General features: G+C 45.6%; 1 protein-coding gene and 1 long non-coding RNA gene across 5 annotated transcripts; one reads left to right on the forward strand and one right to left on the reverse strand.

Moving 5' to 3' along the window:
- Positions 1–34896: 34896 nt before the first annotated feature.
- Positions 34897–115154, forward strand: LOC119164553 (uncharacterized). 4 transcript variants are annotated; one of them, XM_075877351.1, is made up of 13 exons: positions 34897–35164; positions 36727–36901; positions 39497–39634; positions 47269–47309; positions 51000–51047; positions 72353–72411; positions 73033–73146; positions 108500–108532; positions 108945–108977; positions 109956–110042; positions 110248–110292; positions 110405–110446; positions 111040–115154. In XM_075877351.1, the coding sequence occupies exons 3-13, from the start codon at positions 39583–39585 to the stop codon at positions 111275–111277; spliced, it is 792 nt and encodes a 263-aa protein (XP_075733466.1). In that variant the 5' UTR covers positions 34897–35164; positions 36727–36901; positions 39497–39582; the 3' UTR covers positions 111278–115154. The 4 variants fall into 4 exon arrangements, with proteins under 4 accessions (XP_075733466.1, XP_075733467.1, XP_075733469.1 ...); XM_075877352.1 differs by having other exon boundaries at positions 36731–36901; XM_075877354.1 differs by lacking the exon at positions 73033–73146.
- On the reverse strand, positions 109874–115575 carry LOC119164554 (uncharacterized). Its single transcript, XR_012886917.1, has 3 exons — positions 115560–115575; positions 112214–112320; positions 109874–110030 (listed from the first exon to the last, which is right to left on the reverse strand). It is a non-coding gene; the product is annotated as an uncharacterized LOC119164554 (long non-coding RNA).
- Between the last annotated feature and the right edge of the window lie 28604 nt (positions 115576–144179).

Here is a 144179-nt window from a genome sequence, read left to right on the forward strand (position 1 = left end):
CAGTTCGCGCTTGTCCTGTGTATACTTGTGCGCTCGTATAGTCCATCTTTCTGTTTGAACAGCCCGCTTTAAGTGTCGAGCTGTGTCAGTTGTTAGTCCCCACTCGTCTTGTGTATGCTTATTTTGTGCGTGCTTTCTGCTTAAGGTGTGCGCTGGAAGTTTAGAGATGCTTGCCGTTCTTATTATGACTTCGAAATTTGTTGCTGTTGCTGAAACAATGCACAATAAACGCTCAACTATCCCCGTAAACTCTGTAAAGACACGTTTCACTTTCCTGTTATTACGACTTCTATATGGGGGATCAGCCACCTTTTTTTTTTGTTAAACTTGCAAACTTTTCTGTTAACTCGTCTGTTGTGAATATCTGGAACAGCTATCTGCTTAATAGATCATATTGTTTTGCCGTAAATAACCAAATGGCCTTTCTTGTACGGAGTTACTAGTGGGGTACCTCAAGGGTCGGTATTAGGCCCACTCTTATTTTTAGTTTGTTAACAACGTTTCCTTTGCGATTCGTCATCCTTCTTTTCTCCTGTATGCCTATGACATCAATATACTTAAGGAAATTCATTTAGTTAATGACTGTCGCTTGCTGTAGTCAGATTTGTGTTCTTTCTACGAATGGTGTGACAACAATAACCGTTCCCTGAATACCCCAAAGACCAAGTTCATGCGCATATACATTAAGTCATTTTCATACTCTGTCAATACCGTGTCGTTATGGAAGGTTTATGAGTTCAGTGATCTAGGTGTTCTTTTTTATAGCTTGCTCAATTATTCTCTCCCACTAAACGTACTGCCACGCGAAGCCTTCGCTCTCTAGGCTGTGTTTGCGAAATCTCTCGAGTATGCAATTGTCCTACAGCCTTCCAAAAATTGTACACCACAAAATGTCTTCCTCAGCTTGAGTATGCATCTGTTGTCGGAAATGGCATCACTAAATCTGGCACTGACGTCATTGAGCGAGTCCAGAAAAAAATTATAAGCATTTATAACCATCGTTTTGCTGGAAATGGCTCTGGATCTCGTTCTAACGCTGCCAAATTATTATCGTTGCCATCACTTCAATGCCAGCGAAATCACGATGAGCTCTTATTTCTTTACAAACTAGTTCATGGTATGATATCCAGCCTTTTACTTCTCGGTTGTGTGAATTTTTGGATTCTGCGTAAGTTAACCAGAGAGAATCGACCATTTCATGTATCTGCCAACTTCTTTCAACATTCTACTGCTCACAGAATACAAAGCCTATATAATGCTATTTTTTAGGATGTTTATGTTTTTCACAGTCCACTGTTATTGTTTTTAAAAAATGACAGCGTTGTACTGTCTTAAGATTGTTTTTCACAATGTACAGCTTCTTCCCTACCTTAAAAACCACGTCTACACCGAAGCGACGACAACGCCCACAAGACTGAATTCTAAGATAGCAAATGTGTGCCGCTCTATTACTCCACGAATGCTACGAAACGCGACAGGAAGTGGGCTGACTCGATGTAGATTGTGTATAGGGGCTCATAGAAGGCTCTTTGAGCACGCTATGTAACTGCCCACGATGTCTCAATAAACGCGCTTTGGACTTAGCGATTACACTGATCTCTTTCCAACACCTAGCTTTCGTACTATTTAAAAGTTAGCTATAAGAGCACAGAACACTTTTTTTATTCGTTCTGTTTATTTATACGCACTGGGCTCTAACAGACGGGTACTAAACATGAATTTCTAAATGAAGACAAAGTACGAGCAATAAACTTTTGAACACACAGCCAATTGTGCCGTATTCCTTGCAAGTATCTGAGCAATCGCACGTAATCGGTGCCCATATCACCAAAAAAGAAGCTTCTGGAATAATTACCGTTGAAGTCTTTATATCTTTCCTTTATCAAGATGTCACCCTCTCCCCCTTCATGTTTCTCGTTGGCGTGAAAAAAAAAACAAGTATGTGCTGCGCCGAACGCTGCCTTCGGTCTCGTATTGCAATGCACGTGACAGCTGCTTTTTCGTCGGAGTTTGTTGTCATCGTTTCTTCCTTTTGCCCCCCCCCCTTCTTTTTCTAATGATACCATCGAACCATCGCTTAATGTCAATCGCAGTCACCGATAGCCTGGTCAAGCGACCTTCGTGCATGAGAAGCCTTCACTAATTCGTTCAACTTACTTGTGAGGGCACCCAAGGCGCCGTGCGTTAGGCGGCAATCATGTGGCATTTTTTTTAATTTCGCACACTTTAAACGAACCCTGAAAAAAAATTAACCGGCGTTGCCATAACTTGACAAATTACCATAACTTGACAATTTTGTTGTTTCTGGATAAGAGCTAGAAGTCCTGTATTCAGTTTTTTTTTTCTTTAAAGTGTGTGTTTAAAATGTTCATAAAGCAATCTTTGTTAATTACCGTGCTTGGCGGATCAAAAAAAAATATTCTGACATGCTACATACAGCTAAAAACAATATTGCGCTAGCTGGAGACGCGTAGCACTCATTTTTATTTTTTTATTGCTTGGTGCTTTTTAGCTGAAACACCTTCCGCTTTATTTTTCACTGCCATTTCATGATTCTCGTCTTGTCTTTTATTCTTCCCATTCGGTGCTGATTTCTTCAGTGCTTGCGCTTTCACTCCTTTTATTTAATTTTTTGTATACTGTATTCTATTGTTTACTTTATTGTTTTATTTTTGCGTGCGCCTGCACAAAGACCTTATAGTTGTTCCTAGACACGTTAAATAAATTATTGCATAATTATTAATCAATTATACTTTCATAGTTTCAACGGCAACTATAGTCGGTTACTACCTTAGGCTAAATGTGAGCTTTGACCTCAGCGGGTGCTCTCTCACCCATAGAAAACTTGCACAGATACCCCATCTAGTGGCATTTGCTTATTTTCGTGACGTCTAACACAGATTTGAAGCATTTCAGGTACTTCATATGCCTACACAGACATATTTTAGTGTCACTGGTTTTCGGTCAAAAAACTTAAATTTCACTCAATATTTGGACCCTAATGCAAGGGGAAACGCAATATATATAAGGACAGCAAACTTTTAGATAATAATATGAATATATCTTTTACGTAACCAGCTAAAAAGCCTTTACGGTGATAACGGAAACCACCTGTAGCGTCATCATCATCATCGCCATTCATCATCATCGTCATTTTTCTAGCTACCGCGCTGCGCCTCTCGTGCAGCTCATGCGACAGCTAGTGGCGCGAGCGGAGGAGAACGAGCACCAGGCCTGGCGGTTCGGACGTGGCAGCCGCCGCCGCTCCGCTTCGGCAATCGCCTTTGATAATAAAGTGGCGAGAGAACGACACGACCACGTTAGCCGCTGTCCCGTCTTCCTCTCTCGCTACACACCTAACACGACTATATTGAACCAATCAATAACAGGTGCGCCGCAGTCCTTGAGGCGGCGTTTCTATTTGTTCTTACAATCGGTCACAGCCTAGGAAAAAATGTCAGCTCCATCCACAGTCATCGCTGTCCCTCCCACTGAGTAATTGCATAAAAGCTCTATCCAGTAGAACTTACACATATTCATGACGTCATGTATACTTCTCGGATATTCCAAATAATTGGCTTTGCCATAAAGACATATTCAGATAGATATGTGCAGTTTAACGTCCCAAAGCCACCATATGTATATGAGAAACGCTGTAGTGGAGGGCTCCGGAAAGTGTAGAGGCACATATTTGTGTCACTGGTTTTAGGTCAGAAACTTCAACGCCCTGGTAAGTGGAAAACCATAACATTCTGTATTAACGACGAAAGTTCAACAGCTAAAAGCGTCGCATTTGCATTAGCCAAGAGAAAGTGCTTACGGTTAGAGTGGACAGCAGCTACGGCACTCTTTCACAGGTCAAAGGAAGCCGCGCCGTAGTACTGTGGGCAGAGCCCGCATTTTTTGTGTATATATATATATATATATATATATATATATATATGCGTGTGTGTGCGTTTGTGTGTGTGTGTGTGTTGCGTGCGTGCGTGTGTGTGTGTGTGTGTGTGTTGCGTGTGTGTGTGTGTTGCGTGCGTGCGCGCGTGTGTGTGTGTGTGCGTGCGTGTGCGTTGCGTGCGTGCGTGTGTGTGTGTGTGTGTGTGTGTGTGTGTGTGTGTGTGTGTGTGTGTGTGTGTGTCGCTATGATGACTGGGAGACGTGGCCCGGCTCATACTTCAAGTTTATTCCATTCTGACTTCTTCCTCCTCTACCTTTAGTCATTACCTACTTACGTTACGCGATTCCCCCCCCCCCCCGAAAATAATGCGCGTGTTGTATAATACAATGCATAATGAATGAGCAGTACTAAAACACAAAAAAACCATCGAGATGGGCCGTAGTTGCACATCACATTGAAGTTCCCTAAGATCGCACATAGTCTTCACAAGAGAGTGCAGCAATCCGGGGTTATCAAGTACAGCTCCGGTGGCCGAGGCTGGCTGTTGTGCTCTGGACAACATAAACATGCTTTGAGCGTGGAAACAGATGGAAATACAGCCGGTATTCTTGCAAAGAACGAACGAGGCTGGAACGCTTTGCAGGATTGAATATTTCGTAGGCGTCGCCTTTTTTGTCGTGGGTCATACAAACGCCGTGCATGCAGTTTGCGCGCCCGTTCATCGTGGCTGATTAGGCGCTGCTTGTGTTCCTGCAGAGCACAAGCGGTTGTTTTGTGGCTTTTGGGCAGTTTTTTATGGTGATGACGCAGATGTTCAGACCGAAGGCGCAATCTTGAACGCTGGTGCGGAAAAGTTCTTTGGCTTTTCTTTCTGCGAAGATAGCTTAGATGCGGAATTAGTCTTTTCGTTGGTGTATGTTGATCACGACACTCTTTAAGCCGCAAGTGTCCTTGCGATGTAGTTTTAGTTGATCGTTGCCGATGTTGGTGTGAGCGTTTTAGCTGTTGGAATTTCTCTTGTTGCTTTTGTTGGCATTGCGGATGTTGCACTGTCTGACGAGGTGGACTTCCTTTGGAACTACGAGCCCGTTTTTCTTTGTAGGTTGACGTGACCAGCAAATAGTTGATACTTGTCAGGGGGTCGCCATTTGTGTCAGGTAATGAAAATAGTGTGCCAGAATTGGCAGAAAAATCTGCTGAGGCTCTTGCAACGCCATTCTTGATTGATGTTTCTGGCACAGGGCAGTGCTTGAGAGTTGATCCTTCCGAGCTTCCTGTGTGGGTTGGGCTCTCAGGTGGCTGGGAATTCGACGGAGACACTGCGAAAGGATCGGTTTGGTCAGATTTTAATTGGGAAAGACTGTCTTTCTGTGCAACGAATGATGCGAGCTCTTCTGGCGCATCAAACTGAACTGTAGGTGACGGGCTTGACCGAGTATGCTCGGAGCTTCTCTGCTCTATTCTGACCATGGCGAACGCGTGAGACGCGAGGTGGGCGTTGTGAGCGACCGAAGATCTACGCGACGGAAAAGCAGGAGGTCGGTCAATGCATGAAGGCTGCTTTTGACTGTGACGACCGAGTGCGGTTGTCTGTGGATTGTGGGTTACAAGCAAGTCTTCGTCGCAGTCATCATTGTATTCTTTAAACCAAACGATCATTTCTTGTTTTATCTTTTCCCATCACTCGTCGTTTTGAAATATGTGGGTGAGGTAGAATTTGAAGGCCTTACCGGAGACGTAGTCGGTAAAGTTGGCGACCATCTCCCGTTCCGACCATGATGCAGCGGTTGCGTGGAACTCGAACAAGTCGAACCAGTCCTGTACAGGTCCATCGTCCGCTGCTCCACTGTACTTGGGGATGATGTCCCGAGTCCCGTTAATTAGGGAGGTGATCGCAGGGCTAATTCCAAAGGAGGTGATTGCCGGGCTAATTAGGCGGCGCGCCCTTTTTGAGCGCTCGTTCTGTGACACTGCCCCCCACTTTAAGAATATTATCTCATAATATTCAAAACCACACAAACGAGCGCGAACAGTCACCACACACTCTGAAAGACTAACGCAAACCGTCACTCATGACACTTCACATTCACAATAGATCACTCAATACAATTGTACATGGTAATTCAATCTCACAACACATGAAATATAACCACAGGTGCATGAGGACAACACTCCATCACATATACCAGACAATACAAATGTACAAAGGTCTGTCTTTACAACAATTGTACCATACTATACATCCCATCGCCGTAACAAAAACTTTGATTCACTCGACATACAGTTGTGACACAGGACAACAACCACATTAACTTAACATATAGCACTGTCAAAAACCTTTAGATTCGTCCACAACACTTATCCTGTGCATTTCGAACGGCGCTTGCGCCCTTTCTTGCGGTGCTCTCTCGATCTCTTCTTATTGTTTTTGCTCGTTTTGTTCCGGCGAGCCCTTTCCAACGATGGTATCTGAGGCCGCGTCTCAGCCATCGTTGTCTCTTCCGACATTGTTAACGGGTCAGGACGCTCAACCGATCCTGCCCGGTTATTCACCCGCTTGTTCATGTCACGACATTTGGCCTGGTTGTCCGACTCCGTCATCTTTACATTGTCGGTCAGTTGAGGTCGAGCCGACGTAAGAGTCCAGCTGCCCAGCACGTGAACTCATTCAACACAATCATCTTCTCATTCACTGTCTCTTGCACCGTTCGCCGTGGGCTCGAGTGATATCCGTCACGGGATGCTCCTCCACTGTATCTCGCGGTCGCTGGGTTCGCGAGGGCTCTATCTTAGGGTCTTCTCCCAATCGTTCTGGATCATTCGGCCCTCGCGCCCCGTCGATGTTTCCGATGACGAGGTCCTACAGGGGGGTCGTCATGCATAGAGCAGTAACCTTCCCGCTGAAGTACAAGGTCTCGACCTCAATCTCTGCTTCGGGAAGCATCCGAACCGTACTGTCAATTAGGCAGACTGGTTTCGTTTTACCTGTTAACTCACTTTCCCGTACCAAATTTCTTCGCACGATAACAGTGGAGCTACCGGTATCTCTTAACACAGTAACCTTTTTGCCCGCAACTTTTCCAGGCAGCGTTGGCATTCCCTTCGTAACACCGGTCGGCTGTTTTGTCATTACAGCACCCACAATAGGGATTTTCTCCCCATTTTTCAACTCTACGAATCCATCGGTGACGGCATTATTACCGGATTTCGGTGCCGCTTGCACACAGGATACCTGGTGAGTTTGACTCGCTCCGTTTCGACATGCGTCTGCTTTGTGCCCAGTCTGACCACACTTAAAACATTTTAATACCGTAGGGCTCGTAAAGATCGTTCGACAGTTGTTCGCGCGATGACCCACTCGGTTACACAGAAAACATCGTGGAACACTCTCCGGTGAACGCTTCTTTTGTTCGGGTGCCGAATTTTTCGAATCTTCGGGACACTCCTTCTTGACCTTGGCCAAATTAGTGCCACCTTGCGCTTCCAAGAATTGATCCGCTAATTCAAGCATGTCTTCAAGTGACTTAGCTCTCCTCTCTTTCAAGTACAGCGACAGGCTTGGGTGGCAATTAGTAAGAAATTGTTCTCTAATTAGGAGCTCTCTAAGTTCATCGTACTCCTGCGCTGTCCCTGAAAGTTCAATCCATCTGTCGAAATAATGGCAAAGTCGGGCGGCATACTGCGTAGCCGTCTCACCATCAGCTGGCTTTCCTGTCCGAAATCTGTCCCAGAATCCTTCCACAGTAAATCTAAATCGCTTCAGCAAAGCAGTTTTCACCTTTGCATAGTTGGTTGCATCGGTCGGCGTCAGCCTACCGTACACACTGAGCGCTTCACCACTCAAGCAAGTACTCAAAGCAGTTGCCCATTGATGTTCCGGCCAATTCTGGCTCCTTGCAATCGTCTCAAATCTGTGAAGGTACGCGTCAAGGTCGTCCTTCCTTTCATCAAACGCTACGAGCAGCTTGCTTGGGTTCAAGCGGAAACCATGATCTTCCCGTTCGCTGCTTTCAACTCTAGCTTGGACGGGATTTTCACTTCGCTGTTGCAAACGGAGCCGCTCGAGTTCTATCTCGTGCTGTCGCTGCCGTTCCCTTTCAGCCATCTCCGCTTCTCTTTCTTCTCTCGACCTTTCGGCTGCCAACTTCTCTCTCTCCAACTCCAACTTCAATTGTTGCTCTCTTTCTTCCTTCGCCCTTTCAGCGGCCAGCCTTTCTCTCTCCCACTCAGCTGCTTTTTCTTCCTTGGCCCTCTCAGCTGCCAACCTCTCTCGTTCCAACTCAGCTCCTTTTTCTTCCTTGGCTCTCTCAGCTGCCAACCTCTCTCGTTCCAACTCAGCTGCTTTTTCTTCCTTGGCTCTCTCAGCTGCCACCCTCTCTCTCTCCACCGCCTCTTTCTCCTTCTGGCTTACCCATTTCCGTAGTTCGGCGCCAGAAAGACCCATCTTCTCACCAAGAGCAACTAACTTTTCGAGATCCATGGTGTCTCGAAAATAAAGCCTTGCCGCGTGTAAAAAGTATCTGCCTAAATCAGTCTATCGGAACACTCCCCTGCACTCGTTAACGAGAACACTGAGCAACACACAAAATCGTTCCGATAGCACTATCAACAACTCGAGGCTCTTTCTCACTACTTTGAACACACTGTGCACCAAACGGTCTTCGTCGCGGACGCCAGATTAATTGTCACGGGTCCCGTTAATTAGGGAGGCGATCGCCGGGCTAATTCCAAGGGCCGAAGTATCGGCCCCCCGAACCGCACCACGAAAGCGTGGACAATTTAGAAGTGGTCCTTTTTGGCGCGCCAGCGGACGCCGGCTGTGGCCCAAAGAACAAGTCAGGGCCGAGAGTTGATAAACAAACAAAATTATATTCTCAATAATGGCAGATGAAAAACAATACACAAGTATGCACACTCCACAATAGTTGAATACAATATGTCACCAATCAAAACAACGTACTACACAGTACAATCAGCCACACTCGAAACAACGGACACAGACAACAATACGCACTAGAATGCAGTCGCATGCATTGAACAACCAAGACACTTAAAGACTAAAGAGATTGAAAGCCTATTCAGTCTCAAGTTCTTGGAACAAAAGTCTGGATGATACTCTTCCGAGAATCACTCACTCAAAGTCCAGCGTTGTTGTCGTTCCGCTGCCCCCGAAGTTTCTCTTCCAGGAAACCTCGCCGAAGTTTCTCTTCCAGTAAACCTCACATCTTCAATAGGCCACTCTCCAAGCTTCAAACTTCTTCGCCGGAAACACGTCGGCTTCACACACGCAGCTGTTGCCACGCGTCTTCGCTCGATAGCGGTAGACACACGCTCTTGCCTGTAGCTCGAGCCTTCACCCCTCAGGTGGAAATCCTCTTCTCCTGCTTTGTCCCTACGGACAAAACCTTCGCCGACTACACGGCGGAATCCCTACGCGCTCTGGCGCTGACTTCCGTCTTCTCCTCATCTCTCATCTCCGCTGCTCGGTTAAATACCTTCCGCGCGCGATTCCAGAAAATTCTCATCATTTCGTCTCTCATCATTTCGTCGGCGCGATGCGCAGCGAAGGCTGGGGGAGAGCGCGAGACGGTACGAGGGCCGTCCGCGAGGGATGACTCAACCCGGCATCACCACGCCCCTTTCCATCTAGAAATTTCGAGGGCTTGCTTGGCCGCCGATGTGGGGTGAGGAGGTTCGTCGGCGAACCTACGCTTCCGAGGGGAGAGAGTCGCGCGCCCGGGGAAACTTTAGATGTTTGTTTTCTTTTTTTTCGTTGACCTCGCGGCGTCACTCCGGTGTTTTGTCGCGAGAATTTGGCGGCGCGCCCTTTTTGAGCGCTCGTTCTGTGACAGATGAGAAGGTCAGTCGATGATTCTGTCATGGTGCTGGTCGTTGTGTGCGGCCAGGGGATGATTCCGTAGTCGATGTATGGTCAGGGTGTCTTGTGGAGAACTGCTTCGATGATGAGACACTGATGAAGTGGCTGGGAGGTCTTCATCCTGTCGACTCGTGTGACGCTATGATGATTGGGAGACGTGGCCCGGCTCATACTTCATGTTTATTCCATTCTGACTTTTTCCTCCTCTGCCTCTACCTTTAGTCAATACCTACTTACGATATATATATATATATATATATATATATATATATATATATATATATATATATATATATATATATATAAAGGCAGGGATGGTGGTTGAGTGGCCGTAGCGTTGCATATAGTCAAGTAGATCCTCCGTGAGCGGTCACAACGTGGTTTATTTCGACGTTTCGGCCTAGAGTCTGGCCTTCATCAGGATGAAGGCCAGACTCTAGGCCGAAACGTCGAAATAAACCACGTTGTGACCGCTCATGGAGGATCTACTTGACTATATATATATATATATATATATATATATATATATATATATATATATATATATATATATATATATATATATATATATATATATATATATATATATAATATATAACTTCGGTTGCCGCAAGGTTATAAATATGAAAGTAGATGCGCTTTCACATAAAACTGTTTATTGTGCCGACGTTTCGACGGGAACCCCGTCTTTTTCAAGGCTTTATGCCTTGAAAAAGACGGGGTTCCCGTCGAAACGTCGGCACAATAAACAGTTGTTACATATATATATATATATATATATATATATATATATATATATATATATATATATATATATATATATATATATATATATATACATTACGCAGCATGCAAGCTACGTCTGATGTTGCGTAGCTTGGATGTGTGAAGATGCATGCATGCCCGGATGCCAGTATCGCAGAGTATTAGAGAAAGGACGGGGTTGCGAGTATTACGGTGAAAATGCAAGTAAAGTGACCCACTTGTAGCAGAAATTCACTGCACATTTAGCATTGCACGTTCTCTCTTAAAGTGGCATTCGCCCCCAATCCAGGGCGCATGGGCACGTATTACGTTAAGGGGCACGATACGCTACGTACTACATAGCTGCTTCCCCCATTAAGTCTGGATACTGCTATATGCTGCACGAAGGGTATTTAAAGGCAAACATATTCGACAGAGATCATCTGCCTTGCTGTGTGAAAATTGATAAAAATAAAATAAACTCTCCAGCCACTTTTAGTCGAAAGTTTCTTAATTTAAAATTAAAAACTACAAACTGACCCGACATTTCGATTCAGTCGCTTCTTCAGGGCTGACTGTTGAATCGGTTCCGAAACGTCGGGTAAGTTAAGAGTTTTTAATTTTAATTTAAGAAACTTTCGACTAAAGGTGGCTGGAGAGTTGTTTTTTTTTTAATTTGACAAAGGGTATTTTCATTCGTACAAATCGCCAAGCGAAGAATTATGTGACCACACTTTTAAAACATTGATCTCCGAAAAGGTTCTGGAACGTTTACCACTTGGAATGTTCCTTGAGTACAATAATGCTAACTGTGAATGAAATCGAGCAATATCAGGGGAACTTTTGAGCTTAATTTTTCTTTTTGTTTTTCTCAAAACGAATATAATCAAATGAAATAAGGTAGAAAAATAAGAAAGTTGTTAGTTTGCATGCGTGCTTAAAATACGGTGTCAGCTATATAGTCCGTAATCAGGAGCGTAGCTGGGGAGGGGGGGGTGGCATGGTGGGAATAGATTTGTAAGCGAATGCACAGGCTAACACATACAAAGCACGTGCAAAAATGAATAAAGATGTGTTGAACCCCACCACCTCTCCCCGCTCTTGATAAAAAAAAAAGAATTCTGCCTACGTTTATGCCTATTACCGTTATACATGTTACAGTTAAACTACTCGGCGATGCAACGTTTTAATTGTCCACAATCGGAACTTTTGACAATGTACGAGACATATACTGCATTTATTGACTATCAGCCTTCTCAAACGAATGAGTGCGTTTATGTCGCTTTTGCGCGTAAGGTACACTGCAACAGATCCCCCCGCTTGAAATTCGTGAGGCTGCGAAAATTTCTGTCTACCAATTTATTTGTGTTCTCTCTCCATAGATGCTTCGATATCTAGAGCGAACAATGTAATATGAATACTATAGCACCTACGGTCAAAGACCCGTTATCTCATTTTCAGAGCTCGTCTGAAGCCTTTGAAAAAGTCGATCTTGCTGCTTCGCCTTCACGAGTATTTAAAAATTTTGTTTGAGCTGCTTTCTGCATTTCATTTCATTGAACGTCATAATTGGCGAAAACCTTTTTTTTTCCTGATGCATGGCATAAACCTTTACCCAAAAAATTTCATTAGCAGATAACGCACTAACCGCAAAGTCTGCTGCAGACAGATTAGGGGACTTCACATGCGATTGCCTCCAGTGTGCAGAAATGCAAACAAAAAATTATAATTTGTAGGAACAAAGATAAGTGGGCTTACGCATACCAAAATTCGCCTTTCAGAGATCATTTCAGGGGGGGGGGGGGGTAGAGACCACTCACTGCAAACTTTTACCCTCCTATACTCAACACCATCTCTTCTCACTCCAGACACGTTTAAAACGAACAAAATCAAAAGCATGCGCTCGACATGAGCAAAAGAGGAAAATCAAAGGCAAAACTCGCTCGACTAGTGATTTCAATTAAGCCTGACACAAGATATTGCCTCACAAAAGTGAAAGTAATTACGCTTGGCTCCACCTTTTTTTTTCTAATCCGCTTATCCTCTCGCGACTGTCGCGACCTAACGATGAAAAAAAAACAGAAAGAAACTGGATAAGCATTTTAATTTCTTTCTTTCGTTCGTTCTTCTATTTTTTTTTTTGAGGAGGGGGGGGGTATAGGCACTACGCATGTGCGCTTTTTAAAACTCTCATTTCTTATATTGCTCTCAGGAGTGAATGGCCAGTTAATATTATTTAGCTTTTTTGTTTAATTTTTGAAAAGTTCATGTTTTTCACTGCAACTAAAAAAAACTCTGCTGTATCTTCCATCTATTGCAGTCCTTGAAGTCCAAGAGCCAACTGAGAACGTCAAGATAAGTTAATGCTTCGCTTTGGTAGAGCAGTTCGTTATGTCGTCCTAGAAGTGTGGTTACTGACTGTATATATCTTAGAGCATAACCAAGCGCGGAGCAGGGTTTTGTCTTCGAATGTTGCAGTCAGTTTAACACGCTGAATAACTTTTTGAGCTTCTTTGAAGGTTTGCTCGAACCGATGCCAATCAGACGAAGCAGTTCAATAATAATAATATCTGGTGTTTCAAGTCACAAAAAAACGCCATAAAGTCGAACCCATTTATAACCGTACCAGCTTTAAAAATATATCAATTATAACAACGAGGAGCTGGTGCACCTGGAACATTTGTATGTTTTCTAAGGTGATGTAACCCGCTTTCAGCAATGCCGTCATGCCGCACTAGTGGTTACAAGTATGATTTCTGGCTGTTGTGCGTCCATGCTTAAATGTAGTGGTACGTGAAATCTTCGAAAAGAAAGAAGTAAATAAATTCAGGCTGCTGCACCCAGTCCCCAACACCACCGTTTCCCCGCGCATTCTCTAATTTTAATTTGCTTCATGGCAATGCGGTGCTGTAATGGAGCAAAAATGACTTAAAATGTGTTATGGAGCGGGTGTGTCAGTGGCGTCTGTTCATACAGTTTCGGACATGTAATTTGAGTAAAAAATTATGACTTCGAAGACTTTCAGCGTCCGAAACTTCAGACGTTGTCATACATTTGCTCTATAGGGTTTGTGGCAGACCCCGTGAAAGCGTCCGAATTTTCAATTATGTGAAAAAATCGGCAGCTTTCTCCCCTTTATCGCAGACATTTGTTGGCATATCTCATCCGATATGATAGTTTTCTCACAACAGATAGTCATCCCCTGTTTTGCATTTTTCATACATCCAGGTTATAGCAACTATCGGTTGTAACAATTAAAATCTCGTGGGAATTCAGTATTGCTATAAGTGGGTTCGACTGCATAATTATGAGGAACGCCGTATAGAGGAAGACTCAGAAATTTTGACCACCTGGTGTTCTTTAATCTGCACTGACATCGTACAGTACACGGGCCTCTAGCATTACGCTTCCATATAGAAATGGGATGACCACGGCCGGGATCGAACCCGTGACTTTCAGGTAGCGGGTCACGGTTTCAAGCACCGTATCCCATAGAGTCGTATGCACTGTTCCACAGAGGCGGCACAGGGTAGCAGTAATAGCGAGGGAGTGATGTCAACTCACGCAGGAGGAGTACGACAGCCCTTTATCTTCCTACGCACCTCCTATATAGGGTGCGTGCACACGCATGCTTGTTTTAACGCGATGAGAGCTCGTTTCGTAGAAATTCCTGCGTCGGCGTCGGCGTCGATCGTTGAGAGCGAAAAATCTCATAGAGTGTGGTGGCGAGCCTTGGGCTGGCCGGAGCCTGCGCGCCGCGACGTCGATACAGACACCTCAGTATGTCGACGGCGCCTACCGCTGTTTATAAGACTCCTTACCCTTCATACTCCTTGGTTCCACTACACTATAGTAAACGAGCCAAGTTAGTATACGTGGTTTAATGTCACCATACAGTGGCACTGATCACCAACGTGGCATCGCCTTTCACATCGATCGTTATTATGAATGGGGCGCGCTTCAACGCTAGTCACCGAATGGGAAAGTGCTCTTACGTTCAATCGGGAAGCTTTCCTACTTAAGGCGAAAATATTACGAAAACAAACTCAGACGGAACGGGTATCCATGTCCACACGTATGTACGCTTATCTTCCCTTTATCCTGCCGTCATTGGTGCACTGTCGGCGTCTTCTCTCCAAAACATCTCCTCCTACTACTACTCGCGCAACACATCACGGATATTCGCCTACTCTTATTTTGTGAAGTTCCTATATTACGCATTTTATTCGAGGCGCAAATAGCGTTCGCGTAACGGCAGACACTGATTCACGCGCGTATAGGTTAATTGAGAGTGTGCGTGGTATCGCCTTTCGGTCGTGCTGTTCACTTTGAGAGGCTGTAGCCTCGCGAAACACCACCTCCTTCGGGGCACGTAGACCCCAGAGCTCTTTTTGGGGGAGCTCTCGGCTGTCGCCGACTAGATGTTTTGCTAAGGCCGAGTACAGTGACAAGTACGAAAGAACTGTAATGGCGATGTCGCGCGCGTGGCCGCCCTGGCGTCGACGTCTCGTCGTCCCGCAAACACGGTGTGCATCCGATGGGCCATCCGTTGCTGCGGGCGCTATTTAGGGTGCTCGGCTAGCATTCCGGAGGAACGGCCGGCTAGAGTAAGCGCCGTGGACGCGCGCAACCATAAATCAACGAATCCAAATATTGATAGCGGGATTTGTAGCTCCCCTTTGCAACGCCAATAAAAACACCCTGTTGCAGCGACACCCCCGGCGCAGCTGTTTAGCTTGCCAGCATTTCGGAGGACGGCCTTTCAGCATGGTCGCATGTCAGTGTACAGGACCGACAGGCCACTTTTTTTATGAACCAGAAAGGAAAGGAAAAAAACATAGCTGGAAAATACAAATCGCGACAAATGTAAAGGTGTAATGTTTTCCGCTGACCGCAACTCTTCTCGGTATCTAACATCATTTTCGAAAACACTGTATTTACTAAATTAAAATCGTTTCCCCAGATTTATCATCCGTCCCTGCGAACAAATAAATGGTTGACAGGGACGCCAACTCTTCCTCATCGCCTTGAAACGGCTGCGAATAAGTTTGGGTGCAAGTAAAGGGACACTAAAGCCAACTATTAAGTCAACGTTGACTGTTAAAATGGTAGTCCAGAAACTTCGTAGTGTTACTTTCGTGCAAAAGGAGGGCCTATCTTGAAATAGTATCCCGTTTTAGTGCTCCGCATCGGGTTAGCACACTTCAAGTTACCCGCCTCAAGAAGCCGACCAACCGGACCGTCTCACGTCACTGTTGCCGTGCACAACGTTGCCCGGTTTCACTTCGCTAGTAGCAGCAACCCGAAAGCAGCGGGAGCCACAGTAGCAACAACGGTCATTGATCAATTTCCAGCCATTGGCTTTGAGATGGCAACTTAGAAGTGTGGCAGTTTGGGCTAGTTGGTATGCCATGACTATAGTTATAGCGCGAACACAGAACGATGACAAAGAGACGTGTCCTTGTTTCTTTTTCGTCGTTTTGTTCTCGCGTTATAACTATCGTCAAGATTGCAGACGCTTTTGTTTCAACTGTGCGCCGTTAGATGGCATCACCTTTCCCGTGCAACCACGCGAAAATTGAATTTTCGAACCACTCACGCCATTCCCCATAATAACGTCCGGTGGTTCTTTTTTCCACGAATCAAACTGAAACGAACAAACAGCATTTTATTGCATCTCTTGAAGCAAAGCAGGTTCTTTATTTAGTGTAGTTAGATCGATTACTAGTGAATAATTGTAGGCGGTTCGTCTGATGTCATTGGGATCATCTTGAAAATGTACTGCGGCGCTTGTGTTCTTGTGCATTTACCTTAATTTCTCGGTAAGTAGGGCACTGTTGTTGATAATATTGTCGTTTTAGATGTTGTGATACATTGAGCTTTCACGCTGACGTAAATTGTTATTTGACTTTAGTGTCTCTTTAAATAACCTCAGCTGGTCTAAATTTGCGGAGTCCTCCACTACGGCGTCTCTCATAATCATATGGTGGTTTTGGGACGTTAAACCCTACATATAAATCAATCAAACCGGCTGCGCAGAAGCAATGGTGCGACATGCGCTCGTATCATATCAGAGGACGTGGTTGATATTTGTTAGCATGCATTAATTACCCCCTAAAGAACAACATATCATTGAGGTTGATAGAATTAACAACGTTTTCTCTATCCTTCTCTCTCTCTCGCTCTCTCTCTCTCTCTCTCTCTCTCTTTGTATACGCGGTCTTGTTGTCGTTGCCTGGTGGCATGCATATTAGAGCATATTTCTGCATTTGCGCCCCCCCCCCATTCAGCTAAGGGGGGGGGCAAAGTCAGCCCTATAAATTGTCATAATATGTAGAGGGGGCACTGCGACGAGCCTTCGTCCTCCCCCCACCCCCAGAAGGGGTATCCTGCGCACGCACGCATATATGGGATCTTCAACAAACCCGACAACACTATAAGGTGTCAACAGGTGTCGGCAGCGACTGAATGGATGGTACATAAAACCAACACTAACCGATGCAACAGTCCTTGCTATGGACGTTAGCAACATAGCGAAAAAATTAAAATCAATATCTATAAGACATAACCCTGACGAAAGATTTGGTGTTTATGCTTGTAGGCTCTATAAATCTCTAAATTAAATTGTCGCTTCTATTCGAAAAAAAAATGGAGGTTTAAGACAGAATTAAACGAAACATCTTCTTTTCAATATTGTAATTTTTTTAAAGGAGACGGGAGAGTGGATGAGATACGTAAAATTTCGAGCAAGCCCCCTCTCCAATTCCAGGTCACTGTATACCCTCTCCCCCTTCCTCTTTAGTTCACCTCAGCAATTAAGTACCGGAATGGCGTGAGAACTTGAAATGAGCAGAAAAGTACGTGCTGCTTGTTCGGAATTTCATGGTGTACGCAAAAAAAAAGGGAAGGGGGATCGTAGTAAGGCATAAATTAAAGTAATGCTGGTAGATGTCAAAGCTCCGTGACGTCAGTGCCGGTATCGTGAGGACAGCTGACGGCACACGCGCCAACAGACGATGCGGCGTTGTCAGTGTTTTCTTTTTCCTCGTTGAAATCAGTGTGTAGTTGGTGTAGTTGCAGTTATGGCAAACTCCGGCAGTTGCAACGAATTCACTGCACATTAGTAAATACAGGCGCTCTCAGAATAATTCGTAACGCTAGACACGCAGCTGTTCTCATGCCGAGCGTGCCTGCAGAAAAGTAGTACGATAATCTGCGCGTGCATGGTCTCCCTAGAAAGCAAGCGCTCCTCCTCAGTGCACCTAGATTTGCTTTTAGTTGCTGTTTACAATGTAACAATGAATCTATCTATCTATCTATCTATCTATCTATCTATCTATCTATCTATCTATCTATCTATCTATCTATCTATGACGTCCTCTCGTGGCTGTTTCGTTAATGTGATGTATACCAAAATTCGTATGGCATGGCATGAATGTATGACCAGTGTAAATCACAGGCCACAACATGAAAATAATGACACATGTTATAAATGGCGTGATTTAAGTGCCTTGGTCCTCGTGTTTTAGTGGCCGTTTCGTTGACTTGATATATACAAAAATTGGTACGGCGTGACAAGAGTGTAGAACGAACATAAACGACAGTATTATGTAAATGACATAAATGTAATATATATATATATATATATATATATATATATATATATATATATATATATATATATATATATATATATATAACCTGCTCATGGCTGGTTATTTCTTCATCCACTTTTCTTTCTTCTTATTTACATTCCATTGGTTCTAATAACTTCCCCTGTACATTCCTTGACATTACTGTCTGTTAGATCTCATTTATATTGTGCCAAAACACGGAAAAACGAGCCCTTAGGTATACACTTCCTTCCCTTATATATTATATATATATATATATATATATATATATATATATATATATATATACACACTCTATGGCAAAATTACCCAAAAAAGGAGTAACGCAGCCCAATAGGCGCGCCCGATGAACGCATAGACCGTTGAGGAGCAACCACAGAGGGAAGCGTGCGGCGCGAAACCACTTAGTCTCCACTGGGATGAACCGCCCGGGCATTGCGGGCAGCGCGAGAAGCGGTGCCAAGGTGACTAGCCCTCCTTCTCCACATAACACATGTCCTTCTCCTCCTCTGCTGGCTCAGTCTTTCCCCATATTTTGCCGGCGGTGGTTGCATAGCGTCGCGCTCGGGGCGCTCGACCCCGGCCGCCTGGATTCGACGATCTAAGAATTACGACGTGGTGCTTGTGTGTACGCCTGGATGAGCGTGAGCTGCTGCTTTAGCATTTCGCTGCATACATGAAGTCTGGAGCAAACCTCGACAGGCCACCACGCCGCGCTGTATATCTCTGGCTTCAAAATAGTCACGACCAACACATGACAGCAACAGTTGGGAAGGCCAACATGGCGGCCGAGAAGAACAGGCCTATTGGATATATACTTCAGTCCGACTCAGGGCAGAAAACAGCTCTGGATTCTAAGGCAAGTAGGTTATCATTCTTTATTGTACTCTACTTGTCGCGTGTGCGATACGGATCGCACTTGCCGGCAACGGGCTCGGTCATGTTCTATATCGCACGCACGAAATGCATCGCGAAGGCCAGCTTCGGCGTCTTCAGTTCGCCTGTGCTTTGCAATCGTCTGGAAATTGGCTGCCATTGCCGTCGGCCTCCCGTACGCTCGCTAATCGAGTGCTCGCCTGTCTTCGCCGCCGCGATGAGCTCCGTGCTGACGATATTGGGCTGAGACCTCGTCGCTGTGTTGGGAGTCGTTGAAAACACGTTGCGGGTTCTCGTAAAGAGCTTGGTTGTAATATGTCGCGCGCTGTAAGTGCACCAGCATGGGCTGGCGGGGCTTCGCTAGCGTCGGAACTCACTGAAAATCGGTCGCCATTGCAGTTGGCTTTCTCGCCAGTCGGTTGCAAGCAGCTCGGAGCCGTCCGCTGGCCGTGGTGGCGGACTCGCGTTTGCGCGCTGCACTCGCTCGAGTTTGTGGAAAAGGGGCGCATTACCGTCGATTTCTTCGGCGCTAGCTCCGAACCAGCTCGGCGCTGTTTGTGGCGGCGACCAGGCGTACGCTCGCTCTCCTGTTCGAAGTTCGCTGGCAGCAGACACTCCGCGTTCAGTGCCCTGTTTGGTCTCGCGTGCGCTTGCTCGAGCTGAACGACGTCGCTCGCTTAGGATTCGCCGACTTGTTAGTGGCACGGCGGTTCGCGGAGTTGTGACTGCGGCCGCCACTCCTAAGCTGTTGCGCTACGGGGATCGAAATGAGTCTTTGACGATGTGTGACATCACGGTGAAAATATTAGCATGTCATATCTCACATATGTTTTCATTTTACCTTGCACGTATTTCTCATATGCATTTGTATTCATCCTCTGTCACGTGTGAGTCACTATTTTACATACTTATTGCGCAGCCGTGGGCACACACCGTGCTGAAGACTGTGCGCTGGCGTCTGCGATGCCCGTCATCCATCTCTTTCGTCAGAGCAGCTTCAGAAGGGTTGTGCGAGATGTGAAGGTAAAGTTCTTGTGTGTCATATTATAACTCTTGTTTTTATATTAACGTGCACGTACTTGTCATATGCGTGCATCTTCATCTTCTGTGACGTGTGCCTAACTATTTTTACTATATTATTGTACATGCAGCCGTGGAAACACAACAGGCAGGAGGCTGCGTGCGCTGGCGTCTGCAATGCCTGTCATCTATCGCTTCCAACCGAGGAGGTCCCCAAGGAGTGAACAAGATTTGACAACGAGACCGGGCTTGTACACTTCACCATGAATTCACTTAAAAGGGTGGGGAAACTTCATGTGTATCTAGAAAAATAAAAGATTTCGATGTCTCACTTTTGTCGTTCGTTGTTGCCGTAACTGTGGAAACAGTTACACATAGGTGACTAACTACTTTTTCGCGTGTTCTTTTCTGCGCAATTTGTTGCTCACTGCACAAAAAAAAAACAGGCGAAAGAAGTATTAGGCCTGGCGGAAAATAAACAAAAAGTAATGTTTGAACTGGGGACAAAAAGTTCATCCGATTGGAGTATTTGAGTGGATCAACCGTTTGTCCGGCAAGGTGCAACTGTGAGGACTAACGGTTGCCCGCTAATATGTAAATGTGGGGATTAACAGTTGTTCTATAAGGTGCAAATGTGAGGACTAAATGTTAGTCTTTTGGGGTGAACTGTAGGACGAACGGTTACTCACTAAGGTGTAAATGTGTGGACTAAATGTTACTCTCTTGAGCGGACTAGCTGTTAGACCCGGTACCGTTAGTCCTTAAAGATATTAATGGTTGTGGCAGCGTTATTAGTCCCCAAAAGGACGAACCACACACCCTTTTAACACCCTTTTGCCTTAGAGTATATATATAAGGGAAAGAAGTGTATACCTAAGGGCTCGTTTTTCCCTGCTTTAACACAATATTAATGAGATATAACAGACAGTAATGCCAAGGAATGTACAGGGGAAGTTATTAGAACCAATGGAATGTAAATAAGAAGAAAGAAAAGTGGATGAAAAAATAACCAGCCGTGAGCAGGAATTGAACCTACGACCTTCGAATAACGCGTTCGATGCTCTAACCACTGCCAGCTACCACAGCGGCCTTCCCTCCATCCACTTTTTTGTGTTTATATGTGAATTTAGAAGTAGGAGTGACAGTCAGCGCCATCTATAAGCCGAACGGCGAGTGTGAAAACACTGTTATGCGTATGTTTTGGCGTCACGTAGCACGTGAACTTATCATGAGCGGGCAGCTGATTAATTGTCCCTCTTATACAACCTAAACACACCAAGTCTGCCAGTACGAGACCCTCGTTCAATGAAATAAGGAAAAGAAGTGTATATATATATATATATATATATATATATATATATATATATATATATATATATATATATATATATATATATATATATATATATATATATATATATATATATATATATATATATTACTTATACGGCGCATGACAGCTGTGACAACGGCGACGGCAAAAACCAGCCGAGAGTGTCCACATAATTGCTATCACAATAAAAAATCATGATATGCATGTGATGTCTGGCATAACTTACATGACTCTCATGGTGCGCTCGCGGCCGTTTCGCGATTTCACATATACCAAAACTGGTATTGTGTGACGTTACTATATTATGAATACAAATTTCAGGTGGTAACATATAAAAATGATCTTATAGATGGAGGGGTGGAAGTGGACTTTAGTGTTTTGGAGCAGCTCAGGGAGCAGGAATAATGCTGTTTTGGAGCAGCTTTGGCGTAGTAAATAGGGCGTTTTAGAGCAGGTTTGGAGCACCAAAAGGTGTGTTTTGAAGCAATGTGAGTCAGTTTTGGAGCAGCCTTTTAGGGTCATACATAATCGTCAATAGAGGTTATTTCTGGTAAAAAGAATGGCAGACCCCACGTACAATGAGAACCGATGATATGCAAAGCACGAATGATGAAGGTTGATATGCCACTTCAAAATTGGCACGACGTTACAAGGTGGAAGTAAATTACGCCGTACATTACTCCCATGTAACGATTATCATATTTGCACGTGTCATTTACCTTCGCCATCTATGCACGTCACTTGATACTAAATTTGGTATATGTGGAGCCAGCGAAACGGCCGCGAGCGCGCTATGATCGAAGCATGTATAGCCATGTTTTACATGACACGCATATCATGCATGATTATCATGTTTGGACCTGTCATTTGAATTATTCGTCCATTCACCTCACGCAATACTAAATTTGGTGTATATGAAGCTAGTAAAACAGCCGCGAGCGCGCTATGAGCATAGCATGAAGTCATGCTTTACATAACACGCATATCATGATCATGTTTGGACGTGTCATTTACCTTCGTCGTCTATTCAGGTCACGTAACGCCAAATTTGGTATATGTGGAGCTAGCGAAACGGCAGCGAGCGCATCATGAAAGGCCCAGTATACTCCAACCGAGCAAGCACGCTGGACGCAGCGATGCTGCGCTAGCAAAATCGACGCCAGGCGCGGCCGGCGTCCGTCAGCGCGGCCCCACGGCCCCGCGGCCACCAGCGCGAAATTCAACATGCTGCATTTCGCGCCCATGACGTTACCCAGCTCTACCCACACAGCACTGTGCGTGCCTCTCTTCGTGATGGAGGGACGCCGGGTGCGCTCAAACGCGCATGCGTCAAAGCAACGCAACGCGGCGCACGCCCCCAAGTATATGGCAGGCAGATCGGCACCTGGCGTGGCATCGCCGGCGTTACACGACGAACCGAACGCCGGTGAGCACGCGCGCGGGTTACATCAAAGTGTATTGGCGCCTTGAATGTGGCATGTAGTCATGTTGTTACATGACACGCATCTCATGAGTATCAGGTCTGCACCAGTCACATACCTTCGTCATCCATTCACGTGACGTAATACCAAATTTGGCATATGTGAAGCTAGTGAAACGGCTGCAGCGCACCATGAGTGTAGCATGTAGTCATGTTGTTACATAACATACATATAATGATTATCATGTTTGGACGTGTCCTTTACCCATGTCGTTCCCTTTACCCATGTCGTTCGTTCACGTCACGTAATGCCAAATTTGGTAGATGTGAAGCTAGCGAAACGCCCACGAACGCATCATGAGCGTAGCATGTAGTCATGTTGTTACATGACACGCATCTCATGATTATCATGTTCGCACCAGTCTCAAGTATTCGTAATCCATTCACGTCCCGTAATACCGAACTTGGTATATGTGACGCTAGCGAGACGGCCGCGAGTGCATCATGAGCGTGGCATGTATTTATGTTGTTACATGACACGCACCTGCACTGATGATTATCATGTTTTCACCAGTCACATACCTTCGTCATTTATTCACGTCCCGTAATACCAAACTTGGTATATGTGACGCTAGCGAAACGAACGCGAGTGCGCCATGAGCGTGGCATGTAGTAATGTTGTTACATGACATGCACCTGGACTGATGATTATCATGTTTGCACCAGTCACATGCCTTCGTCATACATTCACGTCCCGCAATACCAAATTTGGTAGATGCAATGCAAGCGAAACGGCCGCGAGCACACCATGAGCGTGGCGTGTAGTGATGACAAGTCATAACATGAAAATTATGACATGCATGTCATGATTTATACGTTAGGGTCTGTCACTTATGTTCGTTATGCATTCATGTCATGCCATGCCAGTTTTGTAACATATCATGAGAACGAAACCACCGCAAGAGCAGCAAGATCATAAAATGTAAATCATTACATTCATGGCATACATATCATGATTTTCATGTTTTGATTAGTCACTTTTGATTGTTATACAGTCATATTATTGCATACTAAGCTTGGTATTGATACCATTATCCAAACGGCCAGGAAAGCTAAAAGTCGTAAGCGGCAAGATAGATAGATAGATACGCTCAAAGTCGCTGAAGTTCGCTAAGAAATGCTTCGCATTTAAAAGACAATAGTTCCCTGAACACTCAGTACTAATTAGCATACTATATTTGCGAGCATGAGCTTGTGTTACCATCCTTAAACATCGCAGCTGACAGAGAACTCGAAGAAAAGTAAGGACAGCAGTCCTTATTTTTTGTTTTCATGACTGCATGATAATCACAGCATGATAATCGCACTCCGATTGCCGGAAGTTTGTTATCCCAACGCTAATTAAACACACTGTATATGCTGCAGATATGTGCTCGGTCTGGAGTGGAGTGGGGACGAGCAATTCGCATTGCAAATCCGTGCACATATATAGCGAGCCGCCGGCAGAGACAGCGTGGGAAACATAGGCGCCGCACTGTACGAAACTAACCAGGACATAGTCGAGTCCACGCGGCCGATTCGTGTTTCCAGGAAACTGTCAGTTGTCGCTTATTATCAGATCACGGTGGAGAAGTGCACATATGTATCGCAAAAAGCCGATAGTGTCCATTCTGTCACTATCTCAGTCGGTGCGTATCCGGGACCCTGATAGTTTCGGAATGCTTCTTGGCGTCACCACTGCGCGCTATAAGACGATTGTGCGGAAGTGCCAGCCTAGTATCTTTCCCGCACTTCGGCAAAAAGGAAGAAAATACTTTGGTGTGTACATTTTGGGCAACATCTGCTTTGGTACTGTATTTATTTATTGGTGGAAACAGCCTACGTCAGAAGATGCACATTCGTACTTGCAAACGCACACTGCCGTTTAGTGCATGATTATGCCACGTTTGTGGCTGATTCAAATGATCGAGGTTTCACTGCATTACTATACAAACGGTTACACATGTTGGTGCCGCTATTTCTGCGGGGAAACCATGATGATAATGGCAATGAAGCGAGCACTAGCAAGCCCCACGCAAGCACCACACCTGAGACACACTTGTCAAGTATTGTGTGCACTTTGTTGATGCTGTCACTGATGATGAAGAATTATGGCTGAGGTTTTTTAATTGGTTGGAAGCCTTCAACTACACACTGTAGTTACACAGTTCACATTATGTAATTTCTGGTAACACAGTTCGCATTCTGTGACATCTGGCTGATATTTTACTGTTTTACCATGTCATATTACACAAGTTATTATCGTTCCTTTCCAGCATGAAGCCTGTATAGCGTCTTTTTGCAAACAAATTCCAAGCACCAGCATAGCTCCAGTGTAGAATACTGAGCTGCCACGGCGAGGACCCAGGTTTGAACCCCGTTCCATCCTGAATATTTTTTAACATTTCATGTGATAGTGGTTACAGACACTGGCAGTGGTGGCTGACAGCTACGGCGTGGAAAACGGCTGTTGTGATTGCATAACAAATTATGCTGCAAAAAAGGGTGCACACCCAAACCTATATATAACGAACCCAGTTATAACGAAGAAAATTAAGAACAGTCTAGCAATAAATATAGTCTTACGAATATACCTTTATAACGAACAAATTTTCGGATAGAATGAACTCAGTTTGCTGTAAGATGCAACTGTCCAAATGAGGTTTGACTGTATTACAAAGGTACCAAATAAAGGTGCACTGGTCAACACCAAACCACTGGGCATGCAGTCCAGAGTGACACCCTAAGCGCTTGAGCTTCCAAACAAGAAATACCGCTACGAACTAATCTAATGTCCGAGGCCTGCTTATGCATATACAGTTTGCTTGAGTTTAGTTTATTACTAAGGTATTATGATTCGAAATATATAGTCATGCTGCATTTGGGAGCTCTGGATCAATTTCAAATGTACGGATTTCTTTATTGTGGTGCTATGCCTAAGCGCAACAGTCTACTTCCTTTTCACCCCGATCAAAACATTGTTGGTATGACAGTGAATCAAACTTGAACAGTTTTTTTCAGTGTAGCAAAATTGAGATCTTACCTGTTCCACACCACACGAAGCAGGGTGTATCTGAGATTTTGGGTCACAAAGGGATCATGGTAAACGTTTGCTAATGGTATTGCAACGTGAAATGCTTGTGCACTGAGCATTGTGCTGATCACAAGGTAGATAAAAAATGTGGTACAGCTGTGCACTAGAACCTCATTATAGGTTTGCTCTAGTAAATCAAGATTACAAAACTGAATTGATTACTGCGAAATCTGTTATGAGATCAGAACACGGGTCACACGCCGCGCCGTAATGTTCACCGCCACCACCACTGGTGTCCGTAACCAGTATAGAAAAAAACCTCTGTATGTAAATAAAAAAAAACATTAATGACGCGATGGGGTGTGAACCCTGGCCCACTGCGTGCCAGCCCAGTATTACCCCACGGAGCTACGCCAGTGCTTTGAATCCGTTTCTAAAGAGGCCTTAGGCAGGCTTGACGTAGGGGAAGGAATCTCGTTATGAGTAATAAAGCGCTTTACAACATCAAATGAACAACTAGGTGTCACACAATGCGAATTGCGTAACGAGTGGGTCGTCTAATGATCAAACCCATTTAAAAACTAAAACATATTAACTGAGGCGCATACCCACTTCCGGCATAAGTCTTTATCATCCTTAGCCACTTCATAAAACAATTGCACAAATTTCCTAACAAGTGTGTAGCGTATACCACGCTTCTCCAAATAATGACGAAGGATAGCATAGTGAATGCTGGCCTACTGCACAGAAATTATGATTACATATAATGTAGTGGGTACCCAGCAGTGTGCTTGTAGGAGTTACCCAAAGTGTGATTAGAAATGGCTTCGAAATGCTGATTTTCTAGCTTTCGTTGTGTCTGTGCGGCGTGTTCCGCTCAGGCCTGGCATTTTTTCATGCACTGTATTTTTTTCGAATATATTATATATGAATATATATTTTAAAAGCAAGTTTCAAAACAATTGATTGATTGATTGATATGTGGGGTTTAACGTCCCAAAACCACTATATGATTATGAGAGACGCCGTAGTGGAGGGCTCCGGAAATTTAGACCACCTGGGGTTCTTTAACGTGCACCCAAATCTGAGCACACGGGCCTACAACATTTCCGCCTCCATCGGAAATGCAGCCGCCGCAGCCGGGATTCGAACCCGCGCCCTGCGGGTCAGCAGCCGAGTACCTTAGCCACTAGACCACCGCGGCGGGGCAGTTTCAAAACAATGTGTCACAGTGAAAAATCATAGAGTGTCACACTCTAACACACTGCCTGCAGGTTTTTCCCTTTTTTTCTAACTCATATATACGTTTAGTATTTAGTATCAAGATGACATTGACATATTCTTCATAGTGTGCAACAATGAAAGACTATTTACCAGGGAACGTCTCACAGAATACATGTCAGGTATACTTCAACGTGTTCTACTGTTCATATATTGATATGTCTGCTTTATCTTTGTTGCAGTGTTGTGGGCATAAGCTCACAGATACTAAAAAGGTTACAATCAATACCATATGAAAATAAAGGACACTAATGTATTCAGCTGATACATTCTCAACAGTCAGAAGCAATTCTTGCACAGGGACCACACTGCTCAATTCTCACAAACAATGGCTTTTACTACCGACAGTGCTATGCTTATTGTTTAAAACATTAGTTTAAGTCTACATTCACACTTCAATATAACGAACACGGATATAACGAAATATTCGTTTTAACAAAGTAAACGAGAAAGAGTCTTGCAATAGATATTGACCATGGACTGGAGGAGGGCTCGATAAGATCCTTGGACAGCATTTCACCGTGGTAACAAACCATCACGCCTTATGTTGGCTCTTCTAACTTAAAGATTCTACGGGACGCCTCGGTCGCTGGGCTTTGCGCCTCCAAGAATACACATTTTCTGTGTCTTACAAGTCGGGACGGCTACACAAGGACGCCGACTGCCTCTCCCGCTATCCCGTCGATCCATCTGACACCACCGAAACTGATTGAGATACATGTGTTTAGTCGCTCAGCGATTTCGTACCTATCACCGACGTACACTTCACCGCCACGACCCATATTTGCGATTCATTATACAACGCCTCACTTCAACAACACGGGACGGCGCCCTGCGTATGTTTTTTTCTGCATGACGGTACTTTATATCCACGCAATACGACACCACATGGAGCTGAACTGCTTCTCGTTGTTCCTCAGCATTTGCGACCAACTATCATCTCGCAATTACACGATGATTCCACCGCTGGCCATTTGGGTGTTTACCGAACTTACGATCGTGTGCGCGGACGTTTCTTCTGGCCTGGCCTATACCACTCGGTTCGGCGCTACGTCGCTTCCCGCAAACCCTGCCAACGCCGCAAAAAGCCTTCTCTCTCTCCTGCTGGGTACTTTCAACCCATGTATACCTATCCCCAGCGAACCATTCTTTCATGTTGGCCTGGACCTCCTTGGTCCTTTCCCCACGTCGTCTGCGAATAACAAGTGGGTGGCTGTAGCGACTGATTATTCGACACGTTATGTCATTACGCGAGCCCTTCCTGCCAGCTGTGCAACCGATGTCGCTGACTTTCTTCTTCATCGAGTCATCTTACACCATGGTGCCCCACGTCAGCTACTGAGTGACCGAGGTCGATGTTTCCTTTCGAAAGTTGTTGATGACCTTCTCCGCTCTTGTACAACGTCTCACAAGTTCAGCACCGCTTACCATCCGCAAACAAACGGACTTACTGGGTGCTTGAACCGTACACTCACGGACATGTTATCCATGTACGTGTCTAAGGACCACCTGCATTGGGACTGCACGTTACCATTCGTGACATTTGCCTACGATTCGTCGCGTCACGACATTACTGGTTATTCTCCGTTTTATCTGTTGTGTGACCGTTACCTGCTCTTGCCTCTCGACTCTCTACTTCCTTCCGAAGCAAACACAACCACATACTACGCTCATGACGCCATCGTTCACGTGGCATGGCACGTCGCGTTGCCCGTGATCGACTCCTTGCATCTCAGGCCAGCCAAAAGCGCCATTACGACAATCACCACCGCGACGTGACTTTCAACCCTGGCTCCCTGGTCTTTCTCTGGCTGCCTTCGCGTCGCGTTGGCTTGAGTGAAAAACTCCTGCCACGTTACGTCGGACCTTACCGAGTTCTTCGCCGAGTTACTGAAGACACATACGAGATCTCGCCGCTAACCCCCAAGCCTTCGTCAACCCCACCAGCTACTGAGACTGTGCATGTTTCCCGACTCAAGCCCTACGTCACGTTAACCGATCCGATGCACCGAGACGGTGCTTTTAGCACCGGGAGTTATTCTTACGTAGGTGTTGATGCCAATGTCGACTAGAGGAGGCTTCTAGCCAAAGAAGAGGTTGAAGAGTCTCGGGCTCAGAACCGATTGTGTCGCACTTTCCGGAGGGCGTATGCAACCTTAACTGCAACTGTACGCGCATCACTACAGTGTTGGGAATAATCTTTATAACAAATTTTCGGCTATAACAAACTTAATATTTTGTATAAGATGCAACATTGTTGTAATGAGGTTCAAAGGCCAACTACAGTGATTTTTCGACCATGTCAAGGTAATAGTGTTTTTATGTTCATGAAACACTCTTGTCACGAGCCCAATAGCTGAAATGCTCAGGAAACTTGAAAATAATTTTTAATAAGCAGAAGTGCGCAAAACCGAAATTGAAACCTGACTGGGCGCCCTGTCTGCGTATGACGTACTATTTGGTAAGAACTGGAGGCGGTATCCCGTAGTATGAAAACTGGGAAAGCCATACCAGCGAAGCGCCAGCCAAACACCGGGAAGGAAGAAAGCTTTGCCGTGCTATACCTGTGCCAAAGGACGGCGCTGTTGCTTTGTGGACAGCACAATAAACGCTGTAGTGGCCGAAGTAGCGATGCCATCGGCTGCTTCACTTCGGTTGACATGCCAAACATGACGTCACACAGACAGTGTTGCCAATAATTCTGGCTAGCGAGGTGAGCTTTTCGAGGCAATCTTTAAAATTCATTTGCAAACAATCAACGCATCTCTCAAGCCTGTAATTTGGCATAAATGACGAAAATGTGCAAAGGAACGTACCCAGCAAATTTCATTGAGATCCATTGACCTCGAAAAATCGCCGGAGTTGGCCTTTATGTATATACATAATTCAACCTGCTGCACATCAGCTTGCAGATGTCGGTGTCTATCAACTTCTTTTACGATTTGCCGCAAACCAACTAAACTCTGCCACCACTGCTGGTGCAAGAATGGTGTACATAATACGTGATATCTTTTCTTTTGCCGTCTCCCCTCTTGGATTCCCATGTTATCAGCGAATATATGATCAGTATGCAACACGTCATGCCAGGTTATAATATACTGTATTCCCCTTCTCTACCTATGCACAACAACAAAAAAGAATACTGACTGAATATTTGCTAACAAGGATTAGATATCTTTCATGAATTTTTCTTTGCGGCCACAGCCATGCTTTCTTCGAAGAACGTACAGTACGGCCCACTGTTAGAGGGAACACGTGAGCTCGTGGCCAGCGGGCCATGTGGCGCTAGCTGGCGGCGAGATTTGTAAATGTGGCGCATGCGCGTAGAATCGTAATGGCACTGCGATTCCAGATTTGTCTGCTACTTCTTCGCCTTTATGCATAAAATGGTTGTAAAGCTCATTCGTATCTAGCTCAGTCCACCTGCTGCTCGTCAAATTTCTAGCAAGGACAAAAGTTGATAGTTTTATTTGTTGCTGCAGTTTTTCGCAAGCCCGTCATACTTTTCACATTCTGCTTGCTGCAACTGTCCACTTTTGATAATAGATAACGCTATTGAAGTTAGATGCAGCGGACACTCTGAGATCGCGTTTGTGAGTATTAAACATCCGCTTATTAAAAATTGGTCCCGTATTTGCATGTTTCACTGCAAATGTCGTCGAAAGACGATAGTCTTGCGTCTGGAGAAAAAGAACAAGACGTTTATTTGATGTTCTGCACGAGAAAATCGGTGAATTGTATTCTGGAAGCGCTGCGTTAGAGTCGCGATCCGTGCAGCGAAAGCGAACGAGCACATAGAGGCATGTTAGACACGAACGCTATCTGGCGGTTATCTTCGAAAACAAAGGAAGGCGTGCGTGCCTGTCTCAGAAGCGATGAGGTGTAGAACGCAAGGCGATGGGCAGGTGCCACCACCGTGTAGTCTTAGCAAAGCATTGGAAACACTTGCCTTTTTGAGCATCGCGTTGCATTGCCAGCGCAGCGTGATAAACACTATGGTCCTTATAATCACTGATGTATGTCTTCTCTAGTATAAAGACATACATACAAAATACTGACGTGTTGTTATGGTGCCTCAGATATGCGCAATAATTGCTTTTTTAATTGACAATCGCACAAGTATGAACGCTGAAACCTGAGCAATATTGATGGGCGCTGCGGATGGGGTTGGCCGTTTAGGGTATCGTTTAGGGCCGTTTGGGGTGTCGTTACGGCGGACAGACAGGCAGACAGACATACCAAAATTTTTGCGTCGAAGTATTCCGAGAAAGCTTATCGTTTTTAAAAAGCGAGAGACCGAGTGGGGATCAGTTTATTTACAGTGCGAAAACGAAAAGCACGAAAAGTGACGGCTCGCTAGCACACGCCGAGTGTATGCGTGGAGAAGTAGCAGACGACACGGCGCACGCAGCACCTTGATGAACCAATGCGCATGGCCACATTTAGAAATGTCGCCAGCAATTAGCGCTCCACCGACCACCGGCCACGCACTCGCGTGTTCCCTCTGACAGTGCACCGTACAGTAGATAACGATCAAAGACTGCAGAATGTAATTGAATCATCATCATCTTCATCAGCCTGACTGCGCGCCCACTGCAGGGCAAAGGCCTCTCCCATGATCCGTCAATCAAACCGATCCTGCGCTTTCTGCTGCCACGTTATACCTGCGAATTTCTTTATCTTATCGGCCCACCTAACTTTATCACCTCCTCGTGCGTTTGTCTTCTCTGGGAATCCAGTCAGTTACCCTTAATGACCAGCGGTTATCCTGACTACGTAGTACGTGCCTGGTCCATGTCCACTTATTCTTCTTAATTTCATGTCCTTAGCCCCGGTTTGTTCCCTGACCCCCTCTGCCCTCTTCTTGTCTCTTAACGTTACACCGATCATTTTACTTTCCATCACTCGCTGTGTCATCCTAAATTTCAGCTGAAACCTCTTTGTAAGCCTCCAGGCTTCTGCTCTGTAAGTACTGGCAAGATGTAGCTTTTATATACTTTCCTCTTGAGGGTTAGTGGCAAATTACCATTCATGGTCTGAGAATACTAAGAATGTGATTCCCCCGAGTAGCTATCATTCTAGCTATATTACTCTCAAGGTTCGGCTGCGCGGTTACTACATGTCCTAAGTAGACATATTTCTTTACAACTTTCAGAATCTCTCCACCTATCGCAAAGTGCTGTTTTCTGCCGAGACTGTTGCACATTACTTTAGTTTTGTGCATATTAATTTTCAGACCTACAAATCTGCTTTCCGTGCCCAGTTCTGTAATCATGAGGTTTAATTCGTCTCTTGAGTTACTCATCAAGACAATGTCATCAGCAAATCGCAGGTGACTAATATACTCTTCATTAACACTTGTCTCTTGCTCTTCCCAATGTAGGACCCTGAAAACCTCCTGTAAATATGCGGTGAATAGCATAGGAGAGATCGTGTCTCCCTGCCTTACATCATTACACCCCCTTACTCAATGCCTTCAGGCCTGTAAGGTATTTTTAATAAATAAATAAGTAAACTATGCTGGCGGTGGATGCACTGTAGATTTCTTCCAGTATGTTTATGTACGGTTCGCGCTGTCCTGATTCCGTTGTGCTGGCATTACAGCTAATGTCTCGACTGACTCAGACGCCTTCTCGTAATCTTTGAAAGCATTGTTTAGGGGTTGGTAGTATTCTGCGCATATCTCCATTGCCTGATTGATAGTATGAATATGGTCCATTGTGTAGTATTCGTACAAAATTCTGCTTGGTCCTCTGGTTCGAACTTTAATGTTGCCTTAATTCTATTAGCTGTTATTTTTGTAAATACTTTGTAGGGAACAGACAGTAAGCTGATCACCGTCGTCTGTGCTGCCATCCGCCTCGTCATCTTCATAACGCGGAGCACGTTGCCGCTTCCTTTTACCCTATCCCAATTCTTTTTCACTGTTAGAGTAAAATGAGTACTTGAGGGCAATACGCTTGTCTTTTGAGGGGCGGAGAAAGGGGGGGGGGGCACGAGCTTGGTGTGCCTTTTGCTGGCTCCGTTACTGGTCTTCCGTGCATGGGTGCGGCGTGCAATCTCGTCAAGCATAACTACCGCCGTGGCTAAGGCAGCTAGATGTAACGCGATAAATTAATGTTATGGCACAAGCCAGACTAAGAACATGATGTGTCCAAATTAGAAAAAAAAATCATCGCACTTTATTCACCTACTTAAAAAAAAACTTCGTAAAACTGGGTTTAGTACCATCCTAATTTCAACAATGAGCCGTTTAGGTACCTTTCGGGGAATGGCGATCTCTTCGTTAGAATGGTAGAGCATCGTGCGTATTATTCGAGGGCTGCAGGTTCAGTCTCTGCCAGCGGGCAACGGCAAGTTGTCTTTTTGTCCACTTTCTTTTATTTACATTTATATCTTAATTACTACAAATTAACACCCTCTGTATTTCCCTTGACTTGATCGTCGGTTAGGTCTCATTCATAGGCGACACCACTCCCGACAAGATAACATAATAATACGTGTGGATATACGGCAGAATCGTGTCTACTAACGCCCAACAGCCGACCAGCCGTCTAGACAGGCTGGTTGTCGCACGAAAGTATCTTTTAAGCTATACGCCGACGAAATGACGGAGTTCTTCACAGCCGATGCTCGGAGGATAGCATAGTGTGGGAACGCAGTGGCGGAGACTCGTCTATGAGGAAATTTAGGGGAGTTTTTTGCTGCATTGGTGGAACATCGCGTAGGAGTTCGTCACACGAGGCTGTCTCAGATGAGACGAGAGGTATTTAATGAAGAGAAATGGAGAGAAGGGGGGGGGGGGGGGGGGCTCGGTGCTCGAGAACGAGGTCGGAAAGCGGGGACAGAGGTCGCGCTTAGCGCAGACTCTGATCCAAGGTTGATGTTACGTTGAGGAGGACAGAGGTCGTGCTTAGCGCATACTCTGATCGAAGGTTATTACTACATCTAGAAGTTGGTGTCGATGTGGGGAGCGTAACGAAGGGTTCAGCAAGTAACGCCAACGTTAATATTAATACAGGCCAGTGCTTACTGTGCGGCCAGTTTCGTGGCCACCCCGGCCTTTGTTTGTAAGTAAGTGTCGGTGTGTGAATAAATTGAAGTTTGCCAGGAAGTGAGCAAGCAGTCCAATCCTTCAACGTGTCGTCGTGATCATCTGAACCATCGGGATTACATCCATCATCCCAATCTTAACGGGGGGTTGAGCACATGATGAAAAGAAAACGCATGAGATAAAGGTACGCTCCGCATGCCCTCCGTTTTAAATCTTTAATTGCTGTGCAAGACTGCCACATTTGGCTAAGCCTTTTCGAAAGAAATATAGTTTCTTAGTGCGCAAAGATTGCTTTCAGAAGGAAGATATAGAGCTGAGTCTTCTTTCTGAAAACGTTCCCTGCGCACCAAGGAAGTATATTTATTTCAAAAATGCAATACCAACCAGCCCAAGTAGCCACTCTTCTACTCTTTGGCTGAGCTGTGCGCAACAGTTTCTATAAAACCTTTTTTGTGTGTGTTTCTGTCACCAAGCACTAGGAAAGCTGGTCACCTAATGGCTGTCCGTAATTTTAATAACAAGAAAACATGAAATGAACTGATGGCAGCTGGGGGCATAGAGAAAAAAGACGAGAAAAAATCCGGCAAGAAACATTTATTCTCATACATGATGACGTGTACGTCAGAGTCAGACTGCTAGCTTGTTGCTGAATGCCGTACTTAGAAGCAATAGAGGCCACTCTGGCCACACTGAAAACGAGTCGGCTTGTGTGATAACCGCATGGCACGAAGGAAGTCCGTGCCGCACGGCATACGCATGGCTATTCTGAAATTTCGTGATGGCGGCATTTTAATTCAACCAGAGAGGCCGTATTAGCTCACTTGGCCAATTAGCATCGATCAATGGTGAAATCTGACAACATGGCGGAATTCGACAATGTCTAGAATGGCACCCCTCGTCTAGTACACTATAGTTTTGAGCAGGTTCGTAGCTACCGAAGATCCTTTGCGCTCACTGTAAGTGTTTGTTTTTTTATTTGTTAGTTTTCGTGTAGGCTTGTTTGTAGTTTTCATTAACTTGGGCTGCATGACATAACTAAGACAATAGAACAACGCAGACTTAGCGCCCTGTCTCTGTTCACCTTCTTTCGCCTTTGGCCATTGTTATTACGTGCTGATCGAGTGAATACTCATCGGCAAACCTGCCCTTAGAGGTTGTACCAAATTCTATTATACTAAATCCTGTGGCAGATTGTTACACTAAAGTTTCGCCACGAGCCCACATAATATGCTTGAGTAATCGTGTTTCCGAAGGCATGTTTGGAAATGTAGCCGTATACAAACTCCTGTGATTATGAACTGTTAACATTTTGTAAAAGAGAAGTTATTTCTTATTACTTTGTGTTAGGGAACAAGTTGCCAATGTAGCCGAATTACTTGGAGCGGTGTTAAAGCGTGAAGCTCTGTGTCATGTGAAAACTCGAGCAGAAAGTGAGCCTTAACATATAATCAGCCAACTTATAAATCAAAGCCCATCTTACTTGGTGCGCGTGGGAACTAATTATTGCAGGTAATTGAAGCCTCAATATGTGTTGGGACTATATTTTATAAATAATTACCTTAAAGTGGCAACTTCATTCTTACACCCTTGTGAAATTTTTCGCTGTTTTTTTTTTGCAAAACCTGACAGGGCCTGTTGATACGGTGAAAAATGCTTAGCTTAGCAGACCACTATTTCAGTTTATTCTTAATCTCTTCCATGATCAGTTGAATCTTGCCATTTGACAATGACGTGTGGCAGTGCAGTTTTTGTTTTCCTTTCTCTTCCATAACAATATGAATACATGCATTTTAACATCTGAGATTGTTTCAATGTTAGTGTGTAACAGGTGCCATTGTGTCGCTTCCATTATCGCAGCTTGTCACTTTGTGTATTGTGGCTTGAATCATTTGTTACCAATTTAAATGTTCTACTTGTGCAGGACAGTAAATATAGAAGAAATTATGACACCACCAAATTGTTCACAGGAACAGCTGTCATCTCCTGGGCATGTCTGTCAGAAGTGGGTGCTTAAAATGGTTTATAGAATATCGGGACCTAGAAGTAAAAAAAAGAGGGAGAAAGATAAGAGCTAGCCCTTGCTTGAGCAAAGGTGGGTTTTTGTAGCTTGGGTCGCTGTAGCGGTGTGGTAGTCATATATAGCCAGCCTCAGCTAACTTGCACCGAGTGGGAGTACCGAACACTCACACTATTAGTTGGGTGAAAGCTGCCCGGCCGAGATTGAGAGGTGGAAGCCACCATTCCTCTTTGGGGTCCATCTCTCAATAAAATGACGACGACATGGCCAGATCGACTGTTGTCACACCTCTGTCTCTGCAGGCACTGTTTGTTATTTAATATATAATGGCGCCTGAAACTTGAACATCGCTCTTAAGCAAATGATGCTTAATTGATGGAGCTTTATCAAAAGGTTCATAATAGTTTTAGGACAAGCATTCCTTGAAATATTATGCTCCCCACCAAACTGCACCTAAAATTCGTTCTCACCACTCATAAAGTCTCTTTTCTGACATGCAAGAAAGGTAAGCTGGGCCAGCTACACAGAGATCTTCGCTGCAATTGGACAGCAAACTCAATGACCCTGTGGGCCTGACATGCCCGGCTTTTCCTGGTACAGCACCAACAGTCTTCAAGTTGATGGGCCAGCAGCTATGCAAAGTAACAGCGTGAAGGCTTCTGCATCACAAGGCCAGGTCAGTGCTGGGCATCTTCGTTTGGTCGCACTCAAAAGCAGGGTTCACAAAGGACACAGCTTCCGACTTGGCCGTTTATGGCAAGTGATAGATATGTTTGACTACATTCAAAAGTTGGATGGTGTCACAAAAAGGCTTATCAGTGAATACACCCTTAGCATATGATGTGAAAAAATCAACTACGGTGGTGTAGTGGTTATAGCGCTCTGCTGCTGACTCTCAGGTCATAGGATTGAACCGCAGCCATGGCAGGTGTATTTGCAATAGAGGCGAAAATTCTTGACGTTCCTGAACTAGGACTTAGGTGCGCATTAAAGGATGCCACTGGGTTGAAATTTCCGGAGCCCTCCACTAAGACGTCCCTCATAATAATATTATAGTTTTGTGACATTAAACTGCAATATATAATAATAATGATAGCAATAATACTATTATTATATGATGTCAAAGCTTCATTTTGAAAGAATTGCAGTTGATGGTTACCATCCCAAAGCACTAGCATTGCATGATAAAGAATCGGGAACTAAGTATTTAACATTTAATGAAAAAAGTTGAAGTAAAAATGCAAAGGTATAAATAGGAGGTATTCACTGATCTCTGCATGGCTGGTGGTGCCAGTTTGTGCCTATGTCTGGCCAACATGTCCGTGGTCGTTCAGCAATCTGGCATACGACAGTGTGATAGATACGAAAAAAATCGAAACATGTGGGGCCAAGCACATTACTTGTAGTCATGTGATGACTACCACGTGTGCGACCACTGCTATGGCAGATGCTGCACTAGTGCTCCTTGTGGATGATGTAATCTGAATACCTCCTATAAATGAAAGGCTGCTGTAGACCTGCCTTTTCTATTGATGATTTCCAGTGAGGAAAGTAGAATAGCTTACAAATCAACATAAAGAAAACCATTACTATTGTCACTAGCATCACAAGTGCCTAGGAAAGGTAGAATTGTGTATTTTGCTATATAAATAAAGCTGTTATACAATATGGCTTACCTCTAAGTTACAAAATGTTCACTTCTGTATAGTATTCTTTACTCTGCATTGTATTGTTGCACTGCCAGTGCATTTGTGTACGAACTCTTTGTGACACCATTGATCAGAAAGCCCATTGTATGTCTTATCTCATAATTAGTACTTAGGCTGCTACAATCATATTTAGTGAATGATCAGCGGGATGAGCAGCAAGCTATCTATGGTGAAACTTTAGTCAGGAATGTTTAGTTCTGGATTTGTTGTAGAGCATTTGTTGACTGCTTTCTTGGTCCTTCAAAAGATGAAAATTGACTATGGCATGGCAGAACCTACGAGCAGAGTACAAGATTTTAAAATTATCAAAGCTTGCCTTAACTTGAGTAAGGACTTCTTTATGGCACTCAGGGCACAGATTCTTGTTTGTTGTAGTCTATGCCTGTATAACTATATGTGTTTTAGTGCTTTATTCTGAAAGCATATAGCAGTACGCCAGTTTTTCTTTGTTTCTGCCTGTCATAGTAATGATGCTTTTTAGTTAGTGGCATATAACAATCACTCTTTTTTTTCTTCTTCTGATTTTCCATTGCTTACTTTTAGGCAAATACAAATGCTTTCTTTTTAAAGTGTAGAATCCTAGGGCAACACTGTAGCTATGAGAGGCCCCATTCTTGAGGGTTCCCTTTTCTGATAATTTTTTGCTGCTCAGCATGCTTTTGGTAGAGTTTTGCCTTCCACTCCCATTAAGTGCAGCCACAACAACCGGGAATCTGGTGAGATCGCACTTACAAGAAATTCACTGAAGGGCTCGAGGGAGTGCCAAGTGTAATAGAAAATATGCTGGATGTTTCTCAGTATTTCTACGTTTATGAAAAAAAAAAGAAACTCATTGTATTCTGGCAGCCGTATAATGTGCAAAAAAGGCAATAATATTCTTAATAAAATACAAACATGAAAACAAAGTAAGTAGGTCATACCTATTGTCAGTTGCCATAGCAACTTGTGCATATTTTCACAGAAATTACCTACAGCAGCATAATTCAGCTACTGGCTGCCGAGCATTAACTTAGCTTGACCTCGTAGCCAAAAGTTTCTGTCAAGATTTATCTCCTCTCTGCTGCTTTTGTTACTTCAGGAACGCACTCATGTGCACCACAGCCCAATGATGTGTTACCGATAGCAGCGGTGACACTGCTATGCACATAAGCACTAAATCATCTGTGAAAAGAGGCCTGCATGTCATTGGTGCTTGGCAAATTCATGTTAGTGGTATTCACTCTCTTGGTTTACAATACTTGTCAAAGAATAATTTGGCGAAGACATGCAGAGTTCTTCATTATCCAGCTCATTTCACAGAGGCACTCAAATGTATAAAAAATTTAGATCATAGACAAACATATGTACTGAACAAATTTTGTTAGGACCTCTATTTTATTGTACACACATATAGCTAAAACCTTAAATTCAAAAATTTCACTCTTTGCTTTAATGCACTCCCAAATTTTATGAGCAGAAAGGATTAAACGATGCGGAAAAGTGCTGCTGTCAATATACCATAGCATGTTGCGTTCTGTGTCACTCATTTCAGTTGTGATATCATGTTGGTTCAATTGCTGCAGAAAGAAGATTTGGCCTTGGTTCCACTACTGGGTAATTCAAGGTTTGAAGATGCCAGAATTTATGCACTGTTGCTCTAGGTTTGAAGATGCCAGAATTTATGCACTGTTGCTCTGGACCCATTTCTATTTACAGGCTGGGTAAGTGTTATCTTGGAGGAGCTTAGATAGCTAATACTGAAAGCTGATAAATGTCATGGCTGCTTTCAGTTTTTTCCTAGAAACCATAGCAGGACTGTCAGGGGTGCAGTGTTGCGAAGTTGCCACTCTAGAATAGAAATGACTCGGGAATCGTTCCACATTTTCGCGACCCCGAAATGGAATGTTGGTATTACGTCTTTTTCCAAAAATAGAACACGCTTTCGTCTGCGTGCTGTTTTTCAAACTTCAAAAAGTATCGAATTTATTCATAAAGCAGTCTTTATAGTGTCGCGTGTGAAAAAGAAGGACTTCGGGTAAGGAATATCGCAAAGTCGCAGAGACGCAGGTCAGTGACGCGACACAACCATAAAGCCTCGGCGAGAACACGTGCTGTCTCAAAAACGACTTCCTCGTTTATTTCTGCTGGATGCGGGCTCGCACTCGCCGCAGTTCATGGCCAGGTGGCATCATTCCCCCACTGAAAAAAAAAAAAAAAAAAACCATCGCCCCGATGCTCACGCGAATGGTAGTGCATAAGCGGAAGTAAACCAAACGTGCACATTGTGGGCACACTGAAGAAACAACAACAAAAACACAAGGCCAAAGCATAGTCTCACTAACGCATGAAGTACTGCTTAAGCCGTACAACGTGAACAATTCTGGGTAGTGCTTTCGACGCTGGGCGACATGGTTCCGTCTGGGACCACCTCATAGTTCATGTCACTTACGCGATGCACTACTTTGTTGGGTCCAAAGTAGCGACTCAGGTGCTTTTCGGACAACCCTTGGCGGCGAACTGGAGTCCATACCCAAACTAGATCCCCTGGGTGGTATTTGACCTGTCGATGGCGAAGATTTCAGCGACGCGCATCTGCAGTTTCTTGTTGCGTGATATGCAGGCGTGCCAACTGTCGAGCTTCTTCGGCATACTGAGCAACCTGCTCTTGTCAGGTGTGAGCGACCCGTTGTAATCGTATGGCGACATAGTGTCTAGCATGGTCTGGACTTCACGCCCGTAGACGAGACGGAGCGGTGTGAATCGTGTCGTTTCTTGGATGGCAGTGTTGTACGCGAATGTTATGTATGGGAGGACCTGATCCCATGTCTTGTGCTGAACGTCCACATACATGGATAACATATCGGCGATGGTCTTGTTAAGCGCTCCGTCAGGCCGTTAGTCTGCGGATGATACGCAGTCGTCTTGCGATGGTTCGTGAAGCTTATTTTGAATACATTGTCAGTGAGCTGAGCTGTGAAAGCGGTTCCGCGATCAGTGATCAGGCTAGACGGGGCGCCATGGCGAAGAGCGATCTGGTCGATGAAAAACTCGGCAACATCAGAAGCTGTAGCTCGTTGCAGGGCTCTTGTCTCGGCGTATCTCATGAGATAATCTGTCTCTACAACTATCCACTTGTTAGCGGCAGATGACAGAGGAAATGGCCCCAGTAAATCCATTCCTATTTGATCGAACGGCGCCCTTGGTGGTGTGACTGGTTGTAGCAGGCCTGCAGGCTTCAGTGGGGGAGATTTGCGGCATTGACATTCACGGCAGCTTTTCACATATCGCTTAACGTACGTAGCAAGTTTCGCCCAGTAGTACGCCTATTGAACTCTGGTGAGAGTTTATGAAAAACCTAGACAACCGAATGTGGGCTCGTCATGGCAGGCCAGAAGAATGTCGTCTCGCATATCAGAAGGTACCACTAGCAGGTAGGCTTTCCCATTGTCGTTCGAGTTTGTTTTATACAATACACCGTTCCGTAGGCAGTTCGAAGAGAGATTGCGAGCAAGGTGTCGAGGTACGGGTGTGTTGCGTCTTTTTAGTTGGTCAATGATTGCGCGAATCTTGACGTCATTGTGTTGTCATGCTATCAAGTCTGTTGCAGTGAGGACTCCGAGGAAGCCGCTGTCATCTTTATTGTCGGGATCACAAACTCAAGTAGATGCACGGGACAAGGAGTCAGCATCTTCGTGCTTGCAGCCTGATTTATAGACAATGGTAAGGTCAAATTCTCGCAAACGAAGACACCATCGTGCTAGACGCTCAGACGAGTCTCGTAAATTGGCTAACCAGCACAATGAGTGATGATCAGTGACTACTTTGAAGTGACGACCGTAGAGGTAAGGCCTGAATTTCATGATGGCTCACACTACTGCTAGGCACTCTTTCTCCGAGGTGAAATAGTTCAACTCGGCGCGAGACAGGGTACGGCTGGCATATGCTATCACGCGCTTGGTGCCTTTTTGATGTTGGACAAGCACGGCGCCGAGACCTACATGCTCGCGTCGGTATGAACTTCGGTGGCAGCATCCTCGTCGAAGTGCGCAACAACTGGTGGTGCCTGCATAGGCTCACGTAGATCGATAAAACCTGCGTTCTGTTCTTCATTCCAAACGAATGGTACGTCATGACATGTAAGATGAATCAGAGGCTCGGCAATTCTAGAAAAATTAATGATGAAGCGACGATAGCTGGCGCACAGGCCGAGGAAGCGACAAACTGCTTTCTTGTCACGGGAATCGGGAAAGGAAGCTACGACCGTTATCTTGTCAGGGTTACGTCGAACACAGTCTGCGCTCACAACATGGCCCAGAAATTTAAGTTATCATGGCCGAAGTGGCATTTTTTCTGGCTTCAGCGTGAGGTTCGCAGAGCGGAGTGCTTCCAGAACAGCCTGCAGACGCTTCAAGTGTTCCTTGAAGGTGACCGGAAATACGACGACATCATCGAGGTAAACTAGACAAGTGTTCCACTTCAGACCCTTAAGAACAGTAGCCCCTGGGTAGTTCAAGACAATTGACGAAGACCTTCTTGGAGATGGTGATCGTGACTGGCGTTGCGGGAGCAGTGGCGTGCACTGCTCCGACAGGTATTCCTCGATCGCTCTGGGTCTTTCGCCAAATCTTGGCCTGGTCGAGTTGACGAAACCCTGAAGTCCGAGGCGGCAATACTGCCATTCGCGGTATACATGTCCGGCTTTGCCACAGTGGTAGCACTTCTTGTCTTCTGCCATACCTGCGTCGTTGCGACGGAAAAGGCTTGTCATGTCCCCCAGGTACGTCATCACGCTTTCGTTCGGTATTTGAATGCCGGACTAAATAACCCGCTCTGCTCGTTCACTGCGATGGGGGTCGGCGTACTTTCCAGCAGCTGATGGCAAAACACTGTCCATGACGAGAAGGGTTTGTGATGCTCGTACCAAGTACGAGCTCCATCCTCAAGGTTGAAGTATAACTTCCGCAGCATGTTGGTGTCAGTCCACTCGTTGCAAGCAGCAACGCGTTCAAAGTTAGCCAACCAGTCTACGACATCCTCCAACATGGAGCCGCAGAACACCTTGGGCACTTGTGGCTTCTCCAGTGTGTAATTAGCCATCGGAGTACTTTCCGTTCCGCTCTGGGGTGGTGCAGTTGACGTCATCTCCGGCAGAGGTTCACGCTCGGGGGACAATCCTCGGATTCTCCGACTGGCCCGGTGGACAGGTGTTGTGACTACAGGTACAGGGTTACCAGGAAGCGTTCGGATTATTGGCTGGGAATACCCAGCGACTCCACCAGTTGTCGCATGTGAAAAGGAGGTACTTCGGGTAAGGAATACCGCGTACTCACACAGACGCAGGTCAGTGACGTCACACAATCAGAAAGCCTTGGCGAGAGCACGCGCTGTCCCAAAAACGACTTCCTTGCTTGTTTCTTCTGGATGCGGGCTCGCGCTTTCCGCAGTTCATGGCGAGGTGGCAATAGAATGGCTTGGCTGATTACAAGCAGGGAACATTTATAAGCTACATGCCTGCTACTACTCTGTCCTTATTGACTGTGTTGCTCCGAAGTTTGCCTCTATTCTTTGCGTAATCGTGGTTCGTTGCCATTGGTATCTGTTGTGTGGAACTACGATGATGGCATACTCGCCCCCCCCCACCCTCCACTCCTTTTACGCCTTGGGATTTTTTTTTTCTTTGGTGGCACCCCCCCCCCCCCAGCCACGTGGTCCACTCTTGACTCCTTTGTTTTTGCATCTGTCACCATCTGTGACTTGGGCACATATTCAAAAAGCGCTTCTCCACAAGTGCTTCTTCAAGTTGTGATATGTATTGACGACCGTGATGCTTGTGTTCGGTGCAAGCTTTCTTATATTACCTCTCATGCTGCATCACCTCATACTTCCCCCTTCCAACCCTTTCGCACAATACTGACCTCTCTGTCTAAACACATGGCCACCTTTGCCTGAAACTGCACGAGATATGTCAACTTGGTCGTAGGCGCGCACATGGGTGGAGGGGAGACCAAGTCTGCCTTCTACACTAACATAATAGGGAGGAGGGACGCTGCGACTTGATAGAGGGGTCATAAAGTCAGCCCCATACACTGACATACCTGATAGAGAAGGGGGCACTGCGACGAACCTATATGTAGCTGATGGCGCACAAACATATTCTATTCTTTTAGTTAGTGAAATCTATTTCATTTGATAGAAAAGTTATAATTTTTCTCAGTGTAATTCTGTAATAACATCATTTCGAATTCTGTACTGCATTTGTACAAGTGCAGCTTGCATCTTCATACCTGCCAAGTTTGAATTTTGAACGTTTCTCCCGGTTGTACGGCTCATAGGAAAATCTCCCGGAAAACCAGTTTTGCCCGCACGTCCAGTGCATTTTCTGGCCATGTAGAAAAAAAGGATTCTTTTTTTTTTTGAGTGATGGTAGCAAGGTTCAATGTACGTTTTCGACATGCGAAAGATAGCACCAGAACGTGCCGCCTGCCGAGAAGGAGCAGCGAAATCGCACATGGCTGCGCAGTTTTGGGGGGGTCACAAAACTCCATTGTAGTACAGGGAGGGCAGTGACACCTTGCTGTGAGCTGTTGAATGTGCCAGCTTTCCAGGAAGTGATGGTGGTCAGACTGCTCGCAGTGCTGTGCCACTTCACTCCTTTCGGTTCGTTCGCTGTTCAACTGACTGTCGAAATTCCTGGTTTCCTGATGTAGGAAGTGGGCAGCCAACGATTCACAGAGCAGTGAAACGCCCCCGTCACGGCACTAGTTTTCGTGCCAGACAGACAACTGCCGAATGCTTAGGTTTGGTATTACACGCCAGAGGAGATTGTGGCGTACAAGAGAGACCCCACCTCCTCCTCATTTCGCGCTAGTGTTTTCCGAGAATGTCGACTAGGATGTAGTTCGCATTTCCACGCGGGCTGCATATTTTGCATTTCTGGTGCCGCAGCGCAGAGAGAAAAAAAGGAGAGTAAGGAAGGACGTGGCTGGGTGAGCGCGCGTTTGCAAACGGGGACGCACGAAGGAATGCGCGGCCCTCTGTGGCTATTCCATTGTACGGATGCACCCAGGCGCTTAGTTATGTGAGCGGGGGCGGTGCCGCTGTTGGGGGGGGAGCACATAGTCAGCCTTTTACATTGACATGATAATGACATGATAAAGAGGGGTGCGGCGACTCCGGTGCATAAGGAGGGGATGCGACGCTGCCACAGACCTCCACTCTACCCCACCTGTACCCGGAAGGGGAACTGCCCATGCTTATGCCCACACCTCACCACACACTTTCTCTACCTTTCCTTTCTTCGTCCACTTTCCCCTCTCCCTTAAGGAGCTAAGCTGAACCATGCTTCCGCAAGGGTTCATAGAACCTAATAGCATGGCTGTTTTTAAGCCGCTGGTCACGATTAAGCAGCACCTCTCTTTTCGCAAGCCAGAACTTTTTTACATTTTTCTGTTTTTTTAGTATGACCGTTTTCCCCTCTCACTGTCTCTTCTATCCTCATCTCTCTTATCGAGCTCTCCTCCCCCATATCGTTACCTTTTTCCTCCAACATTCTTGTTTTTTGCTGTTTTTTTTACTCATCGGCAAGGGTCGCCGACAAGAGTGCCTGTTTTTTTTTTTTTATGCGTCCGGGCTACGAGTGGCGAAGACTGAGCTGGATAAAGGCGAGTGGTCTGCAGGACTGTATTTCATTTCTTTTGTTTTTCTCACGTCTCCCTACACCTGTAAGCTTACAATGGGGCTTGAAATTGGTGTAGTATGATGATAGTTATAGCGTGAGAACACAACGACGACAAAGAGACAAGGACACGAGCACTAACTTCCAACTGAATTTAGTGTGCGGAAGTGTGGCAGCTTGGGCTAGTTAGTATGGCATGACGATAGTTATAGCGCGAGAACAGAATGACGATACAGAGACAAGAAGGGACCCAGCTTCGTGTTCTTTGTGTCCTTCTTGTCTCTGTGTCGTCGTTCTGTTCTCGCGCTATAACTATCGTCATTAGTGCGCAGAGCGCGAAAACATATAGAGGGGACAGTAGATCATGTAACAGAAACCATGTGACACAAAGAGCAATACATGAGTAAGGGGAAAAAACAAAAGCACAGGAAAAGGCAAAGAAAAAGTCTATAAGGAAACGAAACAGAAAAGTAATATAACTACTTGCGTGCACCGAAACCTTCGAGGAACCTTAGTTCCTTCTCGGACAAAGACACGGATAGCTTGCTAATATATGACACCTGTTCGCGCGCCATCTGCGCGGCTTCGACGATGTCTCATGTCCTTCTTGTCTCTTTGTTGTCGTTCTGTTCTCGCGCTATAACTATCGCCGTGTCATACCAACTAGCCTAAACTGCCACACTTCTATGGTGCAGTATGTTTTGAAAATTCTTTTTGGTGCTCGCTCTTCTTCCTTGTAATGTGGTGGACTGAACGAGTTTCGTAAGAAAGGCTGTGGAGAATGCGGCAGTAAAGCTCGCATACTCGCCCCATGGTGAAACTGCGCTTCAACAGACGACCACAAAGCACACACACAAAAAAAAACGTGGTCTCAGGAAAAAAAAAACCATTGCTGCGGGATGAACACAGGTCGACCAACAGGCGGCCGCCGCTGTAACAGTGCGGGATGTCAAAACAAGCATGGCGTCTGACGGAGCGAAGCACCCCGTAGATCGAAGCTACCGCATTTTTTTTCTTCTTTGCGTTAGTTATGGAGGTTTGAGTACGTCATGCGAGTCAAAAAAGTTTCTTCCATCTAAAAAAGGAATGTTTTCATTTAAATCAGTGAATTTAGGGCATTAGCATAGTGATGCCCGATTTCAGATTACAGAAACAATGATAGGCGCGTTCAGCTAGACTAGGCACATGACATGTCGATGCTGCAAGTTCAGGGTGCGATCATTACGCGGGGGGAAAAAAAAGTCGAATTTAGACGACAAAATTTAGGGGTGCGATCATTACGCGAGTAAATACGGTATTTACATCAGTATCTTTCTGTCATTGCCATTGACACTATACAATATCATGCCCGATGTCTGGGTTTTGTAATTGGCTCTGCACTCAGCTTCTCATTGGTTATAGCTACCATCTTCAATTAATGGTCACTATGTTTCACTTTTTAGCTTCAACCTTTTTCATTCAACAGCAAATTTACCTCTCTACAGTGGGACCCTTTAAAGCCTCTCTCCTTGGAAAACACATGATGTGATGCATGAGGCAGCTGTTTGTCCATAGGTTGCATTGAAGGGGCGCTGCAACACTTGCCTAAGTAACCATTCCTTAAGAATCTATCTAAATGTACGAGCATATTTGCAAAGATTTGTTGCAATTGCTTTCTTTCTTCTCTCGTCTTGACCACAGCACTTGAAGCTAAGCAGGGAAGGATGGCTCGAAGGAAGAAGGTACATCATGCACGCCTCGTGACCTTGAGCACTGTCTCTATTTTTGGTGTTCTTCTTTGAACATATGCTTCTCGGTGCGATTGCGTGCTGACATGTTGTGGCCTCCTACGGTTGCCTCAGTAACTCCCAAGCTTGCCATGCTCAAATCAGCCAGTGGTATGATACTTGGGCCTATGGCTCAATGATTCTTTAGTACACTAGACTCTCAGTAAATGGAACCTGAAAGGACGGAGAAAATATGTTCCATTTAACAGGAGTTCCGTTTACTGAAAGGTGAACATAGGGGCAGAATACAAGCCCAAAACCAAGCATTATAGAGGCAATAGTTCCGTTGCTACGCGCGGTAGTTTTTATGCTGTATTTGCATGCAGGGGCACTTGAAGTACCCTCAACTTTAATTATGAGATGTGGAATGGAGCTCGCCCATCGTTAAGAGTATTTTAGTGCCTGGGGCAGCAAGGGAACGCAAAAACTGATCTTTGAAACGACATCAAAGTGGTCATGTTCTGGTGCTAGAGTTCGAGTAAGCTAGTTTGGTAACTGTGCTTGCGCAAAAACGCATAACATGAAATGAAAGAACGAAAACAACCTGAATCGCATGGGCAAGCAAGTAATAACATGATGCTTGCTAGTAATACGAGTAATGAATAAAATAAATTACTTTTTCAGTCAGCTGAAATACTTGCCTGCAGTGACGGCTTGGCTCACCATTACGGGCCTTTTAGTCATGGTCGCCGGTGGTTCACAGCCACACACACACGTTCTAATATATAACTTGCTAGCCTTTACTACTTTTTAAGAACAGAGAACCGCTAGAAGAGAACACGGTCATATCACCCCAATATATTTAACTTATTTCATTTTAGACCTAGCGTACAGCAACCTACTTTTGTCATGCATCAAGCTTGTTTTCAATTCAGACATTGGAAAAAAGACCAGTGCCAGAATAACACATTTTATTCCATGTTTATACAATAAATACGTAATATAGAAATCCACACAATGTTATATTCACACAACGTTAAATTAAAGATACAAACAGCAGCACTCTCGCTGTGCAAATTAACTTACTGGAACAAAATACGTCGAGCAAGTATAGATGCAAAGATGTTCCGTCACTTTAGGAAAATGTTGAAATACGTATTTCCCATATGCCCTAGCCTGACAAAATTGTTCCATGCAATAACATATATTTTGAACAGGTATAGCAACTGTATGTTTCGGTGCGATCTGGGGTCACTTATGCGTCGGGATCGTCCTTGTATATAGAAATCGCATCAGCATAAAACTTTCGAAGGAGGTAAAACATGAAAAGAATATTATCTTGTTATTAGTAATCTGTTTTCATAACTCCAACTATTTAATTATTGATAGCAATGTATGTTTACGAAGCCTGAAACATCGAGTATACGAAATAAATCTCTAAATTTATTTATGCGTTGAAATTTGCAGAGTGTTACGCTTTTCTAACACACGGCGAAAGCCGCATCAGTTTTTAATGCCCCGCGTACGCTTGTTGCCTGACATTCGCTCGTAACATGAAGTTCATTTATTTGATTTGTCTTGTTTCTTTGCATACCTAATTTTTTTTTGTACAAATTTTACAAATGCACTCACTTCTTGAAAATCTTTGGTATGTTGCAAAAGACATAGGTGATGGCCACGTTTCCTTCATCCGGTAGAGATAAATCAGACCACACGTCATATTTTAAGATGAAATCCTTAAATTCTTCATGAAACACGCAAATTGACCGTTGGCGTTGGTGTCCCACCTCGGCGGAGACAGCACTTACAAGCATAGGTGTGCACACACGGTTACATGGTTCCCCGTTAGAGGGAGGGGGGGGGGGAAGATTCATCACAGCGTGCCCCCATACCTATTATGTCAACGTTTAGGGCTGACTTTGAACTCGCCACCTACGTGTCGCAAGCACCCCCTCCATAGATTGTCAATATATGCTGGTGATCACTTTGCACCCCCCACCCTCGCCTTATAGGAGACTAGGAAGGCACCCCTCCCCCGCGAGCACGCCTGTGTGTACGAGTGATACAAAAAATTATCATGTGATGACGTAAACTCTGACATGTCACTATGACATAAACGATGCCAAAGTTTGCGGACTCCATCATGTCGCCTCGTTATGGCATCATCGCTTTGCACTGTCTCCGTGATCGGCCAAGCAATCATGAATGTTGTGCAAAACAAAGTGAGGTGCAAAAAACTCTCGGGGGAAGGGGGAGGAGGCAAATTAAATTTATCGACTGAAGAACAACGTGCATTTTCCATAGAGCTGTCCGAGACGACAGCACAATTAAGGACTTTGCAAGTTGTTATTAATAATGGTGGCATAAAAGGTAAAGATGTCTAGTTATTGATCTCGTCGCCAATTAGTCATGTTAGTCATACTATGGTGCCGATCATAAACCAATTGGAGGAGACGTGAGTTATGCCAATTACCTAAGGTTTTTTTTTTAGTACCGCGCCCACACCGACGGGCGCATATCGCTTCATATGAATTACTTAAGGCTCTCAACTATTCGAGAAAACAGGATAGGGCAGGAGGAAGACTTAGAAAAGGAATCCAACGCACAAAATAAAAGACGCATTAGCATGAGCTAGCCATTTACTGTGCACACACCTGCTACGTTCTAGTGATTATTTATACGATTTCTATCTTTTAATCTTCTGTAGCACATCTACATTTGTCATTCCACACGTAACTAAATTAGGCCCCCTTCATTTATGATAAAAAGCTTCCAGAAAGTGTTCCTCAGATGGCCGAGTATGTGTGTACTATTGCGGGGATATACCAGCTAGACGTAAACAAACCAGACCTTCCTTTCGCACCGCACAAACACGTTCGAAGTGCGGTGAGTCATTGAAGTATTACGTTGGTGGGACATAGTATTCAATATCGCCAAAATTATCGCAATGTTGGCTAACAGCCGCAAAAATATCAGGCGCGTAGCAGACGCCCGACGCTTTGCCATTGCTTCCATCGCGGGAAAAGCCCACGGGTCTGGCATGACAGCGCCGTTGCGCGGAATTTCACCACAAAAGGTCTTCACTCCTCCTATGTATTGGCGCGGCGCTTTGGACACTCCTCCCTATTCTAGGTCAGTCTACTTTTAACAAGTGAAGGAGCCAGCAGCGGTGAACATTTTGCAAGCAGTCATCAAAGTGTCTTTGTGTCATGTGTATTCTGGAGGTATCAATATGACTTCTTTCAGTCTGCACCACATTTTTAGGCCAGTATTATAGATTCCTTTGGTTATTTCATCTGTTTTTGCTGTGGTTTGTAGATAACTTTTTGTTAACTCAAGTTTTACAGGACTTGATGAGATCGGTTGAACTATCTGCTGGATTACATTACTTACTAAAAAGAGCAATAATGCACTGCTAAATATTGTATGCTATCATAATAATATACTTGTATTTATGTCATAAGTACACTCTGGAAGTATTTTTTCAGTTTACATGTGCTGTTGACTTAATGTAACCATAATGTTTTATGATTATTAACAGTTTTGACTATAAAACTTATCTTGCAACAAAGAATAATTACCAAAGCTAAGTGCAAAGTGCTCTCACGAAATGTCGACTATTTGACCTTTTTATTTATTCGATATCCACCAAATCATGTATGGCATGACAGTTCACGCTTTCCTCTTTGCTATTCTTTGGTGCAGAAGCATGGTGCATACAATGAGAACCTTTCCAGCCTGCCATTAAAAGAGGTAAGTGATATCTTGTTTATACAGTCCTATTTGTTGCTATATTCCTGCTCTTACACTAAATGTCCACTCCCAACTTCAGTAAGGGTCCAGAGGCAGAACAATCATGATGGGCACAATTCACTCGATTGTAACACAACCGTGATCGTAACACGATGGGTGACTTTTCATACTGCCCTGAAAAAAAAAAAAAAAATCTTATGAAAGTGATACAAGAAGTAACTTTTTGTTGCGTCCAGCACAAAAAGAAGACCGCTAAAGTAACGAGAGGCCGGCTGAGGTGTGAACAAGCTCATTCATTTTTCACAGAATGTCTCAAACTGCAGTATCTTGCACTTACCCACATGATGCATTGATCTTTGTTCATGGGAAACCCACCTGCTGATCAACATCGTTCGTTTTAAACTGTATCTGTTCAACGCCCACTGTCATGAGGCTACTGCACTTTTCTATAATGAAATCAGCCACATGCTGCTCCAATTCGAAGTAGCGGCACTGATGAGGCCTACTTGCACAGTTTGCTTTTTGGTGGTAGAATTCGCTTCGAGTGAAGAAAAAAATAGTACTCTTGAGGTTGGTCTTGGAACATGGCACATCGAAAGATCATTGAACAGGGCACCATTTCCAGCAAAGTAATCCTGTGCCGCAATATGCCGCACAATGAAAAAAATGACGGTGAGTTGTCAACTCGGGAAGCCTGCATGAATGTGTACACTGAGTTTCAGGTGATTTGAAGAAGCACACAGTGTGTGATTTGACGTGTCTCTGGTGTTGATGTGTACAAGTGTGCACATTGTGGCTGAAGGGAATATGGGTTAACATATGGTCATTTGCTTGTTCAGAAGTGGTGCATCAGGAGTATCTGCCGCCTATTTGTCAGGCTGACCACGTCGAGCCCGATACTGCTTCAAGGTTTCGCCCTGCAGAGCGAAAACCGGCTGCTCGCGGGCTCTACACACGTGGCCACGGCTGTACATTTTCACGAGGCTGAAACGATGTACTTCATCTTGTAAGGGACTTGTGTTTGTAGAAATGCCTGCATGGTATCGATATCTATGTACGAAATTGTAGTCGTAACATTTACACTGAAGCGGCTACATCTTGAGCTGCTGTGCATGAGGTCGAGGATTTGATACTCAGTCATGGTCAGATTAGATATACTCAGTCATATACTTGGCAACTGGGAACTTGATCAAAAGGGCACAGTCTGCACTTGCACGCATACTATGCTTATAGAGATTAGTAGACACCTCACAGCTTTGTAGCTGCCGTTATCACATCACTTACTTTTTGTTGAAGCACTAATAAAGATAGCATAAAAACCCTTTCACTCCCTGGAGTGGCCATATTCTTTTACGCTTGCGTTTTTTGAGTTAAGCCAGATCAGATTCTAAAGGAGTTTGCTGCTAGCTCTACTTCGTATGACATTCCAATTTAGTGCTACTATTAGGTGCATTTATTGCTTCACCCTTGCAGCAGAACTGACTTTTTTCAGCAGCAAGTGAAATTCACTTTTTATTTATCTTTTTTTAGATAATACTTATATGAGGTGTTGGGAAATTTTGCTCGACACCTGAAATTTACATTGCTGTGGTTTCACTTAAGTATCCCTTGCAAGACTGTTTGAAAGGGAGTGCCAACTGAAATGGTCGTTGTGAATGTCTGTTGGGGTTATGTCGTTGTTTCCACTTCAGTTCGTGTAAACAGTCGGCAGCAGTGGTGTGGTGGTTATGGCGCTCGGCTGCTGACCCAAAGGGCACGGGTTTACTCCCGGCCACAGCGGTTGTATTACGATAGCGGCAAAAGGCTACAGACCTAGGTACTGTGCAATGTCAATGCTGTTACAGACCACTGCATGACCGAAATTTCTGGAGCCCTCCACTACGTCATGCCGAGCCAACCCGCTCCCGGCCGTTGTGGAGGCTAGCGCGCGCAGGGAGCGCTTGGCTTCCGACTTACCGTGGCACTTTCTGAAGTTACTCCAGATGGTATTCATGATACCAATGCGATATAAACATGGTAGCAAGTATATATGATGACTTTGGTCAATTCCGCTCTTCAAAAGTGGTGGCGCAGGCCGCTCATACGACCGCTTCTGTTGCTCAGCAGAGCATCGACGCAGTTATAACAAAGCCTTTTGTTTAGTTTCCTCTAACTTCGAGAATAAGTAAGAGGATGAATATTGCACTTGATTGAGCAAACGGTTTAGTTATGGTTTTGGAAATGTTTATTTCAAATGCACATGCCGGCTGTCGCTGTACTTGAAAATAGCAAAATTGTAAATTTTTTGTTGAAGGCATCCCAAGTCGTGCTTTAATATTGAAATGAATACTTCCAAAAGGTGAAAGTCACTGCATAATGGGGATGGTCACACCGGAAACGAAAAGTAAACATAAAAAAAACATTCAGAGAATCCTTTCAATGGCAAACGGAATGTTCTCCTTGGTACTGCAACAATACGCACATGGAGAACTGAAAAAAAAGCACTGCTGGTAAAACACTGTAGTGACAATCACAGTTTAAAGTAGTCACATCTGTCACAGCCTGAAATGCTTCTGGTAGGGCTTGTGAATGAAACCAAAAGGCCTGTCATTCTGATCTGTTAATCTTTTTGTGTAGTTTACTAGAAGAATCCGGAAAAACTTTTCAGAAATAATATGAGCCAGCACTCTAGCATGACTCGTGTCCACACCTTCCGGACAGTCGAGAAGTGGCGAATCTTCAAGGTATGGCTCAACAGTCAATTGCAGAGTCTCGAGGATCTTCGTTTGAGGAAGATATTTGACTGCTTTCTCGAAGAACGTCACAATTGTGTCCAGCATTGATAGTAACTCCGGTTTCGGGTAGTGTAGATCATAGGCTTCTTGCTGACAGAGAAGTTGGTACAAAGGACTGTTAGTTTTATTTGTCGTCACTAGCATGGCACAAGCTTCGCAACTGACATCACTGATGAGCTTGGCAATGTAACCACCTACATACACCAAGCCTGAATAGGCGACTGATGTCGGTGGTCTGCGAGGAGGTTCTCGCAGAGCTTCAAGTTCCTCAATAGCATCTTCTGGAATAGACACCGCTGCTTCTTCAATGTTTTCGTCGCGAATGCCCGTGTCTTTTGACGGTGGCGCTTTTTCCTTGACAATGTGGGTCAAAGCCGCTGTGACGGCTCTTGCGTCTAGCGCGTCATTGCCCCCGCACATTGCCCTAAGTTTTCCAAATAATGCCTCTATAGGATCACTGTTAAATTTCTTCGTGAGCACATAGTTTACTCCTTTTCTCAGAAGAAATCGTGGACTGAGAACTTTGTGGTGAAAAGCAGGGCAGTCTACGTCTCGTCTGTAAAGTTCCCAACACCAGCAGCGACAAAAGAATCCTGGATGTGCTTAATGTAGCCTTAAAATTCACTTTCCAGCCACAGCAATTGGCTGTCGTCCTGCTTCGAGATGGGAAGTTTGCAGCCATTACCACTGTACGTAGTGTTGTGAATGTCAAACCATCTCTTTATGGCTTTCATGAAGTTGATTGTGGATGCTGCATCCTTGAATAGAGCAAGAGAGGAGTTGTCCCGCAAGTTTCGCAGATGTTCCAGTGTGCCTATCACATGGAGCGAGAGTACTGCACTGCACGCATTACATTCATCTTTTCCAGGTTAGATGGGTATACATGCTTTCTAGTGAGGTTCTTCGCCAGTTTCACAGACATTCGCTTTTGGTGCTCATATAGCTTTTGCACGAATGTGCCAGTAATGAGGCCTGTGCCATCTGAGAATTCACACTCCAAAAATTGACTTCGCACATTTTTGAGAACATGGCAAAGATCGAAACTTTAAAAAATTACCCGTTGACAAGGAACCGTTTCCCATCAGTTTGAACATGGTTGTGTTCGCAGAGTAGTTATCTGAAACAATGCGGATGATCACAAACCCATAGTCCTCAACTGCTGCAATGACGTCTTTCGTCCAGGCAAACAAGTCTCTCCTCCGAGCTGCTTCGAAAATAATAGGAACATGGGATTTTGTACGAAGTTGTTATTCCATGAAGCACAAAGCAAAGCACTCTGTTAGGACAACTTTCGTTCGTGTTGCACGAAGCAATGTTTTCTGGCTTGTCTCTGATGCCGAATATTGCATCAGACTTACGGTCGTATATGCACTTTGGCTTTATTGAAGCCTCATCAATTATTAATGAATCCATGTGCTGCTTGTGGCTGAGGAGAGAAGCCTCGTGAATCAGTTTTTCCTTCATTGCACTACTCATACCCGAGGACGATGAGCTGGGACCGACGTATCGCTGCAGTGTGCATTTATGTGGTAGTATCAGAAGCTGAGCTCATGCATGATCATAGCCTTTGGGTGAAAGAAAGCGCCATGTTACACACCCTATGACGATTTCTTTGGGGTAACGTTGAACCTTCCGGTAGCTCTTTATTTGGTGAAGCAGAAAGACAGCTTTTTTCTCTCCTTTTTCAGCATCCGCGGAAATCTTTGTCAGTGACAAATGGTGCTTCTTACTATGGTAAAAGTTGGCCACCTTTATCGTGTCTTCTAGCTGCCGCTTGGTTTTCCGGCAAGTGGAGCGATGGTACGCTACTTGTGACTGAAGCCTTGCTATCATTGAAATGTGTCCAATGACTCGCTGTGCATGGTTATTTGTTTGGGTGCATTTACTGAATTTCGGTTCGGCTTCTCCTTCCGACGACTCCAAAACAGCATGCTCATGATATTCTGGCTCTGCCTTTCGTTTCGTCAGTTTGCTTGAAGGAGCAGTCTCGAGCTTTCGATTCTTTGCGTGGTTTCTTTGCAGGGGGCACTAGGTACGATGGGTATCCTTCAAATATGGTTGGCACCACGCCAGGAGCAAGTTTTTTTTTTCATCCACTGACATAGTCACTCAAAAGAAATAGGTACTTGGCAGAAAGAACTCGGAAATAGGTGTTTGGCAGAAGAAATTCGGAAATAGGTACTTGGCAGAAAGAACTCGCTGCTTTTTTGTTAGACAAACTTAATCATCTCGAAGTCCGAGATCCGTCTTTAGTCAAGAGTTCCGATATTATTTCAAGTTTCATGGAAGCTCATGAAAATGAAAGGCTAATAGCCTTCTCAATTGATGTGGCAGACCTGTACTACTCCCTCCCCCATCCACAAATGCTAAAATGTGTTGGAGGTAGCGCTCTGTCCTCTCAGTCTATTCCTTCCTGTGTCCGTTTTTTCGCCTCTCGCTACATAAATTTCTTTCAAATGCATCACCAACAAGCCCACATCGCCACTCTTGTCGTTTCTCTGCCATTTCGCGCATAGTTCCTCATCAGCAAGAAATTGGCGAAATGACACGCCGGCAGTCTTTCTAGATCGCGACTTGCAAAATGGCACACAACAGTACACCATGTGCGCGCTGTACAAAAGCTCCACCAGAACACCAAGCACACACGAAGGTCTCTTCGCAAAAGCAGGCAGGCACGAACACGAAAAATACGTCGGGGAAACTCACTGCGACACGTGTATCCAAGTGCGATGCGTACGGCAGCAAGCTACTTTCCCGAATGGCATGACCTGGTCAGTGGCGAATCCAGGGGGGGGGAGGGGGGGGGATATGCGTGGCTTCCCAAAAATACACCGCTCTGGCAGTGACGTCTTCGTTCGTGTGCCCACATAAAACGCTGAACATGCCACTGCTTGCTGTGCGCCGGAATTTCTCCAGATTATCTTTTTTTCACACCCTGTATCATAGTAACACATCATTTGCGGGGTCGTATATTTTACCGCCATGTCATACTCCTAGTCGCACTGATCATGCTTACAAAGGTAACCCTATCTCAGTGGCTCGTCATAAGGATGAGATTACCCGTCTCATTGTAGAAACGAGCACAATGATGCACTCGGTGATATCTGCATCAGCATGGTCATCCCAAAACCACGATATGGTTATGAAGAACGCCGTAGCTAACGTGCACCTAAATCTAAAAACACGGGCCTCAAGCATTTTCGCCTCCTTCGAAAATAAGGTGGTCAGGTCTTAAAAAATAAAGATTGTTGTGACACTTGCAACAGGGTACTGTTATAAATTCGGGTTAGATGGCATTCACGTCTGCCACCACTGTTAGGAATTCAGTGTGTTGCGATGGTAGCGGTGGCAAAGAGCGGCGGGCAGTCGAACGGACTTCGCTGAAGCCTTCGCCCAGAGGCGGAAAGGGGAAGCAATCAGTTTTGAAAACAGCAACAAGAAGGAGCGTTTACTATAGCAGGTTGTCGTTTGTACAGAGCCGGCCAGCACGACGATGTCAGCTGGGGCAAAATCCCCTAAACATGGGGCCGGCACGGCCTTAAATAACGTTTTTGGGTCCTTTTTCTGAGACCTCAGCGGAGGAGACGCAGCCATACCCGGAACTGCAAGGTGGCTCGGCGGAGGAGGCGACACTTTGCTCGGAACTGCATGGTGCCGTCTTCTGCGTGGAAAGTGGCGCTGGGATGGGGGGAGACAGTTCGCCGGAACAGCGCTCGATCTCGTGAGAAGCGCTCCCGAACGAGGACCATGTCTCTGGCATAACAGCACCCGCGCCGCCAGACAATGCATCCGGAGTTTTGAGCCGTCTAGCGCGGCTCGGAAAGAGGGATGCTGGTTGACCGTTAAGAATTGTGGCTGTTCTGCTCCCTCCGCCCGTGGTGACTTTCAGAACCCTGCAGGGGATCACTGGAACGACGGCGTCGAACACAAAGCCAAACCACTCTGGCCAAAGCAAGCGCCCTCCAAATGCTGATCAAATCGCCAGACCAGCAGAAACGAAAATATTTCCTCGAGATTAAGCTGAGCTGAAAAAAATAGCATCGCGAGCAACGTATCTCTGGAGGAATATGCAATGCGAACACACCTTTAGCCAAGTGTCAGTGCATGACACTGGTAAACCAAACAGAATTTTTTTTTTGGGGGGCCATTCTCAATTGTGATTCAGGCTGATTGGGGATGATCGAAGCTGCTGAGGTTAACTCAATTTGGCCTCGAAACTAAAATTTAGTACACCAAAGCTTCTGAATCACACACATTGGCGTCGCCTGCAAGCATCAGACCGTTAAACATAACAAAGTCATTCGATAAGCTTTCGCTCAAGGTGCTCAGCCAATGAGCATCCCAACAAAATAAAACACGCTTGAAAAAGTAAGTAAATAACACTGAAAATCAAACTTGCGCGCGTTACACAAAACAAAGGGTAAAGTTGACCTACACTGACGTGCATAATATGTAATGCCAAACACAAAAGGTATTTTAAACAGGGCCTTTACTTAGCCTTCTCTGTTAAAATAAAACACACTGACTGTTACCTTTGAAATATTATGAAAACAAAATTAATCAAACATATCAATTCCTGCTTCTTCAATGAGAAGGAAAGGAAAACTTACAAAAATTCAGATGCATTCATAGCTCATAGAAGGGTGACAAAATTAGAAAAAGTTATTCTCAAAAATAAGCACAAAATACGCTCTTGGTATTGGCAAGGCGGCACCCTTTCAAACGAACTCGGGGGAGTCGCACACTGCACAGCTTTCGATAGTTGCGGTCCAGACAAAAGGACGACAAACAAATTTGTTTCGCGCCGAACTCAGTAGCATCAACTTTTGACGTACAGCCGCTTAACTCGGAACAAGGGGGCATCTGCACCACATCGCTTAGCCCACCCGTTCGAACAGTGACCCATTCGCCATGGTGGGGAACAACCTCTTGTGTTACCACTCAAGCGCTCGCAACCTTTCCCCACATGCTTGCATTTACGCGGCAGTGAAAAGGATGAGACCAAGTGAAGATTTCGGCATCTGCTTTTTCTTGAAGTTCTTTTCTTCCTGACGTGCTTCGCGTTTAATCTAGATCTCAGCAGCGACCTCAACTTTAACCGTTTCTTACTGAGCTTTGTCCCAACTTCAGCACTGATATTGAGTATGGCCTCACGAGAGCCATGGCATTTAGCCACTTTGGCGCGCTTGGCGTTATTCGACTTTGCCTTAGGTTTTCGGTGGCGATTCTTCCTAACCAAACTGATCGCTGTGCTTAGAGCACTGGTATTCATACTCGCAAGTACAGTGCCTTCACTTTGTGCCGTCAAAGCTCTAGACTGGTTAGCTAGCTTTTCCTCGAGTCCGTTGCTAGCTGTCTCTGTTCGCGGCAAATGGGACTCCTGATGCCTTTAAGGCTAACCATCTCGCCTGAAGGTTACTCTTCAGTTCGTAAAGGTTCTCTCTCCCTTTTAAACCAAAATAGCCTTTGTTACCAGGCCTTCGTAGTCGGCCTCAAGCTCTCTTTGACGCGATTCATCATGATCACGTGCGCTGCGAAGCGGCTCCGTCTCTAGAGATTTTTGATGCACCTCAGCGTCCTTAGCTACGCGATGGGCCTCGGGCCCTAACTCCTCGTGATGCACCTCAGCGTCTGGCTCTATCCGACACACTTCGGCGTCTTGTACCTTGTGATGAGCCTCAATGTCGGGCGCCTCGCGACTCTCTTCGGCGTCCCGCTCTCTCTGGCACACTTCAGCGGTTTGTGCTTCGCGACGGGCCTCAGATTCCATAGCTTTTGGGCATGCCTTATCTTTACGCACTTCTCGACGCGCTTATACTACTAGCGCTCTTCGGCGAGCCTCATTTTCACACCCTTCCACCTCGATCGCCTTTCGCCGCGCCTCATCTCGCTTTCTCTGACGCACGTCGGCGTCGTGCGCTTTGCGATGGGCCTCAATTTCTAGCGCTTTGCTGCACGCTTCAGTGCTGTACTTGTATTCTCGACTTTCACAGTCTGCAGGACTCGGGGCAGCAAAGTGGCGGAACAAAGCCTGTTTAACTCTATCAAAGTCATGCGCTTCCTCGGCGGATAAGTGCTCCAAAATGATTGCGACTTTGCCCGGAAGCAACGTGGCAAGCTTCTCCGACCATAAGTCTCACCTAAGACCAATATCGTTGAAGAATTTTTCAAAATTAACGAGAAAAGACGCGATGTTCTCGTCCATTTCGAAGAGTTCGAGTCGGTATTGTGCTCACTGCCACTTAATCGCTTCAACTTTGCGATCAAGCTCTTTCATTCTGAGAGCATGCTCTTTCTTTTTTCGACTCTCCTCAGCCTTCCATTGTTCATGCCTTTGAGTTTCGAGCTCTTCACTGCTTTTCTCGGCCTTCTGCTTTTGCTCACAAATGAGCTCCCAAAACTCGTCAGCCTCATCGGCAGTCACATTTTCTGCCTGCATCACCTCGAGAATCGCTTTCCTTGATTTAGCGGACCCGGCAGAAATTCCCATGGCCCCACAAATTTTGAGGAAGTCCTCCACAAGGTACTGCTCCATCGCGATCTCGTCCCTCGTGATGCTCTAATAGTGATATTCACTGTACTCTAAAACTAATCTCATAGTTTAAAGTACGTAAATATTAAATTATAACCAACAAAACACAAAACACTCTCCTAACATCTGCCTGTGCTAAAGAGGTCTGGCGAAATAACCAGTAAACGTTGGGCACTCATATAGTAAACTGTTACGACCGGCCCTGGGGAGCCAAGCAGGAAGAGTTTGGGGGAGAACCGGTTCTTGACCGATGGTGGCGTCCACCCCCACCTCCCCATTCGGGTTCCTCCTCGCCGGGAGAGCTCCGGGGTCTGCTGTGCGTTCGTGACCATGTTTGGTAACATTTTAGGGCGCCGTGACCATATATGGACCTCGTGTTAGGTTGGGCCACTCCATGTGTTGTGAGGTGTGTTTCCCCCTCTCTCGTGGCCGAGGTGCCGGAGACACCGTATTGGCTGATGATGCGGACGGGGCGCCCAGTGTCAACGGCGCGACGCTATAAAATGCCGAAGACGTTTTGTATCACACGCACTCTTCTCTCTTTGGGTCAGTTGACCACTTCTCCAGATGTAAATAAATCTCTGTTGTTCGTTCGGGCGCTTCTTCTCGCTGAATTGTTGGACGATGGATCCTGCGACGTGGCCAGCTACCGAAAACGAGACCGGCAGGACCCGGAGTCGCAACAACTGGATGGCAGCGGCGGGATGCCGATAACCCCGAAAGCGACCACTGGACGGAGTGAGCCCGAAGTTCAACAACGGGACGACAGGAGAAGGAGGACACGAGCTCATCGACTTCCAGAGGGAATCGAACGGCACTTCTGAGAGGCACGACGCCGGAGACATGACTGCGAACTGGGTGAGTGCCGGCTTTCTCTGTTAAATTTTACCAGGCATTTACTCTATGTGTTAAGTAAAAGCTGGTAGAGAGGGGCTGTCTTGGTCATTGGGTTAACAGGTAACTTGCGTCAGGCAGAAATTGTGTGATAGCTTGGTTAAGCTCCTTCTCTCAGTGGCGTCAAGGTTAACAGTGACAGGGCAGGATTCCGTGTAAGAGCTTTTGAAGCTTTATTTGTAGACTAAGTTAACGGAAAACTTGAGGCAAGGCAGGTATCTAGAGCTGTCGTTGCCGTCAAGGTTAATTAGTTGCAGGACAGGAATCTTTGTGGAACAGAGACAGCGGTACTGGAGGCAGCCATGAATCTGAAATCCCTGCGAAAGTCCATGTTGTTGCTTCTTGCAAGGGAGTTGAATCTGGAGGTGTCGGACTCTCAAAGTAAGCCAGTGCTGATTGAGGCGATTCTCGCATTGGGGGCGGAGGATGACGAGCTGTCAGAATGTGTCGAGGAGATTCAGGAGAGGCAAGCGGCAGAGGCCGAAAGAAAGGCGGCCGCGGCCGAGGCCGAAAGAAAGGCGGCCGCGGCCGAGGCCGAAAGGAAAGCGGCAGAAGCCGAGGCAGATAAGATGCGAAAGCACGAGCTTGAAATGAAGTGCCTCGAGCTAGAGATTAGCCATAATAGTAGAACAGGAGGCAGCGAGGCATCCGGTACCGCAGAGCGGGTCAGGTTCAAAATGACGGACCTAATGAGATCGTACAAGCTAGGGGAGGACATTGGGCTGTTTCTCGTCAACTTTGAGAGAACTTGTGAAAGGCAAGGTTTCAGCCAGGATACGTGGCCTCAACGCTTGTTGTCCCTACTTCCGGGGGAGGCCTCAGAAGTAATCGCGCGCCTCACGAAAGAGGAGGCTGACGAGTACAGTGAGGTAAAGTCGAGCCTTCTCAAGAAATACAGGTTGTCAGCGGAAGGTTTCAGACAAAAATTTCGCAACGCCGTAAAAGAGAACAATGATTCATACCAGGAGTTTGCTTACAAGTTAATGGCCAACATGGGGGAGTGGCTCAAAGAGGCAAAGGCGTATGGGAATCATGACAAGGTGCTCGAGTGTATCGGTCTGGAACAATTCTATCAAAGGTTACCAGAAAAGGTGAGGTTCTGGGTGCAGGATAGACCGGACGTGAACACAGTAACGAAAGCCGCAGAGCTCGCTGAAGAATTCGTTACGCGCCGCGCCCTCGGGGCAAACAGCGAGCCTAAAAGGGAAAAATTCCTACTACCGAATAAGGCGCCGTTTAGAAAACAACCGACAAGTCTCGCACAAAAGGGTGAGGAAAACAATTCATCTAACCATGGGGCGTCGGCAGAGGCAAGCAAAAGGAAATTTGAGGCGAGAAAACCGGCTGCTTGTTTCAATTGTCACGAAACAGGGCACTTCGCGAAACACTGCCCGAAAGAAAAGGTGGCCTTTTTATCTATAAATGAAGCCGACGAGAACATGAAGTTGTTAGAGCCCTATATGTACGACCTTACCATGAACGGCAAGCAGTGTCGGGTTCTTAGAGACTCCGCAGCCACTATGGACGTAGTTCATCCGTCTTTTGTTCAGTCCGGACAGTATTCAGGAGACTGTGCCTGGATTAGCAAGCCGTAGAAGCAAACAGTCAGTGCCTCCCCGTAGCTAAAGCTGTCCTTGAAGGCGCATTTGGTACGTTGGAAACGGAAGCCGCGGTATCGCCATATCTACCCCCTCAGTATCCTTACTTATTTTCAAATAAGTCAGATCAAATGCTGAAGGAGAAAGGTCTAACGTTGGGAGAAGGCATAGTGCAGGCACTGACTAGATCGAAGGCACGTGCGCTCGCTGCAAGAGCAACATTCACTGAGGCAAACAAGCCTCAAATCGACAACGGGCCTGGTTGCGAGTTGGACACCACGGTAACAAATCGACTTGTGCGAGAACAGGCTGCAGAAGCCGTAGTCGCGGAAGCAACCATTCCTAAAGGCGACGATGAACCTCCTCCCGAATTGGAAGGGGTCAATTACGCCTCGTTGACCGAGCAAATAGAAAATGCCGTTGCTCCCAAGCCGATTCCTGGTAGTACAGAGGATAGCACAGAGGGTGACACATTCCAGGTACTAGGAAATACAAAAGAGTTGTGTGTCATGCCAACTTCGGATAATTTCAGTCGGCTGCTGCAGGTGAGTCCCGCTTCATTAATAACCGAACAAAAGGGGGACCCCACGTTTAAGCAATTCCAGGACAGTTCGAAAGAGGGAATCGCCAAACGAAATGTGAGATTCCAAGAGAGGAGCGGCATACTCTATCGAAAATATCTAGATAGGCGAGGAGTAGAGTTTGACCAGGTAGTCGTACCTCAGGCGTATCGTCAGGATTTGCTTAGTTTGGTGCATGGAGAATCATGGTCAGGCCACTTAGGCGTAAAGAAGACGAAAAATCGTCTTATACAGGAATACTACTGGCCTGGATGCTTTAAAGATGTAGAGAGGTTTGTAAAATCTTGCGATGTGTGTCAGCGAGTGGGTAAGCCGGGAGATAAAGCGAAATTTCCAATGAAGCTGGTACCCGTAATCACTGAGCCCTTTCGTCGGTTGGTAATTGACACAGTAGGTCCTTTGCCCAAAACAACTTCAGGCTACCGTCACATCCTGACCTTAATCTGCCCAGCTACTAAATTTCCAGAGGCGGTCCCGCTAAAAGAACTAAGTTCCGTCGAAGTAGTGAACGCACTTCTGTCCGTGTTTGCCCGGGTAGGCTTTCCTGCCGAGATACAATCAGACCAGGGCACCATTTTCACGAGTGCCTTAACGACAACCTTTCTAGAGCGGTGTGGCGTGAAATTATTGCATAGTTCAGTGTACCATTCGCAGTCGAACTCGATAGAAAAGCTTCACTCCGTGATGAAGCGAGTGTTAAGAGCCTTATGTTTTGAACGAAAAACTTACTGGGAAATGTGCTTACCTGCAACGATGTTTGCACTAAGAACTGCACCACATGAGACAACAGGGTTTACGCCAGCGGAACTTGTTTACGGCCGCAGACTGCGGTCTCCTCTTCGTATGCTGAGAGAGTCGTGGGAAGGTCAGGGTGATGATCCTGTAGTAGTGGAATATGTCCTCACCTTATTGGATCGTCTAACAAAAGCCCAAGAACTGACCGAGAGTGCGATGACCAAAGCACAGCAGAAGGCTAAGCTTTACTACGATCGGACAGCTAAAGCGCGACACTTTGCTGTAGGAGACAGGGTCATGTTGTTGAGGCCCTCCCAAAAGAATAAGCTTGAAGTGCAATGGGTCGGCCCGGCCGAAATTACTCGAAAATTGTCTGACACCAACTATGTGGTAAAATTACCAGGAAGTCGTAAGGCACACCAGGTGTATCATAGCAACTTACTCAAACCCTACAAAGAGAGGGAAGCCATCATGAACATGACTTTAAATGTTCTGGAAGAGGTTCCGGCAGAAATCCCTGAATTAGCTCCCGAATCGGACGAAGTCCCGATCGAGAAAAGATTTGAGGATTTAGCATCAAAGTCACAACTGACAACGAAGCAGAAGCAGGAATTGCGTGGTCTTTTGACCGAGTTTCAGGACAGATTTGTAAGCGAGCCAGGCCGGACATCCGTCCTCACTCATGACATAGAGCTTACCTCGTCGGAACCGGTAAGATCTAAGACGTATCGGGTGTCACCTCGCCGGCTTGAGCTAATAAAAGCAGAGGTTAACAGGATGCTGGAATTGGGCGTGATTGAGCCGTGTGAAAGTGATTACACTTCCCCGTTAATTCTTGTGGAGGTACCCGGCAAAGATCCGCGTCCTTGCGTAGACTATCGCAAGTTAAACCTCATCACCAAGGATCAGACATACCCGATTCCCCACATTGAGGAACGCGTCGAGAGGGTAAGCAGCGCGCAATTTATCTCAACGCTAGACCTAGTGAGAGGTTACTGGCAGGTGCCGCTCACCGAGAGGGCGAGCCGGTATGCTGCATTTATTTCACCATTGGGGACATTCTGCCCTAAAGTGTTGAGTTTCGGCCTAAAGAACGCGCCTTACTGTTTTTCAAACTTAATGGATAAGGTTTTGCGGGGTCAAGAGGACTTCGCATTGCCTTACTTGGACGACGTCGCCGTGTTTTCCTCGTCCTGGCCAGAACACTTGGCGCATTTGAGAGCAGTACTGACACGCCTACGCGAAGCAGGTTTAACGGTAAAGGCGCCCAAGTGTCAGCTAGCACAAGCAGAGGTACTCTATCTCGGGCATATTATCGGTCGAGGGCATCGCCGTCCCTCTGAAATGAAAGTGGCAGCTATCCGAGACTTTCCCCAGCCCCGAACGAAAACCGATATTCGGGCTTTTCTTGGAATAGCTGGTTACTATCGTAAGTACATCCCTAGATATTCCGACATTGCCAGCACTCTTACTGACGCGTTGCGCAAGACCGAGCCCCAAGTGGTAGACTGGGATGAGGAGAAAGAAAAGGCTTTCCGCATTTTGAAAGCGGCCTTGTCGAGCCAACCTTTGCTTAGTTCACCGGACTACTCGAGGCCTTTCATAGTCCAATGCGACGCTAGTGATAGAGGCATGGGGGCAGTTCTTAATCAAAGGGATGAGGGGGATCAAGAGCATCCCGTCCTCTATGTTAGCCGGAAACTCACCCTTCGCGAGCAGGTTTACAGCGCTAGCGAAAAGGAATGTGTGTGCTTGGTTTGGGCAGTCCAGAAACTGGCTTGTTATATTGCCGGAAGCAAGTTCATTGTGGAAGTGGACCACTGTCCTCTCACCTGGCTACAGACCATGTCCTCTAAGAACGGCTGCCTGCTGCGTTGGAGCCTCGTTTTGCAACAATATACGTTTGAAATACGCTACAAAAGGGGTGTACTCCATGGCAACGCTGATGGCTTAAGTCGATGCCCCTGACGCGAGAGGATGTCTCGAGAACTCTGGCATTTTTTTTCCTGACCTAGACAAGAGCTAGTGATTGTTTTTTACTCTTTTAGGTTTACTTGTTTGAAAACGTTGAAGACACGGCTATCCAGGGTTTCGGGTTCGGTGTGCTTCCAGTGTTGTTGTTTTGTGTCACCTTAAAGTGTGAGTAACATTTTGAATAAATTGTGTATTTCCTTTAATATCAGTTAAAGGGGAAAATTGCCTGGTGGAGTTTGGCGGAAGTGTCCGGCGCTCACCGGCTGAGTAGTTGTGTTTTCATGTGCGTATGTGATGTCTGTTGAGCCCTCAATGAAGCAGGTGTTGCCCTCTACTTCATCAAAGACGGTCGTCACCAAACCGACTGCCGGCGCTGATCTCTCCGGACAGTGGCTGCAAACCTCAGCCCATCGAGATCTTCACCGGTGAGACGCTGCCTTGATGCGGTGCATCAGGGGCAGCGTCTCACCAGCCGTCGCCACTGCTTTGGCCTACGCAAAGCGAGCCATCGGCTGTGGTGTCTGCCCCCAAGGTGGCAGTAGTTCAGTTTACTCCGCCTACTCATGAACAGAGAACGGAGACCCCCAGGGTCCTCAGGTCTCAAGTTCTTGCCTTGCGAGGTGAGGCCTAAACTTTGAACAACCAGCTCGCACAGGCAGGCATCCAGTGCCTCCGAGGAGGCAATGGACACAGCGGTACCCCTGGTGCCGAAAGAGCAGCATGGCTCTTTGGAGCACGGCGAGAAAACAAAAAAAAAGCAAATAACGGGGCCCGGTGACGGCCCTGTTATTTGCATTCCAACTTTACGCCTAAACAGCCACTCTCTTTTCGTACACACAGTGCTACATTGCTTTCATCATGAACGCACAAATTATACAGTGGAGCGTCAGGGGCCTTCTCAGGAACCTTGACGATGTCGAAAAACTTTTACACAAACGCTCACCAAAAGTGCTGTGTGTACAAGAAACACTCTTAGATTGTAAGAGCACCAATTTTCTATGCCATTATGTTATATTCAGAAAGGACTGGAATGATGCTGTGGCGTCATTCGGTGGTGTGGCCATTATAGTTAATCAAGGCCTAGCATGTACACACCTACCACAACAAATATCCCTTGGAGGCAGTGGCTGTTCGAGCAGTTCTTTTAAACAAACTCGTCACCATCTTCTCCCTTTACATACCTCCACTGTACCGCCTTGAAAACATGAATTCGAGTCCGTAATGGATGAACTGCCAGAACTTTATCTGGTCCTTGGGGACCTGAACGCACATAGCAGTCTACGGGGTGATCCTCGCTGCGATGCACGTGGTTGCCTAATCGAATGGTTTTTGTTCTCTTCCGGTGCATGTCTGTTGAATAGGATAAAACCAACGTACTATTCCCTCGCAAACCAAATGTACTCTGCTATAAACCTCAGCATTGCATCTCCAACTCTTCTTCCTCTACTTATTTGGTAAGTTATTGCGAATCCCTACAGTAATGACCATCTTCCAATAGTATAGTGCGTACCAAAAGGAAATGAATCTTCTCTACAGGCTCCTAAGTGGCCGATTGAGAAAGCATATTAAGAACAGTTTAAAAAAGATGCACTTTAAGCTGGAGTGACATGTGTGCCCTAAGCTTAGATGCAGCTGTCGACTACTTCACAGCATTTTTGATTGATGCTGCCACTAAGTGTATCCCACAAACTGGACTGTCCGCCAAACGACGCGTTCCTTGGTGGAACAATGATTGTCGAAATGCTCGAAAAAAAGCAAAATAATACATGGGGGTTGCTTCAGAACTCACCGACAGCCGAGAACGTTGACAATTTTAACAACATAAAATTCCAAGGCAGAGGTACGCGCAGACAGGCGGGAAAAGAAAGCTGGCATAAGTTTTTATCCGGAATAAATTTATATACACAGGTGGCGAGAGCCTGGAACATGGTAGGTAAGGTAGTAGGCCGGCAATCTCATCCACTTCCTCTTGTGAACACACAAGGCGACAGCTTGGAGGGCCAGACAAACTCTCTTGGGGTGCACTTTGAACAGGTTTCCAGCTCATTGCACTATACCACATCATTCCAGCGATACAAAGCAATACAGTTGAAGCTTGATACAACAAAACTGAAGGGTCTCGGAAAAAATGTCGTTGTAGTGAAATCGAAAAAATATAGCGAATCTGAAATAGCAAAACAAAAGAAAGTTTGTTTTCAAAATTCAAAAAGTTTCGCTGTTTTTTATTCTATCCCAGGAGCGTAACGACGCGATTCTCACTCATGCATAGCAAGGCCATGGTGAAAAGCACGCTGAAACAATGACTACAACCACTTTCATGAACGAACCAAACAGTTGCATTAACACGTTAACACCAGCAGTTGTGCACCGCCAAAACGTCGAGATGGCAGCAGGGTATCGTGGCGCGGTGACTTTTGCCTTATTTTATGCCATTCTTATCATCCATCACTCGCGGCTTGCTGATTTTGTTGATAATGTGGACGAACAGTCGCTATGATTAGTTACCACACTGGCTAAGCGCAAACAAAATGATAAGCATTAGAATCAGAAAAGGCATCGTTTCGCAAATGCACCCAGCAGTTGCGCGAAGGAAACCATCAACTAAGCAACTGAGCTTTAGCTTCCGATCGTTTGCACTGGCAAAAGCAGGGCAGTCTCAGTGCCATTGCTATCGAGCAATAGCAGCGCCCATGCTTGCTGAACAGCGGTGGTTTTGGTGGTGCCAACGTGTGTTTTAGACTTTGTTGACGTATTTTCAAGTTCTGAAAATGCATCAAAATGTTAAAGATTGGGTTTACTGTACAGCAATAAATATCTGAGCCTGAAATCGCATCGTGAAATTTGGTTGAAGCGGGACGGCAGAAGAAAAAGTGTTCGTTGTGGCGACAATATTTGTGCATTGACTCCCATAGACCGCTGACTGGGAACTGTGAATTTTTTTGTTGTAGCGGTAATTTCGTTCAAGCGGGGTTCGACTGTAATCGAAAAACTAAAACTAGAGCGCAAATCCGCAAAACACGAACTATACAATCAACCTTTCATCTTAGATGAGTCACAGGCATTGCTAAACTGCTGCAATAGACCTGCTCCAAGTTCCAACCGAGTAGTATATGAAATGCTAAAACACCTGCCCTCTGAAACACTAAAAAGCTTTTTTCTTTGTATAATGCCATTTGGTTTTCCAGCGAGATTTCTGCCTGGAAAGAAACCATTATTATTCTTATTTTAAAGCAAGGCAAGGATCCATCATCCGTTAAAAACTACAGGCCAATTGCACTCAGTTGCTGCCTGTGTAAACTTTTTGAAAAAATGATAAACTGCCGGCTTTTACATTTTCTGTAAACAAACAATCTACTTGACCCATACCAGCACTGATCATGTGCTACTCATCGAGGCACAAAGCTGCAAGTCTTTTGTTCATAAACAATTTTTTCTTTCAGTATTTCTAGATATAGAAAGGGCGTACGACACGACATGGCGTTTTGGCATACTGCGAGACCTTGCACGGTATCCGAGAAAGCATGCTTACCATAATCGAACGCTTTTTGTCCATTCGTACTTTCCGTGCCCAGGTGGGGATTGTCTTCTTTCAGATATTTTTGTCCAAGAGACTAGAGGGCCTGAAGGTGGTGTACTAAGTTGCACACTTTTTATTATAAATATAAATAGTTTGTATCCCGACATTTCACGCAATATGTTTTATTACACGTATGTCGACGGCGTGCAGATCGGTTTTAAATTCTGCAATCTCGTAACTTGTGAGCAGCAGGCCTAAGTTGGCCTAAACAAGGTTTTCAAATGGGCAGAGGGAAATGTGTTTTGACTGAATCCGCAGAAGAGCACCTGCGTCTTCTTCTCCAGAAAGACAGGCATTCACGTTGACCTCAACATTTACCTACACGGTCAATGTCTGTTCCTAAAGTGGGAGCATAAGTTTCTTGGCCTAATATTAGATACTATACTAACAATTTTACAGTAGACTTTCAGTAAACAGAACCTTAATGGACCAGGAAAATGTGTTCTATTTAACAGGAGTTCCGTTTACTAAGAGGTGAATAAGGGTGCAAAATTCAAGTCTGAAACTAAGCGTTGCAGAGGCAGTAGTTCCGTTTAAGGAGTAGTTATGTTTAACAGATTTCCATTTATTGAGAGTCCACTGTACTTTATATCCAATCCGCAAAAAACAACTGTCTAATAACCATGAATATTCTGAAAGTGTTGTCATGCAGGTAGTGACAAGAAGTGCCTCCTCAATCTTTATAAAAGTATCATTCGAACACGCCTAGACTACGGGGTTGTTGTCTATCAGTCTGCCACGCCAAGCGCTCTAAAGCTGCTGGACCCTGTGCACCACTTGGGCATCCGCCTTTCTACGGGTGCTTTTTGTACTAGCCCCGTGAATACCTGTATGTTGACTCGAACGAGTGGTCATTACACCTCCAGAGATGCTACCTATCTTTTGTGTACTTCAAAGTACAAGCGAATAACAAACACCCCTACACTACACTATCAGTGATATGTTCAGTTCTGTCCTCTTTGACAACCGCCATGCCATGAGACAGCCCTATGCACTTTGTGTGGGGAGTCTAGCTAAAGAAATGGGCATGCCACTAGAACAACATTTGGCTGCCCCTGCTCCATATGTCCCGCCTTGGCAGCGGCAGTTCATAGATTGCGATATATTGTTTGTTGAAGTTACCAAGCATGCGCCTATTGCACATATTCGTACGCGTTTTCTTGAACTCCAGCATAAATACCCATGCCCTGAATTCTTTACAGATGCCTCAAAGACAAATACTTTAGTGTCCTACGCAGCGGTCGGTTCATTCTTTACAGATGCCGGCACTCTGCATCCCAACACTAGCATCTTCACAGCAGAAGCCTACGCGATACTTGTGGCTGTAAAACAGATACAACGACTAAATACACAAAGCGCAGTAATATACACAGACTCCCTGAGCATTGTAAAAGCCCTCAAAGCCCTGAAAACACACAAAAATCACGTCCTAGTCTCACTCTACTCACTCCTGTGCACAGTTTACACACTGAAAAAACATGTGTGATGGGTGCCGGGGCACTGTGAGATAATGTACAAGGAAACGTGTTGGCAGACCAGCTAGCTGAATCCGCCAATGAGAACTCCACCAATACGTCCGTAGCTATCCCTGCGCCTGACCTAAACCCTTTTCTTAGACGAAAGCTCAGAGCTTACTGGCAGAGCACATGGAATATACTCACACAAAATAAACTACTAGTTACAAAGCCGCAATTAGGTAACTGGCCGCCAGTATCAAAGTCACACCATACAGAAGTTAAACTTACAAGGCTTAGAATTGGACACACTTACAGTACACATTCATACCTTCTGTTTGGTGGAGACCCTTTGACCGTGCTTCATATTTTAATACAATGCAGTGAACCAGACCATATGAGAAAAAAAGCATTTTTCATTACTACACCGTGACCAAATGCCTCTTCATCCAGCGATGTTTATTTGTAATGATCCGCTTTTAAACTGAATTCACTCTTCTCGTTTTCAAATGATGTTCATTGGTTTCACTTCATCTACCCTGATATTTCGCTGTGTGATCTCTGAACAGGCATCACTGTTGCGGTGGCTACATTACAGGAAGCACTGGCTTCCCTGCCTTTGGCCACAAAGGCTTTGAGTAAGCATGCATGCTATTGTCCATTCCTTCATGATTGTATTTTCGCAACTGTTTGCCGATTATTTTCACTGCAATTCTCATGATTTTAATACCTATATATTTTATCTGTCTTGAGGGTGGGGAATTTTGGGCCTCTACACAGCCACTTAACGTAAGCATTATTCACACTCTTAATCATGCACTGACACTCTTTGGCCATTAATTGGCCCTTGCGCCAATTAACATCACATAACAGCGACAATAGACTTAGAACTGTTTGCAGGGAAGGGTTCAACGTATATATAAGTTGAATCCCTTCATAAGAGGCTCATATCGGGGAGCTGTTTTTGTCTTTATATGAGAGGTTTCTTGCATTCAGAGTATTATGTTTTGATTGCAAATGCAGTCCTTATTTCGATGAGGGTGCCCTGCAACACAAGTAAGCACAAAAAAGACTGTAAACTGTTTTAAAACATTTATTTTTTGACACTTGTTTTCATTCTACTGTGGTCTTTGAAATATTTCACAGTCTTTGTATGCTTCAAGGCTGTATTACTGTTGTTTTTCAGCCTGGCGTCCTCCAGCCTGCTGACAAAGTCAAGAGTTTCTTCGGCACTGTGGCAAAGCTGTATGTGCTCATAAACTTTTCCTAGTACTGTCATCACCTCACTGTCATTAAGTCATTAAGGGTATACTGTCAACTTTGCTGTCAAACACATTGATGGCACTGCTTTACCCTTGCTCATTCTGCATCATTTGATTGTGCTTGTATAATTAAGATTCTCTGCAGCATCGAGATTGTCATCTGCTTCAGTGAAGTCTTGAAACACGCAAAATAGGCCAAGTTTACTCTGTATAATTGGCCATGATTCTGGATCCTCAGCTGTGTATTGCAAGTCTTTATGCGCTATGTTCTCCTCTGTGTTTTCTGCTTTATGGGGCGCCCTCTCACAGTGCTCTTTTCAATGTCATTCCATGAGCCAGCTAGCATTTCGGTTGCTGTTTTCACCTATATGGTTGTTTTGTCCTTCTGTAGCATGTCAAACAGCAGCTGTTGAATTAGTTGTACAGTGTGTTTAGTTTTGACAGCATGTAGAACTCCTTGACCTTGAGGCTGTGGCAAAGATGTGCAGCCTGAAGGGAAATAACTCGGCTAAACACCTTTCAATAGTGGTAGTTTCACCTCTGCGGAACAGCTGTCTAGAACCATCAGAATTCCTCCAAGGGATTGAACCAACTTTTTTATTAGGTCCAAAAAAGACGCGAGTGAACTCAGCGTCACCTGGTTAGGCCCACGCGGAGGCGGTCAAGTTAAACATCACCACTCTCGTGCGGGCCCTTCTGGATGGCCAGAATTTGAGAGGTGAGGTCCTTGTTCGTTTCCTTTTGGTGGAAAGGGTAACCGGCAAAAGCATTGCCCTGCAGAACATGCTCGAAGTCTGCATAACCACCACACAGAGGGCAATCTGGGCTTGAGAACCATTCGGGGTATATCGTGTGCAGTGCCGCATGGCTCGGGTAGGTTCTTCTTTGAAGCAATCTGAGAGTAACCGCTTGGGCCCTGCACAGCGAGGAGTGTGGCAGGGGCAGCACTCTTCTAGAGAGATAATGGTGCTTGCATATCTCGTACCTGCAGAGAGGCTCGGATCGCCTAGGAAATGGCGCGTTACCCAGCACACAGTCAGTCGAACCTCACGCGGCCGAGTGCGCATCTTCGTTTGGATTGCTCGAAGGACCCTCAATGGTTCCAAAGTGTGCAGGAAACCATACCAATGAGCGATTTTTAAGGTCTTTGGCTTTATTGAGTATATGTAGGGCCTGGGGAGTTACCATACCCATCTGAAATGCCTTGATAGCAGCCTTGGAGTCTAAATAGTGTCATGCACACCTTCCATCAATGCAAGAGCAATGGCGAGCTTCTCTGCAATGCTGGAGCTGGAAGGGCCGATGGTGCTGCAGTGGATTGCTTCGGAATCACAGTCCATGACCACTGTCGAGAATGCTTCTTTATCAGCATACGAAGCGGCATCTAGGAAGCAGGCTTGTTCATTGTCCAAGCGAGGACTGAAACTTTATTTTGGTTACTCAAACTTTTTCTTTTGCAGCTTATGCTGGTGTTGGCTTTATTATTATTGTGCTTTATAGCTTTTGATAGTTTCAAAGTAAGCAAGACCACGATGATAGCCACATTCATGTTTTTAGGTAGAGTTGTTGTTAACGGGTCTTGATATTAGTAACTGTACACGCTGGCTATCTTTCAGGTTTGTTGACTCAACAGATGTGCTGCTGCATTTTGATTGCAAGCATTGTGTGATGAGCTTACACCGCATGCTCATGGTATTCTTGGCTCCTTCAGCTGTCATGGAAGTGCAAGCGTGGTCTTGGTCATTCTCTTGGCCGTAGACTTGAAATGTTTCTGTGTGTTGCATAACCATTCTAGGTCCTTTCATCATTGTTTTATAACTGAAAAATCACTGTACATTTCCTGAAGTTGTGAAAAATAAATACTAGGACTTTCTCGCTAGTCCAGTCAGCGGTCAATGAGGCTGTATTTAGGGTTTAAATGTCTGTTACGAACGTTCTTGTTGACCAAAATTCTCTGATAACTTGTCCTTCGTGACCGAATGTCTTCTAGTGTACCCAGTGTCTCTTACAAATACCGTAATTACTCGAATCTAACGCGCACCTTTTTTCCGGTTAAGCCAGTTCATAAATCGCATGCGCGTTAGAATCGAGTACGAACAAAAAAATTACGGTCAATCTATTGCCATCGGCAAATCCAAAATGGCCGCCCCCTATGTGCGTCGGCATGGCGCGTCGGCTATTTCTGCCTATGTGTTTCCCACGTGCGGCACTTCGTACGTGTGCTGAGGAGTTCATCTAGTAGTGCATTAGCATCGACGGCGTGGAAGGGCCGACTCCAAAAACTCGAGTGCACCACGATGCCGCTTTTAAAAGAAAAGTCATCGCGTGTGCAGAAACGAACAGAAATCGGGCCGCATCGCGGTCGTTCGGAGTTCCCGAAACGTGCGTGCGGGACCGGCAGAAACAAAAGCAGAAGATTGTCGACAGCAAAGCTTCACGCAAAGGCTTCAGTGGACCACAGCAGGGTCGGTTTCCGCAAATTAAAGAGCTGCTCAGGCAGCATGTGCTTGAGCAGCGAGCGGCACAGCGGCCCGTGACGACAGAACTGCTCCAAGTGCGGGCTATGCAATTGCTCTTAGAAAAAGGTCTAATGCGAAGCCAGTTTAAAGCGAGCAGGGGCTGGCTAACTAACTTTATGAAGAGGAAAGGCTTTTCCCTCCGAAGGGGAACATGCATATGCGAAAAGTTTTGCGGAGGAGTACGATGAAAAGCTTCACAGTTTTCGGAGGTTCGTTCTAAACTTGCGGCGCAACAACGGCTACATGCTTGGGCAAATCAGGAATGCCGATCAGACGCCTCTTTACTTCGACATGCCTGGCACCACAACCGTCGAGAAGAAGGAGGCGAAGCAAGTTCGCGTGCTGACATCGGTCCACGGTAAAACTACAGTGACGGTAATGCTGTGTTACACGTCAGATGGGCACAAGCTTTGCCCGTACCTCATATTTAAATGGAAGACGCTCTCGAAAGGAGTCGTTTTTTCGAGTGGTGTGATCGTGCAGGCCAGCGAGAAAAATGGGTGCGCGTTGCAATCGATGTCTTACGTTTTTTTTTTTTTCCGCGGTGGAAATCGGGTGCGCGTTACAATCGAGGGCGCGGTAGAATCGAGTAAATACGGTAGGTCAAATCATTGGGAGAGATCGGGTGGCCAACAAATTGGGTTGATGGTGTCCGTTACAATAACCGTTTGGGGAATCTGTTACATCCTTGCCTCTTATACAGTTGACTCTCACTAAATATAAACGTTGATGTGACAGACACACGTGAGCTCTTCACACCATTTTGTCCAGTCGTTGAGAAGGTGTTCTGGTACTAGTTGGTCCCATGACAAATTTTTTTTCCAGATTTCTTAAAAGAGAGCCTTCGTTCTCACCATATAAGGAGAAAGAAATTCCAGGGGGTTATATAGGCGCACTGTCGTTTGCGGTACAAAACGTTTTGTGTTTACTTGCACCTTGTAGAATTCAATCATGGAGTCTGGATGAAGCGTGTGGGATCTCGATGTGATGAGAGTTCCACGCTATTAAACACAGACACAGTAGACACGGCCGGAACGAACCAAAGAACACACATTTATTTAACTGCTTTTAGATCGAAAATATCGTCAGCCAAATTATAATACACATAAATTGTGATCAACACACTAAACAACCTTACACAATATTGCACAACATTCAAAAACATGACAAACACAAAGCGGTGGCGCCATAGAGAGCCCCCAGCAGACAACCCGCGGTGCCGCGCACCGGGTCCCACCGCAAGAAACAACCGCTCACTCCACCCGCCACACGCTAAAAAGACCCCTCATCTGTCCCGTGCCGCCACCAATGCTTGCCGCCAGTCCTGACAGCCAGCGCCACCGTTTTAACTATGATGATGATGATGATGGTGGTGATAAACGCTCGCGAGCACAACGCCACCTACCACTTGATAGTTGTCACCCCGGAATGCGGCTTCTGCGCGAGACACATGCGCCACGAGGTGCAAACAATTTTACAAGGGGTGTTAGCACCCCCACAAGCGTTAACAATCTCCAGCCAGTTTTCACGCAAGACCAAGCACCTTCAATGGGTTTGTCGTTTGCCCTAACACTCATTCGGCAGGGTCCCTGCTTGTCCAGGTGCACAAACACCTTTTCAAATATGAAATTAGCTTCTTCGTAGATCTTCGTGGCTTTCTCTTCATTAGCTGCTCCACACAACAGGTCGTCCACGTAGATAGACTGCTGCACAATGACCACTGTTTCGGCGAGATCATGTTTCATCGTTGCGAAACAATGTTGAAGCGTTTTGGCTAAAAAGAAAAGGCTCGATGTCGTCCCAAATGGGATTCTGGCCATCCTGAAAACCTATGCCTCGGAAAATGGGCTGGTAATCTCAGGTTTTTCACTGAACCACGGAAACCTTAATGCATCTCAGTCAGTGGAGTAGACTGCAATTTGCAAAAATGCTTTTTGCATGTTGCTAACGAGTGCTATTCTGTGGCATTGAAAGTTCAGCAGCAACCGTAGAAGTTCAGGATTAAGGTTAGTTCCACTCCTCAAATTTTCGTTGACTGATTTTTCTCCCCCGCTGTAGGAAGACATGTTGAAAACGACCCGCAGCTTCGTATTCGTGCTTTTTTTCGCGGAGTACTGGCTGATGTGGCTTGTAATAAATGTGTTTGCCGTTATCAGTTTCGTCGCGCACACTTTCGGCTATACCTTTAGCCAGTAGCCATCTCACTTCATTGTTGTACTCTTGCAGTAAGCTAGGCGCCTTTAATAGCCGTTTTGTCAACTGACAGATGTGTCTCTCCGCTACAGCATGGTTATCTGCAAGTTCAACCTCGTTTGTCATGGTAGCCTGATTTCGTAGCATTAGTTCACTTCTTTATATTCTCCGGAAATTTTTTGATTAGGCGCCTATTCGCTGCGGTTTATGGATGGTCAGGTACTCCAATACTTTCAAGCTCCCTGAACGCCCTGAAGATTGGCGCTGTTTCCTGATCTGTTACAGTCGTTCTCAAAATGATCACATGAGGGCAGTTAGTTCTTAGTTAGAAACGGAGCAGGTGACAGAGCGGCGGTCGATGCGATGATCCTGGAGACGATGATGTCCTTGAGGCAGCGTCGTCGTCAGGTGTTGCAGCTCCATCTCCGTCCCCTTCCTTGGCCCGTGATTGGTGGCAGTTCAGCACCAACTCCCTTGGCAGTGCTCGCAGCAGCACGGGGTACAGCATTGCCTTGTAGGACCCTCTACGATGCCCAAGGCCTTCAAACCACGAATGTGTACGTGGGTAGAGTTGAGCATATTGATTGATTTGTGGGGTTTATTGTCCTAAAACCACCATTTGATTATGAGAGATGCCGTAGTGGAGGGCTCTGGAAATTTTGACCACCTGGGGTTCTTTAACGTGCACCCAAATCTGAGTACACGGGCCTACAACATTTCCGCCTCCATCGGAAATGCAGCCGCCGCAGCCGGGAATCGAACCCACGACCTGCGGGTCAGCAGCCGAGTACCTTAGCCACTAGACCACCGCGGCGGGTCAGAGTCGAGCATATTCCGGGAATCGCGCACATTTCTTGTGGAATTCAATGGACATAGGTGGATCAAGCCTTGCATATTTATTTATTTATTTATTCACCCTCAGGGTCAATAGACATTTCAGAAGGGATGGTCATATTTGCAAAAGAAGTGTTCTAGTTATACAACAATAGTATAAATTATATAGATTATTAGTGTAAATAACACAATAAGTAACCCAACAATATTATACATTGACATTTGTGGAGGACAACAAAGAAAAGAAATAGCAACGCAATGAAGCAGTGAAAAGTAAAATACAGCCATACATAATGTACGATGGCACATAGCATTTACACCATATGGACTAAATGTTATAAAAAAAGAAAGAAAAGTATATATAATGTCACTGGTAAAGCACGCTTGATTAAATCAGAGTCACTAATTTCTACCATTAGTGCAGGAAGGCAATTTTATTCAATTATATGATTTGAACTAAGGCGGAGGAGTCCCCAAAGCGCTTCTGAAGCATGTCGATAGCGTCTGCGTAGCACTGCAAAGTTGCCGGCAGACCAGCAATCATGGCGAAAGCCTCCCCAGTGAGCAATGATTTCAGGTAGCTGAATTGATTGGTTCTTGGATCATTATTGATGGCCATGTCAAACTGCTCCTAAAAGGGTTACCTGTTCCTCCTCTTGCCGTCGAACTTCAATATGTCCAACTTGGTAAGCTTCGTTCGTTGCTTTCGAATGGCTGGGGCCTCCTGGTCATCGTTTCCTTTTGGGCACATTTCCGTTGGCATTCAAGTCACCCAAAGTACATCGCTAGCTTATTGCTGTATTCTAGGACTGTCTTAAAGTACTGTTTGTTCTGGTGAGGTGTTCGAAACGAAATAACGCCGATATGGCACAAACAGAAGAATGTCAAAATAAAAGTACCTACATTTCTTAGCCCTGAATTGGCACATTTCGATCTATGTAATCACTGCTTTAAACGTAAAAGTAATCACTGCAAGTATGGCTATACAACATGCGAAGGAAGCAGACATATGGCCGAGGGGAGCATCTCAGGCTCGTACTACCCCCCCCCCCCCCCCCACCTCCCCGAAATTTCTTTTTGTCATGGCATATAGAGCGCGAAAAATGACTGCCTCAAAGGGTGCTCCCCTCCCGAAATCAAGAACCAATGCGTTATTGAACCTCGCGCGGTCTTGGATCCAGCGACAAGAAAATACTCACTTCTTTCATAACCATGTTTAAACGTGAATGGCACCTAATATCAGTGCGCACAAAAATGTGGGTAACAATTCTTTTAGATGCGAACTGGCCCAGTGTTGGCACTCAGTTTTATCTGCTCAATGAGTGAACACGCTTATGTCGAAAAAGAAATGCTCCTTGGAAGAAACCCTTCCCACATACATCGCGCCTAAACGGTCGCTCGCCAGTGTGAGTTAAAACGTGGTTTTTTAGCACGAACATTCGGGCAAATGCAGCAGAACATAGGTGGCACGAATATGGCTTCTCGCTTGTGTGGTGTGTGTGTGCTCTGTAAGTGCTTCTTTCCCGATATATTCACGGCTACAGAACTAGCAAATGAACTCTTTTATACCCGAGTGAATCAGCTTATGCCAGAAAAGGGTCGATCGCGCGGTAAAACTGTTCCTACTGGTACCGCATTTATGAGGTCGCTCACTGGTGTAGGTTAGACTGTAGCTTCTTAACACCGTCACGTCTGAAAATGTAGCCGGACTGAGGTGGCATGCGTACGGCCTCTCACCGGTGTGCGTACGGTTATGGCGCTGTAGGTGATCTTTACGGGAAAATTCTTGGCCTCATACACGGCAGCCAAACATCTTTTTTTCCGAATGGCTCAGGGTGTGCTGTACGAGTGCTGATTTGCGTGCAAACCTTTGCTCGCACTCATTGCACTGGTGTGGTCGTTCACCAGTGTGTGTCAAGACGTGACTGTTTAGATTATGAGCGGCCGTAAAGGTGGCAGGGACGACAAGCATTTGTACAGCCTTCCACTCGTGTGCATGCGCCTATGGATGACGCGGTGACCTTTCAGCGAAAAATTGCTGCCGCATACACCACAAGCGTGGCATTTGACGCCTGCGTGAATGAGAAAATGTATTCGCAGGCTCAACCTTCTTTTGAAGACTTTTTGGCACAAGCCACATTGCGAAGATTTTTTCGTCGAGTCTCTTGCTTCCTTTTCTGCATGCGAGACTTTGCTCTTGCCAGGCACCTTTTTTTCTGCACTTGAAGATAAATTAAGACTACTGGAGCAGGAAACAGGTGCCTTTTATTGCGACCAAAAAAAGAAATGTGGCACATAACTTCATTTTGGATAATTTTATTTTTTATTTTTTTATTTTATTTGATAATACTGTCAACCCTTACTTGAGGGTCATAACAGGGAGGGAGTACAATATGAGTATAAACAGAACACCTAAAAAAACCACTAAGCAATAAACACAGGAAAACAGAATGGGCAGTACTTCAATCATTAGTAAAATAAGCATCAATTTCTCTGTCAAAAGTTTGTACATCGGTACTATTAATAACATGTTGGGGTAAAGAATTCCATTGTTCTATAGCATCCGAAAAAAATGACCACCGAAAGATGTCAGTGCGAGCGCTGAAAGGTTCAATAGGGGCATCATGATTCAATCTAGTGCTACGTTTTCCGGGAAGGCGTATGTACTCGTCTTTAGGTAGTTTGAATATCCCTTGGATTATACGAAATAGTGTTTTAAGTTTTTGTTTCTGTCTTCGAATTTCCAGTGATTCTAAATTGTTGATTAATACATAGCACAGTCGCACTTAAATTTAAGCATACATTAAAAAAAAAAAACGGGTGAAGGTTTTGCGTATCATAGTGTTCGGGAGGAAGCACGCACAACCCGTCTCATCAACACACGCTTTTTCACACTCCTCACCAGGCTTTGCCAGGGCAGCCTTGTCCCTCCTCATGATGATGATGACGGCGGTGCTGGAACCAACTAAGGCGCCATCTCTCGGCCTTCCGATTGCCGCCGCCGCCACACAGTCCTTACACATCCCCCCCCCCCCCATTGATTGTGAACCCATTGCGTACATGTCCAGTTGAGGTTCATTGTACACTGCAAGCTGGTGGGCATGTGCTATCCCGTGACGGCGCCCTGTCGGGAGATCTGTCAGCAGGAAATGATTAGTGCCTATCTTCTTGTAATCCTGTAGGGACCTGAACGTCTTGGTGAAAGTTTTGATGAGATACCTGTTGCTGCATTACTTAGGGTATGGCTGTCCCGGAGAACAAGGTCACGTGGCTTCAGGTTAAATGGCCGCCTTTGGTGGTCGTAATATGCCTTTTGTTTTGCCTGAGCCGCATCTTGTTGCCTGTGAGTAAACTCAAGGGCCCGGGCCAGACTCTGGCAAACTTCTTCAGGGAAGTCATGATAGGCTGAAGCAGGCGGTTCAACATTGTCCTTGGAGCGAGGCGATAAGGCATTATATAACAGTCTTTGATGCTCATTGTTTTAGACGGCCTTTCCAAAGTGTGCTGATGAATGGCTGGTCGTTGTCGCTAGAAGTTGATACCGGTATGCCATGGCGGCTGAAGACTTGCCGAACACAGTGAACATTGTTTTGTCTGGTGGCAGCTCTCAGAGGAAACAATTCAATGAACTTTTAAACTTGTCTACCACTACCAGCAGGTAGTGGTGGCGCCGTGGTGTGAGCAGTTGCGGTTCAATGACGTCTACACTGAGCTCTTCCATCGCCGCAGTGGCCCAGTGGCTGCTCATATAAAGATGCTGGCTTTTGGCGATAGGCCTTGCTGCACTGGCAAACCTTGTAGCATCTGACATATTCAGCTTTGTTTGCTTGCATATCTAGCCAACCGAAGCGAGAAGAATCACTCTGCAATGTTTTGAAAAAAACCTGGATGTCAGCTAGTGGGGTGAACATGTGCCATTTTCAACACTAGGGTCCGCAAGCACGCTGGTAGCCAAGGCACTTTTTTATTTTCTCTTTGCTGGACGAGTAACCCACTAGACTTAAGTTCTGTCCAAGCAACCAACTTCCTAATTAGTCGTGATTGGGGGTCGTTCTCTTGGAGTTGCGTACTCTGCATGACGCTTTTCAGATTTGCAAGCAGTGGATCATGACTTTGTTGCTCAACGAGACGTTCAATATCCCTCAGCAGAGTGATATCATCTGCTGTAAAGAGAGGGGCAACTGTTTCAAATGTGATCTGTTGCTCGGGCTCTTGTATGGTAATGGGAAACAATTTTTCAGGTAGAGTCTGGCTTTGGTCCTCCGGACAGTTCAACGGAGCTCAGCTAAGCGCGTCAGCCGAAATGTTGGCAGGTCCTCTCGTATGCTTGACTTTACAGTTCAGACCCTGCAGCCGAAGGACCCACCGCTTTACTCTTGGTGAGGCCTCATCTATGTAAAACATTCAGGACAGAGAAGGATGATTGCAATGAATTTCAAATTCCGTAAATTCAAGATAAGGCCTGAATTTATCTACTGCCAGGCATATGAATTCCTAAACTGTGTACTGTTTCTCTGCCACAGTGAGGACCCTGCTTATAAATGACACAGGTCTTAATTCTTTAGTGCTTGTCTGGAGATATACGGCTACTATTTCAATACCACTAGCATCCATCTTGACAACAAAGGGCTGGTTGAGATCAGAGAGGTTCACCCCAGCATTATGAGCTAGAAGGTCCTTTAGTTTCCCGAATGCATCCTCCTGATGATTTGTCCACTGAAAGGGCGCATCTTTCTTCAAAGGGCTGGTCAGAAGGTGGGCAATGAGAGAAAACTGAGGTATAAAGCTTTGATAACAGCCCGCCAAGCCTAGGAAGGCTTGGAGCTGTTTGACTGTCGTAGGACTAGGGTAGTGCAACACAGCAAGCACCTTGTCCTGATCAGGTCCACACTCCCCAGGTGAAATGACATGTGCAAGGAACTCAAGGGAATTGCGGCAGAGTTTTATCTTGTCTGAATTAATGTTGAGGTCTGCTCTTCTGATGTGCTGTAATACACATTGAATGTGTTTCACGTGCTCATCAAGGGTGTCTGAATAAACTAAGACATCGTCGAGGAATGCCATTGCAAATCTGTGATTATGCCATCCAACACAGTGTCCATCAAAGTTTGGAAGGTCGCTGGCCCACCTGCAACACCGAAAGGCGTCCTAGTGAACTCGTAGGTGCCCTGGTGGCAGATAAATGCAGTCTTGGGAATACTCTGCTCACGCACTGAATCTGGAAAAACCTCTGTGAAAGGTCAGAACTTGAAAATCATTGCGCTTGACCCAACTGCACTAAGAGCCAGTCTGTCCTGGGCATGGGATAGCCAGGCACCCTTGTACGGCTATTCAGTGGCCACTAATCGACTGCAAGGTGGAAGCCACTGGACTTTTTTTCTACCAGAACAGGAGCACTTGTCCACTCGCTGGTGCTTGGGCCTATAAGATCATTTTGCAGATTAGCTATGCAGCTGTCTATAATGCCCTTTTTTTTGCATTGACAGGGTGAAGCTTGCAACGTACAGGTTGGCTATCCCCAGTGTCAATGCAGTGCTCAAAACTATGTGCAATGATAAAAATATGTCAAAAATGATGCTGGATAATTACCACTGCAATACTAGATTGATTGCTGCATGAGCGCAAATATATATATTATGCACCAAGCAAGAAACGCTGCAGATGCACGTTTTGTGTGCTGATGCAGCTGCTTGCCGTTTGTCTTTCTCAGCCGTTATCGCACTGTTTGGTCATAGAGAAATATACTATATAGTGTCCAATGAAGTCTCTTCACGGCCTAACAAAAAAGCGTCTGACCGACCGCTAGATGGTGTACCCATGCTGGCTTTTACTCCTTCGTTAACATATGTAATAGCCGTCTCAGGTGGACAATGAAAATCCAAGTTTTGCATCATTTTTTTGCAATTCATGTTGAAATCAATGGCATTCCATGTCGATACCCTGTGCAAGATTATGTACAAATTTGACAAACTGCGTAAAAGCTGTTAGTTCGTTTCTAAAGCCGCGTTGTGAAGGTTGGAGAAGTTTGTTGTCCTCGACAGATTGAGTTAGAAATTTCAGGATATTGTGCTCGAGAATTTTACCGCATGCCTATGTGAGAGAGATAAGTTGGTAGTTGTTAAAGCATTGTTTGTCACCTGGCTTGTGTACAGAAATCTTGGCAATTTTGCAATCTGAAAGAATACGACATTCCTCGTAGAGGTTCTTGAAGGGAAAAAAAATGATGAAAAAAAGCACGAAACTGTTACTGTCTTTCAATACGAAGGCACCTTCACGGTTCCGTGCGCTTATGGGGGAGGGGAAGTCAAAGCAGTAGGAGAAAGGAATGGGAGAAGGAAGGGCACATTCAACGCTGTCGCGCATTGCCGCCGGGAAAGGGAAAGCAGTCAGGCAAGCCGGCACAGGGCGGGAACTGGGAGCACCACGTGACGAGACTCGGAGGGAGCGGCGGGGCCGTGGATGTAAAGAATAACAACACTCGCATACATGTGGGTACGGGCCTCATCAGAGGCGCGTAAAGAGATCGGCATCGTAGAAAAAGTTCAGCAGGGCCTCGAAGGCCCTAAGGAGCGTTATACAATGCGCGTGGGGAAATTTTAGGTGTTTGAGACTCACGTTTGGCAGTCCCAATTGGCCGTATGCATTGAAGAGCCGCCGGCGTTGGTCTGTGTAGCCAGGGCACTGCAGCAGAACATGCTCAATGGTCTCATCCGCCGAGCATTCCGCACACGCGGGGCTCCCGCTGTTGGTGCGGTGAAACTGTAGCTCAGCGGTGCGGCTGCAGTCAGTACGAAGATGGAGAAGGAAGGCACGAGCACGCCTGCTGATGCCAGTCCTCGGCAGCGGTCAAGGGGGGTTTCCCGTGGCCACACACGAGTCGGGATGTAAAGCGCCCACATGGCGCGTAGGTGCCCGATATCACCCGCACGGACGAACGTCAAGGGTGCCCGATATCAAGGGTGCCCGATATCACCCGCACGGACAAACGTAGTGACGGAGTGGATGGGTGGTGGGCCTCATTGGCCAGGGTGTCCGCGGCCTCGTTGCCACGTAGTCCCGTATGCAAAGGCACCCACTGAAAAATCACATCACAGGCACTCCGCACGATCACCACGAGCTTCTGCGCGAGCCTCTGCACAATGGGGACGCCACGCTCCTCGCTCGATTGATGCGGACTGCGAGTCGCACAACACCGCTGCTAATGGTGGAAGCAGTTCGGCGGGTTGATCTGCTAGATCGATGGCAGCAAATTCAGTTGTTAATGATGATGCGGTGAAAGGTAGCCGGAACTGTCCGTGAAGGCCAAGCGCGGCGATCACGCATGCGGCAGCCGCTGCACCGTCTGCCGCCACAGAGCCGTCGGTGAAGATGAGGAGGCGGCCAGAGAGTCGCTGCTCGATGACTGCTGCGGTCTATTGCTGCACGACGCACTGAGGGGTGTTCCGCTTGGCCCGGATGCTGGGGATCACAGTTGAGATCACCAGGCCCGGATCCTGGTGCTGAAGAATGGGGAGCGTGCCGTACTTGGGTGGCTGCGGGATGAATACACGGTACTCGAGCGCTCGCTCACCCATATTTGAGTGCGGGCGGCCGAGCAGTCGGGCAGTCAATCTTCATCCCTCAGGCGTCCGGTTCATGCGATGAACGTGACGCAGGGCAGCACCTTTCGCTCGGAGCGAAAGCAGTGTCCGACCGGCCTCCGCGAGGTTGGGGCTGATTCGCGAGGATCGCGGGAAGCCGAAAACGCGGCGCACGATGCCACTATGATCGACATCGAGTGTGGCCCATTGTGTTGGTTTGAGCCCGAGGAGAGGCACCGCATAAAACAGACATTTCGAGGCTTCATTCACGAGCGACGGTGACCAGCCTCATAAACTCTCAAAGACTCGTACGTACAATCGTTGGTTTTTAGCCATGGCAGTTGGTGTCCATGTAGGTGCAGCTTTGGGACGTTGTAGCGGCCTATTTTGTTCAGCCGGGCGAGGAGGGCCTCGGTTCTGGTGGCGAAGAATTGAAGGCCTACGCCACCTATGAGGCTATCCACTGCATTTATGGCAGTCTGGAGGCTCTCACGCACTTGGCGACCATGGGAGTTAGGTACACTCGTGAAGAGCGCGACGTCATCCGCATATACGGCCACACGCACCTCGTAGGCTGTGCCACAAGGGATTTAGTCGTGTGCGCGCGAGGGCTATGTTGAAAAAGGGCTCAACACACTGCCCTGCGGCACACCAGCGGCCTCTGTTCAAGGCCCGCTGAGCTCACTGGCGATGCGCACTCGAAAGGAGCGATCACGAAGAATGCGTCCACATATCTCAATATATTCCCGCACACACGCATGTCACGAAGGGCGTCCATGACGGTGGGGTGTGGGAGACCATCGAAGGCACTCCTCACGTTGAACAAAACGAGGTAACCAGCCTTCCCGTGATGCTTGGCCTCCTTCAGAAGGCTGACGACGTCGAAGGTTGAGTCTGAAGTCGCCCAATAAGCTCTGAAGCAGCTCTGTTCGGCCGCGAGGAACTCACGGGCAGCGGCTATCTACTGTAGGCGCCGGAGCGCCATAGCCTCGGAACGTTTTCCCCGCAGCCGATGTGAGCGATACTGGGCGGTAGGATGTCGGCTCCGACGTCGCCTTCTCTCTTATGGATCAGCATAAGCATTGCCCCACAGGACATGCTCGAAGTCTGCATAACCGCCACACAAAGGGCAATCCGAGCTTGAAAACCGTTCGGGGTATATCGTGTGCAGTGCCGCATAGCTCGGGTAGGTTCTTCTTTAAAGCAATCTGAGAGTAACACCTTGGGCCCTGCACAGTGAGGAGTGTGGCAGGGGCAGTACTCTTCTAGAGAGATAATAGTGCTTGCATTTCTCGCACGTGCAGAGAGGCTCGGATCGCCTAGGAAATGGCGCAAACCTCGCACACAGTGAGTCGAACCTCACGCGGCCGAGTGCGCCTCTTCGTTTGGATTGGTCGAAGGAACCTCAATGGTTCCAAAGTGTGCAGGAAACTATACCAATGAGCGATTTTTCAGGTGTGGGTTTTTTGAGTATCTGTAGGGCCTGGGGAGTTACCATAACCATCTGAAACGCCTTGATAGCAGCCTTGGAGTCTAAATAGTGTCATGCACACTGTCCATCAATGCAAGAGCAATGGCGAGCTTCTCTGCAATGCTGGAGCTAGAAGTGCCAATGGTGCTGCAGCTGATTACTTCGGAATCACAGTCAATGACCACTGTCGAGAATGCTACTTTATGAGCATACAAAGCGGCATCTACAAAGCAGGCTCGATCCTTGTCCAAGCGAGCACTGAAACTTTGTTTTGGTTACTCTAACTTTTTCTTTTGTGGCTTGTTTTGGTGTTGGCTTTACTATTATTGTGCTTTAAAGCTTTTGATAGTTTCAAAGTAAGCAAGACCACAATGATTGCCACATTCACGTTTTTAGGTAGAGTTGTTAACGGGGCTTGATAGCAGTAACTGTACACTCTGGCTATCTTTCAGGCTTGTTGACTCAAGAGACGTGCTGCATTTTGATTGCAAGCATTGTGTGATTAGTTTACACCGCATGCTCACGGTATTCTTTTCTCTTTCAGCTGTCTGGGAAGTGCAAGCGTGGTCTTGCTCATTCTCTTGGCCGTAGGCTTGAAATGTTTCTGTGTGTTGCATAACCATTTCAGGGGCTTTTCATCATTGTTTTATAAATGAAAGACTCACTGTACATTTGCTGAGGTTGTGAAAAATAGATACTATGACTTCCTCGCTAGTCCAGTCAGCGGTCAATGGGGCTGTATTTAGGTTTGAATGTCTGTTACGAACGTTCTTGTTGACCAAAATTTTCTGACAACTTGTCCTTCGTGACCGAATGTCTTCTAGTGTACCCAGTGTCTCTTACAAAAGAGGTCAAATCATTGGGAGAGATTGGGTAGCCAACAAATTGGGTTGATGGTGCCCGTTACAATAACCGTTTAGGGGATCTATTACATCCTTGCCTCTTATACAGTTGACTCTCACTAAATATAAACGTTGATGTGACAGACACACATGAGCTCTTCACACCATTTTGTCCAGTCTTTGAGGAGGTGTTCTGGTACTAGTTGGTCCCATGACAAATTTTCTTTCCAGATTTCTTAAAAGAGAGCCTTCGCTCTCACCATATAAGAAGAAAGAAATCCCAGGGGGTTATATAGGCGCACTGTCGTTTGCAGTACAAAACGTTTTGTGTTCGCTTGCACCTTTGAGAATCCAATCATGGAGTCTGGAAGAAGCGTGTGGGGTGTCGATGTGATGAGAGTTCCACGCTAATAAACACAGACACAGTAGACATGGTCAGAACGAACTAAAGAACACACATTTATTTAACTGCTTTTAGATAGACTAGATTTAGATCGATTAGTTGAGCAGAGACACCGCATAGAACTGACATTTTGAGGCTTCATTCACGATCGACCATGACGAGCCTCATAAACTCTCAAAGACTGGTACGTACAATTGTTGCCTTTTAGCCATGGCAGTTGTTGTCCACGAAGGTGCAGCTTCGGGACGTTGTAGCGGCCCGTTTCGCTCAGGTGGGCGAGGAAGGCCTCGGTTTTAGTGGCGTAGAATTGAAGGCCCACACCACCTATAAGGCTATCCAGTGCATTTATGGCAGTCTGGAGGCTCTCACGCACTTGGCGACCATGGGCGTGAAGAGCGCGACGTCTTTGGCATATACGGCCAGATTCACCTCGTAGGCTGTGCCACGTGGGTTTTGTATCGGCATCCACTAGTGGAGTCTGCTCAATGGAGAATGTCCTATAGGCATTGTAAAGTTGGAAGGAAGGAAGGTGCTGATGCAACCGGATGGAGGAACTGAACGCTGACAAGAAGATACGGAAAACAGAACAAGGGTTTATGTCACTATACACATATTTACAGAAAGGAAAAGTTAGTGGTTTCACAAACCACGAGCGTGGTGGTTGAACGTTACATAGTTCAGAGCGACGTCCAGCACTGTGCGGCGTCGTTTCATGCTCTGTCGGGCTCCTCCTCTCCGAGTGGAACACCAATCACACACACACAGGTGAGGAGGGTGAGCATGCATAATCCACGTGAACACTGCACTGTGGTGGCGCCAGCCGGGCTCTTCCTCGTCGTGTGTGTGCCGTTAGTCGAGAGTTCCCACGATCCTGGCAGCATACTTCAAAGGGTCCGCCGCACAGCTCGCCCAATTAGCGGGGCGATCTGCGGTGGCCATCGCGGTCTCTTTCAGGAAGACGCCGTCCCCGTTGCCCTCTTTCGTTGTGGCGTCGCGGCGACACGACGTCTCCTCCTCCGGCCAGCAGGGACAATGCCTGGCGGGCATAGGCAGTCGGCCCGTCGGCTACTTGACCTAGCATTAAAGAAGTGCCGCTCCGCCGTCAGCTCTGGCGCCGGTCACGCCAGATTTCCTGTTGCCCGATGAGTCGCCGAGGCCATCAGTCACCGCTGCTGCTTGAAGGGACGACAAAAGGGTCCGCATTTGAAGGACGGGAACTCGCCTTTGCTTGCTGCTTGGTCTGGATAATTGCTCAAATCTTCGACAGCGTCTGTGACACTGGGCGCCGAAGGGATTGAGAGCCGAATCTCCAGGCCAAACCTAACAGCTCCTCCGCTGCCCGGAAAATCTCGGCTGGCCAGCGCTCCCAACTGCTGGGCACGAAGAGAACGGTTGGTGACGAGGACGATGGCCTGGCTTTCTCTCTCCAGCTGCGAACTCGAAACCAACTCTCAAACCAGCTCACAATGATTGACAACAGCAAGGCGAACCACACAACACAATACCATGCTGAAGTCAAGCACATTGGACCCGCTTAAAACCCTCCAGGCTTCTCAAGAAACACAAACAAAAGAGAAACCTGTACGCTAAAAGTTTGAGACAATTTTGTGCCGCCAAAGTTACAACAATCATGGACGTGGAGATGCTTACCAAAGATGTAACATATTGCCGTGTGAGAAAAGCACCCAAAGGCAAATATAATTTGGCCCCAAATAACCATAATTACACTCTTTAAAAACTCATATTCTCCTGTCATCTGCCCTGCAATGTTGTAACTAATGTGATAACTCAATACTAGCTTAATCATACGCAACTACATCGTTTTCACACATATGCTGCCACACCCTATACACAAGGTATCTGTGCACATTCTTCATTTCTCTCATGACACACTTGAAAGGCTTAGTCGAGAGTACCTACTTTTATGTCACTCTGCAACTACAAATCTCTCTCACACATCAGATCGAACTGCGTTTTATAAATCCAAGAAATGTATCTCTAGCCTCGAAATTTGGGGAACGCAATGCTCTCAGCTCAAGTGACCATATGATCCCTAAGCAATCACAAAAACAACAAAATGAAGGGAATAAACCTCACATGCTACAAGCTCATTTGTTGGATGTAGCTTCATGTCAGCCCATGTTTTTAAAGAACGCCCAGGTTTTTGCTGTGAGCCATAGCACGACATCATACTCTCATCCAAAGAGCGCTAGCATACTAACACACTCTCAACCAAAGGTCATATCCCTGTAACTCAACTTAACTGAACACGTGTCTGAACGTAAACGTTTACAAAAAAAAATATTGAAGTGAAAAACAAACTAGCTGGGGAGATGACAAAGGAATATTACTTCAAAAACAAACAATAAGCAAACAAAGAAGCTTCCCCGTAAATTCCTGTGTCCTCTTCTCCAGCTTAGAGCTGTCCCTCACCTCAATCGCACACGCGGCGGTCGCGGTCTTGGCGGATTTCGAGGACGCCCGAGTCCACAACGTGCACGTGCTACCAGCCGAACGGCAGCGTTACGCCTCATTTGCGATTTCGGCCGACTTCTGTCCGTTCGGCTGAGGGGACCCGAGCAACGCGTGGGAAAGAGCGTCGGTGTCCTCTTTGGTCTAGCTCCCGAGCGGTGTTTAGCTATTGTGGCCTTTCTTCTAGGACCCCGACGACACTCTTTTCCACGAAAAGCTCTAAATCCCCATCGCGCATTCCGTCGGGAGGACTCGCGCTGTACACTACCAGTTCACCGCTTGTGCCTTACTGCACGACACAAAGACCTTGTTGTTGAGCTGGCCGATGACTTACCCTTGGCTCGTTCGCCCGGCTGATTGTTACCTCTTCTATGCCTTCGCTTTATCGCTCGCGTACGCTTCCCTCTTTTATGGCGACGTCTGCAACTGACTTGTCCCGCACTGCTTTGAATTTTGTCGCAGGTTGAGTCATCAATGGTTTTACAGCTCAAGGGCGCACCATGACACTTGCTGTGGACGGAATCGAAAGACTGGCGCTTTACACGAGATTCTATTTGCGACTCCGCTTTCTTTGTACTTTTCTTCCGGCGGCTAGGACGCATGCAAACCGAGTTTGACGCCGATGCAGAACCACTCGTTCTGTTCACTACGCTCAAACGTGTCGAGCCTTTCTTTACACACGTAGTGCATTTTGTCTTGCTCGTAACTCTCCGACGTCGCCAGCGTCTGCGCCGCTTCTTGCGGCTTGTTTCCGAGCTTTCCGATAGCAACTCACACTCGTGAACCCTCGCACACCTTGCGTCAGCTGTTGAATCCACGCAGTCCAAATGATTTTCTAAAAAATCATCTCTCTCGCACTCTAGACTGGTGGAAAGCTCAACACACTCAAGAACAGTGCCGCAGCTTTCCTTCACACAATCTACCTCGAATAGGTGGGAGCTGTCGGCAACTGTACTGTTATTCTCACCCTCTGCTTTGGCTGCTGATCCTGAGCTTTCTCCGGTTTCCTTGCCTACTACCACATTGTTTGCAAGATCCACCGTCGCGACAAACACAGTTGAGGTCTGTACCAGCTTTTCTACAGCTATCCTAGCTGTTTCGCTAACAGTTACCTGGCACAGCACCTCGTCGTACTTGCTCTGGCCTTCGTCGGCCTCTGTAATCAGGGCAGCATCTTTCGCAGCACTCGAATTTGGTTCGTCTTCGAACCTGCTGCGCTCTTCACACGTGCTAGCCTTCTCTAAAGCTCTGGGCTGCACCTCGCACGTCTCGTGCGCTACACTTGCGAATGGCTGAAACTTCCGCCTCCTTGCCTCGACTTTTTCTTCCGACAGTTCAATCACTAGGCTGAGTGCTCGCTCACGCTCTTCACCTCGCTCCCGTTTTTCTATTTCCCATTTTCGCTCACTATCCACCTTGGTGCTTTAAGAGACACGCGGACCTCTCTCAGGCTTGGTTTTACTACCAGCACAACGTCGCGCATTCTTCATGGGAGCGTTCGTGAGCTTGTACTCAATTCGCTTTCTGTCAACTCTGATGCCGATGCACCACAGTAAAGCTGCCTTAGCTACATCGTACCTATTGAACTGTTCCACGGAAAGGTAGTTTATTCTACCCATCACGTTGACCGGAAGGACACTCAATAAGGTGATAGACCAACAGTCTTCGTCGAGCTCTAGTTCTCTGCAAACTTTCTCGTAAGAGTTTAGATAACTCTCTAAACCCCCCCCCCCCCCCCTCTTCGAATGCATGGATCCTCGAATTTACTTGAGACGCTCTAAGGAACAGTATTGATTCTTTTCTCGCTTCCTGTTTTAATTTCAGGCTTTCCTCCCACTGGTCTCTTTCTTTCTGTCGTTCCAATCTTTCTTTTTCTTCTCTTTCCTCCCTATCCCTTCTTTTCTTTTCTTCTCTTTCTTTTCTCTTCCTTTTTTCCTTTTCTTCCCTTTCTTCTCTATCCCTGCTTTTCTTTTCTTTTCTTTCCCGTTCCTTTCGTTTTCATTCTCTCGTTCGCGTTCCTCTCGCTCCCGTTCCTCCATTTCCCGTTTTTCAAAAATCTCTACTGCGTTTTGAATCTCGTCCTCACTGGCTTTTTGCAAGATCAGCCTCCAAATCGCTGTCCTGCCCATTCCTTCCTCTATTTCAATGCCTAGATGCTTACTCACACTCAAAAGTTCATCTCTTAGCATTGCCTTCCACGACATGATTGCCGTTGTACTTTGGTCCTGCATCTCACACATAATTAGGTGATGCCTACAACTCACAAAAGGTAATCTCCCTAATCCACACACAACCCAGCTTCTAATAAACTCACACAATTGAAGCCTGGAAAGTCAAAGCAAAGACCAAGCACTCACCACAGCACAGCACCATGTTGTAAAGTCCATCTCACCGCTGCCAACCAGTTGTTAGAGATTGGAAGGAAGAAGTTGCAGGTGATGGCATCCCACCGCTGCCACCAGTTGTTACGGGTCGGAAGGAAGGAAGGTGCTGATGCAACCGGATGGAGGAACTGAACGCTGACAAGAAGATACGGAAAACAGAACAAGGGTTTATGTCACTATTTACACATATTTACAGAAAGGAAAAGTTAGTGGTTTCACAAACCACGAGCGTGGTGGTTGAACGTTACATAGTTCAGAGCGACGTCCAGCACTCTGCGGCATCGTTTTATGCACTGTCGGGCTCCTCCTCTCCGAGTGGAACACCAATCACACACACACAGGTGAGGAGGGCGAGCATGCACGATCCACGTGAACACTGCACTGTGGTGGCGCCAGCCGGGCTCTTCCTCGTCGTGTGTGTGCCGTTAGTCGAGAGTTCCCACGATCCTGGCAGCATACTTCAAAGGGTCCGCCGCACAGCTCACCCAATTAGCGGGCAATCTGCGGTGGCCATCGCGGTCTCTTTCAGGAAGACGCCGTCCCCGTTGCCCTCTTTCGTCATGGCGTCGCGGCGACACGACGTCTCCTCCTCCGGCCAGCAGGGACAATGCCTGGCGGGCATAGGCAGTCGGCCGGTCGGCTACTTGACTGAGGATTAAAGAAGCGCCGCTCCGCCGTCAGCTCTGGCGCCGGTCACGCCAGATTTCCTGTCGCCCGATGAGTCGTCGAGGCCATCAGTCATCGCTGCTGCTTGAAGGGACGACAAAAGGGTCCGCATTTGAAGGACGGGAACTCGCCTTTGCTTGCTGCTTGGTCTGGATAATTGCTCAAATCTTCGACAGCGTCTGTGACACTGGGCGCCGAAGGGATTGAGAGCCGAATCTCCAGGCCAAACCTAACAGCATCAAGGAACATGTCGAGACCTTCTCTGCCATCCGGTGGGATCCACCAGAGTTAGAGCTTCAGCTGATGGTAGCTGTTAGGCATGCAGTTTTGTGCCAGGGAGCACCTATGTCATGTAGGAAGCATTTTTCCTTCCTCCATGACCTATGCCTATGTGAAGCCGACGGCCCGTGCCGACGACGCTTTGAAAACACGTCACTCCGTAACCTCAATGGTTCCAAAGTGTGCAGGAAACCATACCAATGAGCGATTTTTGAGGTCTTTGGGTTTTTTGAGTATCTGTAGGACCTGGGGAGTTACCATACCCATCTGAAATGCCTTGATAGCAGCCTTGGAGTTTAAATAGTGTCATGCACACCGTCCATCAATGCAAGAGCAATGGCGAGCTTCTCTGCAATGCTGGAGCTAGAAGTGCCGATGGTGCTGCAGCTGATTACTTCGGAATCACAGACAATGACCACTGTCGAGAATGCTACTTTATGAGCATACAAAGCGGCATCTACAAAGCAGGCTCGATCCTTGTCCAAGCGAGCACTGAAACTTTGTTTTGGTTACTCGAACTTTTTTTTTTGTGGCTTGTTTTGGTGTTGGCTTTACTATTATTGTGCTTTAAAGCTTTTGATAGTTTCAAACTAAGCAAGACCACGATGATTGCCACATTCACGTTTTTAGGTAGAGTTGTTGTTAACGGGGCTTGATAGCAGTAACTGTACACTCTGGCTATCTTTCAGGCTTGTTGACTCAACAGATGTGCTGCATTTCGATTGCAAGCATTGTGTGTTTAGCTGACACCGCATGCTCATGGTATTCTTGGCTCCTTCAGCTGTCTGGGAAGTGCAAGCGTGGTCTTGCTCATTCTCTTGGCCGTAGGCTTGAAATGTTTCTGTGTGTTGCATAACCATTTCAGGTGTTCTTAATCATTGTTTTATAAATGAAAGACTCACTGTACATTTGCTGAGGTTGTGACAAATAGATACTATGACTTCCTCGCTAGTCCAGTCAGCGGTCAATGAGGCTGTATTTAGGTTTGAATGTCTGTTACGAACGTTCTTGTCGACCAAAATTCTCTGATAACTTGTCCTTCGTGACCGAAAGTCTTCTAGTGTACCCAGTGTTTCTTACAAAAGAGGTCAAATCATTGGGAGAGATGGGGTAGCCAACAAATTGGGTTGATGGTGCCCGTTACAATAACCGTTTGGGGGATCTATTACATCCTTGCCTCTTATACAGCTGACTCTCACTAAATATAAACGTTGATGTGACAGACACACATGAGCTCTTCACACCGTTTTGTCCAGTCTTTGAGGAGGTGTTCTGGTACTAGTTGGTTCCATGACAAATTTTCTTTCCAGATTTTTTAAAAGAGAGCCTTTGCTCTCACCTTATAAGAAGAAAGAAATCCCAGGGGGTTATATAGGCGCACTGTCGTTTGCGGTACAAAATGTTTTGTGTTCGCTTGCACCTTTGAGAATCCTATCATGGAGTCTGGAAGAAGCGTGTGGGGTCTCGATGTGATGAGAGTTCCACGCTAATAAACACAGACACAGTAGACATGTTCAGAACAAACTAAAGAACACACATTTTTTTAACTGCTTTTAGATCGACTTGATTTAGATCGATTAGTTGAGGATAGACACTGCATAGAACTGACATTTTGAGGCTTCATTCACGAGTGACCATGACCAGCCTCATAAACTCTCAAACACTGGTACGTACAATTGTTGCCTTTTAGCCATGGCAGTTGTTGTCCACGAAGGTGCAGCTTCGGGACGTTGTAGCGGCCCGTTTCGCTCAGGTGGGCGAGGAAGGCCTCGGTTTTAGTGGCGAATAATTGAAGGCCCACGCCATCTATAAGGCTATCCACTGCATTTATGGCAGTCTGGAGGCTCTCACGCACTTGGCGACCATAGGAGGTAGGTCCACTCGTGAAGAGCGCGTCGTCGTCGGCATATACGGCCACTTGCCCCTTGTAGGCTGTGCCACGTGGGTGTTGTATTGGCATGCACTAGTGGAGTCTGCTCAATGGAGAATGTCCTATAGGCATCAAGGAACACGTCGAGACCTTCTCTGCCATCCGGTGGGATCCACCAGAGTTAGAGCTTCAGTTGATAGTAGCTGGTAGGCATGCAGTTTCATGCCAGGGAGCACCTATGTCATGTAGGAAGCATTTTTCCTTCCTCCATGACCTATGCCAGAGTTAGAGCTTCAGCTGATTGTAGCTGTTAGGCATGCAGTTTTGTGCCAGGGAGCACCTATGTCATGTAGGAAGCATTTTTCCTTCCTCCATGACCTATGCCTATGTGAAGCCGACAACCCGTGCCGACGGCGCTTTGAAAACACGTCACTCCTTGACCTCAATTGTTCCAAAGTGTGCAGGAAACTATACCAATGAGCGATTTTTGAGGTCTTTGGGTTTTTTGAGTATCTGTAGGACCTGGGGAGTTACCATACCCATCTGAAATGCCTTGATAGCAGCCTTGGAGTCTAATAAGTGTCATGCACACCGTCCATCAATGCAAGAGCAATGGCGAGCTTCTCTGCAATGCTGGAGCTAGAAGTGCCGATGGTGCTGCAGCTGATTACTTCGGAATCACAGTCAATGACCACTGTCGAGAATGCTACTTTATTTATTTATTTATTTATTTCAGGTACCCTCATGGCCCAGAGGGCATTGTTGAAGGGAGTGGTACAGGATCAGGATGTAGAAAGGTGTTCGAATTGTACAAACATTGCACACATATGAGCAAATATACAAAAGCACTGCACAAACAAGTATCCAGCGGTGCGTAGAAGTATACAAAAGTTTAACACAAATCTACACAGGTATTGCCTCTAGCATGAAAAAATAACTAAACTAACATTGACAACTGCTTGCATATGACACATTATAAGGTAAATAAACACTGTGGAAAAAAAAAAAAAGTTCAAGCTACACAGAAGTGAAGTAATCAGACACTTTTTTCCTAAACTGGTAAATATTGTTAGTAAGCACTAGGGATGGTGGCAGGCGATTCCACTCTGATGTTGTTCTAGGAATAAACGAATTTGAATATGATACAGTGCGACATTTCGGGATACCAACTTTGCAAGAATGATCTATGCGCAATGAAACATGAGCAGGGGGTAAGATAAGAGCAGTTTTAAGGGTGGCGTTCAATTTATAGATTTTAAAGAAAAGGCACATGCGCGATATCTTCCTGCGCAGTGTGAGTGGTTCAAGAGATAGAGTTGCTTTCATTTGCGTTACGCTTGATAAACGGCCGTAATCGTGAAGGATGAAACGCAATGCTCTGTTTTGTGTTGCTTCAAGTGCATTTATTAGTGAATTATTGCATGGATCCCATACTGAAGACGCGTATTCGAGTTTAGATCGAACAAGTGACTTGTACAATAACAGTTTAACAGAAACGGGGGCTAGAGAAAAATGTCGCCGATTGAAGCCAAGCGTCCGGTTAGCATTTAAGATAATAGAGCAGACATGCATATTCCAACTCAGGTCTGCTGTTAAAATAACCCCGAGGTATTTATAGGACGACACTGGTAGCAATGGGGAGCTGCCTATACTGTAAGAAGAAGTGTTTAATTTACGTTGGCGTGAGAACCGCATTACTTTACATTTATTAATATTAAGTGTCATATGCCAAGTCGAGCACCAATTATCGATAGCGTCAAGGTCCTGTTGAAGCAAAGAAACGTCAGTAGCATTTTTTATTTCACGGTAAATAACACAGTCATCGGCAAAAAGTTTCACAGAAGAAGTCAGATTGCTAGGCAGATCAATAACATATATAAGAAAAAGCAGTGGACCTAAAACTGAGCCTTGTGGGACGCCTGAAGTGACAGGTAGAGTTGAAGAGTTAAAACCATTAACATGAACAAATTGAGAGCGATCTGTTAGAAAACATTTAATCCACTTAAGAACGTTAGGGTCGATATTCAGTTGGCTTAGTTTGTGAAGAAGCAGGCTGTGGGGAACTTTATCGAATGCCTTACAGAAGTCTATGAATATGCAATCAGCCGCGGAACCATTATCAAGTACAGAATGAAGGTTGTTTGTGAAGGCTACCAACTGCGTTTCACACGAAAATAATTTTCTAAAGCCATGTTGCTCAGGTGAAAAAAATGAGAATGATTCAAGAAATTTTGCCAAGTGGGAAGCGATGACGTGTTCAAATATTTTATAAGAAATACTCGTTAACGAAATGGGGCGATAGTTCGAAGCAGAATGTTTGTCACCAGATTTATGGAGTGGAATCACTTTACCTATTTTCCAGTCATCTGGAATCTCCCCTGACTGAAGAGACTGTATAAATATTTTGGACAATATTATAGCAAAATGAACCGTGGTGTTTTTGAGCACTTTTGTGTTAATGTCATCGGGACCACAACTAGAAGATAATTTTAGGCTCTCAATAATGCGTACAATGCCATCAAAATCAAAATGAACAGGGTCCATGGGGAAATCATAATGAGTGTGACAGGCAGGGAGTGACGAGTTAGTACAACTGGAAAATGCTTTTGCAAACGTGTCATTCAGAGCGGCAGCGCAATCAGCGTTGCTAATTCGGTTTGACTGCAAATCAACAAGAGAAATTGTCGAATCATCTGTATCCTTAATCAGACTCCAGAATTTTTTAGGGTTTGCGGAAAGAAGTTCAGGTAATGTAACATTCATAAACTTATGTTTTGCTTGCTTTAAAGCTTTTTTTTATATGTACATACGACATCCTTAAGTGCTGACCAGTGCTCCGATTTTCGAGACCGCTTTGCTCTGATGAAGAAACGCCTTTTTTTGTTAGCAAGGCGTTTTAATGCACGGCTGAACCATGGAAACTGACGGTTAGTGGTAATGACCTTTTGAGGAATATGATGTTTAATTAAATTGTGAATTGTACTTTTAAACAGGTGCCAGTTTTCAGTGACCGATCTCTCGTCGAAACCAACAAGAAACTAATCCAGAAAAATCTTCAGCCCATCATTAATGGCCGAAAAGTTAGCCTTTCCGTAATCGTGAATAACCTCAGGGTTATTATGGGACAAACGAGTTGGGACATTCAACATTACGTGTATTACAGAGTGATCGCTAATTTTCGGTAAATAGCTGATGTCGGTGACAAGATCGGGAGCTGTTGTTAACAATAGGTCAAGTGTGTTATACGTGGAATCAGTTATTCTTGTTGGCTCAGTGATAACCTGAGTCAAAGAAAACGTTGAACAGAGTGCCACAAAATTTAATGATTCGCATGTTTCTTCACTTGAGATAGCGGGTGACTGCCAGTTAACATCGGGAAAATTGAAGTCACCGAAAAGAAATATCTGCTGATTAGAAAATTTTGTGTGAATGGTGTTAAGAGTGTCGTGAAGATCATTACAAAAGCCTAGTGGCGTAGACGGCGGACGATAACATACACAGAGTAGAAACTTCGTGAAGTTGACAGATATTTGGACGCAAGTGAACTCGAGATTTGTAGTGACATTGACTTGTGAGCATTCAAAATTGTGGTTAACAGCAACTAAGACACCACCGCCATGCTTTGAGGAGCGATCGCATCGGAAAATATTGTAGCACTTTTGAGCAGAAAAAATTTCACTGTTCCGTACAGATTCGTTCAACCAAGTCTCAGTTAATACAATAATGTCAGCGGCAGTAGTGTCAGCAGCACAAGAAATAGAATCGTGGTTACGGACTACACTTCGTATGTTAGTGAAAAGAACTGAAATGTTACTTGGTGCCCGTGGCACGTTATGTGGACGGACGGTGAGCTATTCTGTGGATGCATGTGGAAAGAGAGTTGAATGTGGAGCTTTAGAGGCACTGGGGTTTCTGCATTTTACCTTTACTTCACCGCTTACCTTGCAATACTCGTAACACTTATTGTTTAAAGTGAGTTTGTTATAGCGGAGTTTGAATTTTTCATCTGGCGCTGAGCGTTTCGCAAAGTCTACTAGAATTTTACGGGCATGTCGGGTAGCTGGCGAGAAGTCTTCACTAATTGTGATGTCTGATCCTTTAAGTTTGGTTTTTGCGCTGAGTACTTTTTCTTTTGTTTTGTAATTTGCAAACTTTACTATTATTGGTCGAGCTTTGTCGCGATGCAGTGTGCCAATTCTATGCGCACGCGCGATATCGCTATCGACAAGATTAATCGACATTTGGTCAAGTACAATCTTCTTGACCTCCTTTTCCGAGTCCGCCCATGTTTCTGAGGGGTTATCAGGCACATTAAAAAATAAAAGGTTGTCCCTTCTGGCTCTATCTTCCAGGTCTGACAAACGTACTTTTAACAAAGTATTTTCGTTTTGAAGTGTGCCAATAGATTTTTTTACTGTAGTTATGTCTTCAGCATGCTCTTCCAGAGCTTCAAACCTGTTTTCCATGGAGCTTAACCTTTCAGATATGTTTGTGACCGTCGCGTTCAGTTCAGCGTGTTTTGACGTTAAGCTTCCGATGGAATCGAGTATGCGCGCCTGACCATCCTCGATCAGCTTTGAACGGGCTGTGAGGTCCCTCAGCATTGTTATAACAACATCGGTCGTAGGCTCCGGTGGTACTTCGGACACCTGCGTGCCACCCTGTCGAGGTTTAGTAGGCCCCGGGTTAAGCTCCACATCCCCCGACAGTAACAGTTTCAACATATCAAAGCACTCATTTACATGTTGTAAGAGCACTTGTGGGCATGGGAATACAACAAGAAAAGCGTTATTGGAGCGCTTAGAAGGAGCTTCACTAACCTGCAACAGGCAGAGACGAAAAATATTTGTGAGCCGCATCGTAGCGTTGCTCCCATGCCCACTAAAGTGGCCCGGCTGGCCCGATGCGCTTATATCAGGCGGCGTTGCTGACGTAATCGAAGATGTCCAGGTTGATCCAGGGGGAGCCACAGGGACTTGCGTCAGGGTGGTCTCCCACGGCATGTCGGAGCGTGCGTCATGTAGCGCTGGTTCGGAGACGATCGGCGTTGAACGATAAGCGTCACCGGGAAGCCACTCGGGCAAACCGACAGCGCATGCGTCGACAACGAACGGCAGCTGTAACAGGCAGAGACGAAAAATATTCGTGAGCCGCATCGTAGCGTTGCTCCCATGCCCACTAAAGTGGCACGGCTGGCCCGATGCGCTTATATCAGGCGGCGTTGCTGACGTAATCGAAGATGTCCAGGTTGATCCAGGGGGAGCCACAGGGACTTGCGTCAGGGTGGTCTCCCACGGCATGTCGGAGCGTGCGTCATGTAGCGCTGGTTCGGAGACGATCGGCGTTGAACGATAAGCGTCACCGGGAAGCCACTCGGGCAAACCGACAGCGCATGCGTCGACAACGAACGGCAGCTGTAACAGGCAGAGACGAAAAATATTCGTGAGCCGCATCGTAGCGTTGCTCCCATGCCCACTCAATTTCATTGAGTGGGCATGGGAGCAACGCATACAACAGCATACAAAGCGGCATCTACAAAGCAGGCTCAATACTTGTCCAAGCGAGCACTGAAACTTTGTTTTGGTTACTCGAACTTTTTCTTTTGTGGCTTGTTTTGGTGTTGGCTTTACTATTATTGTGCTCTAAAGCTTTTGATAGTTTTAAAGTAAGCAAGACCACGATGATTGCCACATTCACGTTTTTAGGTAGAGTTGTTGTTAACGGGGCTTGATAGCAGTAACTGTACACTCTGGCTATCTTTCAGGCTTGTTGACTCAACAGATGTGCTGCATTTTGATTGCAAGCATTGTGTGATTAGCTTACACCGCATGCTCGCGGTATTCTTGGCTCCTTCAGCCGTCTGGGAAGTGCAAGCGTGCTCTTGCTCATTCTCTTGGCCGTAGGCTTGAAATGTTTCTGTGTGTTGCATAACCATTTCAGGTGGTTTTCATCATTGTTTTATAAATGAAAGACTGTACATTTGCTGAGGTTGTGAAAAATAGATACTATGACTTCCTCGCTAGTTCGGTCAGCGGTCAATGTGGCTGTATTTAGGTTTGAATGTCTGTTACGAACATTCTTGTTGACCAAAATTCTCTGATAACTTGTCCTTCGTGACCGAAAGTCTTCTAGTGTACCCAGTGTCTCTTACAAAAGAGGTCAAATCATTGGGAGAGATTGGGTAGCCAACAAATTGGGTTGATGGTGCCCGTTACAATAACCGTTTGGGGGATCTATTACATCCTTGCCTCTTATACAGTTGACTCTCACTAAATATAAACGTTGATGTGACAGACACACATGAGCTCTTCACACCATTTTGTCCAGTCTTTGAGGAGGTGTTCTGGTACTAGTTGGTCCCATGACAAATTTTCTTTCCAGATTTCTTAAAAGAGAGCCTTCGCTCTCACCATATAAGAAGAAAGAAATCCCAGGGGGTTATATAGGCGCACTGTCGTTTGCAGTACAAAACGTTTTGTGTTCGCTTGCACCTTTGAGAATCCAATCATGGAGTCTGGAAGAAGCGTGTGGGGTCTCGATGTGATGAGAGTTCCACGCTAATAAACACAGACACAGTAGACATGGTCAGAACGAACTAAAGAACACACATTTTTTTAACTGCTTTTAGATCGACGAGATTTAGATCGATTAGTTGAGGAGAGACACCGCATAGAACTGACATTTTGAGGCTTCATTCACGAGCGACCATGACCAGCTTCATAAACTCTCAGAGACTGGTACGTACAATTGTTGGCAGTTGTTGTCCACGAAGGTGCAGCTTCGGGACGTTGTAGCGGCCCGTTTCGCTCAGGTGGGCGAGGAAGGCCTCGGTTTTAGTGGCGAAGAATTGAAGGCCCACGCCACCCAGAAGGCTATCCACTGCATTTATGGCAGTCTGGAGGCTCTCGCGCACTTGGCGACCATGGGAGGTAGGTCCACTCGTGAAGAGCACGACGTCGTCGGCATATATGGCCACACGCACCTCGTAGGCTGTGCCACGTGGGTGTTGTATCGGCATCCACTAGTGTAGTCTGCTCAAGGGAGAATGTCCTATAGGCATCAAGGAACACGTCGAGACCTTCTCTGCCATCCGGTGGGATCCACCAGAGTTGGAGCTTCAGCTGATGGTAGCTGGTAGGCATGCAGTTTCGTGCCAGGGAGCACCTATGCCATGTAGGAAGCATTTTTCCTTCCTCCATGACCTATGCCAGAGTTAGAGCTTCAGCTGATTGTAGCTGTTAGGCATGCAGTTTTGTGCCAGGGAGCACCTATGTCATGTAGGAAGCATTTTTCCTTCCTCCATGACCTATGCCTATGTGAAGCCGACGGCGCTTTGAAAACACGTCACTCCGTGACCTCAATGGTTCCAAAGTGTGCAGGAAACCATACCAATGAGCGATTTTTGAGGTCTTTGGGTTTTTTTTGGACGGCAGCAACGGGAACGGACGTTCCGCTGCAAGATCCGCGGCCGTGGCTTCTTTGATGCACTAGCCATGGTGGTCGATATCCTCATGGACAGCCAGAGCCGCGACACACAGTTTGCGTGTCTTTGGGTTGCACACCGCGGTGTCTAGGAGTGCACGAAGAGCTGTCAGCGTCGCCATCACCCTATTCCTCGGATCTTCTTTTGGCGGGGGGTGGGGCACAAGCTTTCTGTGTGGCTTCTGATGTGGGCTCCACGTTGGAGTTGCCCTTGAGGGCGTCGAGGAAGGGATGGCCAGGACGGGTGGTAGCTGGGGTCGGAGCCTTGCGTTGAGGTGGTTTAGCCGCGGCGTGGTGGATGGCTTGGCGGCGTGTTAGTTTTCCGCCTGAAGTGGCGAGAAGGAAGGTTGCCTGTTGCTGTAGCTGCCAGGACGAGCACCGCGGTTCGTTGGCCGCGTGGGTGCCCCTGCTGTTAATGCCGCGGGGTTTTTCGGCAGTGCAGGTGCTTCTGAGTTGGTCTGGCCACATCGGAGGCAACGCCGGTTGTGTAGCCAAAGACACCACATCGTGCACACTGGAGTGGGCGTAGCATGCGTGCCCGAACAGGCCGTCGCTGCTTGAAAAGGAGGAGTTCCACTGGAACCACAGTGCCCGGCCCTCGAAGGTGAGCACAAGTGTTCTGCCCTGTCGCGTGCACAAGATCACCTTCACTTGGGACGTGATGTTTGCGGCGATGTTCTCGATAGGGATGTTGACATCCACCCCAAACAGTTCACCCACACAAGAGTTTGGAAGTAGGATCTTGACCTTTATTCGCACATCAACAATGGTGTCGATCTGGAGGAGGGTGAAGACATCGGCGTTCAGAACAGTTTCCACTGCTACCAAGTTGCGGCGATGATCCTCGCGTACTTGCTGCGTGGCAGGGAAACCCGCGAGGAAGGCTGCAATCGCGTCTCTTGACGCGGCCAGAAAGTGGGATTTTTGGCCAACTGGCCTGTATTTGACTGGGTCGCCGGATGTTGGAGCTGAGGAGCCCAGGTCCATTGGAGAGTGGCTCCTATTTACGTTTATGGCCACTTGAGGGGCCTTTGTAAGAAGATCCACGTTTGTGTGGCGTTGTGGTTGTTCTTTTAACTTCTGCTTGGTGCCCGATTTTGGAGCAGAGGGGTCTAGTGGGGCACAGAGTGGGACGCCCTCAGGTGTGGTGGGGAGAAGGGGGAAGCTGGTATGAGCCCCCTCTTGTGTTGTGTCGGCACCCGATGTAACAGGGACCGCAGCAGATGGTACGCTGTTTTTGGAAGTTCTCTGTTTCTCTGCTTGACGCGACCGAGGTGACCCGCCTGAGAGGGGTGTGGCCGGGAGCGGTTGGGTTGCTTAAAGCCCCTAGAACTTCGTAAAGTAGCGACACTCTCCTCCTCCGCTTGCGTTTCTTTTCTGTCTCCTCTTCTTTGCACTCGCATTTCGAACGTGGTGCCACCTGCATTGCTCCTGCGTAGCAGATGCCCTTTCGCGATGAGAGCGGTTGCTCGGCAAGCAGCGCGCTGAGAGGATTCGCACCAGTCATCTGACTTGTCCTAAAATCGTGACAAGTGTAGCATTAGCCCATGTCAGCTCTCTTTAGTGCCACGTGCAACGCGTACTTGTGGTCAGGCCTTGATCGAGTCACTCGGCATCGCGGTGACTAGATGTTAACTTTATGCGCATCATCCTTTAGTATGTTTTTAAGCGTAAAAATGTGATTATTATGAGAACAGTCATTTTTTCTTGCCCCATCGTTTAGCGTTTCTACTGTAAATAACATCGCTCAAACGTTCATGTGCGGCTGCTATGACTAACCTTTCTATTAGCTGGCGGGATAGTGCTCGAAGGGACAGTGCGACTGTCTTTTCTTACTCAGCGCATCGGTGGTGCAAGCTTCACCACCTATAGGGTATACAACATGTGCAGAGAGCATTCACAGTGACTGCCATCCAATGAAAGCAACAACTGGAGTTGACTCGAGGCATCTTAAGCTTTAATTATGTGTCAGAAGATGCACAGTTGATGCATTCGAACAGCTGTGGTTGTTCCTGTGAAGTGGTTACGCGCACCAATCATATTTCAGAAGTGTGTCTTGTGGATGTGTCTCACATACGAACTATATTGCCGAAAGAATTAGCTAGCATATGAATGAACTAGCGTGCCACTATACGCGATCACTTCGCAAGAGCTCCATGCTGCGGGTATAAACCTTCACACGAAATAGCAAATAGACTATCATGTGAAATGACACGTGTAGTTGAGGTTAATAAACGATACACACACACAATGACTCGAAGGCATGCACGCTTTGCATAGCTGTGTGCCCTAGCATCGCGACTCCTCCGGCTGATCAGTCAACGTAAAAGAGCCAGAGAGAGCAATTTGCTCTGAAGTATGCGAGCACACAACAAAATCTAACCGAAAGTACCTGCTGCACTCCGGTTTTGCTTATTGAAAACAGCAACGCGGAATCTCTGATGTTCCATAATTACAATTTCGAGCGTATTTCCGCGTACATTCTAAGAGCACAAACCAGTACCCCGAACTCAAACTAGTCGGCGCATAACGACAAGCAGAACACTTAAGGCTGGTGCACACCGGCGACTAGCCGCGGTCGCGCGACCATTTGCGACTGGTCGCAAGCAGTCGCGAACGGTCGCAAACGGTCGCAAAGCGACTGTTTTGGCCAGTCGCTTCCTGACCGATTTTTTGGTCGCGCGACTGCAGTCGCAAAACAGTTTAACCAATCAGCGAAGACCAGAAGTGACGTCAGCCTTTGTTTACATCCGGCCACCTCGTATGTTATTTTTTTTCTCGTTGCGCTTGCCTACTGCCGTGAGGTACGAACGACACGTACGTTCCTCCGTGGATTTTTCCTCGCATCAGGCGAATGCCACCACGGCCAGCTTTGGGTACTCGGCCGAGCTCCTCATCGACGCGATTAAAATGTACCCATATCTGTATGGCAAGCGGCACCCTTCTTTTAAAGATCGGACAAAGAAGGACCGGGCTTGGGCAGAGATCAGAAGCATGTTCGGCATGTCGAGTAAGTACCGAGATTTTTTGTTTGAGTAGCTATATAAGCAAGAACAGGTGTGTACTGCATGGCTGGCGTTGCCAATGAATGAACAATGAAAATATTGGTATTTGTACTGCAAGGTTTTAGTTTGCATGAGATGTATTGACTGTGACGTATGCGAGCGCAGTTGTGTGCACGTTTGTTCTCGCGACTTTCCGAGTTTAACATCGAAATCGACATGACAGAACATTGTATAGATGATAATAAAGCTCAGACGTTCGAAATACTGCTCAGTTGCCAACTCACCTAGCGCATGCTCCTTGCTGTGTTTGTACGTCATCGTCTGGCCAAGGGAATGTGTGCTTTTGTGAACGTGCGGCATTTGCAATGCATAATATCTAGTGCGCGGTGAGGGAGGGGGGGGGGGGGTGTTACCCTTTAATTCTGCCTATGCAATGCAGTTGTGCTGTTTTAAAAAAGAATGCAAAGTAGCTTCTGCTTTGAGCGCATTTTGTGCACTCCATAGAGGAGCGTGTAATTAAGACATACAAAACATATTTAGCAGCACTCTCAAATGTCCGGATTTGGGAGTCTGCTGTTGATGCCAAATGACATGCAATCGTAAAAAAAAAAAGGTATGGTAGTGTTCTAGTGGCTGGGCGAACACTGAAGGAAAGCACAGATGGGGGAATTTATTCCTCTGTAATGTGGCCCATATCTAATCCTCATTTCTTCACAACTGTTGCTTTCCTCTCCTGTGTTTTTGTCTATTGGTGCCTTTATATTTCGATTATTCCTTTATTCCCACAGGTTATATCTCTCCGCTTCCAACTGTGCCTCGTTTTTGTTTGGTTTCTTTGTTCCTATATTTTAAAGTCAATTTTTCATGTCTGCTTCTATGTGTTGGTATGTTTTCATGTTTTGGTCCCTTTATTTTCTTATAATTTCCTTCCTCTCGCTCTCTCTATGTTACACTTTGAGTCATATACTATGTTTGTTGCATTTCTTTCTCTCAAAAATTGTCATCTTGCTCTAGTTAGTTTTATCCTTCTTTTCAAGTTATTTAACATGTTTGCTTTTGTTTGACAACAATCGCTCCCGCTGTACACGACAGTTTCGCTTGGCCGATACCAATGGTATACACTCACCTGTGGAGTTTTGCACAATGCAGTAATGCTTAGAAAGTTTCACTCTGAAGGTGATAAAGACATCATGTGCTAGTTCATGAAATAGACTTTTTGCAAGTGAACTTCAATTGCCGACAGTATAAACAGCCTCTTTGTTACAATAGCTTGGCAGACATGCTTACCTTCAAGAAACAGTGTCCATAACTCTTTGCTCAACTAATAATTGCATCAGCTGTGATGTCGTGCACATGTAGGTGGACGGTCGAAAAAACTAGGTGGGCGGCATTTCTGGAACCCTCGGCTGCAGGTTCCCTCAATCATGGGCAGAGATTTTGCAATGTTTAAGCCCCTACCAATACTTAAGTTTAGATGGCATGCGATTCATTTTGATGCCCAATATTCAGATTTCTAGGGTGCTACAGCCGAAATGATCTGGGCAAAGAAAATAAAGACCGCTCACAATTGTGCTGAAATAAAGTAGAAAATTTACAGCAATACAGTATGCACAATACATTCTTACAGCAAGGGTTTTGTTTTCAGGTGTCCTTGTTGAGAAACGATTAAAGAACCTGCGTGATATCTTCAAAAGCAAACAACAAGACATACGTGAAAAACAAAGAAGTGGAGCCGGAGCAGCCGACATTCCAACAATAAAATGGCCCCATTTTGAGGCCATGCTTGAATTAATGGAAGGAGAATCTGAGCCTGTGGCTTAAGTTCAATATTAGCTGACTATTGAGTACTAAACAAAAAAAAAAGTTGATTTAATTCACATGACTGTTATACATACACATAAATACACACATATCAATACACATAAGTACACTGCACATAAACATAGAAGTCCCAAGAGGTAATTCACAGTGGGCATGCATGTGATCATGAACATGGTGGCAATGGGCTGTTTTGATGTTGAGTAATTGTGGCTACAGCTACGAAGAATAACTCTGTGCATCATTCTTTCAGGGTACTGTGCAACATGAGTGTCATCGACCAAAGGTAATGAATAATGCTTACCCTCCATTGAACAGAAAATGAAATGTTTTGGTTAGCATAGCACAATGCATCAGCACAACGCAAAAAAATATAGCATACCGTGTATCAGGGGTACACGTGGACAGCTTCACAAAACAGAATTTTGAAGACAGAACAGTAAGAATGAGAGAATTGAGTGTACTTTCTGTGTCATTCTCGGCTCTCATTTACCAAAAGAAGGAAGGCTTAATACAAAATCTAAAAATCTAAAGAGATCGCTTATTGCATGTGTCATGAGGCTGTTCATAGACAAGCATTGCACATATTCATTACAAGAATGCAGCATAAGTACTTATATTGTAGCAAAACAGTGAAAATGCTCTAAAAATGCAAACAATAGCACTGACAGAATCACATATTGCATGTTCTCTTGCAGCAGCCACATCACAGCAGAAGAGGCTAACGAGAGGTGAGCATGCACAAAAATTTTCGGTACCATGTGCATGCACTTGAAGCTGTACACGCATGGACTTGAACCTAGAAACAATATTTTTTATTACTAGGTGATTGTACTTTGCAAAGTTATGAAAAATACAAGCATGCTTGAAAGGCGGTGTTCATGTCGTTAGCTTGCCCAAACCACTGCATTTTTTTAAATACATTCAGCACTCAACACTGAACAAAAGCACACAGGAATACATGAGGGCACAGGCATTGTTTCTGTGTGAATGTGGTTATTGTACAACGTCAAATATTTCTGAAAAAGCAAGGTATTCATCAGCGACAGGCCGCAATTAAGCAAACTAATGCATTATCTGCATACACTCGCAACACATTCATGTCAATTCGTTATGAACAAGTGCCCAGTGCTGATTGCAATACAAGTGAGCTGAATAATGTGAAGCATTCACTCACTCCTAGCAGTAAAATGATGCTGCAAAAGTCGTATGCAGCATGTGTTCAAGAAACATAATGACAGCAGGCACAGTTTCATCAGACACATCGTTTGCACAGCCATTTAGGATTGACTGTATAAATTTCATTCACATAGCCAGTGAGAATATTGTTACGGGGTTAGAGACTTTTGTACGAAATGCGTTTACAGGGGAAAACCCACAGGCAAGATTCACAATGGCTGATTAACACCCTCGCGTGCTTATCAGCTGCTTGAGTTCTTCCTCTACCTTTACTTCATCTCCGTGACAATATCTCTTGTTCTCATTTAGATGCGCAACCTACATAGCATTTTATTAACATAATAAGCACATTAAACTTCTGTATGCACACCTTCTATACAGCAGTGCTCAATCAAGAGGTAACGCAAGTGTAAAATAAACCTCGTGTTGAGTGAAATCATAACGGCATTTTAACTCCCGAAGAATGCCTAAAACTGTTCATGTACTAGTGGCATCATCAAATACATAGAGAGAAGTTTTCATCACTGCAGATCACCGCCTCGGCCAAGCCATGCAGCGGAACCGGAACGTACCCCTGATACGGCTGAGGAGACTGGTGTCGACACCTGCAGCAATGAGTAAAACCTTTATGAATCCACCTAAGTAATGACAAATGAAGGGCATGCATAGATAGCCAATCTATTAAATCTTAAAAACATGTTTTGTAACCTTCTTCATGTTCTAGCACATTTGGAGAATGTGCCTAATGTTTTCACACCAGATTCTGCTGCATGCAATTGTAACACTTTATAAGTTGTATAATAATACTGCCTCCTTCTGCAGTGATGCTTCAGCAACCAGCTCAAGAGAGCAGCCACCATCAAAACGGTGTGTATACGAAAAAATTATTTTAGGTACTCCTGGCAAGAAATCACAATCACAACTTTTCGAAAAAAGATCTCTTTCTGTACATTTAAGCAATATGTATAATTCACTGCAGGTCACGCTCGTCAAGACGACAATGGACCTGCGAGGGCGCTAGGTGAGATATACCACTAACTCTTTGAGGATAAACTTGCAGATTTTTTTCTAACAATCCTGCGCATGCTACAAAATACAAAACTTTATAAGGTTAACGCTCGGTCAAGTTGGTACACAGACATAGTAACAAAAAAGAGTGTGAGAACGACAAGGTAGAAACAGAAGAAACAGGATAGAGCACTGACTTTAAGCTGATGTTTTTATTGTGGGCACATTTATACTAAGGCAGACAGAACCCATGTAACTACCGTAATATTTAGGTGTTAATATCAGAACATCAGCACCCTGTCCCAAAACACGAGTGTCCGTTTCAAAGACCAAAGCCCATTTATTTCTCACAGAGAGGTAGACGCCCTATTGACACATTTATCTTTTAAGTGTGCTATTTAATTTGCTTCAGTTCCTCTATATTTTTTTCTTTCTTAGTGCCGAAAAGCACAAACATCAGTTGAAAGTCAGTGCTCTGTCTTGTTTGTTCTGTTTCTACCTTGTCGTTCTCACACAGTTTTTTTTTGCTAAATGGTGCTTCACGAAGTAACAATGCAACCTTAAAGCATTCATATGCATGAATCGCAGATCACACTTGCTTTGCAGCAATGCAGGAGAGGGCACAAGCCATGAAGCTGTGGCGCAAGCGTGCATGGAGCACCTTGAACACATCAGAGCGAACAAGGGGGTCATCAAAAAAGATAACATTGGTTTCTTCGCTCTACGTACCGATGTACGCCTCAGAGAGCTACCAGTGCACATCGCACAAGATGTAATGCATGCAGTAGAACTTATGCTGTATGAAGCAGAGGCAAAATTGCATCAGAGCAGTGAAGCAAATTGAAGTGTTTATATATTGTCAATGACACCCATCTTTTTTTATCTTGTGTTCACTTTTCTAGTCTCAACTTAAAGGGGTCATGACTGGTCACACAACAATTGACGGTTGTCAGCAAAAAACAAAACTACAGAGTAAAATGTGCTAGTACACGTGTGAAAAGGGGCCTTAAGAGATCATTTTAATAAAAAATATGCCGTAGAAGTGCTCGGCTCCTAAAACTCAACCTACCACAAGTGACCGCCATTTTGTCATGGCATGCGAGACGTCACAAGCCGAAGGAGCAATGGCAAATGGTATACGCATTGCACATTCACAGGACCCATTTTGACATCCGAAATTATTTGCTGCAAGTACCAGCGCTACATTGCTGACACAGTAGCCATGTTTCGACCCCTGGAAGTCATTTAGGTTTAGTGGAGAGTTCAACAATGCGAAAAAATTTGATTGCAAGCGCAGTTGACGACGGAACACGACCGTCTGCCAGATTGCACACTGTGCAGCAGCTTGTCGAGCAAGCGGTTCGTGATGTCATGGATAGTGAGTACGTCAGTATTGCCCAACTGTCAGGCGACTAGCTCGTTTATAAAAATATGCGATTAAAAATTAGCAGCTTGACCAAATCGCTCGAATTTTGCCAGCTTGTATGTGAACATACAAGAATCAGCTCATACAACACACATTATGGTTGAAAATTGGGTGTCATGACCCCTTTAGGGCAACTTATTTCTGTGATAATTGTAGTGATAACCGTGCAATAACTCAAATATTTTAACATGAATTATTTATTTTTGTGTTTTCATGATTATATTTGGACATGACAGTTTTCCCTGTAATGTATCTGTTGTGTCATTGGTGATTTTTCTCTTGTTTGTTTAGCTTAAGAAGATGCTATGTACCGTACATAAGTTCTGTAAGCAATAAAATGCATTTACAACCCACCTTCACCTTGTACGCCTCAAGTGCTGTTCACCACTTTGTCCTGCCAAGGCACCTGACCGTCTGTGACGAAGTAGTGCGCCAATTTATCTCGCACTTCCTTGGCATACCTAAAACGCATAAGTGCGATGTGAAATTTCTGTCGGCACAGCCATGATGGAAGACACACACTGTAAAAGGAGCATGCTGAGCTTGAAAATCTCACGCATAGTTGTATTTCAGTGTCGTAGTCATGACGCTACATTGCCAAAGTGTTCCTCATTTTTATGTATTAATGAGTGCTACCTCTGCTGTCTATTTTCTACGGCATCATCACAGCTTCTGATAGAATGCATATTTATTGACTAACTTTAGAAATTTCGATATGTCAAGTTCCATGACAGCCAAGGTCAGCAACTGCTCGCATTCGGACAAAACCATTGTACACTTTTGAGAGAACAATTGCACTGTACAGTTAAACCTAATTAGGGCTGGTGCACACCGGCGACTAGGAGCGGTCGCGCGACCATTTGCGACTGGTCGCGAACGGTCGCACTGCTTGTGCACTCCGCAAGCTGTTGTATATGCAGTCAATATTTCTGTGCCTACACATTTTGGCGAATCATAAGCATGCATCAACCTTTTCATGGAAGAGCGTACGTGCTCATATCACTCAGGTTGAAGAAGGGCAACCTAAACGTACCTGTAGCAATTTGCTTAGCATGGATTTCTGAAAAGCTGTAAATTCAAGGAGAACCTATTTCGCAAAACGTACATCACTCAAGTCTATTGTTTAAATTGCTTTCACACAATGTGCTACCGTCCACAATACGTTTTGCCACTGCGCTACTGTCCACAGTGTATTGGGTCACTGTCAATTTAACAGAACATACGTAAAATTGTAGCAAGGTGCAGGGGTTAAACGCTGCTCATGTTTGTGAGAAATTTCGCATGTGTACTTGTGCAAACACACTACCGTCGTGCATGCAGATACATAAAGGGTGGTTGGTTGAACCTCCTCCCTCCTCGATGCTGAAAAATATTTTTGGCATGAATACTCTTTGAGTGCCTTGAACAGCACATCAATTTGTTCTAACAATTTGTGCATAATTGTACTCGCAAAGCTGAGGATTGTGTTTCACTTATTTTATAACATCATAATTGCACTCTATATAGTACCTGTGCATCAGGATAACAGAAAACGGGAACTGACACGTCCACAATGTAATGTCATTGTGTAGCGCAGAATCCCATTTTCTGTGATTTTACAAGCGGAAACCATGTACTGATTACGCAATAAGCCACAACAGATGGTTTTGAAATATTCACCACCTGAGATTCTTAACGTACGTGCGCAACAAACCCGCCAACTTACCGTATTTTCTCGCATATAACCCGCCCTCGCATATAACCCGCTCCCCTAACTTTGAACTCCCCGAAAAAAGAAAAAAAATCCTCGCGTATAACCCGCATGCTTAGCTTAAAAAAAACTGTTTTGGGAAGTCACAGTCACAATCTCGTTTACAAAAGAACTTTATTTCGAAGCGATCGCCGCAACGTTGACGGCGCCGATTCCCGTTCCTTCAATCATCGCCCGACTCGCCGCTGTCGCTGCTGCCATCCGAGGCTTCGTCGCCGCTCTCGAAGACGCAATCATCTTCGGTGCCATCCAAGCAATTGCTGATGGCGCACTTTTTGAAACTCTTGCGCACCATGTCGGCCGGAATCGCCCCCCACGCATCCACGATCCACTGGCACAGCAGCGCAATGTCTGGCCTCCGCACGCGCCCCGTCGGTGTGAGGGCGTAAAGGCCGTCGGCCATCCACTCGGCATACAGCCGCTTCACGTGCGCCTTGAACGGCTTATTGAGGCACACGTCCAGTGGCTGTAGCATGGAAGTCATGCCACCGGGTATGATCACGAGGTCGGTGCGGTGGTCAGCGAGGCGCGCTTTCACTGCGTCAGTGCAGTGGCCTCGAAACGAGTCCAACACCAGCACCGACCGCCGTGCCAACATGGCGCCCGGCCTCTTCTCCCAGATCGTGCGAAGCCAGTCACAGACGAGGTCACCATTCATCCACGCGTTATCTTCGGTTCGCACAACAATCCCTGGTGGCAGTGGAGTGCTGGGTAGCGTTTTGCGCTTGAAGATTACATACGGGCGCAGTTTGGTACCGTCCGCCAAAGCGCACAACATTACTGTGCAGCGTAGTTTGGTGTTTCCGCCCGTCAGTACGCTTACAGATTTCGAGCCCTTTTTCTGCAGAGTGGTGTCCATGGGCATCTCGAAGTACACGGGCGTTTGATCGGCATTTCCCACCTGGGAGAGCAAGTAGTTGTGCTCCTTCCGCAGCCCGATGACGTAACGTTGATAGCTCAACAGCTTATCCTCGTAGGCGTTGGGAAGCCGCTGGCACATAGTCGTTCGCCGCCGCATCGAAAATCCGTGCCTGGCCATGAATCGCTGGAGCCATCCACGGCTCGCACGAAACTCGCGTGAGATGTTCATCTCGCGGGCCAACCTCAGCGCTTCCATCTGCGCCATCTCCGTTGACACAGCGTGGCCGCGACTCCTCCGCTCCTCAATAAATTTGACAAGCTGCGTCTCAAGAAGGGGGTACGCACCAGTCTTCGGGCCGCGAAATGCTCGCTTCTGCTTGTGTGCACTTTCGAGAGAGGCCTTTTTTTTTCGCCAGTCGCGAATGCAGGACTCGTCGACATCGTGCCTCCTCGCAGCAGCTCTGTTGCCGATTTCTTCCGCAGCAGCTATAATCGCGAGTTTTTCTTTCGCGGTGAAAGATTGTCGCCGAGACCCACTCATGGTGCCTCACCAGACAAAGCTGACCAACGGTGCAAACTGGCCACACCTGACTCTGAGACAGACGCTGTCAAATCGCTGTTGTGACGCTGTTGACCAAATCAAACAAAGCACGCAAAAAGTGAATAAACACGCTACGGACGGGATCTGTCTATGGCCTATGTTGGCTTTTATTGGCTTTGCACCAGACGATGCCGATGGGGATGCGGACTGCACGGCAGGCTATGCATTGCCGTGAAGCCGACCTCTGCTTCCGGATTATTCGCAGATAACCCGCACCCCCACTTTTCAGGCGATTTTTTTCAATTTTTGGTGCGGGTTATATGCGAGAAAATACGGTAAGTGCATTTCGCCTCCACCTAAAGGCGATCGATGCGGCCGTAATCAAACCCCTCATTTACGCCTAAACTGCCGACCGCAGTAACGACTGCACCATCGAGCCCGCATACGTCATGAATGCAATTCGTTCTATCCGCCCAAGCGAAACTTCCTTACAAGCGAAGCGCAGCCACAAGCCACAGCATATTAATCTTCAAACCACACGCTCTTACCTAATGGTCATGGCCAAGCAGTCGTGCGCCGAAGTTGTAGGCCGGTGGTTTGTGTCCTGCTTGGATATTGCGGGGCGCAGCAGTTCGAGCAAAGTGTCGAACGTTCGTGGCGGCATCCGCATGAAGCTAACCACCAAAAAAAGAATGAGATAACACGTTATGCACTATCTTATAAGCACGTAAAACAACCATAAACTTACTCTCGGAAATACTCCTCGTCGTGCGAGCGCAAGTCGGGAAGCAGACGCCCTGTGTGGCCAGCCACTTCTCGCGAGCGAAGGGACGGTCTCACCCACCACCGCCTTGCTTGCTTTGAACGTTTTGGTGCTGCCAGTGGTGACACGTTGGCTGAGCACATCAGCACCACCACAACCTCTTCTTCATCACTCGACTCGAAGTCTATGATGCTGCCGGGAGAACGCTACGCAAACACAGCCGTCAAAAACAAACGCATCGCGCTCAGCGGGCTCCGTATCTGATCAGCTGATCGTCGCCGGTCGCCCAAGTTCTCGTTGATAACGAGATCTGTACGTGACTCTCCGGGTTTGCGACTTCCGGTCGCTCGCATGAAGCCTTGCCGGTGTGAACGTCGCTCGCAGTCTGGTCGCCAGTCGCAAATGGTCGCGCGACCGCGGCTAGTCGCCGGTGTGCACCAACCTTAAAACATGTATTGTGGACAAAAAAAAAAAAAAAAAAACAGTCCTCGCAGAAGCGTTATTGAAACCTAAGTGATAGACTGCGACGTCCTGCACAATTAACTAGAACTTGTAGCAGAAGGTGCAACAACCACTCACGGCAACAAACCGCAACGTCATTCTTGGGTGAAAAGTATTTCACAGCACAGCGGGCACAAAAGGACAAGTTCGTATCCGTCAAAACAGATGCACTGCGCCCCAAGGAGTCCGCGCCTCCTGAGCAAAAATGGCTGTCGCGAGTGATTGTAAACAAACAAACACTGTGAGCGATCCCATGTGATGGCATCTGGCCAATACCGACCAGGCGCCGGCCTCTGAAAAGTCGGAGGAGAGAGAAAAGAGAGGAGGCGCGTGAATAACCACGTACGTCGCTACTTTACGAAGCTTTAGGGGCTTTAGGGTTTGCTTCCTTTCTCTCTTTTCTCTCTTAAGAGAGAGTGGGAGAGAGGGGCGCCTCGTCTGTCGGGGGTCCATGCACCTCGGGGGCCGAAGGAGTAGGAGAACCTTAGTTCTTGCTGCTGTCAAAGTTTCTCCCTTGTTGCTCCGAGGTATTTCGAGAGGAGGGTGGTGTGTCATGTGACCATGACGTGGTGGGTGATGAAGAGTCAGTCGCAGGGGAGGAGGAGCCTCCGCTGGTGGTACTGGTTGTGTCGCTCTCTTGGGGGGAGGGGGGCCGCTGGAGCTCTGCCCGCTCTGCTTGGCTCTTCATCTCACCGCGGATGGTTTCCGAAGGCTGGGGTTTTTCCACTGGATGGCAGGGGAGGCTATCATGGGGGCGGCGGTGGTCTGAAGTCTCGTGGCCGGCCATTTTTTCGGTGTTAGGTGTTTTGCCCGGCGTATTTTGGGCTTTGGTTGGGCTTTACGTTTGGCCTTTACGGATGAAACGTCCAAAAGGTTCACAGCTGCTTTGAGCCTTCTCCCTCGAGATTGTGTGGTCGAGGTCGGTGATCGGCGCGGCGAGCTCGATTGGCCAGTCATTCCGGTGTGTAGGACCTGTGCGGCAGTTTTTAGCAGCAGGGCACAGGTCTTGCTTCGCTCGGCGTTGTCCAGTGAAACGTACGTCCGGTGTCCTTGCACCGTCGATTGTCGACGACGACATTCCTCAATTAATTTCTGGTATATGAGGCAAGTGTATTTGCTACAATGTATAGCGTAACGTTTCAAAAAATTATTAGGAATGTCATCTTGGCCACTGCTTTTCTTCCCTTCAAGGTTTAGGAGCGAGGCTAGCACTTTCTCGTCAGCAGTTGGTGGGCTAGTGGTCAGATACTCGTGTTCAAAGGATTGCATAAAAGTCTGGCTATCTTGGTAGTTTTTGTTATTGTCAACGGTGTAGACAGACTGAAGGTATTTTTTAAGAGTCTACTCTAGCTTTCACGTCCGAGGCTACCATTGGGATACTTGGTTTTTTTCTTTGTTTTCAGGTACCGCCAAAATTTACTTGGCGAAGTTTTAATAAAAGATTAAGGTAGTACTGCAAATATGTTGTTTCGCAGATTTTGTAGCATTCTTAAGCTGAGTGCCTAAATAATCAAGGAGAGATCGGTAGTTGCAGATACTATGAGTTTTACTGTGCTGTCGAAGTCTCTTGATTTATCGCTTTATGTGAATTATATCTCGTGTTATTCAGGGATTTTGTTTCTTGGTAATTTCATTAACCATGGGGACAAGATTGTCATGACAGTAATGGAGTATTTCTTTGAAATGCAACCAGATCCTGTCACTGTTTGACTGCTTATCAAGATGTACATGATAGCATCGTCATTAGCTCTGTTGACAACGTTGGATCCCTGTTTGGAGGCCTGTAGACAGTTCCAACAAGAACAAAACAAATGTATCGACAATTGTCTGTTGAATAGTTGCTCCTGCCCAGTGGTAATTTCTTTCACTAAGGTATTGCATCTGTCCCTTTAGAAATGCAGTGTCTTGGTCAATCTTATTTGGTTTTTCTGAAAATAAAAAAAAAATACTAGAAAAACACATGTAAAGTATGGGAATAAGTTTTCTTCTGCATTAAAATTCTGTTATTTCATGGCCTCATTTGTTTATGCATGGACGTACTAATGCGACTACTTACTTCTTAAGTCCAGGCTTTTGCCATATGGCTCGCATGAACTTCAAACCTCCTTGAAGTTGAAAGTCTTTAAAGCACTCTTTCCTTTCTGAACTAGAGGGCAGTGCACCAAGCCTTGTATGCGACACATTCGTACGACATTTGCTTCACGCATTATTTCCCATTCGAGGGATCTAATTGCCCATGGCACCAGCATAACTAGCTTTGTGGAAGGCGGTAATGCTGGTCTTTTATGTTGACCAAGAAGTCTCCGATACTGCTGCCTAATTGCTGCCCCAAATATTCTATATCCTGCTCTGAATTTTGAATGTAAAAATAATCATCTGCAAAGAAATGTTACAGCTTTTCTTGTCAGAACTTCCCAAACTCATTTTGCCAAAAAATTTTCTCTCAGGTAGCTGTCTTCAAAAGTATGGCTTTGTGCATCAGAAGTACAAAGAACACCACTGCATGGATTTTGCATTGGTTCATAGGTAGCAAATAATGCTAGTTTTTGGAGCTCAAAATGAATCAATTGCTATTGAACAAGCACTTAAAAACCAGGGAATGCATTGAAACCATGATAAACCTGGGATGAGCAAACTGGGTAGGAAACGTAGAAAACTTCTGTTAGGTGCTAGTCTGTCTTGCAAGGCTGCTGCCAGCAAATATTTTTGCACTGAGCTCGCAGACGAATCTTTGCTTGGGAGGTTGCTTTTCGAAATCTCATTTGTTGAGACATCTGTAGGTTTGTTTCGTGCATGTACGCCTTTCTAATTTCTCTTGAGAATGGTCTTGCTTCATTACTATGACAAAACACAGTGTCGGGACCCGCCACGGTGGTCTCGTGGCTAAGGCACTCGGCTGCTGACCCACAGGTTGTGGGATCGAATCCCGGCCACGACGGCCGCATTTTCGATAAAGGCAAAAGTGGTAGAGGCCTATATAGATGTACATTGAAGAACCTCAAGTGGTCCGATTTTCCGGAGCCCTCCACTATGGCGTCTCTCATAATCATGTGGTGGTTTTGGGACATGAAACCCCAGCAATAAATTAAAACACACTGGCAGAGTGCATGAACACACCCACTGCTCACAGTAGGTACCGAGTTTTGGCAATCTTTTCTCACAGCAACTTCTTTTCGGAGTAAAACAGCACTTTACGGAGCAAACATGTGGGATATTTGTTTGCAGTGGTGTCATGCAGTGGGATCCTTTTTTCGGATGAAGCATAGTACAATGTCACCTATGCTTGCTACAGCCTTCCTTTGTTTGATCTCAGTTCAGAACAAACATGAGCGGTTCAATATTCTTCCATCATGATAGACCTCCCTGAACAGTTTCGAAATTCACTTTGACGATAGACAGACAGCCATCGCTAACACTACTAGGCCCATTTTGGAGTGTGGGCAGCTGTGATCCTCTCGGCATATGGACCATCTCTCCTACTCACAATGATTTTTAAAAGTATGTGCCCTTTGGTGCCGGTTCATGATCATCTCTTTGAAGTGCAAATTCTGTTGCCTTTTAAACTTGTACCTGATTTAAGCTGCTTACAGCATGATTTGCTATCTTTGAACAACCTCATGGTTTGTGTGTGGTCCGAACTACAATTTTTTTGCTTTTTTTTTTGTCTTGGTTCTATTGAAGAATACTGTCAACTATGTTTAGATTGGAGCTGCCAGTTGAAAGCTTCTGCTTTAGAAAGGAGCATCATGTGCAATTTGTAGCCATTTTGTTTTACGTTATCCTTGTTGTTTTCAAGTTTCTGTCAAATGGTTTTGACCTTTGTGTGCAAAAAAAAAAAGAACAGTGGCTATTGTTCAGAGCATTTCAAAACTGTATGTCATACCTTGCATAAAGTCTCCCTTGTCTAAACTTACACTCATTAAACTTACACTCACTTGTCTACACTCTCTATAAGTAACTAATAGCAGTTGAACAATCTTGATGTTTTTGAAAGAACAGCTGCCAGAATTGTGCTTCATGCATTAACCTGGAATTGTGTGCCAACTGAAAGAAAGGGTGCCAGAAATTTTGAAATTGTTTTGTCAGTTTAAAGGGGTACTGACACAAACTTTTGCGGCCAAGATAGTCTGCACGATGGATTTCCGTGAACATACGCATATCATCTTCTAGATATCAATGGTCAATATAGCTTGGAAGGTATTGGAATGTATTGGAAGGTCTCGATGCGAACCGTGCAGAAGTGCGTCACAGTTCTGTGTGCTGACGTGGTCGAGCGCTGCCCACGATAGGTGAGGATAGTTGCACCCTGCGCTTTTTCGTTTTTGGAGCTCTCTCAAACTGAAACTGGTCGAGAAGGAGGTGCTTGTAATTAGTTATCTGTCGCTTGCTGAAGCAAACAATGTGCCGTGTTATGACTAATAAGCCCCCGGCAACAGATTGCAGCAAAAAAATGTGATTTAAACATTTTTGTGTCAGTATACCCTTTAACTTAGTTGTGTCATAATTTTTTAACAACCTTTGGCATTCTTCTTGCATTTGAATGTACTGGCTACTGTTGCTCTCTGTGTGATGTACGTTTCTCATCTGGCCTGTGCATGGCATAGTGTATTAACAAGGATACCAACTAGAATGGCTGTTGTCCCAAGTATTTATGTATGCTTCATCATTTTGTCATTGCATATTGTCATGTATTTCGTACCCTAACAATGTGACCTCGCCAAGCTTCTTTCTGTACATGGTAGTTTGTGTAGTAGTTTGTGTATCCCTAAAAATAAACACTTTAGTGCAATAACTGTACATGTTTTTTCACACAAGTGATACAGTTCTGACGGAGATTCTGAATTGTCTGATGCAACTATCTGTGTATTGGTACATGCTTGTGAGAAAAGGAATGTTTTTTCTGGAATTTTTCATCAAAACTAATAGATATTGAAGTCAAGGAAGTTATAGGGGATGTTAATTGTAGTTTTTTCACTTTATTGTAGTAATTGTAATTAGGGTATAAATGTAAATAAAGTAAAGTCTACAAATAGTGGACCTCCTTCACATTTATTCCATAATTACCGCAATACAGTTGATACAGCACAATTAATGTCACATATGCCTTCCAAGGTTTCATTATCTAGTGGTTTTCATTATTTATTTTATTTATTATGGTTGTATCAATAAAAATAAGCCCTGAAAATTGTCTTCCTTCATTATTTCGAAGACCTGGGATTTGTGGCAGACTTCTTGGCGAAGAATGCAACAAAAGTTAGCAGCACTGTGCTTGTCATAGGCCGTGAGCAAAACACAACATAAATGAAATCGGCACTCACCTTAACTAATGCAGGTTTGTATGAAGTGAACTGGAACAATTGCACACTGTTCCAGACGTGAGCAATGCGTGTCAACCTCATTTATGGCCAAATTTAAATGAATTGAATTGGAAGATGATATAGGGACATGCTATTCATGTTTACAGGAATTAGCAACCCATTTTTTCACAAGGTTGGGCTCGAAGAAGAGCGAGCTGATAAAGCTACACAAAATGTTAGTAGAGTGTTCCATCGTGGCACCAAAAGGTAGTGGTGTTTGCTCGATAATAACATGCTTCCTTATAATGGAAGTGTGCATTTCTGCATAGCTCATTTAGAGCAATCATGTAAAATTGATATTTTAGCTTGTTACTGTTTGATTAGGGATATTGAAACATTTGCAACAATTATCGAGGCACTCGTGCTCTAGTGTGCAAAGATGTCTTGAAAAAACATGTCCTCTCTGTTCGCCTATTTTGCTCATGAAGACCTACTGTTGCACAAATATTAGACTACGTAAAATGCCTAGTTTCAGACAGCATAGATATGTTGAGCAGCCTGCGTGCGAAACTTTGAAATAGTGAAAATAACGCAAGTATCAACACCTTCAATTGCAAAATTGTAAACTATGCAAACACTGCTATCACTCCGAAGTTTCATGCGAACCAAGGCAGTACCCAGTACAGCTTTACAGCATGACTTCCGCAATTCACTGGCGCCTACAGCTGACCAAAGAACTGCTGGTAGATGATGGCCACGTCCCCTAAGTTCATGCACTGCCTGCTTGGATGCTGTTGAAAAGCCGCTGAATTTCTGTCCATGCTACTTTCGTGGTGCACAAACTAAGCCAAAGTAGAATTTCGTTGCAGTTGGCCTTTAAGGAAGTCCTGAATAATTCTCCCAAGTAATCAGCGAGTGACCTCAGCATCGGAGTTGACTGTCTCGCGAATCGATCTCCGAAAAATAAAATTGAATCAGTCAGAAACGACCAGGCTTCAAGGACTTGTCGCACGCTTTAATGGGGTCCTGCAAGACCTTTTTAAGTAACTGGCCACCGCAGTAATGTTTAGAATCCGTGCAGTACGAGCGGAGTTACGAAGATTAGTTGTACGCTGCAATTGCTTTCTTCTCTCGTCCACCTCGTTGGAACAGTGGCTCTGGTGCTCGGCTGGTGACGCGAAGGTCGCGGGTTCGATCTCCCAGCCGCGGTCATCGCATTTCGATGGAGGCAAAATGGTGGAGGCCCGGGAACTGTACGATGTTAGTGCACGTTAAAGAACACCAGATGGTCGAAATTTCCGGAGCCCTCCTCTACGACGTTAGTCATAACGTGGTTTTGGGACGTTATAACCCAGATATTGTTTTCTCTCGTCCCGTCAAAGGCGCTGGAAGCTAAGCATGAAGAGATAACACGGGGAAAAAATGTACGTTACGTGCTTCGTGACCTTGAACACGTTTTTCCCCTTTTTCTTCCTACGCGTGCCTCTTCAGGACGATTGCGCGCACGCAGGGAGAAGTCACGGCACCAGTAACTTCTGAGTGTGCCATGCTCAAATCAGTCGGTATACTTGGGCCTGTGATGCAGTGATTTTTGAGTATGGAGCGTCATTTGTCGAGAGAAGAGAAAGTGAGTCTTAGTTGGCATAGAGAAATTGTAAATTCAGGCCACATGCTGCTCTACAATATTTGGCTCGCATGTTCTCGGGAACCTTGACTACGGATCGGCAGCGTTTTCTGACCATGCCCCAAAAGTGTTGCAAGGCCCCTTTAAGCGCGTTCTTTCTCGCCTCGAACAGTGCGCTGGAAAATGCACAGGGTTCGATTATAAATGGGAACGTATTTACGTCATCACGAAATGCAGTCGTTTTCTACCCGTGTCATTCCGGCGTGTGGTATACTGTCGCCGTTACGTAATTTCTGAGCACTATAGTTGGCGCCGTGTGTAAAGAGGTAAGAGACACGCGGTGAGCATTCGCTTACAACTGATATGGGATCCATTGTAGGAGGAATTGTCAATATCAGTTGGCTCAATCCAGGGCGCAAAGCTTAGCTGTCCGTGACCATAGATGACCTATGGGTCAACTGGGAGGATTGGTAGATAAGGATCAACAGACTATACTTACTGCAAAATTACTCAATATTTCGCTGTTTTCTATAGGCAGGCAGACGTTGACATTCACTGTTTAGCGACCTTACACCGATTGTTGTGGGAACGCCCTTCGCAATACGAGGCACTGATAAAGCCTCGACCAGCAAGCGGAAGTCCGCTCTGAGGAGTCCGAACACATCCGAACGTAGAAGCACATGTTTGGGTGGTCCTTAGGGCTCATGATGCGGCGGTAGATCTTGGCCTGTCTGTGCCGTCATGCGAGCGGTCCACCGTGCACTTGTGTCTCTGGTCCTGTTAATAGAGAGGCAATCGCCGGGCTAATTTCAAGGGCTGACGTATCGGCCCCCCAAAATGCACCACGAAAGCGCGAACAATTCAGTGTTGGTCCTTTTGACGTGCAGCGAATGCCGGCTGTGGTCCAAAGAACGAGGCAGAGCCGAGGGTTGATAACAAAACCAAAAATATATTCGAAGATAAGGCAGAATAAACAACACACAAGCGTGTACACTCGGCAGTTGTCAGATACAATACGACACCACTCGCAAAGTACTCCAATACACGCAAAACAATGGGCAAAAGCAACAACACGCGCTAGAATGCAATCCCATTTTGTTCGCTGATAGATTATGCCCAAAGCGAACGTGTTCTCTTTCGCTGTCGGTTGATGGCGCTGTAGGTGGGCGCCGGCCCACCTACGTGACGTACCTACAAGGATTAGAGGCCAAATTAGAGGGAAGTGGACTTGGCTTCAACCTCTTTTTCGTCAAACAAGGAAAACTCGTTGATCAGGCACTACCAGCATTAATGTACGCAGATGATATAGTGCTAATGGCCGACAACAAGGAAGATTTGCAGAGATTGATGGACATCTGCGGTAATGAGGTTGATAGGTTTGATTTCAGATTCAGTAAGGAAAAATCAGCAGTCATGATTTTTAATGATAATGAAGGTTGTGAGCTTAGGATACAGGAAGTCACGCTAGAGATAACAGATAAATACAAATATCTGGGCGTATGGATAAGCAATAGAACCGAGTACCTAAGGGAACACGAAATATACGTGACGACTAAAAGTAATAGGAATGCAGCAGTGATGAAAAATAGGGCACTATGGAATTACAATAGGTATGATGTTGTGAGAGGAATATGGAAAGGGGTCATGGTTCCTGGTCTGACGTTCGGCAATGCGGTCTTGTACATGAGACCAGAAGTTCAAGCAAGATTAGAAATTAAGCAACGTGGAATAGGTAGGCTTGCTTTAAGAACTCACGGGAATACACTGAATCAGGGAGTAGAAGGTGATATGGGATGGACATCATTTGAGGGCAGGATAGCTAGCAGCAAGATAAAATTTGAGAAGGGATTGCGAGAAATGGGGGAGGAGCGTTGGGCTAGGAAGGTTTTCAGCTACTTGTACATGAACAATGTCGATACAGAATGGAGGAAGCGAACCAGGAAATTGACTGGTAAATACTTAGAAAACAGCAGGTGGCTAAACCAAAAAGAACTATCGGTTAAGAAGAAAGTGAAGGAAATGGAGACTGACATGTGGAGAATTGGCATGATTAAGAAGTCCGCACTGGGGATCTATCGAACTTTTAAGCGGGAAATTGCCAAGGAAATGATCTATGATAATACTCGGGGTAGTTCTCTACTGTTTGAGGCCAGGGCGGGAGTATTGCGAACCAAGACATATCGGGCCAAATACGAAGGGGTAGACACGGTATGCAGTGCATGTGGAGAGGGGGAGGAAACTGCCGAACACTTGATAATGTTCTGTAAAGGGCTTCACCCTATAGTTCAGGATGATGGCGCAGAGTTTTTCAAAGCACTGGGGTTCAGGGACAGGGAGGGCAAAATAGACTTTAAGCGGGTAAAATTAACTAGAAGAAGGTTATCTGACTGGTGGCTAAAGTCAAGGCACCAGTAAAAGTTAAGCCTTTCAGTGCAAAGTGCCAGTCCTCAACTTCACTATTTAAAGGGAAAAAAAGATTAATCTAGTGGTTAGTTCACTGAGTATTACGGCTAGGTTGCGTTAGCCGCTGCCCGATCTAAAGGGTACAGCCACATTCATTCATCCATCCGGCCACGTGCTCCCGTGTTGCCTTTCTCAAAGGACGACAGAGTACATATTGGTAACCGCTCGTTCTTGAATGCTCTTCAAAGTACGAATGCATCTTACACGCATACTCAAAAGTACAAGTGCGCTGTACCGTAAATAGCTAACGAGCCCCAGGTAGCCTGGTAGAACTGCAGGAGTCCTTTGTCAGAAGTGCCCTACCTTAGTGCTGTTACAACTTAAAAGCCTACAAAACTGTCTACTTCGGTCCGTAGCGCAGTGACATGCTTCTTCCAAGATAAGCTGCGGTCACAGGCGACACCTAAGTGTGGCGTTTTTATCTTTAAAAGAGCCAAACACACTTTAACTGAATTTGAGAAAAGCTACTGACAATATGGTTGGGCCTGCCCAAAAAACTTTTTGCCAGTATGTTTTGCCCTAAGTATCTCTAATCTACATTGCGGAGAAAATCTACTTTGCCCAATATCGTCGGTATTGAGAAGTAACATTTGTATTTGGCTCATATATATTGAAACATTTCATTCGGTCTTGGCATTCTTTGTGCTTGTTGTGCCTGCTATATAGATAATACAGCTCTTCGAGGCGGGGTATATTGCCCTTGTGTATTTATTGCATTTCTTGTGATCACACTCGTGTGTAAGCTGGTTTACTAAACTCTTCCAGCACATGTGGAATATTTCTGATTGAACCCAAGTAAAACGATTTTCCATGCTTGCTTTTGCTTAATTTCCTCTTGTGAAAGAAATAATTGGCCTCACCTTTGTGGTGCATCTCTTCGATGTTTTGACACTGGCTCTTGTTTCAGGCTGTGCGAGATATTTTGAGGGCCCTCTGAAGCATTAGCCGTGGTCTAGGATATACGTTGTGGTAACTAACCCGTCGGGCTCAGGCGTTGACTTCATTATCAGCAGCCTGAATGTATTGTGAACTGATCCGTTTCTGTGTTTGCTGCTTTCTCGTTATTCCTGCTAAATTGCTCTATCTCATCTGCCCTCCAAACTTTTTGCCTACCACTCGCCCGCCCGCCTTTTCGATGATTCCAGTCTGTTCATGATGATCCCCGGTTATCATGTCTTCGCACTACCGGCCCTGCATATACCAATTTCTTCTGGATTTTGAGCAAGGTGTCCGCCGCGGTGGTGTACGTTGCTCGGCTGCTGACCCGAAGGCTGGAGGCGAAATGCTAGAAGCCCCTGTACTGTGCAATGTGAATGCACGTTAAAGAACACAAGATTGACGAAATTTCCGGAGCCCTTCACTACGGCGTCTCTCATATTCATATCTTTGTTTTGGTATGTTAATAATTGTTATTACTATTATTATTAATAATATTTTATTAAGATGTCTGTAAAGGGCCCTTAAACAGCTTTTGAAAATACGATGGACAAACGCGGTATTCTCTCCCAGCGTTTCCCGCCTCAGCGGTACAATTTGTGACGCCAGCAGTTAACGTGACGTCGGGATGAATTGCGCTCTGAAGTGTTCGATATACGTCAGATATCTGATGTTCATCGTCGCCTACCCTGCTTTTCCGTGCAGTCGAATGCCCGTTCTGCCGTATCTCGCATGAATATCATGCGCGATGAACTGATTTCACTTCGTTTTCTGGGTTTGCGAATGTGCAAGCGGAGAACGACGCAACGTGTAGTCGAAAAGCGCGACATCCTGACTGCCTTAATGCTTAGTGCTGACATTGGTCGCGTTTTTGAAGGAATAAGTGGCATGGTGGCGATAGCGCTTGTAGGAAGAAAGGCGAGAAAGAAACTACCGTCTTGCTCTTGAACTTGGTGTTATTTAGGGGCCCTTTAACACCCGTTAATTCCCTTACTCACCCTTCTTCTCGTTACATCTCTCTTTTTTTTTTTCTGTGACTCGATACGTCGTCCTTAATTTAAGTTGTACCGTTATCGCAAGCCTTCATGTTTCTTCACCGTAGGGTAGGCATGCCGGCAAGATGCAGCTGTGTTATATCTTTCTGTTGGGGTGGTTCGTTTAAATACAATGTTAGCTAACGAATAACATTTACCCGGTCTTGCGCTCTTACACGTGTCACAATTAAACTTTCTGCGATTGCTGCACGCAAATACGGCGCGATTGACCATGATGTTGGACGACGGAGAAAAAAGGGGGTCTTAAATGATTATCCCGCAGCGGAACACACAAGGAACATGGCCCGCCCTTGACATGCTGGCAAAGAACACCCGAAGCATTGCCTATTCGGCATGCAAAGTGAGTATGGTGTGGGAGTGCAGTGTTATTGGAAGGTGAAACAAAAATATGGCTGATGCCTCTTTCTAGGAATCGGTATAACACGAAAGTGAAGCGTGTCTTCACACAGGTAGTTGAGTGTTTATTGTGCATTATCTCGCCCAAAAGGGAGACGGAATGGATGCTACGGCAACAAATTGTGAAGTCACGTGAAGAACGGCAAGCACTTCGACACTTTCTCGTGCACCTCAAGCTGAAAGCACGCACGAAATGAGCATAGACAGGACGAGTGTAGACAAACAACTGCCACAGCTTAAAGACCCATGAAACGAACACACAAAAATACTTGTGCGTTCGCATACATATATACGCAGGATTGATTGATTGATTGATTGATATGTGGGTTTAACAGCTCAAAACTACCATAAGATTATAAGAGACGCCGTAGTGGGGGGCTCCGGAAATTTCGACCACCTGGGGTTCTTTAACGTGCACCCGAATCACACGGGCCTACAGCATTTTCGCCTCCATCGTAAATGCAGCCGGGATGCGATCCCGCGACCTGTGGGTCAGCAGCCGACTAACTTAATCACTAGATCACCGTGGCGGGGCGATATATACATAGGAGAAATGCGAACAACTGACACAATTCTCACTTCTTCGTGTGTGCTGTGGCGGCTGCGTTTTAGCAGAGGCGAAAATGCTATAGGCCCGTCTGCTCAGATTTAGGTGCACGTTAAAAAACCCCAGGTGGTCAAAACTTCCGGAGCTCTTCACTACGGCGTCTCTCATAATCATATGGTAGTTTTGGGATGTTAAACCCCACATATCGATCAATCATCAGCTTCTTCGTGTGTGAGCAGTGTGCTCCTTTCGTAAACGTGGCAGCGAGCGAATGGACCATTGTTCTCTCCCGAATAACGAGTCTAGTAAGTGCGCGTGCAGAAGAGCCCATGCTCCGTGTAGGCGGCACTGATCGAAACGCGAGAGGCGATAACCTTTGGAGCGTGCCCAACGTGAGCCCTTCGCGGTATCTGGCTACTGATCACGAAAACGCACTGAAGTTGTGGAGCTCTGAGAACTGCCAAATGGTATATATTGTATATATATATATATATATATATATATATATAGCTTGCCGTTCTTCAGAAGCTGTGTTCTGTGGCCTAGTAGTTAGCGCTGCGCGCTGTAGATCGAGAGGTTGCTTGTTCGATGCCCCGCGACAGACCCTCCTCTTCTTGATTTTTTCTGTGAAATCTCTTAGTATATATTTTAGAACGTCATATACGTGACGGAAATACGTCAGCGGAGCCGTGGTGGACCCCGGCGTGAAACATTTTTGTGTTCAAAAAAGGTACGGTCCCTAATGATTTCGCCTAAAGCTATTTGAAGCCAAAAGTCATTCGGTATGGCGAATTCACCGTGCGCTTTATACTAGTACGCGAAAGTCACCAGATGAAGTGGATGCTGTTGAGAATTGGGTATCGTGACCGGTGTGGGGAAGGGTGGGCATAGTACCTGGAGCAGTCAAAAGAACAAGTTGATAGAAGCTATTTCATGTAAAGGTCTTTACATCATTCGATTTCGGTGAACAAGTTTAAGAAGCACTCTTAGGTGCGCCGCATTAAATAAAATTGTTGGGGTCCACCAACTTTTCTCCTTTCCATTCGGTGGCCAGGATTTCAGCAATTCTGCAGCACTGGCAGGAACATAAAGAAGACCACACTGGTATACACCTCAAAACTTAATGTCTAGTCGATGACGTATGGTTAGGGGTTGCAGATTGACACCTCGGATGAATCTTTTAACTCGAAAGTCTTTTATGCTTGAGTCTACCATGGCTCAGCCGTCACGGGATTGACGTTAAAAAAAGTATATACTAAGAAAAAATCATAAAGGAAACATCTGTCGTGCGGAATCAGACCAGGAACGTCTTGGTTCTCAGTGTGCGGTGATACCACTATGCCACAAAGCGTACGTTGTCTGGAGCGCTAACGGCAAGCCATTTATATACACCACACACCGTTTGGCAGTCCTGAGAGCTTCGAAACTTTAGCGCGTTTTTGTTATCAGTGGCGAGATGGCACGACCGTCTTATTACTAATGTTCAACCAAAAAGTAATAATTGTTGATGTCTAACGTCTCAAAACGACCATTTGATTATGAAAAACGCCGCAGTGTAGGGCGGCGGAAATTTATACCACCTGGGTTAAACGCGCATCTCAATCTAAGTACTCGGGCCTCAAGCATTTTCGTCTCCAAATCTTCGACTTGCACCACGAGGTGGGCGGGTGGTCGCATGACTTTAGGACGAGCCACTTGTACACCGGTTTTTTTTTTAATTCTTTATTAGTGAAAAACCTGAAACCGGCTGGTTCCGCGAATCTGACCTTCAGGCGGAGTCAAGCTCGTACTGGCGCCTCTAAGGTGCGCCAGCAGCGCAGAAATTTTTTTTGTGCATTGCCTGCAAGATGGCGTAAAATTCTCGCCGATGAATTCGGGCCGACGAATTTCCTAGGTATTTCATATGATGTACTGACACCCCAAGGCCAATGACATTAGGGAAAAAAGTAAGTAAAAGAGAGATAAAATTGAAAACAAACACGAAACGCACTGAATAAATAATGACGCAATAGTTTGACTTCTAATTATGCAGTATTAGCTATTGTATTCATTAGCTGGTCTTCAATGGTGGTATGCTTCCCGGAAGGCGGTTCTAATCCTTGTTAGTCGAATTAAACTATCGCCCCGCGCGGGTGGTCTAGTGGCTAAGTTACTCGGCTGCTGACCCGCAGGTCGCGGGATCGAATCCCGGCTGCGGCGGCTGCATTTCTGATGTGGTTGGAAATGTTGTTGGCCCCTGTGCTCAGATTGGGGTGCACGTTAAAGAACCCCGGGTAATCGAAATTTCCGGAGCCCTCCACTACGGCGTCTCTCACAATCATATGGTGGTTTTGGGACGTTAAACCCCACATATCATCATCGTCGCGCTGGTTCTTAATCTTGACCACTTCAAATACATATATGCACTCCTCACAGTCTGTGACGCTGCATGTTGGATAACATTGTAAGACAATATATGTCACGTCAATAGGAAGGCATTTCAACGGTTGCGCCTTGCTGAGAAAGTTGACTTATTCGAAGTTTTTTAGTTGGAATGGGCCATCCAATGGAAGCACTGCAAGTTGTTTCAGAAAGAAAGCTAAGGTGTTTTGCCATGCTGTCCTGTCTTTCACAAATACCCTGAATGATTGCCTTCTTTATTGGTATTGATAGAGAAGAAAGGGTTGAGTGTCACCTGGGTGGCAAATTCGACTTCCCTAGTCAGTGAGTAGCAAACCGGATGCCCCAATTGCTGGTTATCCTTGCTGCCTTTCCCTTATTTTATTCTCTCTCTCTCTGTTTTAGCCAGTCTTTCCAAGCCTGCTTTTTGCACAGCCTGCACATCTGCACAGCTTTCTTATTTCTATTCACGATCCTTCCATGGTCTGCGTTAAAACCTTCTTCGAAACACATAAATATGACAACTCCTTTATGGTAACTGTGAAAGAGAAGACGACATTGTAACGCACTTTAGCTTTTTGTCACCAGTATGAGCGTGCTCTGTATAGGGTGACAAAAAGGTAAGTAGTGCGCTTGGTGTTCCGCACTACGTCCATTGTCACGTCCAGTATTGTGTGATTTCAACTAGCTTTCACGTCGGAGCCACCTCTCCTAGTGCAGCTCCATAAAGCTGACCCTAGAGTACAGAGGTCTTAAACTAATTCCAGCCAGCAGGCCGCATTCACGCGACTTAGTCCCGCAAGGGCAGGGATAAGGAAAAAATTAAAAGGAGGGAGGGGTAGGGGGGAGAGGGGAGTAGATTGCAAAAGTAAACTGCAAGCTTTATAATTTGAAAGAAATCGTTTCCCATATCTCATATACGTGTCATTTCCGAACGCGACTGAGGGCGCAGCATTCGAACACCATGTCACTTTAGATAGCCACATTGCTAATGTTACCTCTTATATTGTCTCTTACCTCTTTACGCTGATTCGGAAATATGGTTTTTGTTTCGAGGTTATTCTTGAGCACATGGTGACCACGTGAGCCGCCTCACAAAAAAATTGCTTTAGGCCAGGCATGCATGTGTAGCTCACGGACATACTTGTTAAAAAAACGTAATATGTAGGACGAAGACAGTCAGGTGCGGGCCGCTTGCCGCGATCGAGAGGTTCGCGGGGCGCGTACTTGAGACCCCTGTTATCGTAGCTAGTTGCGCCAAAGAAGCCCCTAGCCCCCTGCACCTGCCTCATCGTAGGTGTGCACCACCGCTCGCCCGTCTCCCGCCTTCAGCGAAAAAAAAAAAAAAAATTCTAGCGCCGCTTTTACATCTTGGCTGTTGGTCGCATTGCAGAATAGCAACGATTGCGTATTCGCTTTAGTGCACACGCGTGCGTATAAATCGCCTATAAGGCACATTGTTTGGAATTTGAGTATCACAACATTACAAAGCAAATGGTTAAATGACTGGCTACTAGTTGAACCAGTGGAACTAACTCGTAGCATGGAGGCGGAAATGTTGTAGGCCCGTGTGCTCAGATTTGGGCGCACGTTAAAGAACCCCAGGTGGTCAAAATTTCCGGAGCCCTCCACTACGGCGTCTCTCATAATCATATGGTGGTTTTGGGACGTTAAACCCCACAAATCAATCAATCAACTAACTCGTAGCATGTCACCCAATCGCACTGGCTTCGCCTCACCAAGCTCATGCCTGTGGTGATGCACCCTTTACAGGCGGCATTTCAATTTGCGTTCACAAATCCTCACTCCGCAAGTCGTCCTGTGCAACAAAGAGTTTCGTACACTCACCTAGAGAGGAAAGTGGTGTTGCGAGCTGTTGCACGCATGGTATTTCAGGGATATGTGAGCTTTGAACTTGACTGGAATCGGTATTGTTCACGTAGTGCCCGGACACCTCGAAGACTGGCCTGACTTCAACGTGTTCCTTGAGTCAGAATGGTTAATTTCTTACCAAAGGAGCACGTAGTAAGCTATTTATTTTTATCATTGCACAAAAAAACTAGTATTACTTAAAATTGAAAACTCCTGCGTCGATGTACGATTTTATGAAGCGTAAAAAGTAATGAGCGACTGCTAAACTTGGGAGGTAGGCGACAAAGCCAGCGTTCCCTCGACTATTGTTCGTCGTCTGTTTCTATCTTTCATTGCTTGTTTCTGCCGTCAAGATGAGTGAAGTTTTATTTGAGAATGTAATAAATGTGAAAGAGGTCCACCTAAAAAAGTTTTGTTATAGAGAAGCTTTATTTGGGCAGTCGTATACGCTTTTGAGCCGAAGCCTCGCTCAACACCAGCCAACACAAGCCTCGCAGACACATATACCGTCATTCCCAGTGCTCAAGCGGTGCCCCTTAAAAATTAGCGTAGACGGTGGCGCCAGATTTTTTTCTAGGTACTTTTGTAAGAATCTTTATGCTGTGCACAATTTCGGTAAGTTTCAAAGATGATGGATGTTGTTTTGAACAGTACATGTTCCCGTTTTCGAAAGACTCAGATGATTTTCGTTCTTGATTCGCGCAAAACTAGTATTTTAACAGCGAAGCTGTTAGTCAAACCATAAAGACGGCAGTGATGTTGCAAAAACTCGCTGCGCCGTTGCCTAGCAACCACCAACCACAGCGCGTGCCCTGCGATGGATACGGCTACGCTTAGCGTTCCATGACAGTTTAAAGCCATGGGCGCAAAAAGGGAAGAAATAATGTAGAAAGGAAAAAGTAAGCGCACACCGCGACTAGATGCCGAACCACCTCGCCAAGCCGCGCATGCTGCTAGATAAGCCACGCCCAACGACGGAGACAGAGCGCGCAACCTCCACTTTATATGAATAGCCAGGCTGCGCCCGATCCTGTCGAGACAGCCATGGGGCGTCCTAAAAATGCGCACTCCTGGGGAGGACGTGTGGTTCGACGGGGAGTAAGAGCGGCGATGAGTCTATGCCTCGGTGGGCCAAGCTTTGCTGGACTTAGTGCAAACTTCTGGAATTTCTGTTTTAGCTGCACTGCATGTAACTGGGGAGCACGCTTCTGTTCATCCTTCTCACGGCTCACCTCTCCCTCTCACCTTGGGTGATTGATGCGCCGCAATACGTAATTTGATCGATACACTGCTGGAATTCCACAGAGTCTCAACTCTGCCATAAAAACGTTGAGGTGAAGCTGTAAAATAAATAGTAGTGGTGGGTGTTAAACGTCCCCAAACCACGATATGTTTATGAGGGACGTTGTAGTGTATGGCTCCGGCAATCGTGACCACCTGAGGTTTCTTAACGTGCACATAAATTTATGTACATGGGCCTCAGGCAATTTCCCCTCCATGGAAAATATGGTCGTGGCGGCCGGGATTCGATTCCACTACTTTTGGGTCAGCAGTATAGCACCATAACCCCTAGACCGCCTTGGCGGGTGGATCTGCAAATTAGGCTACTATTCGGGGCGCATATACTTTTGCAGCACAAGTAGTATGTGGCAAGAAAAAATTAAAAAAAAAACATACGTCATTGGTGCCACGATCAGTCTCCATTGTTTGTTCTAGCAGTTACATCGTTCTTAGCGTCTAACCCAAGCAGCGTGTCACTGGCTGCGTTGTGAGTAACGTCACCATCCCGTCGCAGCTGTGGCGCCAAGCATGCAAGTGTCAGTTTCTACTCAGAGCTTCCACGTGGATAAGCCACGGACAACTCTAGAAGAGCGCCGACTGTGGAAACGTGAGAGAGCTCGCATTCACGGGGCCGATGGTGCAATACGGGCACAAAAACAGGCCCGAGAAACCGAGTGCCGGCAGCAACTGCGTACCTTCGATCCGGGAGCTTTCCAAGCCACGCTAAATCACGAACGGGAATGCAATTGCTGGTGGTTGGTGGATCCTTCAAACCACGCTGCCAAGTTAGCTCGCGATGTCAAACGCTTGCCGCGCCGAACAAGAGGCGTTGTGGTCGAGACAACATCAACGTGACGATTGCGATAGCGCGTTCACCGGGGCTAACACCCGCGGCAGTGGCAGTTTGGCTTAGGCTTCGACGTCTGTGACCGCCTGTGCTTCGAGAACAACCACTATTTTAACGCATTGCGAAACGTATTTAACCGCTCATTAAGCTCATTCATGATCGTGACCATGCGAGACATGATGTGTGGCATGTGGAATAAACGATGTGGTAAACCCAAGCCAAACGTGTCTAACCTCATTAAGAAGCACGAACATGTAACCATACTAACCAATAATTGTGAAAGGCTTCTGTGCAGCGTCCGGTTAAACCCACTGCAAAACAGCGGGGCCGCACGTTGCAGCTTTTGCTGGTCAACCATGTGTACGGAGTGCTTGGGTGGTGATTTTTTTTTTCAATTGAAAGCAGCACTTTGTTCTGCCTCTTACACATTCTAGTGGTCAGTTCAAAACAATTGGTCGAAACTTTTAGCGGATTCCCTCACACGTTTATTAGACTGCATAATTTAATTATTAGAGATGACATTTGAAGGTCTAATGCAATCACTGAGGTGTAATGTTAAGGATACAATTTTCAAACTTTCATTAAAATACTCGCATTTTCTCTGTTGATTTTCTTTGAGCTGTTCTTCATGTATAATGAATGTTTTGTCTTCTGCGCTCCAAACTTTATGTTTTACACCTTTAGTCAGCGAAGTAAAGAGTCAGAGCAGAAACAAATGCGAAGTCATTATCTCGGTGGGAGGGATCTTAACTATAGTTTTCCGGCGCAAGTGCGTGTGGTGAAAGGGTTTCCTTAAAAAAAAAAGACCCCTCCCCTTTCTCCCCCCCCCCCCCGAGATTCGTTAACGCTTTTTCTGAGTACTTTCGCGGGGTTCTTTCGCGCGGGCTGGCAGTTAAAGTCCTCAAGCCGTGCGATGTCGCCGATGTTACATCAAAGGCATAAAATGCGCTCTTGCGACTGCTTCGACGCCAGCGTGGCAGCGCAATTATTCAAACACTACCTCGAGGATGTTACTTTTCACGAAAGGCTGCCGCTCGTTATCTTTTTATGTTTTTGTTCTTTTGAGCTGGTGATCAGTTTTCCGGGGTGCACGAACTGCATACATTGCCAAGCTGATGTGCCGAGGATGGCAAAGCGCGCAGCGGAAGGCTCTTGGACGCTTACATAAAATTATGCATAAGTTGTGTGATTTCATTTTATATGATTGTTTGTGCAACCCACATTTGCATTTTTCTAGTTTTCCTTTTTTCTTTTTTTTTGCGGAGAGTTTTTTTCTTGTAATTTCTTTTCAGACATTCTTTGAATGGTGATTTTTCTCTCTTTTTTGTTTTAAACGATAAATAGTCTGTCTCAGTGTGTTATAGGGCTCTGTTAATTTTAAAAAGAGCTAGGTTCTTGGCTTAGACATGACTAATTTTAAGTTATTTGCTTTATATTTTTATTGGAACGAACTATTATTACAGCATATCGCAAAAGAAAAAAAACAAGACTAGCCCGCTAATACGTTTTCAGCAAGACTATTACTCCTAGGGGAAACAAGCATAATATAGGTAATCATACCTATCTTGTTGAGGAGCCCTCTGCAGTCAGGAGTTTTAGGCACTGCGCCAAAATCTTCAGCATCGCTGCTTTTGTCATCATGAGCGCATTTATTGCGGCTCCGCGTTACGTTGTCCTGCCGCTCGAATATGTCGAATGTAAGGCTATGACGCACCAGAGCTATACAAAAAGACATGTCATAAGGAGGACATCCTTGACTATCATGGTGTGATTATGTGTGAATCGCACGGGACTTTGAAATTTATTTTTTTTTCGTTCGCGGCACCGAGTCAGTGTCTTCACGTGCATGTTCAACTTTGTGCGATTAAACTCCACATGAATGAACTTGAAGGGGCCTCCAGAAAGAGTCTGTCAAAGCAAAGTTCGCGAAACTGAAACAGCTACGTTGTAGCGTCTTATCACATGTGAAAGGAAACGTTAGTTGTTGAGGAGAGATGCGTCTCGAAAGATGCAAGTTTTTCCCCAAAATTACATATTTTTCATTTTTAATTGCTTTCGGTAGTTGAGTTTCTCTACTTTCATCATAACAATTTCAAGATTACAGTTAAACTTGAAGTAGGCTAAAATAGCCTTTAAATAGCACAAGGTAGCTATAAAAAACTAAAAGGAGCTCATTGTCTGGAGTGTCTGGAAATTGTCCCCTGACTGCTTGCCATTGCATTTTGCATGAGATGTTCACCAAAGCCACATGCTCGAATTCACCCTGACTCTCAAGCTCTCATAATGGAAAAAAAATAATTTTGAAAAGTACATCATTGCCACACAGATGAGCTTTCAGTGTTACGTTTAAAATGTGCCTTTCTCGAGATGTAATTTTGGGTAATTTTTCGAATTTGGTCGTTACATTTTTGGTGCATATGTTAGCCAGATTAGGATGAAATTTTTGCCACATATTCCTTAATGTGTGAAGAGTAGGAAAATCTTCTTCGAACCATGACATCATCTATATAACTTTTATGAACCTAAAGTAAGCAATTGGTATTGGCTGAGTGTTGAACACTTTTCATATTATACTTTTTGTTCATTTAAATACATCATATACACTTTAATGATTGTTATTTGCATTATAAAGCTACTGTGGAGCATTATGAGCTATTATTGACTTATCACTTTAAAAGTTTAGTGGCACAAAAAGTTTGTCCAAACAGAGCTTTATTTTACACATTGTCGTAGTACAAAGTGAAAACTCTGCAACCTACTATAAAACTGACTACACATTCAAAATCAGCATAAGAACCCGCTGCAAAAAGATCATTGCCTTAGAATACATATTGAAGAATTTTTTTTAATTTTTCGAAGGCGTTTGACCGCGTCGCACACTGTCGCCTTATTTCAAAACCTTCAGCTCTTAAATTGGACAGTCTCACATTATCATGGCTCTAGAAATTTCTTTCTAATCGTCACCAATTCACCATTGCAAATAACTATTCATCCTCTTCATATGAAGTATCCTCTTGTGTACCATAAGTAAGCGTCCTCAGTCTTTCACTTTTTCTCGTATTCATTATCAATCTCCCACATAACGTGTCTTCTACTATAAGAATATTTGCCGATGACTTTATAGTCTATCACCCAATAGAAAGTACAGATAATCATCTGGTTATTCAACATAACCTAGCACAAATAAGTAAGTGGTGCTGCAATTGGCTAATGACATTGAACACATCAAATGCAAAGTAATGTCATATACTCGGAAAGCTACACCTTCACTCTATTCATACCATATCAATAAATACAATCTTGCATTTGCTACACAATATAAATATCTAGGAATAACATTCACTTCAAATATTTCTTGGTCGGATCACATCACCTCCATTTCAGCAAAAGCTTCCCGATCCTTGAGATACCTGCGTCGAAATCTAAGCAATGCTCCTACGAATATTCGTAAGCTAGCATACCTCACTGTTGTTCGCCCCAAACTAGAGTACGCTTCCCCTCGTTGGTCCCCTCACTAGGAATACCTGATCGACATATTAGAACGAGTTCAAAACATGGCAAGCCGCTTCATTTCTAACAATTAAAAGTATCAGTCAGGTGTCACACAAATAAAATTTAACCTCTCATTGCAACTTTTAAGTACTCGCCGTGACATTGCCTTGCTGACATTGTTTGACAAACTCACACACTCATCTCAAACAGTGACACGCTTGACACGACCCTACTTTACGTCCCACAAGATTCATAATCATCTTAAATTTTCGCGAATTTATGAATCAACATGTGCATTCGATAGATCAACATTCCCACGGGCTGTCTGATGTTGGAACTCCATGCCAGATAGCATCGCATGTATAAAAAACACTAATACATTCCGTGACGCATTGACCAGCTATCTGGACGAGGAAGTGCTAAACAATTTGCCATTATAGCTGTACGCCCTTTGTGCCATTGTAATCTTGCTTTGTTGTTTTTATAATTCATCATTTTATAACACCGTAGTGTCATTTTTGTTTTTTTTGTCTTCTTATGTTAACCAATTCATTGTATCGAATCTGAAGTGTGCTTGACTACATTACTTTCTAGATAATGCCTTCTGTGATTATTTTCCTGTTATATGTTTCATCTTTGAGAGTGTTGTGATTTTTTACGAGTACTGCCGTAAATAATTTTTATCGTACTGCGCTTTGTCATTTGGTTCGTGAACACTGTTCACCTATTTATATTTTGTGAACGATACTGAAATTGTACCTTTCGTACTGCCCCCTTGCACTATGCCTCAACAGAGTCCAGTAAGGTATATTAAATGAATGAATGAATAAATAAATAAATAAATAAATAAATAAATAAATAAATAAATAAATAAATAAAAATCAACGCTTTTATTTGTCATGCTGCTCATTCGCATGTGAATTTGTGGGACAGAAGTAATTTTATGTTGCACTTTTGCTCTTAAGACTGCAGTGGTGACGAATATAGTTACCGCATGCAGGCTATCGTGAACTTTCTCCGGTACAACACCTGCTTCGCAGAAAAGAGCTTCAGTTCATTGCAACTAGGCCGCTGTGATAGCTCAGTGGTTAGAGCATCAAACGCGTTATTCATTGCAACTCACCAGCGCTTCTGTGCAAACATGCTTTTTTTATTCAGAGACATGAGCTCCCATTGGGCACTTGCGTTTACCAGCCCGTGGTTATACGGCAAAGGCTGCAGCGGTCGCTGCAGCGAGGACTCTGGTAGCCTTCAAACGTACGTAGGCAGTCAATCGATTTTGAGGCTGATTGGGAGCCTCTTTTCCTCACGTGCTGATGAAGCGCCATTGTCTACGTTAAATTTTCGACTCCGTGCCTAGTTCTGGTGGGGCATCCTAGGCGGAACTGATCGTGAAGGTCACGGCGAAACTACGTAATGAAAAGTGCGGTTGTACTTTTTGAAGTGATCAACATGACCTCACAGGCACTGAAATGCGCTATGCACTGGATTTTGCTAAACTGATGGGAGTCAGAAAATTGTTCCATAGTACTTTTGTCATGGATTAAAAAGAAAGAGGTTTGTTTAACTCAACGATGAATGCGATAAAAATTAGAGCAAAAGAAATCGTTCGCATGATAGTCCAAATCTATCAAATAGCCATAAAAAAACATGCACCACTTGGTCAAGAGCCTAGTCATTACTAATACAATGTACTAATACCCTACGACCGCATCAATGAATAGAAGAAAGAATAAGCGTACAAAGTAATAAAAATGACGTATAAAGCAGCTCTACGGCTACCACAAACTACAGTAAAATCTCGTTAATTCCTACTCGGTCAATTCGAACTGACGTCCTGGTCTGGGCGCTGGCCTTTGTATTTCTATGGAGGAAAATTCGCGATAATTCAAACGCATCAGTATCCACAATGATTATTTCGAAATGAGAGCCCCCGGTTTTCATCGCTCCTCATAGAAGTCGACCCCGAGTGATCACAATGTGTTGCGAAATCATACAAAGTCAATTTTACTAGAGCTTCAAAGCAGAGAAACAGCAGCAAATCTCGCCATGTGAAAATTCGGACGCGCTGTCGGAGGCGTCTTGAAAACAATGCTTATGGAGTCGTTATACAGAAGCAACACATGTAAGCAAATGCAAAGTACCGTATAATTTTAATTTTGCTTGCGTTATCTCTTCCATGGAAAGAAACTTGTTTTGTAGTAAAAATAACGCCACATATTTCGAGGCTCACTGCTCACAGGAACGCATGTAGAGGCTTCTGTCTGGCGTATCACTCACTAATCAAATAATTTCTGTTTGTTGTTACAGCTACATGAACCTAACTTACACAATAATTTCTGCCAAAATGTGTAATAGCACCTCATTCGCGATAACAAGTCAGGATTTGGCATCCTTGGTTTCTGCCCGCGCAGCGTGACGTGATTTTTGTTTATTCTAGCGACTACACTAATTTGAACTCCGCTTAATTCGAACAATTTTATAGTCCCTTTTCAGGTTGAATTGATGAACTTTGACTGACTTGAAAAGGGAAGTATTTAGAGCTTGACATACACAAGGCATTTTGCTGACACCCAACTGACAACGTGAAGGAGCGGCTTGCTGCGAACGCCAACGGGCAGAGAGGTTGTACAAAAGACCGGACTCGGCGAACAAGATAATGGTCATTCTTGGAAACATTTCGGCGCGCACACACGACTGTTTGTCTTCTCGTCTTCTGTTTTCTCGTGCAGTGCGTGCGCGCCGAATTGTTTCCAAAAATATCCTCGAATCAACTCGACGAACCTTCTATATTATTACAAGACAATGGTTTTTAGCGAAATTTCTGGAGATGTTAGTCTGCTTTATTGCCTGAATTGTGTCGGGTGATGATGATGATACATGCACTATCGCATATACACACAACTGGTACCAACAGTCACAAACGCGCATGAAGACTACACGCACATAAAAAAAACAAGGAGCTCCTTATCTTAATTAGATACTTGTACAAGGTAGACACACTGCCAATGAACGTATATAGATGCAACTCTTCAGCTGGGAAAATAAGATCAAAAGCAGAGCACATAGATTGAATGACGAACTACAGGAACACAGTGAGGTTTATAAAGGCGTGACACCTTATCAGAAAAAAAAACGCAAGGAAATTGCTGGCAGTGGTCACAGACCGTAAAAAGAAAATTGCAATGTGCGCCGTAATAGCCCGCCCATTTATCGCATAAACAAAGGAAGTTAAAATTGCATTGACAAGCTATAAGAACAGGGAGCGGAAAGCGCCGGTGACGATAGTTGCGGACTCACAGACTGTATGCAGAATTAACAGATGGATAGAATATGTGTGAAGGGGTACAGAATTCTTACTAAAGACTTCGAAATCAAGTACACCCTGGTTATAAACTGATCCACATGGCATACGGATATCACCGGGAATCTACTCGTGCTCAAAGCACGTTCGTGGCTTCACAAATCACCGAGCCGACGTGGACCATGCAGTTAAGGACCCAGCAGCCAGGCACGTAAACAAAAAGACACCTGGACCACCCCCCTCTCTCTAAATTAGTCCAGTCAGCCAATAACGCCAGAGTATAGAGGCAAAAGTACAATAGCGGCGTTAACGCCAGAGTATAGAGGCAAAAGTACAATAGTGGCGTGAAAAGCAAACGTTATTTCAAAAACTAACCAAGAACAGCTACCAGAGAACCTTTATTCTGAAAGCATGGCAATGCTCTACATGAGAAATTCAGCGTCCGGCCCGCGAATCAACACCACAACAGAAACACCACTAACTCATGTGTTTGAGGCGTCAGCTAAAACATTGCCTGTACAGGAAACAAGAGATCCGAGTGACGCACAAGTCTACGACCACATGCTTTCTACATCTTGCCAAAGACCGTCCACCGTAGGAGACAGCCCAAGGCATATACACGGATAGCTTGGAAAAGAGAGCTTCAGTACGGAATGCGATGGCTCCGATGACCCATTAACCCGTCCGTGCCCCTTCGCACCAATGCGAAGCCCACGACCCTTTGTCCGCTGCCTTTGTCTTCGGGCAGGCGCCCGCGTAGCGGAAAGAGTAAACAGTGTAAACAGTTTATACGGTGGGGACACCCACCTGTTGTTTATGTGGCTCTCTAGTTACTTGTATATTGCGTGCCGACGGAAATGCCATAATTGGTGAGCTGGCTCACCTATAGCTAGGAAAATCAATACTCTCGAGAAAGTAAGCAGACGACCAGCGTACTTATTTACGTCGTTGTGCGTGTGGTACCGCGTTGTTCGCGTTTTCGTTAGAAATTAGCAACGTTTCTCGTATGTGTTGTGGCTGAAACTTCCAGAGGTGTCTAATAATTGCTCTGAGGTGGGGTACTGAACGTCTACAAAAACTCGCTCACAACATGGTTTTACTAATTTACTGCAAGGCCTTACGAGAAAGAGTGACGGAAGCAATGAATCGCCGCCATGCGTTGGGACAAAAGAGCCGCTCTGACAGAAACTCACGAGTGCGAGTTAATGTGTTCCTATTTGTACTCCAGCTTTCGTTCTGCCGTATCGGCGCTCGTCGGATGCACTCGATCATGTTGACACTGGTAAACCAAGAAAGTTATCGTAGCCTACGCATGTGTTGGTTCGGGTTCAGAAACCGTGCAAGAATACTTCGCTCGAACGTTCTCTATTTATTACTTACAGAAACAGCAATGCGGCAACCGTTGACTTCAGAAAGAATAAGGACTGATTTAAATGATTGATTAATTTGTGGGGTTTAACGTCCCAAACCCACCATATGATTATGAGAGACGCCGTAGTGGAGGGCTCCGGAAATTTCGACCACCTGGTATTCTTTAACGTGCACCCAAATCTGAGCACACGGTGGGACTTAAATGTCGCAGTTGTTGTGTTACCAAAGCAGTCCTCCGAATGCAAATTTTAATCTGTGTAGCTGGCTTTCGATGTTTACCTGAAAAATACAACAGCGAATTTCTTTACACTAAAAGCTGAATGGAAATCTAGAAAACTTAATAGCAAGCCATGCAAAAGGACGTATTTCCCCGCTTTGCGACGGATGCTTTAGCTGAATGCGACAAAGCCCTATTCCCGAACATTCACACATTCCTCAAGGTATTGACAACGCTTCCAGATAGTACGGCTGCTGCAGAACGCAACTTAAGAGAGTGAAAATGTATTTGCAGAGCCGGGTGGCTCGGTAGTCTGGCCCTAATCTACAATCGCCGGACACAAGTCAGTGTCGACGAAGTTATCTCTGTGTTTATAGAGAAACCGCGACACATAAAAATTGTAGCGTGAACTGCTGTTTTCGGGCAGACTACTGTTCGTTTTTTTTCTTTGCAATGACCTTTACTATACGGTGAAACCATTGGGAATTCCATTCTTCTAAATTACTTTCTAAAATGAATCTTAACATCCCGTTTTCTTTATGTGAGGGAAACATTCGTGTTTAAGTTATTTGTTTCAAATAAAATTGTTTTCCTGAATGTGTGTGTTCTTTGTTGAAACATTTTTGCTATGAATGTATCTCATTCTTCTCGCAGGCTTGTTGTTTAAGACAACAGAGTGTGAGAAGTTTGGCAGAGAAAACGTCCGATATTTTTTCCCCGCACATGCGTAAGTGGACGATCGGTTCCCTTGCATACCCCCCCCCCCCCAACCACATTTTTTTGTCGCTCGTTTTTCTGTTATTGACTCTGTATAGGCCTTTTT

The sequence above is a fragment of the Rhipicephalus microplus genome, chromosome X (assembly GCF_043290135.1).
Source record: "Rhipicephalus microplus isolate Deutch F79 chromosome X, USDA_Rmic, whole genome shotgun sequence".
Classification (NCBI taxonomy): Eukaryota; Metazoa; Arthropoda; class Arachnida; order Ixodida; family Ixodidae; genus Rhipicephalus; species Rhipicephalus microplus.

Bases quoted from the DNA above. Each gene is read 5' to 3' on its own strand.
- LOC119164553 (XM_075877351.1), top strand. From the start codon at position 39,583: ATGCCAGAATTTATGCACTGTTGCTCTGGACCCATTTCTATTTACAGG. The intron at 108,533-108,944 runs GTAATGAATAAT...GTTCTCTTGCAG, and splicing joins ATGAGTGTCATCGACCAAAG to CAGCCACATCACAGCAGAAG. The intron at 110,043-110,247 runs GTAAAACCTTTA...CTCCTTCTGCAG, and splicing joins GTCGACACCTGCAGCAATGA to TGATGCTTCAGCAACCAGCT.